Source organism: Scardinius erythrophthalmus (genome assembly GCF_964197995.2).
Source record: "Scardinius erythrophthalmus genome assembly, chromosome: 7".
NCBI classification, from domain to species: Eukaryota; Metazoa; Chordata; class Actinopteri; order Cypriniformes; family Leuciscidae; genus Scardinius; species Scardinius erythrophthalmus.
In genome coordinates, this window is record NC_138227.1 from 15,771,609 (window position 1) to 15,915,787 (window position 144,179).

The 144,179-nt window shown below is 37.8% G+C and overlaps 8 protein-coding genes across 13 annotated transcripts in view; 6 read left to right on the top strand and 2 right to left on the bottom strand.

Annotated features, from left to right (window-relative positions):
* Positions 1-753: 753 nt before the first annotated feature.
* On the top strand, positions 754-7,965 carry zpld1b (zona pellucida-like domain containing 1b; the record flags this gene model as incomplete). The annotated part of the gene is made up of 10 exons (XM_081369930.1): positions 754-859; positions 1,724-1,944; positions 4,709-4,890; positions 5,040-5,112; positions 5,483-5,580; positions 5,848-5,928; positions 6,141-6,312; positions 6,409-6,514; positions 7,506-7,535; positions 7,802-7,965. The coding sequence occupies 10 exons, from the start codon at positions 754-756 to the stop codon at positions 7,963-7,965; spliced, it is 1,233 nt and encodes a 410-aa protein (XP_081226056.1).
* A 2,211-nt stretch (positions 7,966-10,176) lies between these two features.
* On the top strand, positions 10,177-15,520 carry LOC308693664 (zona pellucida-like domain-containing protein 1). The gene is made up of 10 exons (XM_081370746.1): positions 10,177-10,355; positions 10,443-10,660; positions 11,210-11,394; positions 12,236-12,308; positions 12,409-12,506; positions 12,592-12,672; positions 12,935-13,103; positions 14,428-14,533; positions 14,645-14,665; positions 14,761-15,520. Exons 1-10 carry the CDS (start codon positions 10,244-10,246, stop codon positions 14,898-14,900), a joined length of 1,203 nt encoding a protein of 400 aa, XP_081226872.1. The 5' UTR covers positions 10,177-10,243; the 3' UTR covers positions 14,901-15,520.
* A 13,996-nt stretch (positions 15,521-29,516) lies between these two features.
* alcamb (activated leukocyte cell adhesion molecule b) lies at positions 29,517-53,863 on the top strand. Of its 2 annotated transcripts, XM_081370730.1 has the most exons (16): positions 29,517-29,729; positions 43,401-43,498; positions 43,839-44,040; positions 44,163-44,227; positions 44,405-44,492; positions 44,821-44,994; positions 45,550-45,674; positions 45,840-45,972; positions 46,077-46,189; positions 46,319-46,445; positions 47,573-47,694; positions 48,943-49,075; positions 51,292-51,321; positions 51,659-51,773; positions 51,877-51,990; positions 52,650-53,863. In XM_081370730.1, the coding sequence occupies exons 1-15, from the start codon at positions 29,675-29,677 to the stop codon at positions 51,968-51,970; spliced, it is 1,674 nt and encodes a 557-aa protein (XP_081226856.1). In that variant the 5' UTR covers positions 29,517-29,674; the 3' UTR covers positions 51,971-51,990; positions 52,650-53,863. The 2 variants fall into 2 exon arrangements, with proteins under 2 accessions (XP_081226856.1, XP_081226857.1); XM_081370731.1 differs by lacking the exon at positions 51,292-51,321 and having other exon boundaries at positions 29,520-29,729; positions 52,650-53,843.
* A 2,206-nt stretch (positions 53,864-56,069) lies between these two features.
* Positions 56,070-70,600, top strand: dyrk1ab (dual-specificity tyrosine-(Y)-phosphorylation regulated kinase 1A, b). Of its 2 annotated transcripts, XM_081371177.1 has the most exons (11): positions 56,070-56,810; positions 62,067-62,263; positions 62,508-62,600; positions 63,610-63,798; positions 64,014-64,161; positions 64,261-64,547; positions 64,657-64,803; positions 66,700-66,840; positions 66,931-67,234; positions 67,346-67,470; positions 67,573-70,600. In XM_081371177.1, the coding sequence occupies exons 2-11, from the start codon at positions 62,144-62,146 to the stop codon at positions 68,164-68,166; spliced, it is 2,148 nt and encodes a 715-aa protein (XP_081227303.1). In that variant the 5' UTR covers positions 56,070-56,810; positions 62,067-62,143; the 3' UTR covers positions 68,167-70,600. The 2 variants fall into 2 exon arrangements, with proteins under 2 accessions (XP_081227303.1, XP_081227304.1); XM_081371178.1 differs by lacking the exon at positions 62,067-62,263 and having other exon boundaries at positions 56,659-56,810; positions 67,573-70,428.
* Positions 70,601-73,094: 2,494 nt separating this feature from the next.
* thap12b (THAP domain containing 12b) lies at positions 73,095-86,415 on the top strand. Of its 2 annotated transcripts, none has more exons than XM_081371179.1 (9): positions 73,095-73,358; positions 74,062-74,182; positions 74,275-74,382; positions 74,657-74,693; positions 75,113-76,713; positions 77,141-77,191; positions 79,584-80,317; positions 82,321-82,537; positions 84,967-86,415. In XM_081371179.1, the coding sequence occupies exons 1-9, from the start codon at positions 73,270-73,272 to the stop codon at positions 85,171-85,173; spliced, it is 3,165 nt and encodes a 1,054-aa protein (XP_081227305.1). In that variant the 5' UTR covers positions 73,095-73,269; the 3' UTR covers positions 85,174-86,415. The 2 variants fall into 2 exon arrangements, with proteins under 2 accessions (XP_081227305.1, XP_081227306.1); XM_081371180.1 differs by having other exon boundaries at positions 73,111-73,459.
* Positions 86,416-87,341: 926 nt separating this feature from the next.
* On the top strand, positions 87,342-96,682 carry LOC308693267 (histone H4 transcription factor). 3 transcript variants are annotated; one of them, XM_081370066.1, is made up of 10 exons: positions 87,342-87,660; positions 87,925-88,081; positions 88,218-88,444; positions 88,525-88,636; positions 88,722-88,874; positions 89,006-89,080; positions 93,665-93,785; positions 93,880-94,018; positions 94,314-94,441; positions 95,891-96,682. In XM_081370066.1, exons 2-10 carry the CDS (start codon positions 87,931-87,933, stop codon positions 96,297-96,299), a joined length of 1,515 nt encoding a protein of 504 aa, XP_081226192.1. In that variant the 5' UTR covers positions 87,342-87,660; positions 87,925-87,930; the 3' UTR covers positions 96,300-96,682. The 3 variants fall into 3 exon arrangements, with proteins under 3 accessions (XP_081226192.1, XP_081226193.1, XP_081226194.1); XM_081370067.1 differs by having other exon boundaries at positions 94,317-94,441; XM_081370068.1 differs by having other exon boundaries at positions 87,925-88,013.
* A 129-nt stretch (positions 96,683-96,811) lies between these two features.
* On the bottom strand, positions 96,812-109,811 carry auts2b (activator of transcription and developmental regulator AUTS2 b). Its single transcript, XM_081370065.1, has 13 exons — positions 109,771-109,811; positions 101,478-101,783; positions 101,177-101,391; positions 101,008-101,052; positions 100,804-100,899; positions 100,328-100,399; positions 100,141-100,170; positions 99,974-100,045; positions 99,735-99,870; positions 99,150-99,230; positions 98,981-99,064; positions 98,668-98,878; positions 96,812-98,062 (listed from the first exon to the last, which is right to left on the bottom strand). The coding sequence occupies exons 2-13, from the start codon at positions 101,572-101,574 to the stop codon at positions 96,952-96,954; spliced, it is 2,250 nt and encodes a 749-aa protein (XP_081226191.1). The 5' UTR covers positions 101,575-101,783; positions 109,771-109,811; the 3' UTR covers positions 96,812-96,951.
* Positions 109,812-130,433: 20,622 nt separating this feature from the next.
* Positions 130,434-144,179, bottom strand: part of med13b (mediator complex subunit 13b) — a 35,827-nt gene continuing 22,081 nt past the window's right edge. The window contains exons 16-30 of the mRNA XM_081370304.1: positions 143,072-143,976; positions 141,711-141,878; positions 141,407-141,630; positions 137,194-137,383; positions 136,749-137,112; positions 136,448-136,664; positions 136,180-136,371; positions 135,312-135,535; positions 135,080-135,222; positions 134,808-134,966; positions 134,545-134,691; positions 134,299-134,459; positions 133,309-133,473; positions 133,084-133,184; positions 130,434-131,985 (exon numbers count right to left, since the gene is read on the bottom strand). Coding sequence (XP_081226430.1) covers positions 131,853-131,985; positions 133,084-133,184; positions 133,309-133,473; positions 134,299-134,459; positions 134,545-134,691; positions 134,808-134,966; positions 135,080-135,222; positions 135,312-135,535; positions 136,180-136,371; positions 136,448-136,664; positions 136,749-137,112; positions 137,194-137,383; positions 141,407-141,630; positions 141,711-141,878; positions 143,072-143,976 — 3,493 coding nt within the window. The 3' untranslated portion in view covers positions 130,434-131,852. The remainder of the gene's footprint in view (positions 131,986-133,083; positions 133,185-133,308; positions 133,474-134,298; positions 134,460-134,544; positions 134,692-134,807; positions 134,967-135,079; positions 135,223-135,311; positions 135,536-136,179; positions 136,372-136,447; positions 136,665-136,748; positions 137,113-137,193; positions 137,384-141,406; positions 141,631-141,710; positions 141,879-143,071; positions 143,977-144,179) is intronic.

Genomic DNA, 144,179 nt, shown 5'->3' on the forward strand with positions numbered 1-144,179 from the left:
AAAAAAAATTATTACAGCATTTTAGTACATTTTAACACATCTCACCGTTAGTAAAATATGAACTGGTTAAATGAGAGTATTAGACATGGTAGCTATTATCCATTATCTGTATTATTTAATGTAAAAAATGGGCAGTTTGTGATCGTATCTTCATTTAGTGCATCAGTGTGTCTGGTTGAGTGAAGTGCGAGGAACCGGGAGGCCAGAGTGACAATAACAGCACACTCGCTATCAACCCTGATGGACTGACAGAGAGAATAGGCCCTTTAGTCACTTCAGCCGCCGATGAAAACATAATTCCTGCCTTCAGTCCCACACTGAGTTCAGACATTATTGAGCGATGACAGAGGCAGACCAAGCCATGAAGAGACGAGTGGGAAATCGTAAAAGCGGCTCATGTTTCTGCCTCCATAAAAAAGATTTGTTCAGCGCATTGAGATTGTGATGGATTTTCCCATGTTGTCCAGGACAGCTCTTTTTGTGTAAGGCTTCTGATAATGGCTCATTGTTTTGGCTGCAGTAGAGGCCCGTGGTGCGGGCGGCCCTGTGGAGATGCCAGGCTGCCCATTCACTCACCGGCAGCAGGCCGAAACGCATGGAGCGCAGCTCACCTGCATCAGGGGACTGAGGTAATGGGGGATCTCAACACTTTATGCTATTATATTGTTAAGACAATAAACATTACTGTTATTTATGACTGAAGTTTTGATATGGCAGAAAAATGTCTGTTTCCCTTTCTTTCCAGGTGTTGAAATGGAGTGGATATGTGTTCCTCTTCTGCTTTTCAGTGGGATTCGTTTAGCTTTTACACAATTCAATGGATTCAACTGTGATCCAAACCACCACAGCAGATTCCCTGGTAAGAAATTTAGAGCCAGAATTTATATGTTGCAGAATGTAAACAATATACACTACTGTTAAAAAGTTTGGGGTCAGTAAGATTTCAGAAGTTTAGGGTCAGTAAAGAAATTAATACTTTAATTCAGTAAGGACGCATTAAATTGTTCGAAAGTTGACAATAAAGACATTTATTATGTTACAATAAAAAAAAAACTTATTTTGAAAAAAAAAATCATTTGTATATCATTTGATAATAATAATCAGCATATTAGAATGATTTCTGAAGGATCATGTGACACTGAAGACTGGGGTAATGATGCTGAAAAATCAGCTATGCCATCAAAGGAATAAATTACATTTTACATTGTAATAATATTTCACAATATTACTGTATACTACTGTATTTTTTTATTCAAAAAGAAAAAAATCTTACTGATCCCAAACTTTTAAACAGATCACTTTTAAATATTAAATAATTATTTATTTTAAACAATAACAACTATTTATTGTTCTATATGAATAATTTGTTTATTAATTCCTTATATTAGAGAATTCTTTATTTTATATAGTGTTGTCCAAAAGATGGATTCTGCACTGGAAATCTGGGATTTACAATTTCATTTAAACCGGGACATTTTAGGATTTTGAAAAATGTTTAACAAAGAAATGTTATTATGTAAAATTAATAAGTATTTCTAGCTCCAAAAGGTCAGAGATGTTCTTGCTTGTGGAGTTCATGGAGCTTGCCATTAAAGCAAATACAAGAATTTTTTTTTTATTCATAGTTATTCTTTGCACTTAAATTGTCATGCTGATAATATAACAATAAACCCCACTGTGGAGATGCCATATAATTTACGTGTTGTGTTGTCTTTCCCTCAAGGCGACAGAGATATCAGTGTATACTGTGGTGTTCAGACAATCACACTAAAGATTAACCTCTGTCCTGTGCTGTACTCTGGATACACTGATGCCGACCTGGCGCTGAACGGACGTCATGCAGAAGTCCATTGCCGAGGCTTCATAAACAACAACACTTTCCCCACAGCTGTGCTCTTCAGTATCAGCCTGAGCACACTGGAGGCCTGTGGGAACACGCTGGTGGTAAGGGATCCATTCACTTACACATTTATCATGGTATCATTGTGGGGTTTGGATATGTATGGTGTGTAATTAATTATGCAATACCATTGAACTGTGTATCTGAACTACCACCAGCTTCACCTTTGCCCAAGCTATTCTGTTTTTTTTTAATACTGTATTACATATGTTGCGTCCCAGAGCTCAGCAAATGGGAGCTCGTCCAGGATTTGAACATAACAGAACTGATCTGGGATTTTAACCCGTGGTTTCACAGACAAGCCTTAAGATTAGTCCCAGACTAGAATACATGTTTAAAGGGGTGGTTGATTGCTATTTCACTTTTTTCATTTTAAATACTGTGTAATGTTGCTGTTGGTGCATGAACAGTATCTGCAAAGTTGCTGCGCTTAAAGTTCAACGTAAGCGGAGATATTGTCTTTTAAAAATCAGGAAGTTTAATGCCTACAAAAACGACTCGAATGGGACTACAACGAGATACTTCCCGGGTTTTATACGTAACTAACCCATACATTTACATCCACCCTCCCTCCGGAACATGTTCTGCTGTCGAAGAGGAGGAGTTATAGTGGAGAGCTGTAGCTGTCAGGTCTTCTGTGTTCAGGCTTCCTACAGACGCTGTAGTTCGTCAACAATGGTTAAAATTTAAGTTTGATTATGTTCCTGACTATTACAATCGTAGTTTAGCTCTCTGTGCTGCGCATTTTACGGAAGACAGCTTCCAGAATCTACACGAGTTCAATGCCGGATTCAACAAGAAACTATTACTACAACATGAAGCAGTTACAGCTTTAAAACCAGAGGCCACAACCTGCAAGTAAGATTTAATCATTTTAAATGTATTTGCCTGTATAATTTAAGACGTAATGTTTTAGTTTTATCAAGGATGTAAAAAAATGCCAGCGCTGGCTTTAGTATATGACAAACGCGTACAAACATTTTGGACCCGAATTTGTAATATGTACAAATTTTGTAAACGTATTTTCCATGTATACTTTATGACGTAATTTTTTGATTTGATCAAGAACGCAAACCAATGCCAAAGCTGTTTGTTTATAGTAGCTAGTTAGTTCGATGCTATTTTGTGTGTATAAGACAAACGTGTACAAACTTCAAAAAATTATCGCAACAGCAAACTTCAGCTGCTGTTATCACATGTACACCTAAAGAAAACGACAAACTGAGTAAACTACCGGTAAATTTTGTGAATAGTTAAACGGTTGTTCATTCTATCAATAAAACAATATCTTTAAAAAACGGTATTACTCAGTCATGTATTCAGTTATATTAAATGTTTAATCAGGGGGAAAGCGTATCTCAAAAGCTAACAAACAGCAGTAGCATTTTCAAGTAACAGCGTATGGGAATTCTTTGAGAGAATAATAATAAAATAAAATAATTACCATTCAGAAACGTTTAGTAAGAGCCGTGTTTGCGGAGGTTCTGCTTGACTCTCTTCATCACCGCTCTCTGGGTCTGATTCTGGCTCATACTGATGAGGCAATATTGACACCATTACATTTGACCGGGTTCGGAGCACATGCAACTGTCGCCCGTAAAGGTAATGGGCATGAAGATTCCGGACGCAGTTTAGCCAATTACAACACACCGGCCGAACTAACCAATCTGATCTCATTGCCTCTTTCTGAGGGAGTGGTTTCATAGAATCAGGAAGTCAACCGGTCGTTCAAATGACAGAGGAGGAAGCGGCTTACAATGAAGGTGAAATTTATGAAAAATAAGGCGTTTTTTAACAAACGAAACACGAAGACATGTTATATTGCAGCCCATAAACACAATCAAGCAAAGAAAAAAGGCAGTAAACCACCCCTTTAAGCTGTTTTAACTGAAAGCATCTTGCACTGATATATCTTAAAGGGGTGGTATAATGCCCTTTTCACAAGATGTAAAATATGTCTTTGATGTCCCCAGAGTGTGTATGTGAAGTTTTAGCTCAAAATACCCCACAGATATTTTTATATAGCATTTTAAAATTGTCAGTTTTTGATGCTGAGCAAAAACGCACCGTTTTTGTGTGTTTCTTTAAATGCAAATGAGCTGCTGCTCCCGGCACAGAGGGCGGAGCTTCAAGAGCTTGTGTCCTTTTACCTCACACACACACATGCACTGGAAATTTCAAAAACTTTTAGACTTTTCATGTTCAAACCAGAGTCAGAAAGATGGAGAGACTCAAGAAGAAGTGACAACATTTCTGAATGGTTAGTTGGTGAATTTATGTAGCTTATGCGTAGTATCTTCAAGTCATTGATTAGCATATTCTGTCTTCATAATCTATAAATCATGTTCCGGGGGCGGGGTTTATGTAAATTTTATGGTTAGTGATGTCACTAACCCGGAAGCTTGTGTAGTCCTTACCAGCCGTTTGTTGTAGTCCTTAAAAAGCTATTTCTTTAAAAGCAAATTTCTTCCTTTGCTTTGAACTTTGAGAGTCGTAACATTGCAGATGTTGTTTATGCTCAAACAGCAACATTACACACTAACTAAAGTTAGAAAAGTGAAATCATAATCAACCACCCCTTTAAAGTAGGTCAGTGCTATTGTTTTGTCTCACACCAGTAAAGTTTTTTCTAAGGCATGTTTATAAAAGCTATTTTAATGTCCTAATCGAAGGCCTAATCCTGGCTTAATCTAAGCCCTGTCTGTGAAACCGGGCCTAATTTTTAACCTTAAGAACAAAACAATTTGATTTTCCTATAGTGAAAATTAAATTTACATTTAGGTAACATTTTAATCTATCTGTGTTCAGGTTTCTACAACTCAAGGTTTCAACGCTTATGGGAACATCTCTATGGTGCAGATGGGGAATATATCGGGCTACATTGACACCCCAGACCCTCCGACTGTCATCAGTTACCTGCCAGGTCTGCAGTATAAATTCAGCTGTAGTTATCCTCTGGAGTACCTGCTCAACAACAGCCAGCTGGCATCGTGAGTCACTTATTTCTGATGTGACAACCTACTTCTCTCTTTTATGGTTCTACGACTATTTAAATCCAAGTAATAAGTGATTTGCTGATATTTTCTGCAGTGAATACACAGTGATAATGTCTTGTTCTGATCTCAACCTCCTTTACCAGCTCATCTGCTGCAATATCAGTGAAAGACAACAATGGCACTTTCCTGAGCACACTCAGTTTGGTGCTTTACAATGTGAGTGATCTCTGTAGATCATAAAATAAAATACATTTTAAAGTATGGGTGTGTAAAGCAATACACAAATTTGTTGTTCCAAAACTATATTTTCATGAGATCACAGTTAATTAGCGGTTACAATTTTTAATGTTTATGATTGTATACTAAAGATTAATGAAAATATAAAAAATGTATTTATGATATTTGGCTTAAGAGTATAAACAGTTTTCCCTTAGGATCTATTATTGTCACTTTCATATTGTAAATGTGTACAGAAATGTGTATGTAGTTCTCAAAGTTAAATTAAAATGTAAAAATGGCATGTTTGTGTAATGAAGAATGGCTTAGACCGCCATTACAGTATAATTTTCTTTCTCACATTTTACAGGATTCAACGTTCAGTCAGTTGATCTCTATACCGATGTCTGGCCTGTCCTTGAAAACTCGTGTGTTTGCAGCAGTTAAAGCTACAAATCTGGACAGGAGGTATATCATGCAGAGAAATATATGTTTTTAAATATTATTAAAACATTATTCTTTTTTTTTTTTTTTTTTTTTACAATTATTTCATATCATAATGTTTTAGTTTTCTTGTAAAGACAGGTTACTAGAATAAATTGTGACATATTACTAAATATTCTCTTCTTGGGTAACTATTCAGATCATGAGCCCCTATTAACTAATTATTTTTCCTTCTTGAGATTAGAGATTCAATTCCCATTAATAGCAGAAATGGCTGTGTTTTCCCCACAGGTGGAATGTTCTGATGGATCACTGTTACGCCACCCCCTCTGGGAACCCTAATGATGAGATACGCTATGACCTTTTCTTTGGGTAATTTAGTATTTTCTGAAATTATGTGCGCATTAACTCGGTGAGTCCTCATTACCTGCTCAACTGACTACAATTCAATGCACAAAGGCCTTTTCGAGGAAATATGAGTGTGTGCGCGTTAGTGTTTGTTTGGGAATGACTGAAGATAATCTGTTTATCAGCAGATCTGATGTTTAAAGAGGCCTTATTTTTGGTGGTGGGGGTTTAAATAGGTGCTACAAGGATCCACAGACAACTGTTTTTGAGAATGGAAAAAGTCAAATGGGCCGCTTTGCATTTGAAGTCTTCCGTTTTGTGAAACATAAGAACCAGAAGATGTCCACTGTGTTTCTGCATTGCGTCACAAAGCTGTGTCGAGCAGATGACTGTGGAATACTATTGCCGGTAAACAGTCTTAATGCTGAAATATTTGATGGTTAATAATGTTTTTTAGGTGTCTTAACTGAATGAGAGCACTGACTGTAATACCTCTCATGGCAGATCTGTGGAAATCGCAGGAGGAGAGACACTGTGGATGAACATGCAGTATCAGGTTCATCCTCAAGGGATGCCGTCATAACCGCAGGTCCCATAATCACTAGGAGTGGTAAATCTCAGCTTTATAGTCTGTTTCATGCACTGAAAAAAATAAGATTTACTTACTTTCTAAGTTTTTGTTATTGTTATAAGTAAATGTAACTATTAATGGTATAAAAGTTAGTAAAATATTGTGCTGCTTAATATTTTTCTGGGACTGTGATACATTTTTTTCAGGATTCTTTGATGAATAGAAAGTTCAGCGTTTATTTGAAATAGAAATATTTTGTAACATTATTTAATGCCCTGGCTGAGGTATAAATAAAGAAAAAAAAGACTTACATTTTAAAAGGTAGTGTATATATACAAACATTGAATAGTAATATTCAATGTAAGTCATATAGTAAGTCATATAAAGCTTATAATATATGTCTGAGACACAAGAGATGCAGACAGTCTCACAGACCTCAACATTTGGTACACAAGGAATGATAATACCAACAATCAATAGATCATTTTTCTAAGCATGACAACAAAATCAATAACATGGTGTAACCAAACAGTAAAACCATGCAATCTAGTTAATTAGTCATGCCACAGTGCATGCTGGAAGTAGATTTACATATTTCTACACCTTTGTATCTTTTTTTTCCTCTCAATAACAAAATAAACATGTACAGCTGTCAAGAAAGCATCTGATTATAGCAATGCGGATATATTTGCACAAGGCTCAATTCACTGGCATCATGTTGAAAGATGAGGTAAATACAATTACACTGTTATGATAACTAAGTTGAAACTATAGACTTGTAAACGTAACAAACGTTACATACGGCGAAACCGACCCGAGTCCTTCACATAAAACATCAATCTACAGGCTTTCATAGACAATCTAAGAAGTCGGGGAAGGTCTCGTTTTATACAAGTTTAAGTTTCATTACAAGCTGTTCACACTTTGGCAAAACAAAAAGTGATTAATACATGAAAATTCATACACTAGCACTTTTAAATCATGAAATCTTTTATGCTTTATTTATGTACATCTTGTGTGTTTTCTGCAGATGAAACTCCAACCAACAACTCGCAACCTGGTAAGATTTTCTTTTTTAGGAGGTCAAGAAAGTACTAAACGTCCTCACCCCCACACACTCACACACACCACCTTGTCCTTTCTGTGAGACATTAGCTTTGTTTTCACAGTGAAACAATGGACACCAGTGTCAAATTCCATGACAACCGTGGTAGCCATTTACAGAAACATCTTTTGACTCATGTTTTTGACCCCCATTCCACCCAACCCCATTCACCCCCTCAAACCCCTGCTTACCCCCTTTCACCCCTTTCTGTGCTTTTGCAGTGAGCAGTTCCTCCAAGCACATGAATGCTGTAACCAGTGCCTTGATATCGGGTTTGGTTGTGCTGGGTGTGACGAGCCTGGGCCTCTTCATGCTCTCCCTCAGGCTGCTCAGGAAGCCCAGCCCTTCTAGTCTGACAGGGGTCTGGAACCCCAGCTTCAGATGACCTTCATTCTCAGACCATCATTCAATATTTGGTCATATTCCTATCATTGCATTTTAATCAGATCCTCAGTGCTGCTTTCTTATGTCCCCAAATTGGCATTGGGCTGCTTTGTCAAACGTTTCCCTATTTGATGATATATGAATCTAATAGTCCCTAATAATATCAATGTTGAAAACAGTTATTCTGCTTAATTTTTTTTTTTTTTTTTTTTTTTTTATGAATAGAAAATTCAAAAGTAACATTATAAATGTATCTGTCACTTTTGATCCGTTCCTTGCTGAAAAAAAGTATAATTTTTAAAATTCAAAATGTTAGTGTATATATAAAAATGTACATTTTAAAATACCTCAGTTTGTTACTTTCTGTTTCAGGGTCTGTGATCCTTTATGTCTTGACGTGCAGAGCACAAAATAAATGTAACCAACCTTATTTCACAATTTTGTTCATTTGTTTTTGATTTGTGGGATATAGTACAGTTTAAATTATTTTTAGATGTTTATGGTGTGTTTTTTTGCATAAGGTGCCTTTATAACCTGTTTCACATTCACTTTAGCTCTTTTAATCAAATTGTATATAACCTGAGATTTTTTCAATTGCGTGTAATATTGCATTTTATGTGTGATAATATAAAAATGTATCCAAATTTTGGATCATTTATCTGCATTTTTATCAGTTTTCAACATTTTCTTTGTGTACCTAAAATCGCACAGCCTTTTTTTATTCAGCCACAAGAAATGACATTTAACAAAGACACAAACCACCCATTTAATTCCCACAGTGCCACTGTAGATCTCCACAATCTGCATCATTTTTCAACATAATCCCAGATTACTGCAGTGAGTCAAAAGCCAGAAAATATCTGATCTAGTGCTTCCCCTCTCACTTCTTATCTTAGCAAAACAAAAACAAAGACCTCAGCTAACATATTTGACTGACTACGTCAAGGCCATCATCATATTATGATGAGGTCAGTAACATTTCCCATGGTTTTGTGTCGTTGACAATAGAAGAAGGCCAACACCTAACACTCTGATTCGACTCGAATCAGAAAATTGTTGTCCTTCCCAGGTAGCTCAGCTGACAGGTTCATATTACAATTCCATTGGTATTTCCTGTGATTTTTGTACCTCATTTTCACATTAAACCCAACCCAATTTATACCACCAATTGGCCAGTCACAGATTTCACCTCATTCGCTGTTGACTCAAGAATGAACAAGAATCCAGAAAAGATTTTGCTGTTTTGAAACTCTAATATTTTTTTGGAAACTTTACTGTTTGAAAAAATTCAGTATAGAGTCCCATGTTGCTTTGGACCCCATTGCCTTTCATTGGACAAAGAAAATAGAAAAAAATGTAAATTATCTTTTACTGACTTCATATTTTATTTGTCCCTTTAAGGGAAAATTTACCCACATCAATAACAATCACACAGTGGTGTCCTTTGCACTAGAGTTTAACAGCCATGTAGCCAAATGAACAAAATCATTTTTATAGCGGTTGTATCTAAGCCTTGGGATACGGAAACATCGACCAAATGGAAGTGGTTCGAATTCTACTGTAGATAAAGCATCCAAACCACTTCCATCTGGTCGACGTTTTCGTATCCCAAGGTTTAGATATAACCGCCATAAACATTGTGTTCCACAATTAATTCTTCAGCATATCCCTTTGACAATGATTGTCACAACCATCAAATAGGTTATTATGAAACATCACTACATGTGTGATTTCATGCAGTGTCCATCAAGACTTTCAGGTTACAAACCTCCAAAAAGGTCAGAGGTTACACTGACAGACTTGTAGGTCCAAAGAGAAGATGAGACCTATTGTGTGCTTCTTCAATGGAATTTGTACCAAGTACATTAAATTACATGTTGATATGTTTCAGGGTGTACAAAATGACAAAGACAATGGTCATTGTTTATGGTCTAACTTTAAAGGTGATGTGTAAGGTTTCAAGTTTTGCCTCAAGGTAATGGTACCTTATCCACAAAAGTGAATTGTTCTGGAGAACTCAAACAACCATACCAAATGGCAAATGACCTTGTTTTGGTCCAATCCAGCGGAAACTAACTTTTCTCTGCACACACACACACACACACACACACACACACACACATATATATATATATAAAGCACAAACTGAAGCCTGTCAGAGTTAATCCAACAGGGACTTTGAGACGTAACGAATCTTTAGCAGTAAGGATACCTTCAGGAGCTCTTCAAGATTTACTCTGGGGTGCTGAGAGTCATACGAAGGTTATTTTTGGACATTGATGAAGAGCAGATCTGACATGGCTCTACTCGGCCTCTTGATTTTGGGCGCGTTGGTTCAAGGCCACCTGGCTCTTACTTATACTGACTGTGGAGCTGCCCTCAGGCGTCCAGGTAATACCCTGCATTTTTTGTCTCTAAAAACTAAAATAAGTGTTATAAGAAATAGCCTACATCAGGGAACTTGTCTTTGTTTTACAGAGTACAACGACATCGCAGTGTATTGTGGGACTGATTCTATAAATTTGGCAATCCAGGTTTGCCCGGTCATTTACACAGGCTATAACGAGTCCTTGTTGATTTTAAATCAAATGTTAAATGACCCGTGTCGGGGAACACTGGATGCGACTGCGACTCCTCCGGTTGTGCGCTTCACATTTCCGCTTAGACAACTGGACGCCTGTGGCAGCATCTTCCGCGTGAGTATTACTGCATCTTAAACTGCATTGATGATGCCTTCCCTAATTAAAAAAAAGTTTAAACCAAACTGATCTTGCAGTCTGAGGAGTTGAGAAGTGCCTAAGCTAGCAAACCATTGTGGTTACCAGGGGGCAGTGTTACTCCAACTCTCATTAAAGGGATAGTTCACCCAAAAATGAAAATGTTGTCATCATTTACTCACCCTCAAGTTGTTACAAACCTGTATGACTTTATTTCTTCTGTTGAACACAAAAGAAGATATTTTGAAGAATATGGGTATGCAACAATTGATGGACCCCATTGACATCCATAGTCAATAGGGCCCATCAACTGAGATTCTTCAAAATATCTTATTTTCTGTTCAGCAGAACATAGAAATTCATTCAGGTGTGGGACAACTTGAGTGTGAGTAAATGATGACAGAATTTTCATTTTTGGGTGAGCTATCCCTTTAAGAACATCATTTAGTTGAATAATAGTCAAAACACTCAATGTATTTCGTTCTCTCTCTGTGCAAGTCTTTTTCATTTTATTGCCTCACTTTCTAGACCACCAGCGCTCCAGGCACCGGGATCTTCTCGGACTTCTCTAACATCCAGACGGTCAACATCAGTGGGGTGGTCAGATCTTTCGACCCCACATTAGGAACAGTGACCTACAACGCTGAGCTGAAGTATTTTTACTCCTGTGCATATCCACTCGAGTACCTGGTCAACAATACACAAGTTGATGTGTAAGATCTTTAAACTCTCTTAATAGATTAACCCTGATGAAATAACAATAATAAAACATCTTAAACCAGCCATTTGGTCTCCCAGTCTAGTCATTTTAGTCTGACTTTTTTAGTCTCAATCAGCTAAAAGGCTTAGGCCAGTTTACATATCTACATAAACATAAGCAAGGTTCATAGACCATAGACATTTGGACTGAAACACACACATTCTGACATACACTACTGTTAAAATACTTTTATTCAGTAATGATGCATTCAATTGATCAAAGGTGTATTTATATACTGATTAATAATGTTGCAAAAGATTTAAATTTCAAATAAATGCTGTTCTTTTGAACATTCCATTAATCAGATGTTTAAACGTATAATTGTTTCCATAAATATCTTAAGCAGAACAACTGTTCTCAAACTTGATAATAATAAGAAATGTTTCTTGAGCAGCAAATCTGCATATTAGAATGATTTCTAAAGGATCATGTGACACTGAAGACTGGAGTAATGGCTGATGAAAAATCAGCTTTGCATCACAGGAATCAATTTAATTTTAGTATAGTAACAGTTATTTGAATAATAATATAATAAATTTGAATAATATTTCAAAATTTATTACATTTAATATTACAATTTTAATGTGTTTTTAATCAAATAAATAATCAGCGTTGCTGAGCATGAGACAAAATCGTACAGACGCCAAACTTTTAAACAGTAGTGTACACAGTATTAAACATCTGAAAATGCAGCTTGTTGACAGTCTTGAGTAATTATTATAACCAAATGTTAGAATCCAAGAAAACTTGAAGTATGTGGCCCTTGTAAAATGGAACCTTTCCTCCCTCTACAGGTCATCCTCCTCCATTGCAGTGAAGGACATCAACGGAAGCTTCATCAGCACTTTAAGCATGCAGCTCTTCAAAGTACAAACACACCCACACACACCCACACACAAAAAAAAAACCTGTAGCTTTTTCTATTCTCCATCAGTTTCCTGAACCCATATTTTAATTGTGCCTCTAGGATGTAAACTACACTTCTCCGCTCGTTATCCCATCTGTGGGCATTGAGCTCAGAACCAAAATCTATGTGCAGGTCATAGCAGCAAACTTGACTTCACAGTGAGTAACATTTGCTGATGTTTCTTCAAAGAAATGCCTCTTAGTTTATGTAGAAATTGACTGATTCTGTACTCCTTTTCCACAGGTATCATGTTCTACTGGATCGATGCTATGCCTCTATCTCAGCCCTACCCTCCAATTCAACCTTTTTCAATCTTTTTGTGCCGTAAGTCCAAAAAAAGGGCAAAAAGTCATGTTAAACATATACATTATTTAATATTTTTGATAATCTATATATTTGTCAAATTATTATTTTTTAAACTAATCATTTTAAGAATATTTCATTAATTAGAATTGTTTTTTACTTCAACCCTAAAACACAACTCGTAATACGGAAAATTTCTTCTTATCAACAGTGCATTGGCCCCTGTTTGTACAGGCTTTACTTAGAGTGTGTAACATGCTTGAGATTTACCTTTTCTCAAAAGGTGCTCGAAGGATCTGTTCACCACCATGTTGGAGAATGGAAACAGTCAGAAGGCTCGCTTCAGCTTCCCAGCTTTCCGCTTTACCGAGCAGCAGAACCAGACCATTTCCACCTACTTCCTCCACTGCATCACCAGGCTTTGTGAAACCAGCACCTGCGCCACGTTCAAGGTACAAGCTCTCAGACTGGGGGTCTTAACTGAATGAATAGAATGTTCAAATAGGGATAAGTGGTATAAGGCAAGCCATTTTGACTTATATTCATTCCCAGGATATGAATTCTTGATATCAACAATTAAATTTTAGTAAGAATTATGGCAGGCCGCTTAAATTTTACCCAGCGTTACTCATCGTAATTGCATTTTTACAAGTAATAATTGAATTAGAGAGCTCTTCAATTCAATTCTTACTAGTAGCAATTACAATTAGAGAGCTCTCTAATTCAATTATTACCAGTAAAAATGACAATTAGAGAGCTCTCTAATTCAATTATTTCTAGTAACAATTTCAATTAGAGAGCTCTACAAATGAATTTTTACTAGTCATATGTCTCCATTGACTTCCATTCATTTTTAATTACGGAACTCTACAATTGAATTGTTACTAGTAAGAATTACAATTAGAGAACTCTCTAATTCAATTATTACTATTAAAAATTACAATTAGAGAGCTCTACAATTAAATTATTACTAGTAAGAATCCAATTACAGAGCTCTCTAATTGAAATTTTACTAGTAAAAAAACAAATTAAAGATATGTATAATTGCAGAGCTCTGTAACTGAATTAAAGAGCTCTGCAATTGCATTCTTACTAGTAACAACTGAATTAGAGAGCTCTCTAATTGGAATTGTTACTAATAAGAATTGAATTAAAGAGCTCTGCAATTGCATTCATAGTAGTAATAATTGAAATAGAGAGCTCTCTAATTGGAATTCTTACTAGTAAAAATTCAATTGTAGAGCTCCGTAATTAAAAATGAATGGAAGTCAATGGAGACATATGACTAGTAAAAAATTCATTTGTAGAGCTGAGCTCTCTAATTGTAATTGCTACTAGTAAGAATTGAATTGCAGAGCTCTCTAATTGAATTCTTACTAGTAAAAATGCAATTACGACGAATAACGCTGGGTACAATTTAAGCTAAAACGGCTTGCCATAAAGAATTGTATTTCTGAAAGTGAAATTTTAACTAGTAAGAAATCAATTATTGATATCAACAGACAGCCTATGGTGACATTTAACTATTGAATATACAATTACAAGATTTCGTATTTCTGCGAGTGATGAATTTTTACTATTGGAAATGTAATTCCTGATATCAAAAATTGCCATTGTTACTAGTAGACATCTAATTCCTAAATTCCTTAACTAAAGTAAAAATGTTATTGTTTATATCAAGAATTCATATCCTGGGAATGAATAAAGGTCAAAAAGGCTTGCCAAAAAATGTGTCCTGCTGTTTTGTTTAACCCTCATTCCCTCTTCATTGATCAGCAATGCAGGAGGAAGAGACGGGACATACAGACAACGACAATTAAAGATGGCCTCTCAGACACCACCCTCATCACCTCAGGACCCATTAAGACTCGAGCAGACACCCGTATGGCTCTCTTCTACTTGATCCTTGTCATAGTTTATGATACTGATGGAAAAAAAAATTAAGAGGCATAAATGTAGTCAGATATTAACTCATAATTGTTCTTTCTTTCAGCTATTACTACTAATGAAGGAAGTAAGTCTCCCTAATCAATGCAGTTCATTTACAGAAGAGTGCCAGAAATCAAGTCATTTAGGTAATAACGTGCTGTCTCGTGTATTCCTCTACAGCCATGAGCAGTGCACAGAAGGACAGTGGTAACGGGGCGTCTGTAGGACTGGGCATTGCTCTGGCTGCCCTCGTCGTTGTGGGCACCATCGCTGCCCTCATGGCCGTGTCATTTTACCGCAAACTCAGGATGCTTCGTTAACTGTCTATGATCCCAGAGAATAAAACTGCGCTGGTGGAGGTGGGGACTGGGGACACATAATATATTATTATTACTTGACTTTTTAAAAGAAAAACTGTCAGCATAGCAGATAACACAATTGGCATTTAAAATGCAAATATTGCAACCCAACAAAAAAAATATATAAAATTGAAAAATCGCTGAATTTTTTCATTCATTTATTTACACATATACTTCAGATACACATTTTTAATGGAGCTATACATTTTGAAGCAAAATATGTACAGAATAGGCTGAAGCATTTGGTGTAAGAAAGAGGATTACACAGGGAGCGATTGCAAACAAGTGATTTTTGTGAGGATAAAACATATTTGTCATAATGGATCTGTGCTAAAGTTGTGCCACATTAAAGCAGGATTGAAAGCTTTAGGATTGACAGGTTTAAAAGAACAGGTGAAAGAAACATGCTTCATAAAGTTATCATAACTGCTGCATGAAGAGCCTTGCTTTGATTTAGCACACTTGTATCTTATTAATGTGGAAGGAAAGTGTCGTTTTGGAAAAGGGATTACAGGCATGCTTATTTTATTTTGGATACTTCAGCTTATTCAGACAGTTGATCTTGTGGAACCTGTTTGTTTTCAAGAATCACATTGTTTCTGAATTGTATTTGTCTAGTTTTTACTCTTATTGCACGCAGTGTCATTAATAAAGGCTTGTAGCATTGTGAACATTTTTGATGATTTCCTCTCGTGTTAACACGCAACACCACTAGAGGGAGCCTCACTATTTGAAAAAACAACAACACACAGCAACCTTCCATAGACTGAATAATCTTTTAGTCGTGTTGCTTAAGTGAGGTTTCTTTCTGGTTATCTTAAAGAACATATTACAAAGCACTTTTCTAGGTTTAAGGCTCCCACAACTGAGGCTTAAACCAAATAAAGTCTAGTGGTGTCTCAAAACAAGTGGCCTAGGCTAGCCTACATGATTTTTATACGTAGGCCTACTACATACATATATGTCTAGGCTACTTTCTAAATATAATTTCGTTTCTGCATGGTTTCAGTAACTGCAAAAGTTATTCAAGGTTTGTTTCACAAAGCGCTAAGTCGCTCGTTAAACGCTAGTAAACAGAAGTCGCATTCGACTGTGAAGGGAATGGCCATATTCACGTAATTGGAAAATGCTGTTTGGCGATTTACTTTTCCGATTATTGTGTTAGTGAGGACAATTGTTTGATTATTGAAGTCTATGTAAGCAAAGCTCTTGTTTCAGATGAAAGCACAATAGTCATATTCTGCAGTAGGCCTACAGCCAACTCTCTATTCACTGTGGTAAATGAAAAAGTGTAAATTACTGTTTGTTCATTTCATTTGCAGCATTTAGTACAGTAGTGATTTTAAGGATTCCTTGCTCTAATGTCAGAGCCACTGCATATTAAAAATTTACATGGTGCTAAGTAGGTCATGATAAATGCACCGAAAAATGACTTTCATTATATGATGATGAGGATAGTTAATACGTGAGAATAATATATGAGAAGGGACAGTGGGGTATAAGAAAAGTAAATACGCCAGTCCTGCATTGGGTAAAACTCTAATTAATGTGAGAGTGGGGTTTCATCAGAACAATACCTGAGAAATGGGAACCTCTGCTACAAGACAAAAAGGGCTTTTCAGAGGATGCGGGTGTGGCCTTATTAGTTCGAAAGATGACTTCATTTCAATTGCAACGCAATGTGCTAATTGCAATGGCTAAAAGTAATCTGTGAGCGGTGATTTATTGTGTCATAATGGAATTCTCTATGATGCAATTTAATGTAATGTTAAATTGCATGGCTGGGTTAAACTAATTAATGGAATAGATATATTTAAAATAGACAAGTAATGTCATTTTGGGAGATGGAGTTTGCAAGAAATTACCAGACAGGAAAGGAAGCATCAAACATTTATGCACTGTACCATATCTAGACAGATGGGACTATCTATCTCTGGAGACTGTGGGTAAAACATTAGCAGCGAATTAAACTCTCAGTCTAGATACAGTGTAATATTACTTTGATGTTGGGATATGTTTTTTTTGTTTTTTTTAAATAATGGCAATTGTTTTTTTGGTCAGAGGAAATGGGAAAATTAGCTCAGGAAAATTAACTGTTTTAACCGAACAAAAAATCTGCAGATGGAGAGTCCTAAATAACAGTGTGAATGAAGAGTTACAATTTTCCTGAAAACAGCCCACAGTTTAAAAACTTTACTTTAAGCATGATTTTGAAGGATTAGTTCACTTCAAAATGAAAATCATAGTAATGGAAGTCAATGGGGTCCATCAACTGTCTGGTTACCGACATTCTTCAAAATCTCTTCCTTTGTGTTCAACAGAAGAAAGAAATTCATACAGGTTTGAAACAACTTGAGGGTGAGTAAATGATGACAGAATTTTCATTTTGAAGTGAACTGTTCCTTTAAGAGGAAAAGTACTGGCCCTAAACTTTTGAATGGTACACTCTCAGAAAAAAGGTACAAAAGCTGTCAATGGGGCGGTAACCTTTCAAAAGGTACACCTTTGTATCTAAAGAGTGCATATTAGTATCTAAATGGTAGAACCTTTTTAAAGGGGTACCAGTGACAGCTTTTGTACCAAGAGTGTATTATAATTTTTGTATTACAAATGTACCTTTTCAATGTAAAAATGACATTACTCAAATTCAGCTATAGGGACAAATGCCTTTTAAAGCATTAAAAATGCACCACAGTCTCTGCAATAATTTTATATTACAAGACACGAAGTTACGATGATGGCTAGATTACTAATAAAACATACTTTTAAATATTGCAATCACATTCCGCAATGCAGAAAAACTGGTAGTTGTGTAACACTAACAGGCTTGTTGGAACATCATTTCTATCACCAATTGGTATTTACAGTTATGAACAACACAGGAAATGCCACAGATTTTTTACAGATCAGACCCTTTTCTTTTTGATCATTGCTTTGATTTTGGACAGCAGCAGCATGTTTTACCAGTGGAATGCAGGGCCGTTTTTACACCCTCTGACCCAGATACAAAGGAGAGTTCAGGGTTGAAGCGCCAGACCGTGCCAGCAGTAGGGGATGGGACGGTTGAGTGAGTCCTATAGCAGACCCCCTGCTGAGCACAGACCAGCCCCAGCCACACGTCTCTCGACCTGCTCCAGCTGTAGAGGTGCTGCTCATCTTTCATAATTCATTACAGGGGCCGAGACACAAAGCAGGCTGCCTGGAGGCTGTGCTATGATGTAAAATGTGCTGCATTATGCATAGGATATGTTATGTTCTCTGCTTCAGACCGAGCAAAGGTCTGCCCTTTGAATCACTGAGTGATTGGCAAAGAGGGCAAATGTCAATGTGTATTGTGGTGACCCGAATGATTTGTGAAAATGCTCCTCACAAATTACACACCAGGTCAGCATGAAACTGTCACCGCATTGAAATCTACGCAAGGACGGAAATGCTAACAAAAATATGTTTGAAGAACTATTTGCTAATGTTCCCATTAAGCTTTGAAAGATCTCTGAACATTCCAAACGTACAGTTTTTTTTAAAGAAATGTTTTAAAAATGTTTTTTTCTTGGTAATGCGAACTTTAGGGGAATATTACTTTTTATCATTTTGCAAACATTATGGGAATGTCACTTTTAAATGTTGAACCTTCTGAAACAAGTAGCCTAACGTTTGAAGCCTAACGCCTAACGTTTCTGGGAAAAAAAGTTCCATGAACACGATGAATAATGATTTTGTGCCAACATTTTGAGGACATTATTAAAAACCAGATAACTCTGAACGATCGTTCTAGTAACGTTAGCCTACTGTAAAATGTTTGTTTCAAAACTTTGACTTTTCATTGTATGGACGATGCACCGATTAATTGACATTAACTTTCCTGAGGTAAAAGCAACGTTAAGTGACATTTTGTTCACAAACTGTTTTATTTGCATCTTTCCGCGGATGAAACACAGATTGAGTGATTACATGAGACATGTTTTCGGTAAATTGTACGGTATCTTTCAACATACCTTCTGTTATTCATGCACGTGTTTGCCTGAAAGTGGAGGGAAAGACTCGCGATCGAAACTGCTGCTTAAAGGAGAAATGTGAGGTTACAGATCTGTAACGCCTCAGTTAAAGGAGAACTCCGGTTAATTTTAACATTGAGCTCATTTTTTTGTACATTTGGAGTGTTATCAATACAGAGAACAACGACAAAAATTGGTGTTGCCTACACCGAGTTATTCTATTTTTAAAATTTGCACCCTGTTGACTTCAATGGGGCAAGTACTAAACCTGCTTTTAGCCTCTTAACATCCTTGATGTGTCATTACAAGTGCACAGAAAATGTGAGTGATTCCTTCTGAGTGAACACGAGTGAATCTGACTGCAGTAGATGTGAAAGAAATGTATAAAAATGATGTTATTTAAGCCAGCGCAAATACCTCTGTTTACATCCTGCTTTCGGGTGAAGTCCAAAGTAGTCGATTGCCGAGTTCACGCGCATAGGTTTAGTACATATGATCACGCGCGTGAACTCGGCAATCGACTACTTTGGACTTCACCCGAAAAACAGGATGTAAACAGGTATTTGCGCTGGCTTAAATAACATAATTTTTATACATTTCTTTCACATCTACTGCAGTCAGATTCACCCGTGTTAACTCTGAAGGAATCACTCACATTTTCTGTGCACTTGTAATGACACATCAAGGATGTTAAGAGGCTAAAAGCAGGTTTAGTATTTGCCCCATTGAAGTCAACAGGGTGCAAATTTTAAAAATAGAATAACTCGGTGTAGGCAACACCGATTTTTGTCGTTGTTCTCTGTATTGACAGCACTCCAAATGTACAAAAAAATGAGCTCAATGTTAAAATTAACCGGAGTTCTCCTTTAACTGAGGCGTTACAGATCTGTAACCTCACATTTAAGAGAGTCAAAACGGCAATCATTGTTTGAATATCGTAATAAAATATACAGACTTTTAAGGAAGAGACTGTTGGATGGGAGGCGCGCAACAGTTAATGTTTGGTGTAGGGAAAAATCCTGGCAATCCTGGCTTCAGGGTGATATAAGGTCAAATAGGGCCTGCTTTATTTATTTTTTACTTGCCCTAAATTCTTCACACACAGTATGAATTGCAGGCTGACCAGTTTGCACCTTTTTGACTCACAAGAATCAGGATATCCGGCCCTGATCATCGTCTGTTTTTAAACAATCGACAAATGGATGATATAGTGAAAATAATAGCTTTTATCGGCCTATGCCGATTATTGGCCGATACATCGGTGCATCTCTAACATGGACAAAAACAGTTGAAACATAGCCTACTTTGAAATATCTTCTTTTGTGTTCCAAAGAAAATATTAAAGGTTTGGAATGAGGGTGAGTTAATGATGACAGATTGTCTTCAGGCAAAAGTGGCCTACATCCAGTTGGCTTCTTTTTCCTGTAACATTCTTTACATTAAATTAGTCAAATATACTGGGGTGCCTTACCCGAACAATGATGTAACTCCCTCCTTAACTACCATACGATGCATCGTTGAAGAAATCTAGCTAGTCACAACTGTTTCCCGAAACAATATTGTCACAAATTTGTGGTTTAACCATGTTGGTTAATGATGTCACGCGGGTGGTTGAGTAATAACTTCTTATAATGAATCCGGTTAAGATCTAATTAATGCTAGATTTTTTTTATTTTTTTTTTGCTATAAATTACGGATATTGTATGTGAGGGCTTATTCTAAATTTTTCAGTTATTTTGCTTTATTTCCAGATTGAATCATAGGCTCGTTCTTATGCACTAGAGCTCTACTAAAAGAACAAAAAGGCATAAATTACATTTTTATATATGTGACCCTGGACCACAAAACCAGTCTTATGTGTAATTTTTTTTCAAATTGAGATTTATACATCATATGAAAGCTGAATATATAATCTTTCCATTGATGTATGGTTTGTTAGGATGGGACAATATTTGGCCGAGATACAACTATTTGAAAATCTGGAATCTGAGGGTACAGGAAAAATCGAAATATTAAGGAAATCGCCTTTAAAGTTGTCCATTTCTATTGGCGATAGTGCTGCATCCATTCCAAAAAATAAATGTTTTATATATTTAAGGTGGGAAATTTACTAAATATCTTCATGGAACATGATCTTTACTTAATATCCTAATGATTTTTGGCATAAAAGAAAAATCTATAATTTTGACCCATACAATGTTTTGTTGGCTATTGCCACAAATATACCCGTGCAACATAAGACTGGTTTTGTGATCCAGGGTCACATATTTGAAATTAAAGATATAGATTGTCCTGAACGTCAGCTTGCTTATTTTGCTCAAGAAAAGGGTTTATTAAGCCCACGTCATGCAAACAAGAAACTATCTAACCACTGCTCGAGAGCTGTTGTTCCAACCACTTTGCAATGCTGTTTACGAACGTTTGTTGGAACTATAAGGTTTCGGCAAAACACAGAGTCGTTGAACTATGCTGAGAACGACGGAAGTTGCGAGCATAGTTGGCTAACGATGCTTTTGGGAAACGCAACCCTGCATAGTTCTGAGCAGTAACATGCAGTCATTATGAGTCACTCAACACATGTCTTACCAGTTCACAAAGTGGCTTAGACACTCTTTTATTTTGAGGAGTGAAGGGATCTGAGCCCTTTGAGTCAGCGACAACCTTTTCATTAAAGATTTATAGCCTCAAGAGATGCAAAGACATTTCAGTTTAGAGTACAAACACCATATTGTCCAACATACCCCGAAAGAATATGTGCTCCATATTACTGAGTTTCTTGCAGATGTACTCTTATTTGTTGTCACAAAGCTTTAGATAGGCTATGGAAGAGGAAATTGTCTGTTTACGTGGACTATAATTTTACGGCGATCTATAATGATTATGTTTGTAATGAAAAACTACAGAGAGGGAGCATTAAAGACAGGGGGGCCGTTTACAGGACACCGTTTTCAAATAAAAACGAAAAACTTTTTATGCGTTTTGGCCGTTCATTTACACAAAAACTGGCGTTTTAGGGGGCCTGCTAACTCAAACTTTTGAAAACGGGTTTCAAAGTGCAAGGTTTTAATAAAATGATACCGTTATCATCTCCGTGAAAACTACAAAACGCGAATTTGTGACGTAATGCATGCATATTGCGTGTTCAGTCTATGGGTTTCTTTACTAAGTAACATCGCCAACTACTGGCCTGACATTCATAATACAGTGTTTTGTAGTCGTTTTCACCAAAAATGTACACTTATTGAGTAACAAGTGACAATTGTGATGATGTCTGGGCAGATCTTTGGCTGAGTATGTGTTTGAGGTATGGACATTTTGAGTGGTTTGACCCCGCTTATAGAATGTGACCATGTCTGAAAAGCGCAAAGCACTGTTTTTTTGTCTGAAAATTTGCCGGGGGGCTTATGAAATTCAGTCAATGGCATAACAGGATCTCAAACAGACCTCCACAGTTCCACAGCAGAGACCTGCAAAGAACTACAAACCCAACAGGACGAGACATGCCTCAGCAGAACAGCATATTTCTCTAATCTCTACAACATTTTCATGCTATTTTGTCTCAGTTATTTTTGTATTATTCATATAGTATTATATTATTTATTAAATTTTATGGGTTTTTTTTTGTGACTTTGTCATTTATTTATATATATATATATATATATATATATATATATATATATATATATATATATATATATATATATATATATATATATATATATATATATATATATATATATATATATATATATATATATATATATATATTATATTATATTATATTTCTAAATAACATTATTTTATGTTTGGTATAGTACTTCAGATTCAATTTATTTATTCCAGCTGCCAAGGCAACGTTTAAGAAGTGTTTCATCTAATATTTATATTTTATTTTATTTCAGCTTTATTTGAATTCAGCCAAAATGTGTTTTTTAAATTGTTTTAGTTAACAATAACAGCAATGTCTATATTTCATCAGACAGTCTGCAATCTCTGCTCTGCTATCTCAGTTTTTGTGTCACTGCATTTGAAAGAACAAAATTCTAGTGTTATCAAAACAGAAAAATGTACCCATTAAACTCTTATCATTTGAGTTAGTTCTGCATCTCACTAATTGAATGGGAGGAAACTTATTGCATTCATATTTTCAAAGAAATTCTTCAACCTCCCACCATGAATAAATCCATGGCATTAAACAGGAACAACAAGCTGTTTGACAAGTTGACTCGTTGCTTGCATTGTAGACGCTCATTTCATTTGTGTTATGACTGAAGCTAGTTAATAATTCATTTCAGGCCTTTTTATCTTGGTTTTCAGTGCTTTCCGTTTTCCATAATACATTTATTTTGGTAGAAGAAAGAGAGCAAGATAATGGATAACCCAGCCTGACAATTACGTTTTTTGCTAGTTTTATTAGCTTAGCTACACTCCGTTATCTCATCTGATTCTCCAAATGGTTAAACACACCATTACAAAGTAGTATTTGATACAACTACTGATCACTCGACGTTCTCCTGTCTAGACCTTTGTGATCAGCGGGCTTGTCGTCTCTGTTGTGTCGGTCTTGGTTTCTGTCACTAAAAAAGGCGGTGCTAATCAAAGAAAAACAACAACAACACCCTCTAACTGATACTGCTTCACTTGTTTATTTGGGCCTTGGTCTGTTTTTTGTCAGATCTTGGTTTCAGATATTGGGTCTTTGTCTGGACGTCGTCTGGTCTTGGTTTGACAGACTCCAGGATTCCAGTTATCAGGAAACCAGAGCATCTGAAATCTCTCATATGCTTTGATGCATAATGAAAGTGATAAACGTTATCCGGGGTAAGTGTGTGGGATAAAGGAGACTGATATGTCATCTGAGTGTTTCATTAGAATGATTCAAAAATGGGTTTTAGTGGCTCTGGATAATATTATAAAATGAAAATGGGGTAAAAAAAACAGTAAAAAAAGAGAAAGAAATATAAACACGAAGGAACAAACGCAGATATACAAAACTCCCCTCACACAATCCTTTTGAGGTTTTCTCACAAAACAACACTGTAAAAAATTATTCTGTGGCTTAGTAAATATTACAGAAATGTTTAACTTTATTAACTTAATAAAATCTCTGTATATCGTTTACTTGATTGTTTGAGTTAAACATACCAAAATAATTGAGTAAAAATCCAACAGTTAATTTTATCTAAAATTTACAGATATATTTAAGTTTTTTTCAATAAAATAATTTAGTATTTGACTAACCAATTATTTCTTTATAATATACTTAATATATATGTGAAATTTCTATCAAAATATTTGAGAATGTTTAATTAAACTGATCTGTTTCAAGAAACAAAAAAATTACTTAATTCAAATCAATATTATTAATATATTTAACACGCTCTTAAAATTGAGTAAGTTTACTCAATTAAAACAATGCCCCCCCCTCCCCCACCCTCTGACGTGACGAAAACTCGACGGTTGGAGTGAGCGTGGCTGTTTGAACTCTCCAGTCAAGAACAACAGCTCTCTTCTCAGCGTCGCAGATTTGGTGCATTTTCACTGTGAAATTCAGGTTGGTGTATGTTTTATTTTATCTATAAAATCATTACTGTGCTTTAAATCATATTTAATGCAAAACAACATAGCCTACAGAGGCGTAATTCGACACCTAAACGAGACGAGAGCCGCGTTTGTCTTTTTGCGTGATTGAAACGCTTTGCATAAACACATGACTGACTTTCATAATGATAATGAATATAATTATTATCATTTGGATGATAAAATGTCCTCAGAACTATCACTTTTTGTTTATTGGCAGGTTATGTCAGTCGCTCGCAGTATATTTCGGCTGTGCCTCAGACAGTGACTGTGAGTGAAACGCAGGACGGCGGTATGAAGTTCAAAGTTCACCCGCAGAGCGCGAGTCTGTCTCCGGCACGAGGACCAGCGCAGATTCGGTGGATATTGGATAACAGAGTGGTTGATTACACTTGAATTTGGCTACCTGAATGTTTAAATATTTCATTTTTACTTGTTAAATAAGTATAAATGCAGGCAATATTGTATACATGAAAAAACAGTCTAAAATGTGCTGTATTGCTGTACTCATTGAAAATAAAGGCCAATGTAATGTATAATGGTGGTTGTCTGGAGTACTATTTTTACAAAGGTTTAGAGAAAATAAAAAAGTTAATATTACTCATTAATAAAAACAGTTAATATTACTCATAAATATTGTTTTTTTAATGTTTAAATGTTAAATTATTTCTACTCAATTTTATTTGTTAATGTACCAGATGCAGTTACTCAGATTTACTTAATTTTTTTACTTGCATTTACTCAATTCATACAGTATATTTCATTGATTTCACAGCTTTAAAATTTACTCAATTTTTTTGAGTGTAAAAATGTTTCACCAATAAAATTGAGTAAATAATAGTTAAACTTTTTACAGTGAAGGCTTTAAAAAACTTGTCTGAATGTGGAGATGAAGCAGCAATTCGCCATAAGCATTTGTTTAGGAGTTTCAGACAAATACAGATTTCACTTCAGTACTTTAGTTGTCATCTTATCGAATATTAGTTCAAATGAAATACTGTTTTTAGACTAGCAATCACAATCATCACAAAACAAGTCTGTGTAAATGTTGAGAGTGTTTTAGAGCAATTATAAACCACACATGGTCAGTAAGGCATGAGATGAGTCTTTTTAACTTGTTACAGCAACAATGTTCAGCTAAATCTTGTCAGAACAGAAAAAACAAAGAGTCATCTCCACAAACATTGTTGTTTCGTTAAGGGATTGTGATTTCCCATGCATTACGGCATGAATCAATTATTGAAGGATTAATGTTTTACTATTTTATGCTTTTATGGTTGTTCTTGTCATCACGGTTAGGTGTTGATGTTCATTGCTCATATTTTTTGCTTTATTATATATAACATCTTCATGTTGTAAAAAGCCTTTTCTTATGGCAGACAATTGATATTGATATTTTGAGTTTAATTTATTTAATGTATTTATTACAGTGTGCTGAAAGGTTAGTATAGTGTGAAATATAATATATTATGCAGTTTAATGTTAATGTTATGACTAGGAAAGATTATACTGCAGGATGATGTCTTTAAAGTATCAGAACATCAAAGAAATCAAAGGTTCTCTACATGTGGTCTGCCTTTTCCTTTCAGAAGTTATCAAATATTTACATGCCCATACCATCATAATCCTCTCATAAAGGTTCTCATATATTACCTCACCACAAAAAAACAATAAAAACACTAATTCTTTGCCCTTTAGAATTTTACAAAAGAATCGCAAGCTGTTTTATGTTACATTAAATCGTTAAACCTTTTTTAAAATGCTAAATAAATGAAAAGACTGAAAAGGAAAACACCTCATAATTGTAGTGCAAGTGCAGGTACAATAAAAAGGCCTCATTTGAAATGTTATAATGGCACAGTTTGATATGCCACAATCTACAAAGAAAGGGGGGGAAAGAACCCTGGGGGAAAGTGGGGCTATAAACTCATAGTCTATATAGAGCATGAGAAGGCGGGGGCTCTTAACCGACACTGTGTTAATGGACGCTTTGCATTTGCTGGGTCATGCTGAAGCTCTCACAAATTATGAGATGGTCTCCAACCATTACGGACCACAAATTGATTGATTCCTGTAAGCATTAGGAAGCTTAAATTACTTAAGTTACCGAAAAGGGCACACATGCAACAATTACTCCCTCACTTTCCTTATGAGTTCTAAAGTCAATACTGTAAAATTCACATACTGAATATGGATTCACTCACCTTAATGGTGTTTTGAACACAGTCATGTATGTGTTTTAGATAACTTCACTTAAGTTAGAGCCATGAACACTCTGACCCGACTGTTCCGGTTTCCTCATTCCTCATTAACATGCTTAAATGTTATACGCAATCTGTTGAATGTGTATGCAGGAGACACCTTGTTATTCAAAGCATGAGGCTGAGAGTCGTTCTCGCTGCGACTGGAATATCTTCTAAAGATGACCCAAGGCTGTGGGCTCTATCTCTGAGATGTGTGCATCACCTGGACCAGGTCTTGTGCTGGATCTGTCCCTCAGAGCTAAAACAGTACAGTTTAGCTTATAGCACAGGCAGGTAATGTCAAGAAACTGCCCAATGAACCTGTCATTTTTCATCTCTTTGAAATAATGTGATTATTTTAAGCCCCTCAAATCTTCAAACCACATCACAATAAGGAGAAAAAAGAACCAAAACTCCCTGCCCCAAAGAAAGTATCAAAATGATGGGTAAGTAACCTGTTATTCTCCTATTTATGTCTTTATGCTCTTTTTTTGTTTGTTTTAACAGGTCTCTGCCTCAAAGCTCTGAAATATTATCTGATTATAAAGGTTCAGTGAAAATGATCTGTTGCACTATTTTCAGGCCCAGTGAGGTCATTTTCTTTTTACGCATGGATGATGCAATGACCTGAATAGTCACAAAAACTTTCATTTAAATACCCATTTCATTATGAACAAGCTCATAAACAGGGTTGTGAAAGTTCAAAATAAATTAATAAAAAGTATCGGATAAAAATATAAAAACTATATATAATATGTATTAGCATATAGAACCACTACTTCATAATGATATGTGGGACAAGATTAAAAAAAATATATTTTTTATATTTAATAATAAAATTAATAAAACAAATAATAAAATCATAAATAAAATAAAATAAAATAAAAGTGTTTTATTTATTTGAGCAACTATTGCTAAAAGCAAATGCAAAGTAAAGACCAAGCTAATCTGCTATGTTCTCACTGCCAAACCCAGTCAGATGAACTAATGAAGCATTCATGCATTTGAGTTTGGCTATTGACTGACACTGGGCAGGTCATTAAGGGCATCCACACCTCCCACAGACCTGTAGATTACGTCAGGGTCAAAATGTCATCCTCCACTCTCGGCCCCCACCCTCCATTACATTCAATGATACATATATTTAATGAGGCTTTGCTGCTTAGAGACTCTCATTCACACTCTCTGTCTCTTTGAGCATATTGAAGGACAGCTTCCCTCTCTCACACTTATAATTGCAGACAATCTTAAGTGAAGCTCACACATGTTTTTGGGCCCCTGATTGTACTAATTTGAGGCTATAGCTTCTCATCAGCATCATTTCACCCTGTCTGAGGTGTCACCATTAAAATTTTCCACAACTATTCATGGGACTTTGCAACATCTGCTGAATGCACGCAATAAGCAAAAAACATAATCATTTGTGAAATTACGTCTCTTAGCAAGGGGTTCACCACTATAGTAACAACACAGCAAACCCCTAAAACAAAAATGTGCATTAAGATAAATAATGTGCCCTGTTTATGAACTCTCTCTGAACTATATAGGCTCTCCTTTGAGAGTGAGAATCGTCATGGTTTGCCTTTGTTCCTCATGCATTCAGTCTCGTATCTATCAGGCAGGCCATTAGGAGGTGTGAGGTAGAACAATACAAGCCGAATGAAATGAGGGAACACCCCACCCTGTGTGCCCACCTGCCACTGAGATGTGTGTGTGAGAGAGAGAGAGAGAGAGAGAGAGAGAGAGAGAGAGAGAGAGAGAGAGAGAGAGAGAGAGAGAGAGAGAGAGAGAGAGAGAGAGAGAGAGAGAGAGAGAGACGGGGGATTTCAGCTAATATTGGGGCAATAAAATGCAAAGGAGGAGAAAAAAAGTGGTTTGGTGGCTAACAGGGAGGAGGGGTATATAATGAGAGAGAGAAAAAAGAAAAATGCAAATGATTCACTTCTCTTGATTTACCAGGTTTACTGTTCAATCAGGCTTTGAAGGAGATTCTCTAAAGGCTCTTTCATTCCCGGTTTAACCTGTTCAACCGATTTTATGTATTGCACATAATTTGTTTAATGAAATAACATTAGCACGCATAGCTAATATTATTAGCTCTATATTACTGCAGCCTTGTAGTCACACACAGCTGCGATGTCTAAAATGTATGTCAAGGCACGTATAGATAATTTGTGCCAACAATGGCCTAAATATTAGCCTATTGATTGTTTTTGACAGATAAACCTAATAATACTCAGATTTTGTTTTATATCCATAGACTAGTGGTCTATTCTGACTCTGAGGCCTATTCAAATTTTTGTCCGTTTTAAAAATTGCTGGGTGTGGGAAGAAAATTGCAAAGTGGGATGGCAAATCATATGATTCAGGCCATTTAGGTCTGGTTTATTGTGGTTTTTAGTCTTTTAAATAAGTTAAATTATTTGCAAGTCATTCTGTGGCTCTCTTGGAAGTTTACTGAGAATCATTCCTTAACTTTTTGAGGAAGTCCTAAGCATTCCCATAAGCAAGGATACAAAAATTAATAGTGCATTTCATATGAACCAATGTTGTCTTCCATCCATCACAGCATGGTTTGATGTTGCCTAATCAAACATTACGAAAATAATACTATAGCAGGCTAGCCTAAAGTAGAACCGCAGAACATAGATAACATAACAAGATAAGAGATGTGTCATAAAGTGTTTTCTAGTAGGTTATGTCCACAGCAGGGGAGGAGCTTGAGGACAGACCTATAACCGCCCATCACATCTTCAACAGATGAGACACGTGGGGAACAACCTCAAAGTTTGAATTTTACTGACGTAGCCTACGCTGCCTATACTGTAGTTTCCACATCATTTTCCAGCAAGGACGCTCTAACTCAAGGATATTATTTCTCAAGATTAAGTGCAACACAGTCCCAGACTGCCGAAAGATGCACTGTACCGCCTTTTTATCGTGTCTGCTCACCGTATGCCTGATAAATCAAGGTAGGCTAATTCATTTTTACATATATGTATTTTATTTAAATTTTAGAACGTTCGCAAACGTAATTGTAGACGAGATGGACAAATGAAAGAACTGAGCAGTTTTACTTTTAAGATTATTTGCAAGACTTAGAGAATAATCGCACGACGTTATGAAATATCACGTCGTATAAGAGAAAACGCGCGCGTCAGTTTCACTTGGAATTCTTTCCAAAGCTTTGATGAAACTATTATTTACTACCATATCAGCAACATAATATCAATTCGTTTCTATGATCTTCTCCGTATAAAAGTAACATTTATTTCGATACACGCTTTTTGTCCCGCCCCCACCTTTTGCTACTTTTTGCTTGCACCTGTTTCGCTTGTGAAAAAAAAAAAAAAAAAAACTGTCGGATGTTACGCGGTGCAAGACAAGTTAAACCTTTATCGGTAGTTAAAATCCGTTAATAATTAATTTAAGCCTATATCTAAGTGTGCCTGTGTGTGTTTAATTTTCGTGTGTCTCTCTGTTTGTCTGTCGCGTGTTTAAATGCTGGGGCACTGGTTTTCATAGCGCATGTTGTCGTATAGTGCAGCAGTAGCGTATTCAGGTAATGAAATAAAGGACACAAAACAAAGGCTTGTAAACATCTGTTATTGTTAATCACCTGTGTGTATATCAGTGCAACTTTACAGAGACTCATTCGCCTTTTGGGCTGGAAAACCAAAAGCATAATGATAGTGTGTCATGTGCTGAAAGATTGTTGGGTTTGAAGACAAACCTAAACGTTGTGTAAGAGAGAGACAGACAGAGAGAGAGAGAGAGAGAGAGAGAGAGGAAAAAAAGTGTAATTCTATAAACCAGTACTGGATAAGTTGGACTTTACTAATTAAAAGTAGTGGTTAATTATACGTCGAATACAATTAGTTGTTAAACAGACTCTTGCTAATTTTCTTCCCAGATTTGGTCATGTGTCTGTTTGAGTCATTCTTAGTAGTCATTGTTATTTCATTTTCACCCGTGACTGTTTGAGTCATTCTTAGTAGTCAGTGTTATTTCATTTACACCCGTGACTGTTTGTCTACTAGATTGACCAAACTGAGTTTACAACCAGTAGTTTAGTGCAGCATCTGTTTTTTGTTCTCTCTCTCCACCCCTCCCCCACAACCCCCCTCAAAACACACCATCTGCAATGTCACACCCTGTGTTTCTAGTTTAGCTGGTGGGTTTCTGTCAGTTTGCTGCAAAAATCTCACCTTTTTTCCATTCAAAATATGCCCTTCAGTGATAAACTTTGCTTTTAAGACAAATATTGTTGAAAATGCAGTACTGAGGTCTCCGAGTTCAGGCTTATTTTTGGTGAGAAATTGTCTTCAAGCAACTTTGCTTTTTTGTATTGCAGAACTAATTAGCATATTCTCATTATCTTTATGGGGATATGTTGAATGGAAGTTTAATTCTAATTCTGATTTCAGTAAATTTAGACTATTTAAAGAATTTTATTGATGTATTAATATGAGTCTTTTAGAATCTTTTATTCAAAGGTGAATCAGCCACTTACCCGTCTGCAATATTGCACCATCAAATATTGCTCCGTTTTATTGTCCCATTATAAAAGAAAGCAAATATAGTGCATCAAAGGGCTGTTTACTTTGTTTAGAGGTCCTCTGCAATTTATAGGGCTTGTCCATTCATGCATTTATTAATATGCTTCCCTCAGTGAAAGTACTACTGTGGAAATACTATTGTCATCCTCTAGCTTGTACTCTTCTTTTTACTGCAGAAGGACCTCTTTTTCATAGTGGCCTTCATAGGAACCAGTTTATCTGTCATCAGGCAAGACAAGGAAGCAATTGTCCATTCAAAAGAGAGAAGACACATTGTTTTACAACAGGATAGGCGTGTGTGTGCTTAACAGTGGCACTCTTGACTTGCAGAAATGCGTCCATTGAGATGCATGAAGTCCCCCATGGTTCTCTGCAACCTCCAGTGCACTTTCTTGGATCTACCCTGCATTTCGGGACAAAAAGTCAGGTTGTTTCACTCTTGTTATTCGGCTTCGTCAAGACCTCCTTCGAACCCCTGCTGACTATATTGTTCGGCAGGTTTTTTTAACTAATGCGTGTACGATCGTGACATCTCCCACAGACTCTTCTCCATTTGTAATTAAATTCAACTGTATACTCCCCACCGAGAAGCCGTTATCTCACCCAGCTCCTTTACATGCACTTCTGTTGAAAAAGACATTGGGTTACATATGAATTACTGCAGTGCATACTTCTGTTCTCTTCATGCATTTCAAAAGCACCACTGAGACTGAAGTATTAAACTGTATGTATTACATGGATGTTTGTTAAAGGGATAGTTCACCCAAAAATGAAAATCGTCATCATTTACTCACCCTCAAGTTGTTCCAAACCTTTATGAGTTTCTTTCTTCTGCTGGACAAAAAAAAAAAAAAATATTTTAAGGAATGTTGGTAACCAGACAGTTGATGGCACTCATTGACTTCCATAGTATTTTTTCCCTACTGTAGAAGTCAATGAGGTCCATCAACTGTTTGACAACCAACATTCTTTAAAATATCTTTGTGTTCAACAGAAGAAAGAAACTCATACATGTTTGAAACAACATGAGGGTAAGTAAATTATGACAGTTTTCATTTTTGGGAGAACTATCCCTTTAACCCCATTGAGGTCTAGGCAAATGTATTTGGTTTGCAAATACTCGTGTCTGTCTTTAACCTGAAAACTTCTAATATTTTTGACTTCAGGTAATTTTGTAAGATAACTTTTTTTTTTTTTGTGCAGTTTTTTCACAGTAGCAGCTGGGAGGAAGCATCTGTACTTTATATGTTCATTTGAGAGCTTTTAATCCTGCACTGTTTGCGCCGGGATTCAGGAAATGAAACCACCATTACAATAAAGCCGCCTACCCCTCCTTTCCCGCCTTCTCTCCCCCCACCTCTGTCTCTCTCTTTATCTCGGGTAAGGTGAAGCCAGAGGCAGAATTCGAAATCATTTTTACTCCTGCCCCTTCACTTCTGCTTGTTTCCTCGTGCATCACGTTTCCTTCTTAAGAACCCCCTTTAGGCATAACCTGACAGAATATTTCAGTTGTTTTAAAATGTTTACTTTTATTTGCATACTGCAGAAGTGCTGTCATAATCTCATTGGTTTCCGCCATAGGATCCATCTTTTTTTTGGTTGCATTTCTCAGCTGTTAGCGTTAAATGCAATGATTGATTTAGTTTGATTGATACTGATAGCTTAAATGGGAAAATCTGGCTAATTATCAGTTAATCATGCAATAGTTTTTAGAAACAATACTGTGAATGAAAACTTTGCCCTTAGTGTAAAATAGTGCTGAACCTAACATTGACTTAACAATGAGAATGCTTTGTATTTATGAAATATATATGCTACTGACACGCTGATTATTTTATTGTTGTATGAAATGTATAAATAATTTACAATGAAAAGAGAGGAAAAACGAGACAACCACGAATACTGCTAATCAGCGTATAAATTAACGGTGTGTGCATCTTCTGAAGCATGTGATCAGATGTGCTCAGGTAGCACTTTCTTTTAAACCTATTAAACATATGTTTTGGTTAAAATCTAAAGGTGTGGCCACATTTACCATTGTTTGGTGAATTTTCTAAGGAAAAATGCAGTCATTTCAATGCAATCAGGAATTTTGCGTGCATGGAAAAGGTTTCCCCTCTTAGATTTTGCAACTGGTTCAAGTTTGTCTCATGGATTTGCCTTGTTGACCAACAGAAAGCTGCTTGGTTTGAAAGTGACGTCTGTGTTAGCTGTGCTTGATATATTGCTAAGCTTTTGATAATGGACCTGTTTTCTTATGAAAATTTACCGAAATTTTGCTTATGTGACCACACCTTAAAACTTATCAGTCAACCTCTACTTTGATTCTTTGAAAGAATTGGTCAGATCAAGTTCTGGCACTATTGTAAAATCACAGAAATCTTAGGAGGAACCCTGAGAAGATCCTATCTCAATAAAACAGGGCTATCTCAAGCCAGGTTTTCAGAGCTGCTTTAAACAACTAGACATGGGTGCTATGTTTTGCAGCAGTAGGCTTTATTAAACCATGATCGGCTAGCTTAGTGATGTCATAGATGTCTAAGTGGTTAGCCAAAGTGTGGGTCTCGTTTTAGCTTCCTTAGCTGAATGTTTTGATGGTTGGTCTTCAATAATGAACATTACCCCAGCTCATTTACCTCACGTACAAACATACTATGCTTTTTTATATACTTTATGTTATGACTGTCTCCTGCTGAATATTCTAACACCCAGAATTCTACATCCTGTTTAAAAACTGACATAATATGTCAAGTATTTACAAAGTTTATGTTCATATTCACAAATGTGATGAGTTCTTGTAGAAAACACAGTAGTACAACTCTATTTAGCATGTTGTTGCATATAAGTGCAGATTGTGTTTCTGTTTCTGTTTGCCAAATTCATTGATCGCCCGCCCTTAACATTTATGGGCCGTCTCATCTGTGCGATTGGCCTGTTTCTTATCAAGCTGGCAATTTGAATATTTGAATACCGATACAGGGAGGGTGAGTTCACGCAAAAATGAAAAACTTGTCATCAATTACTCACCCTCATGTCATTCCAGACCCACAAGACTTTTGTTCATCTTCAAAACACAAATAAAGAGTGAGCTTTATGTCCCTCCATTGATATTCCACACAAGTACCTCTTTGTCACTTCAAAAGATTCATAAAACGAATCCATATGCATTGTGCGGTTTAGTCTATCTTTTCTGAAGAGACACAATCGCTATATATGATGAACAGATTGAATTTAGGCTTTTATTCACATAAAAACATGAAGGTGAGTATTTGATGATGATGATAATTAAAACATTGTTTTACATTCCCGCCTAAGCTGCTTTAATGAGTCATGATTCCAGTAAATGATTCACTGGTCCATGCTATTCCAAATAATAAGAATGTTTGTCTTTGTAATCTTTAAACAAAATGTAGCTAACTTGCTCTTCCACTGAAACGACTTCACATTTCTGCTGATGTCACAGATTTTGTGGACTGTTGGAAATATTCATCAGATTATATGCAGAAGATTCTGATTCCTGAATCTCAGCACTTTCTGATTCCCGAATCTGAGCAGAAGCCGATTAATCCTGGATCAAAACCCATTCGATCAGATTACGGAAGTAAAGCTGGTTGCAAAAAGCAATCACATTGAATTTAAAAACAAACATCTTTCAGTTCAAAAGTCGGCGTTTAATGACCCACTATAATGTGGTGAGGGTTAGCGCATACTGATAGTGAAAAGGCAGACGCTCCGATTGTTTCTTTGGAAATGTTTCCTTTTTTTCAGCACTTTTGGCCTCTTTCCAATAGTCCTTTGACATTATAACTTTGAAGTTTCTTTTTTTTTTTCAGAAAAGAATAATCATTTCTTTTGTGGGAACTTTGATGTTTTCTGCTTTTGAGCTGGCATGCCTGCACAGGTAGTGAACAACGGCCGCACCTGTCCCAGATGTCTGTGCTCTCTGTCAACATGAGAGCTATACCTTGTTGCCTTCTGAAATGGCACAGATTTCTAGTGTTCTCAACAAACGCAATTTATATGTAATATACTAATTCTAGTGGCATCAAAGAGCATTGGAGTATACATTTGCTCTAAAAAATTGTTGTATCCAATAGGAAGGCGTTATATTGAGTTGCGTCATGGTTGTGACCGCTTCCTTAAAGTGATTGGAATTGAATCCATGTCATGTACTTAAAGAGGTGGGAATAGATTGAAACGTCTTTTACAATGTGAGACTTTTCGGATTTATACAGTTAAGGGTACTAAGTTACCTGGAGTTAATGATTTTTTAAATTTATTTATTATTATTGTGACTGGAAATTGTGTGGGAGTTGGTTGGTTATATCTACTTTCATTTGTGGCTTACACTTCCTGGATTGTGGGTCAGTTGAAGCTATACATTTACATTGATGATTATGAAGATTAAAATCATCTAAAAAAGGTATTTTCTTTTTTAGCAGCTATTAGGATCATGTCTTCTCGAATATATGTAGAGAGAAAAGGTCTCTGCTCTGGTAGTTCATCAATAAATACCCATTTTCAATCCAAGTAATGGTTTAAAAATACTTTTTTGAAGTTCCTTCAAAGTCTGCAGTGTATATACTGCATTTAAGATGTTTTCTAGGTAGCTTTCTGCAGATGTAGACCCTTAGGCTACAGGAATAATGAAGGAGGAGACAGTTAAGGACCTTCGTGACCTTTTTTTTACAAACCTGGCAAGTCCCTGAACTACACAGGAATGTGAAAAAGATCTGATTTGTTGTATCACAGCATCATAGTGGAGGAAAAAAAAAAAGAAAGAACAGCCTCATTAGTAGTGACATACTATCACGTCAGAAACTTTTAAACCTAACATAATTCCTGAGAGTTAATCACTCAGACAGAAAAGGCCTTGAGCTAGTACTCCCTAAGTTCCGCTGTCTATTTTTTGTTGTTTCACTCCCTGCAGAAGGGAGTTCACAGTTGCACAGCACACACCCACCAGCCATGCTTTCTGAAATCAATATTTGCTCTACTTTTGTTTAAACGGGTATAAAGGGGGTCTATATATAGAGCCAGTGCTTGAAGTGGGGAACAAAAGTGCCGGTACTCCTGAGGGGGGTGGGTTGTTGGTGAGGTCGTTCCCCCTCAGTCCCCCCCCCCCCCCCCAGTTGCAAGGGCATAGTTTTTGGTTTGAACATTGTGGGGGTTGAAGTGTGAACAGTTTAACGGGGTCCCAGGGCATGCTCCCTCGTGAGGGTTATTTATTTGTTTTATTTATTTTTGCGAAATGGCCTTTTGTGGTATCATCCACACATGGTTGATGTTGGTTGATAACATACCTGCAATGAAGTAACAACCTAGTTAACAATCACTTGTTTACAAAGTGCCAGGTAAAGTCAAACTTACTTAAAATCTTTACTTAAAATTTTGTTATTCTGAAAATGTTCATTTCCTGTCATCTCTTGGAACATCTGAAAACCAGGGTTTTCCTGATATCTGTCATTATTAGCTGAGTACATTTTACACAACTGTTTAGTCAATAATTCAAGAAGGTCCAGACTTTAAAGCTCATCTAACTTGTATTTGGCCTTGTAAAAAAGTAACATAGTTCTTGTAATTGTTTAACTATAGAATTTGTTACAATAATGATATAATTACAGGTAAGGCCATTGATGGCTCCTCATCAAGCAAGCTTCCCATGCTTAGGCCAATGTTAACTTTGTTCTTTCTTTTTTTATCTGTAGTATTTATGAAAAATAGCAACCCATTTAGAAACTATAGCTACAACATGCCACAGTTGTAATATAAATCTTTAGTGAAAAATCTATTCCCTTAAAGTCCCCCTGTGGTTGAAAATCAAGCTTTTAATGTGTTTTATGTCTATGTGGTGTGAGTATTTTCTCCTTAAAACTGTGGTGAACCAAAGACAGTCTCAAAAACACGGTTTGAAATCGCTGGTGTTTCTGACGTCACAAACTATCTTGTAACCAATCACGTCAACGAGTGGATCTCTGAGCTGGTGTGAGTGAGTAGGGGCGGGGCCAATTTGCATATTCATAGAACCACGTATACTAAATGAGACAAGGGTGTAGAGTTATATTCAAGCTATTTTAAGGCACGAATAAACATTTTTTTTCAAAGAAAACAAACGTTTAAATGTCATTTTGATGATCAAAGATGAGTTTTAAAGCATTCAATTATTGACTACAGGGGGACTTACTACAGACAGATTATCTATTATAAATTCTACAAGTTAGTCAAAATTTACCGCAATAAATACAACAGAATGTGATAAATTCTAATAAGGGTGGTCATGAGGAGTTAAAGCTTTAGACTTTGTTGGTGCAAGATAATATTTTCTCCTCTTTTCATCAGTCTTTTTAGTTTATGTGGCTGTTTTAGGTCATATTTGACTTTCTCCATACGTTTTAATGTGGTAAATTCAATAGAATCATCATCGCGATAGGAACAGCTTGAGTAAATCTTATCATACTTTTGGAACGCCCCTACGGTGATTTGCGCGCCACTCATGCAAAATTAAACAATTGGGCTTCAGTCATATTGGGCAGATAATTGATCAGTTTAGGTCGTACAGCCTACAAAAGCTCAGAATGTGCGATGTATATGGTTAATTAATAGTTCTATGTTTCGATGTGGGCGGTCAGAGTACAGACAGCATTGTCGTTAAGCAAGAAAAAGTGAGGGTACACGTAGTGGAGTTTTGCGTATCGCCCCATCTCAAGCACTGTATAGGATTGAATTGTTGTGGGCCCTCTCACAACTTGAGAGCCAGCCCTTTTAGAGCCCAGAGAAAGAGCTCATTTAACTCTCAATGCAAGCTCGCTGACCTCTGTGTTTTGGCACCAAATTTGATTGGTATTTCAGTGGCTGCAAGCAAATGCTGATGTTGTGAACACAAGGGCCCCTCCAGGATCTTGTGGAATGCAAATGCCCATAGCCTTGAGGCATCAGGGAGCAGGGAGACTGGTTTAGGAAGAGATAAAGGTGCTCTCTATGTCTATGCAAAAATATACGAGACAACCTTGCTGTCTTGTGAAATGCTTTTGAGATATGTTTAACTGAACACCTTTGATGTTAGGGAATGTTGTTAATCAAAGACCACACGAAAACTTCTGAGTCTAATTGCTCGAACATAAATTTGTGAAGATTTGAAGTCAAGACTGACTGCCTCAACGTGCTCATTAGTTTTACATTTAAAAGTGTCTGTTAATTTTAGACTGCGTGCCATCATGTCTAAGTGTGTTCATATCTTGGTTAACTGATAACCTGGATGATCTTAGAAACTTGCTGTGTTGACCTTAATTCCTCAAATGCTACCAGGATCTCATAACTTACCTGATATAATCGGGTCAATGACATGAGACATGACATCTTATTTGTTATCTAATAATTTATTACAAAATACATTAAAATGCAATTCACATATCTTCTGTCATAAGAATGTTTTTAATTTCTAAATGAAATGAATCTTGATATTTGTTTAGGCCCGTAAAGTCGAAATATTTTGATCTAATCATAATGAAGAAGCCACATTAAAAGAATGAACTTCTTGAAAAGGAATTATTGTAACAAAAAAACAAAAAATTCATGTAACAAAACACATTTTCAAATATTAATTTCCTCATGGCGGTGAGTCATAGTCTCTAAGTCTCTTGAAATATCAGTTAATTGTATCTTTTTATGATGAGGGAAAGTTAGTTCTGATCATCATTTGGTGCAACTTTTCATTTTTGTATATTTATCAATATCAGTTAATAATTTAGGATATTTCTAGCAAAACTTTCAATAAATTGAAAGTTTTCTTGAAAATGGTGTGCACGTTTTTTTTAAACCAACATGAATACAAAGACTTTGTTTTTAATAAATCTGCACGTTTTAACAAAATTTTTAAAGATTTTTTCTTTTCTTTATCATCGCTCTAAACATGCTGGGTTGTTTCAACCCATGTTTGGGTAAAATATGGACAAAAACACCCATTGGGTTTAAAAATTAAACCAATGGTTGGGTTTGTGCATATCTGACCCAAACATAGGTTGAAACAACCCAGCATTTTTTTAGAGCTTTGAATTTAAGATAAGATAAGATTCTGCAGCGGCAGCAGATTGAATAGTCTTGTCATAATAACCTTGAACTAGTAAATTGCTTTTGGGGTTAATGGACCTCTACAGAAGCTGCATGACTGTATTTTGTTAATAGTTCGCTATTTAGTTTAATAGCTGCTCACGAATGGGGGGCTGTCGGTGAATCCTCTGGGTCACTTTTGAATCTGCCATGATCTACTGTCAGACGCAGACATTCTTTAAGTTCCCCAGGGGCCCCTGCTATCAAATACATAATTTAGAACTTAATGGATGTGATTTCTGAGTGCACTTATCACTTATGAGTCCAACCTGCTTGATGAGTTTTGTTTTGAGAGCCATTTCAGGCCTGCCGTAGACGTAATTTATGGCATTTTCAAGGAAGCCTAATGGCTCTTGTATGTTGGAGTGAGTAAAGAAGGACATTTGGTGTAATAAGACAGACTCCAAATCAATTCCCGGGTCGTCTGTGTCTCCTGGATAATCACCATGGTGGCGGGGCTGTTCTTGGCAACAATGGACACATGATCTCTTAACTGACTCATCCTCAGGTTAATGGTTTACGAACATCCTCTTGGCCTGTGAGAGCCATTATATTTCTTTGAGCCTTAAATGGCATTCAATTTGAGTGCTAAAATTAATTAATTGTTGATTTTATTGAAATATGTCAACAATTTTCATTTAAACATTTAATGTTTCTTTAGTTATAAACATAGCATAATTTCTTTAATGTATTAAATAAGGTCCACAAGTCTGAAACCACAAAATTATTATTATATTGTTGTTAATTAATTTTTTATTTTGGACATTTTTCTGATTTTAATAGATGTTTTCCATCAAGAGATTTTCAGCAACATAGAGTTTTAACAACAGGTGCATGGAGAAGCTCCTGCTGTAGCACCTGTTCATGAAACAAAGAGCAGAGGGACAAGGGGGTTGGGAGGCCTGTGCCATTTGTTTACTTCACCTGGTGCTGGTTTTGTAGCTCTGAGGGCAATCTGACACTCAATCCTTTGCTTTTTTTAGAGTGTCAGCCAGCATCCATTTGCTTTATGCTACTTCTACTTAATGCTCCAGTTTCACCCAAGTCAACATATAAGTCATGCTAAAAAAACAGACAGCTGTTTAATTGAAATCTAATGGTGTCGATCCAGATTGTCCATTCCAGGTCTTACAAATTTATTGTTACAGTTAAGGTCTTAATCACAAAAACAAACCTGGCAGGTTTGTCATCAGGGTCTTGTATGATCCTGAAGGGGTTTATTTTTTAGCACTGACCAGCTTTACTGTACATAGTAATTTATTTTGTGAGGGGAAAAGAGACTTCAGAGTGACACAGGAGTTGCCTGGGACAGTGGTGAAATTGTAGGGGCCATTATAAAAAATATTTAAAGCTGAACTGGAAAGTCACCCTATTTATCTTCTAAAATCTAAATGCATGTTATTGATTTATTGGGATCAATTCATCAGTGCATGTCTAATTTTCAAAACTGTTTTGACCTCGTAACATTTAATAAAAATGTCTGGATCTTCTGGACCTCTCTCTAGTGATGTACAAAGGACTTTTCCAATCATTAGTCCACTTAAACTCCACCCCTGCTGGATTGCATTGATCTGCCTTCACTTTTGAGTGCAATGCCCAATTCTCAAAATTCAGCCATTGCTTAGGACCAAGTCCCTGTCCTACATTTTTTTTATATCTCAATATTGAAGAACTGATCTGTTGGTACTTGGGTTTCTTTGTGACTTTAAATACAGAAAGGCGCAATTGACCATCAGAATGAAGTATTCCAAAAAGTATTCTTATAATAATGATCCATGTTCCTACCATGCATATTAACTTCCAGCCCATACGATACAAAGTGGATTAGTAGCATTATAAATTATTACAATGTACATCCCTGCTCTTGCAGGTCTTGTAAAAAACATGGCCAGGAACTGAATCTAGTTTTATGACATCTCCATACATCCGGACCACACTCCACTTAGCAGTAAGACAGAAATGTATCTTAGCATAACAATGAAGCTAATAACTGTGTGGCCACAGGCTGCAGTGAGGGCTTTGAGCACAATCTTTTCTCTCCCACTGTGTTCATCTGGGCCCGTATTCATAAAGATTCTAAGAATCCTCTCAGAAAACTCTTAATTTAGCTTAAAAACTTTTACATAGGAGTCTTAGCTTAAGAGCAATTCGGGACTGATCTGAGAGCAACTCTGAGTAAGGAAAAGACAAAAACTTTTATCTTAGTAAGAAGGCGGGGTTGACCCCGTTGCTATGTATGACACAATCTTTTGAAGACTGTGATTGGTTGGTTGTCCAAGAAGGGGAAAAAAGTGATTTTAAGTATAGGGTCTATTCTAAGCCTTCACTTTGAAATTACATGCGTAATTTTTCCTATTTGACCGTTCTCACACACACACATTATATAAATCCTTATTTTATTAACCATGCTGTTGATTTCCTATAAGGTATTTGCTTGGCTTAGAATGATAAAAATTGTTCCACTCTTTCTAATTACACTGATTGTTGGCATGTCTATTTAAATGGTGGTTTGAATGTTGGTTTTAATGTATCAAACATGGAATTTTCCCAGTTGCCAAATATCGTAATGTAGTGATTACTTTCATTTCGGGCGCTATGGCATTTCTGCGCTGTGTTGGAGATATTAGCGTGTCTCTAAAAAGATCTGTCACAAACATGATCCCTGCATGATCTAATTTAAAGCGTCTTATTAACTCACTGTCATCCATTGTCTGCAACACATTTCTTCTCCTTCTTCGTCTTTCTGCCATTTTCTCCTCTGCTAAAGAAACTCTTAAGCCTCTTAAAAGTCCTCGTCCGTGCTCATAACAATTTTGACCTTAAGACCTCTTTTAAGGGTTAAGATGCTTTCTGAATTACTTTTTTCTTTACTAGGATTTTTTCTTTAAATTTAAGAGTAAACGCCCACATTTCTAAGAATTTTCTTAGAATTTTGTCACTAGGAGCTACTCTTTGCATTAAGATTCTTTATGAATACGGGCCCTGACATTTAGGCTAATGAACCTGTACACTGTATGCTTTTTGTTTTTCCAGACACAAGATGGAAGTTTATGTACAGAAAACTTGCTACAGAATAATTAACTTTTACAGTATATATGAAAATTCACGTCACAACAACCACAGATTTCTGTTTGTAAATCCTAAAGGAGTTGTGTGGAAGGTTCAGTCAAGCTTTACATTTCATGATGCATTTTCAGAGGAATTTTGTCAGAAGGATGGGGTTTTGAGCCTCAATCTTATCTCATACTTTTATCAGGCCTTCTGTTGACAGTTATCCATCCCAACTGCTGAGGTCCCATTCTCAGAAGTGCAGTTGTGACACATCAAACCGGTTTTACTTGCTTTGGTGTTTGTCTAGAAATTGGATTCGAAGCCTTTTTCTAATTTGAATATTTAGTTTCAGGTGAATCTCATGTCAAATTAATGTGTACTGAAAACCCAAAGAGTCTGATTGAAATGGCCAACAGAAACGTTCATTTTTTCATTTAAAACATGAGTAGCATAAAAGTGTTTTTTCCCATAAAAACATCTATTAAAAATCTAGAGATAAAAATGTTTGAAACAAAGTTTGTTTTTCTGTTTTTGTTTTTACCTGCCGATATTTGCGTCATTAAATTGTTAAACAAAACTTAAGTTATTTTATTTAGTGACTGTTTGTCAGAGAACAAGACTTCTCTCTTTCAGCAAAGACATTCTCTCAGCAAAAACTCTTTGAATATTCAAATCACCCAGGCAAATTGTAATATTTAAATAATATTAAAATATTGAGGATCAGAATAAAAAGCCACTGCAAACACCCTATTGACCTAAAATCAAGCATATTAGTTGCAAAATACAAACCTATAACAATATCAGAATATCATTGTACATATGTCTATTTGATTAGGTTTACTTTAGACTTTGTGTGTTCCTTGATAGGATGTTTTCACAACGCATTGCATTCACTGTCAAACTTTTTTTTTTAATTGTGCATTTTAGTGAGTGGCTTGGAAACTGTCACTGGAAAGTATGGAGACACTGTTGAAATCCCATGCAACAATGGCCGTGTCATGGAAGGGCTTGTTAAATGGAAATATGTAAGTTTGAGATTTACTTATTTATTTTTCTCTCATAAATTTACAGTGCGTAATTTCTCTGGAACTTAAAAAATAAGTTTCCAAACTGGTATCCCAGATATTTCTATTGCCACTTCCCTCTCTATTATTGTTAAGACAAACTACTCCAATTCCTAGCAAAAATGGCTTATCACAAGAAATCCCGCCCCCCAATCAGTACAACTGTGGACAACTAATGATAGTGGCTTATTTGTTTTAAAAGCACTACAGAGCCGCAGTGTTTACACTTGAACATGAATGTCAATGTATGAATGGCGTAATTGTCGTTGTCTCTGTTAAACATGCTTTTTACATGCACTAGGACAATGGCAACATTCTGGTGAAAAATGCTGGTGAGAATGCCTCTATTTCAAACGATGCGAACTACATGAACAGAGTCGGTATCAAACAAGATTTTGGCCTCATCATCAGAGAAGTGACCATGGCAGATCAGAAAACCTTCACCTGCATGGTGGCGGGGAAAGAAGACATTTTTGAGTACCCTGTTCAACTGGTCATTTACAGTAAGAATTGTACACCATAGAACATTTTCATATTTATAATGATAGAAGTTCTGATAACTAAGTGCTAATATTATTGAATGCATTTATGAACTACACTGTCTAACAGTTTCCTCTCTTTTCAGAGCTTCCATCACAACCTCAGATTACAAACCAAACGACTGCGATGGCAGTTGGAAAACTAACTAAGGTATGTGTATATATTAGACACAACATGGGAGCACTGAGCACTGAATGAAATATTATTTGCCGTGAATACAGCATGAATGTGATTTACTGTGCACTGGAAGTTTCACATAAATCTACATATAAGTCCTCTTAATATCCGCATTAATATTGTTTGGGGTGTTTATTTTTGTCTCATCAGTTAGCGCAGTGTCGTACTGAAAGTGCCAATCCAGCTGCCAACATCACATGGTTCAAGAACAAAACTCCACTTTTGTCTGATGGAGCAGGTATAGTGAAATATGGTGAACGTTGCAGTTCACCCAAATATTTGCCATCATTTCATTCCAAATCTGTGTGACACAAATTAAATAAATAAAAAAGTGTTTCAATGCTGTTTTAATAATGGGTAATGATGCTTTCCAACTTAAAAAAAAGGAAAAAGCACCATAAAACGATCATAAAAGTGGTTCTCCAGTTGTGTGAAAATCAAAAAATTTGTAAAAGCATAAGAGTTAGTTTCAAATTATTAAAGTAAATGGTTACAGATTTTTTTATTCTAAGGTGCTATTTCTTTACATTTTATTTCCCTTTATTAATTGTTTTCTTTTTTTTCAGCCATTAAAATCAGTACAACTGTGGATGTTGATAAAGCGACGGGACTGTCTTCAACAAAATCTGACCTTGAGTATACAGCAGTGAAGGGAGACATTGGTGCCAATTTCACCTGTCAGATTCAACACATCCGGTCTGCTAACATGGATTCCTACCCTCTTATCTTCACTGTGAACTGTTAGTATCTTTCTTATACTGCTTTCTTATTCTTTCTTATAGTATTTGGATAATATTATTCCTAGTTGTGCCTTTTTGGCAAGTTTTTAATCATAACTTTCCTCTGTATTTCAGTTCCAAACAATCTCACTGAAAGCAAATGTATTCAAAACTGAAGTGGTTAATTGTCTAATGTTGAGCATAATTCACAGAATTATTCAGAATAACCCTCTTTCCATTTGAAGTAGCCATGAAAAAGAGGCCTTATCAGAATCAAATGGCTTGTTGAATTTCGTCCAATAAGATATGTAATTTGGCCTTTCAGGAGCAGGCCGTTTAGATGTTGAATGGGGTTTTGTCTTGCCTCTGGCTATTATTGTGAAGGTACTAGTCCACTGCTAACTCTCAAATGCATTTCACACCATGAGAGCACTCCCAAAGCCTCAACTCTTGAGCTGAAGGGCCTCTTCTGGTTTATAAGGAGCTTTTCTGAAGTGCCCTTATCTGCATGGGCTCTGGCAGGGCTTTTCTGTGCTGTGCTGTCCTCCCTGATTTACACAAACCCTCTCTCCACAGACCCTACCGAGAAGGTCAATCTTCAAGTGGTGTCCCAGGGTCCTTTTAAGGAAGGGGACAACGTGACCCTCAAATGCACTGCAGACGGAAACCCTCCACCTTCTAGCTACATCTTCTACATAAAGGTAAATCTTCTCAGATTTTTATTTATTTATTTATATTTATATAGCAGCTTTAACCAAGGCTCAAGGTTAACCAATTAACTCAAGGTGTTAATTAGTCGTCAGTCAGGAAACGATGGCTGCGTTTCGACTCAAACTGCTGCTAAATCTGTCTTTCTTTATCTGTAGGGAGAGAAAAAGACAGTGGAGAACTCCAACACATACACCTTGACCAATGTCACCCGAAAAAGCACTGGAGACTACAAATGTTCTCTGGTGGACAGTGAGGATATAACGGATTCTGTACCCATCACAGTTGAATGTAAGGAAATACTTCAGGATTCTTTCTTTTTTAATAACTGAGATATTTTGGATTGTTTGATTGAGTCAAAAATGTGACCGTTTGCTCTGTCTTTTTTCCAAAAGATCTTGATGTGGTTCTTAGCACCGCTGGTAAAATTTTCAAGGGACTTGGCGAGCGTTTTGGGATGACCCTAGACGTTAACGCTTCAGGAATACCACAAACATCTTGGAAAAAGGTAGAAAGTGAATATCTCTTTATAAAATATTGTCATTAAAAACTAGGGCACGCATGAGTACTCACCCCTATAAAAACCAAACCTTATGTTGATTTCTAGTCATTCATAAATGCTGAAACTTTTTTTTAGGGCAATGACAAGCTGGATAGCCATCCCAGGTTTAACAAGTTGAAGTACTCTGACTCTGGTGTGTATGAGTGTGTGGTTTCCATGGCTGGCCTCAAGAAGACACGAACATTTGAATTAATAGTTCAAGGTAAGATAAATATTTAATTTATAAAGTAGAGATGCATCGATCGACAGGCCAGGGACCGGAATCGGCAGATTTTTCCCATGATCGGCCCGAACCGGTAACTGTCTTGGCAGTCTCACGTCTTTCCGATTCCGAACCAGTCCGTTTTGTTTCCAGCGGCACAGGCAATAAAGTCAGCTGCTCATCGTTCTCTCTCTCTTCTCTCCGACGGCGAAGTGACACACACCCGCCTCCTCTCACTCACTCGTCTCATTCGCTGCAGAGAATAGTGCTTGTATTGTGCATAATTTGACTAATTCCCACAGGTTTCGTGCTCATACAAAAAGCGTGCACCACTGATCTATATAAGTGGAGCGCACAAGCCGCCTCTCAGTCTCAAGCAGCTTGTGAGTCACAAGTTCCAAAATGAGTGGCTTACTGCGCTTAAACGATCAAATACACACAAAATTATGTCAAAATGCCCGTCTTGGCGAGTATTAAACAGTCAGTTTTGGAACCTAATTAGTTGGAAAAGATAATGCTTGTTGTGTAACAGTATATTGGATCCCATAAACTCTTAAAGTGACGGCGGTCTAATAAACCTGTTGCTGTCTGTCATGTTAATAAAAGAATAAAAGACAAAGAAAATCAATCTCTGCTCTTGACTGAATAACTTGTGTAACTAATTGTATGCATTAATCTGTATTTAATTTTTACAATTCCAGTGTTATTTTACATCTGATTACTTGAATTTCTTAATATTTCTTACCTGAATATTCTGTATACCCACCTGAAAAATTAAATCTGTATTTATTTCATATTTCTCTTTATTCTATTCAATTTATTTGTGCTGTTGTTTGGAATGTATTTGTTCTTATTTTATTACTGTCTTTTTACTTTCACTGAAGAAAGACTTTTGTTTGTATATGCTGTCAATTATAGTTCTTTGAAAGAAAATCGGAATTGGCCGGTCACACTTAAAAAAAAATCGGGATCGGACAAGAAATTTGAAGTCGGTGCATCTCTTTTATAAAGTATGCATTTGCTTTAGCTGTTGACCACATTCCAAATGCGTTGTAACCATTGTAAATCATAGAAATGCTTTTTTGGATGACCTTTTTTGATAGCTGATGACATAAGTGTTTTTGCAGGTTCTCCAGTGATCAAGAACCTGAGCAAGAATCGTGTTGTTGGAACCGTGAACAAGGTCCTCACTTGTGAGGCTGAAGGCTCTCCAAAACCCACAGTACAGTGGAGTGTCAATGGCACAGATGTAAGTCTGAACTATCTGACACACTTCATTCTTGTTATGAAGTAATATGAAGAAATATGCTCTGGTCAAGCTAGTTAAAGGTTTTCCAACCAACTCACAAAACATCACAGAATTCATCAAATATTTGCCATTGCTAATACTTAATGACTTTCTGGAGTAGGATGATGATGATGATGATGTCATTAGAGAGCTGACTTGTGTTATTAAACAAAAGTTAAATTGAGGACACAGGAAAAACCTAGGTAATTCTCACCAATAAAAACAATATTCCCCAGAAAGCATGTTTTGTTTAGAAAGGAAAAAAAAACCCTGGAATATTTCTAAATAAATTTGCTGTTTTCATATTCATGAAAAAACAAAAGGCCATTTGCCAGGTGTTCATGTTTTTCAATGCAGATCAATGGGGGACAAGGCAACATGGCATCATTCTTTCAAAGCAAGGAGCGGAATTATATTTGTTCACTGTCAATCGTGATGCTGTGATAGAAGACAACTAATATGATTTCCATCTGTAATATTTTTAAATGTATCTATATTTTTATATATAAAAAAAACACTGCGTAACAGTCTTAGTCTCAACCAATAACTAAAGGACTTTCTTTGGCTTTTTAAGTATCTTTATTATTATTATTAAAACCTGAAACTAAGCCTTCCTTAAAGCTTTTGTTATGACATTTCTGAGCATCTGAGCTCTTTTAGAATTCATCTTCCAGGGTTTATTGCTGCTTTCAACAGTGAATGAATCTGAAAAGAGTAAAACTGTGCATCTCTTATTTTGAACGAGCTAGCAGCACATTTTTGAACTGATAAAGATGTTCTCACTGTGACAGCAGTAACAATGGGTCAGAATGTATTTTGTTAAACAAAGCAGTTATAGTACCCATATCAGGATGCACTAGGAGAAGGTCACTATTCAAACACACCAGACAAGTAGTGCGCTTGAGTGGCTGCAGGAAGCGATTAAAAATGATGAGGCTTTTACATACATCCTGTATTATGTGGTTCTGTATTGGTAATTGAGCTGTCAGTGCAACTCATCAGATGTGCATTACCTCATTGCCTGTGTACCTTATGCTTTGTCTTTGTCTAAGTACAGGCCTCCTTAAAAGTGAAACTGTTAGTGCACAGGGCAATAGCGCTCTCTAGTGGTGACTGTAATCCCTTACAAAAGAGCTTGTACTTCTAATATCGTTGTCAAGTTATAATAGCTGTGAATGTTTAATGTGATGTCATGTGCTGTATTTGCAGGTTGGTGAGAGTGCTTATGTGGATGGCAAAGTCACATACAGCATCACTATCATTCCAAAGGTCAATCTCACTGTGTCCTGCACGGTCTCTAATACCTTGGGCTCTGTAAATAAGAGCGTTACTGTGTCACCACGTAAGTGTAACCTCTTTCCACTCTTATCTGACTTCCGAACCCTCATGCATCACAGGATTTTTCCTGTATAGTTTATTGAAGTTGTTTAATTCATTTTTAACAAAATCATTAAGACAAAACTTTTAAAAGAAGAATATTTGTAAATGGCAGTGTTTGACATCTGAAATGACACTTATTTATTCAATTCAAGTCACATCCCACCAAGATCAAGTTTGTGTTTTATACATTATTCAGCATCTAATCTAATAATGGTAACACTTTACAATAAGGTCCCATTAGTTAACGCATTGACTAAAAATAGCTAACAATGAGTAATTTATAATCTTTAATGCTGGTTAATCAAAATACAACTGTTCATTGATTAGTTCATGTCAGCTCAGGTCCATTAAATAATGTAATTAAGATTTAATAAATTAACATTAAGATAAATAAATGCTTTAGAATTTTTTTGTGTTAATGTTAACAAATGGAATATTGTAAAGTGTTACCATAATAAATATAATAGAGTAGCAAATATATTTTTGCGTAGCTTTTATTTGTTGACCTTAGAATATAATTTACAGTACAAACACACTTTTTTCTACTTCTACTTGTTTTTAATAAAAGTTTTGTCTAAATGGTTTGGCTGGCATTAAAGGAACACTCCGACTTTTTGGGACTTTAGCTTATTCACAGTATCCCCCAGAGTTAGATAAGTCCATACATACCTTTTTCATTTCTGTGCGTTCTGTAAGTGTTATTTGACGCACCCACCGCTAGCCTAGCTTAGCACAAAGACTGGATGTAAATGGATAAGGTAGCATACTAATCCCAATAAGTGACAAAATAATGCAAACATTTTCCTATTTACATGTTGTGATCTGTAAAGTCACAGCGTGTACAACTAACAAGGCTATATGAGACAGAGACCATTTTTAATCGTATAAATACTGGGAACTATATTCTCACTAGGCGTAGGAGCACAGCTACTTGGGCGGAGTGATTAGCGCAGCACACGAGACGCCCTGTGGTGAGGAGCAGAGAGTTCGCTCAGAGTTGGAGTAATAGAGTCAGCAATTACTAGATAGTAAATTTATAGTTTACAATCATGGGTGTTCGCTGTATCTTGTCTTACAGCTTCCAAAGTTTGTAACTCCTCGTCTGTGTATTCTGGCTCAAAACTGTATGGTTCTGGATCTTGGTTTGATACCCAGTAAAATTCCTCTGACAATTCCTCAAAGTCAGCCATGATCACGAGTCACGTTCGCTACTAACTAGTTAGTCACGTTTGTTTTGTTTACGGAACCATCAACAGGGCGTCTCGTGTGCTGCGCTAATCACTCCGCCCAAGTAGCTGTGCTCCTACGCCTAGTGAGAATATAGTTTCCAGTATTTATACGATTAAAAATGGTCTCTGTCTCATAATGCCTTGTTATTTGTACACGCTGTGACTATACAGATCACAACATGTAAATAGGAAAATGTTTGCATTATTTTGTCACTTATTGGGATTAGTATGCTACCTTATCCATTTACATCCAGTCTTTGTGCCAAGCTAAGCTAGCGGTGGGTGCGTCAAATAACACTTACAGAACGCACAGAAATGAAAAAGGTATGTATGGACTTATCTAACTCTAGGGGATACTGTGAATAAGCTAAAGTCCCAAAAAATCGGAGTGTTCCTTTTAATATCCAAGTGTTAGATGATAACATTACATCATGAAAACTCTTGCATCTTTTATTAGAGCTCCTTTTTCCTCGTGCTCGTCTTCTGTTCTGTTTGTCGGGATGCTGGTCTGTGCTCTGACTAACACATGCTTTCACTTGACTGAAAAATCTCTTGGTTAACCTTGGACATATGTGTTTAATTCTAAAACTAACCACAGCAGGATATCTGTATTTACATGCATTGCTGTTTCATTTAGGGTTGTTTAGGCAAAACCCTATATATATATACACACACACACACACACACACACACACACACACACACACACACACACACACACACACACACACACACACACACACACACACACACACACACACACACACACACACACACACACACACACACACACACACACACACACACACATACGTGTGTGTGTGTGTATGTGTATATGTTTAGCCACATATTTGGGTATATCATTTCTTCAGTTCTCTATGCTGTGGGCTTTTCATTCCATAAGAATTCAATACGAATGCAAGTAAATGATTTTTATATCTGATTACAGTTCCTGAGGACCTGACAATTTCAAAACAAGGTAAGATGTTGAGCTGTTATCTACAGTCAGGTCTGGCACTGTGTACGGCTTTGCACTACAGAGGAAGAGAGCATATGCCAAAACTCAGTGCCTGTACTCAATTTCATAAATGCTTTCAGTTTGTACAGTGTAGAAGAATACATGTCTATTTTTTTTTAAGAAAGCTAAAACAAAGGTGCTGAGATGCCCAGCATCCTGACAAATATTGCTTCAGCATGTTGTTTATTTTTGTTTAGTTAATGAATGGTTTATATAAGTATTCATCCAGTTGTTTGTCTTCCCCTTTTCCTTTGTTGTCCATATGTTATTCTGACTGTTTTATCTGTTTCTTAAGCAGATCAGAAAGAAGACAACAGGGACCAGGCAACACTAGCTGTTGGCATTGTTTTTGGCCTGATTCTGGCCGTTATTGCAATCGGAGTAGCCTATTGGCTGTATATGAAGAAATACAGGTACTGGCATAACATCCACGTCTCAAACAGTAAAGCTATATTTACACTATGCTTATGTCATTCAGATTTGTTTTAAAAAATTTCATTTTTGATCTGAATGTAGGCAAGGATCCTGGAAAACCGGAGAAAAGGAAAATGGATCAGCGGAGGAGAGCAAAAAGCTGGAGGAAACTCAAAGCCAAAAAGCTGATGTGTAATGTCAAAGGAGCCAATCAGGGTGAGATTTCTGAAACAACTGAATATATGGGAACAATATTAATTATTTTTGTTGTGTGTGTGTATATATATATATATATATATATATATATATATATATATATATATATATATATATATATATATATATATATATATATATATATATACAATTCATTCATTATAATACACTACCGTTCAAAAGTTTGGGGTCATTCTTGTAACTGTTGAAAGATAAAATAAATAAATAAATAAAAGCACAAGGCTGCATTAATTTGATAAAAAAATAAAATAATAGTAAAAACAGTAATATTGTGAAAAATTATTCTAATTTAAAATAAATGTTTTCTATTTTAATATATTTTAAGTTTTGAATTTTCGGCAGCCATTGCTCTAGTCTTCAGTGTCACGTGATCCTCAAGAAATCAACCTAATATGCTGATTTGCTGCTCAATAAATATTTCTTATTATTATTATTATTATCAATGTTAATATTTTGGGGGAAACTGATCATTTATTTTCTAGATTATTTGATAAAAGAACAGCATTTTTTTTAAATAAAAATCTTTTAGAGCATTATAAATGTCTTTACAGTTACTTTTGATTTATAAAAAGATTGTATATGTGGATCCTTAACGACCAGCTAAACTCCTCTATATTATGTATCTTGTCTTTCCTCAGGGTTAATGAGAGATCCTGTGAGAGAAGGAATAGAAAAACTGGTGGAATCTGTGAAAAATAAAAATTTCAGAAACTGTAATAAAGGTCCTGAGTAGCTGTGCCAGTTACAATTCCACCATCATCTGTAACTTGCTGTGCCGGGGGATTTAATTAATAATGTGTGTTGTAAAATATGTGAATCTTTTGAGGTGAAGATCAAGCCTGTTCAGAAACCCATGTCTGTAAAGTGTTCATCCATAATGTTGGGTTTCATATTTGATCCCCTCTGGAGAAAAAATACTTTTTGTTTTTTTGTGTGTGTGTGTGTACCAGGTATTTAGTTAATGCAAATTTTCATTTGCAATTTCACATGGTAGAAACACTGTGGCCTTTAGTATCTGCAATGGACTTTTCCTGTAGAATTACACACAGTACCTAATCTATGGCATGATGTGAAGCATGATTTTCAGATTTATACTGAGCACTTGGCTAGTTTTCAGGTCTTAACAAGTCAATGAGCAAAATTTATATCCATATATTATACTTGTTTGCATCTAGAAGACCATTATTTACCAATATTTAGACCGTATAAGCATTTTAATAAAGACTGTCCTTCAATTTGAAGTTAAAATGTCTAAACCGGACAAATTGCATATTGTGATTTCAGAAGTAAGCAGATGCAGGGACCAATGCTTGTTTGTTAATGAAAACCATGCCTTTTGCTTAAATTGTTTAGCATACCGTTTTCAATAACTGAAGACCATGTTAATTTAGAATCTTATTCAGATCTCAATGTATATTTACACTCCCTTTTTTCTCAGATTATCACCCGTTTCGTGTGTTCTTTGTTTCATTGTTTTGTGGCAGAATTGTATGTGATCTGGTTTAAGCATTACTTGTAAATATGGTAAACTTTTTTCTCTATGTTCTATTTATATTGTTAAGGTTTAGCTAAATGCCAGTGTTTGACATTACGGTAGCTAGTTTTAGTAAATTTGTTGAATGGTACAGTACAATTGATGATATTTACTTGCAGGCTTTAAAACTGTGAAAATCTTTCAGTTTGCATAGTGGTGTTGCTGTATTCCCACACTTCAGTGCTTATTCTGTGCATTTACTCCATCAAACCAAAGAGGCTGAATGTGGTCATGCAAGTATTGTACATACTGAACATTGTTTTGTACTCCTAGTTCAAATAAAGTGTACATTTTTAGGAAAGTGTTAGTTTATTCTTTGCTGTTTTGTTGACCGTCCTTCCACAATGTATGCTCACTGTTCAAAAGTTTGGGGTCTGCTCCTTTTTTTGTTTTTGAAAAGTCACCATTTATTTGATCAAAAATACAGTAAAACTAATATTGTGAAATATTACAATTTAAATGAACTTTTTTCAATAATCTGCAAAAAAAGAAACTTTGCTCAGGATACTGTATTTTAAAGATAATTGAGTAAAATCCAAATAAGCTTTACAGATAGGTCTTTATTGGAAAGTGTTTAAACAATGTTTTCATGATTGTACAATGAACGATAAACAATTATTGCACATGCATGTAGAGCAGTCCGTAAGACACTACCAGTTAACTTCGAGGACACTAAAGAGATCTTTATACTGATCCTGAAAAACACCAGGAGAATGATGTCCCTGATCACCTGTGTGAACATGCCATAGTCCTGCTGCAGGGAGACATGAAGACTGCAGATGCGACCAGAGCAATAAACTGCAACGTCCGTAAAGTAAAACACTTAAGACAGTGCTACAGGGAGATAGGAAGGACATCATCCTTGCTGTGGCAAACCACGTGTAATATGTCCCCCCCAGATGTGTTCGAGAACTTAGAAGTGACTTGAACTGACCGATTTGGTAGTACCGTCGGGAGCATGTCTAAGTTCCCACAGACCTATGCTCCCACAAATGGCCTACTCCTGACCCCACCCCTAAACCTACCCGTAACTGGGGTTTAGACAATGTTCCCACAAATGGCCTACCCCTGACCCCACCCCTAAACCTACCCGTAACTGGGGTTTAGACAAATCGTAAAAAAAACAAACATTCTTTTTTTCCCCGTGGGAACATAGGGCTGTGGGAACATAGGGCTGACCCCGCACCGTCATTTGTTCAAAGAGTCGTTATTCAATTTCTGTTTGCAAATGTCTTTAAAACTTATTCATTTTATGTCTCAGTTGTTGAATTTTTATGTTCATACAAATATTTACACGTTGAGAAATTTGTGTCACACATTAGTCTCACATGATCCTTCAGAGACATTCTAAAAGAAACATTTGACGTTATATCAGAATCTCAGTATTTGTAGCATTAGGTGATGACTGCTCAGTTGTAGCACATTACAACAACATTCCCATAAACACCACCTAATATAATGGGTCATCATGGACCATGGGTCATCATGGACGTTGCAAACCATGTCCAAAATATTCCATATTTCTTTAGTAAAATGACAGACCAAAATTATCATTGATGGAGATGTGTTTGAATACTTTTAAAATTAGGCAATAGAAAATATAGAATAAAACAATAATATACATTACAAAAACAAATAGAAAAGTTTAACTATTTTGTGGTTGAAGAGGTAATTGTTGAGGAACCCTGCTCCATGGACTTTGTCTTTGTCTGGTAAGGTAAATTGGAGAATGGTGTAACCTACATTCAAATGGTTAACACCTGTTAAGTCTCCCCCAACAGTTTTTATTTCTCAGTGCAGCTGTTGCTGTCCATGGTGCTGTAATAGGCAAAATATTGATATATTGCAACTGCGATCAGATGTGCAGGTTTGATAAGAACAAACTCAACATTAACATTACATGCATCATTTTTTTTTTTCTCAGGACTATCAAATGACTGTAAAAATGACAAGTCTGACAAGTGATGATAAGCACAAAATGAATCACACAGACCCGAGAGACACTGCTAAGTAAGATGTGCATAAAGTTTTAATAAATAATAAACTTTCAACATCATAGCTTGACAAAACACAATGAGAATCAGGATAAACTTCCAATGTCCTCTGATGTTTTAGAATGTTACTGATCCTAAGCTTTGTATCAATTGTTATATATATATATATATATATATATATATATATATATATATATATATATATATATATATATATATATATATATATTTTTTTTTTTTTACTTATTATATAGTATGTTTTACCTAAAATAAACAGATGTTTAAAGCTGCATCATTATTGTGTAAACATAAGATTTTGCATAATGCATAGGCTAGAACAAACTCTGTGTAAGCTGTCAATAAAGCGCAAAATAAAAAGCAGCCCCATGTGGCATTAAATTGTTCAGCGTTTTGAAAAATTATTTTCTGTGTAAAGGTTTTATGACAGTTTTACTTGATTGACACATTGCGTGCAGCAACCTTTACTGTCTGCTTCCCCTTACAAATCGTCATTTGAACATCCGGGTACTGGGTTGCTTGATTGACAGTTGCCATAGCAACATCCCAGGCTGTCGCCATTTTGTCAGTTGCTTTTTTAATCTTTCAAATGTTTTCGCTTCCCGCCGGAATAATGCAGTCACGCGCTCGTAACAGTGGCGATTTTGGAAAGGCTTCGCCAACCGCGTCGGACTGAAACCGACACCGGGACAAAGAATCGGAATGTCAGGAATATATTTAGTGGGCTAGTCGTCCGTGTCTCGGGTCCGCCGGGCCGGTCCGCTGCGCAGGTTTGGAACGCGCGCCATTTTGTGAAAACTGACAGAAAAGCTTAACGTTTTTTTTTGTTCACCTTTTTTATGCAGCTGTTTCTATAATATCTGCACGTCGTTGTTTTTAGTGATTAAGTTTGCTCTTGAAAACAATAACTTTGCGCCTCCACCTCTCCAGAAGCGAATAATCTTGAATGTGCGTTTCCGACGCTAGCTGGTTAGCTGCGTTCGTTAAAGTCCCTGAGAAAGAGCGCTAACTAGCCGCTAGCCTTCACTTCACCACCTATAAACCATTGTAAATACACACATGAAGACTGACACAGGCAAAACTGAACTGGAAAGACGCTGTTTTATCTGCCAATTAAAATAAAAAGCATTTAGCCCCGTCTGGCTCAGTAACGTTACATTAGGGGTGTCTCATCGGAAGCAGCGTAGAGAAACTGGATCAGTCGCTTCACTTTACTGGATCTGGGACTTTAAATGAAGATCACACCATCAAAGGTGAGTCTTTGACATTTGTAGAGGTCTTATAGAAACATAGGGGGTGTGTAGGTTTGTTTACAAATCGCTTGTTTGGTAAGTTAGAAGCTACAGGCTAACGTTAGTTTGATTTGGCCTAGATGGCTAGCCGATTAAGAACGTCCCTTACGTTAGTTAGCGATCTTTTTTGATACACCAAATAGCTTATCCGATCATCTCTGCCGGATTTTACACTCCTCAAGCCTCAGTCGTGAGCTTTTGTACTGTTTTTAGAAAAGTCTGCTAGTCGTTTAACGGGTAATGTTAACCCCCGTGTAACGTTAGCTCCGCTAGGTCAGACTGCAGGGGCAAATGTGGTTTGTTCAGCCTAACGATTTTGTATACCAGCAGAAAGTCGGCCAGCTGGTCATTGCAAAAGTGTATCATCACATCAGTCTGATGGGAGTGCTTGACTGGTAACTGTGTTGGTGGTGGTGGTGGTGATGATGATGATGATGATGAAGCCCCATGACTAGCGTGTTGTCAGTTAGCCATCAGGCTGGTTTCCTGTCGGGGGAGGGGGGCTGACATTAGCCTGCGATGTGATGCTTAACCATAGTTATCCAGCAAACATTGCTCAGTCATGTAGTACGGGTTTAGACTTTTGCGTGACGATGGAGGCGTTAAACGAGTCCGATCGACCCCGATGAATGGCTAAGCCAGCTAGACAGGTAAGGTTCGCTTTACCTGTCACTGTCAATCAGTTGAACTCTGCTTAGTTTTCTAGGCTAGCTGAGTATTCAAGGGTTTATATCAAGTTATTATGGTTAATGTGGAGGAATTGATGGCACGCTACTCAGATTTGCATTTGTCAGTCTAGGTAACGTTAAAGCTTTCTGAAGGATGCTTTCGCCTTTGCTTGATGAACAATGATCTCTGACCAGGTAAATACAAGGCAGGCTGTAAGATTTGCCCTCACTGTCACCTGAAGGTTCAGCTTTAGCACTGTTATACTTGCAGCCCTAATAAAAGTACAGTTGGTTCAGATATGAATGTAATATATACACACAGAGATGTCCCTTAAATAAGGTCATGGTTGGATGCGTCTGTTTCCCAGAGGTAAACTTTATTCTGAAAGTTCATAGGTAGATCTATGTCAGATGCAATCTTTTTTGTCTATCACTTCCTCCCACAAATGTGATTGACAGTGGCCTCAGTATAACAGAGGGTTTTGTGCTTATTTTTAGGGATGCACAGATTTTTTTATAGCCAATACCAATTTTAACAAACTAGTAGTAGCCGATTTTAAATACCGATATTTGTTACTTGCTCTCTTATATGAACTTCTGTCATTAAAATATATTAGTGTTCTCATCATGTATTAAATTAGCAAAGTTCAAAAACGTATGCATTAAGGTATATGAGAGAGTTTTATTGCTGCATCATCAAATAATTTCTATTGAACATGGATCCATTTAACATTCAAAAGGCCAACATAAATACAACACAACAAAGATACTCGTGAAATAAACTGCTTTTCAGGTAGGTCTAGCAGTAGTTTTCAGGCACAGAAATAAAGTAATCAAAGTAAAATAACATTGCATACGCTTTACTGTATGAATTAAAATATACTGTGGTACACAAGCATATCATTTCTCCACTGTTTATGTTCATGTTAAACCTAACGTCTATGTTTACAAGGATACTCGCCAAGATGTGCACTTTTTTGTGAATTAGAAAAAGCAAAAGAGAACTCAATTTAGTATTTGCATGCTGTCTGAGACGCAACTTTGTGGCTTTTTAAAAATAAAACTTCTCACACAGTGAGTAGAATTGAATTCTCTTTCTCTTCTTGCACTTGAATATTTAAATTCGCAAGACTTCAAAACGTGTAACGATAAACTTCACTGAAGATGCAGCACTAGACTGATCAGGACAGTGACCGTTCCGTCAACTGTCCCGAGCGTCGTTCACGCTGGCACCGATCAGTCCTTATTTTCAAGCCCTGCTGTATTTTGTACAGATTTCATTTTGTTTTGGGAAGTAGGCTATTTAATTATTTTACCCATAATCCAAAACAATCCAATCCAAAACATTGGATTATGCAACAGACATGATACAACTCAATACCTTCACACAATTAATAAATAAACAATTGATTTGTTATATCAGCTTTTTTCATGCTATAGTTGATATTCCAATGGTTGTAAATTGATCAGAAATTGGCTGATAAATATCAGCAGCCGATAAATCGGTGCATCTCTGCTTATTTCAATCACACTATAAGATTATGTGTGAATTTTGCTACATATGATATGCAGAAATAGGCCTACATGCACAAAGGGACCAGGATCCATACTTTCGCTCATTTGTTTTCTTCTCATACTCCATAGATATTCCCATATCCCTTTCCCCAGCATTTTATTTGAATTGTTTTTGAGTTGTATCGGTGCTGAAATCCAGCTAATCTGCTGGAGTGTCATTTGAGAGCTTCTGTTTTGATTAGCTGTTTAGAAATTTATTTAGATTAATTATATCTTACTTTAACTTTTAATGGGAGAATTGGAAGAAAGTTTTTACTTTTTGAACGCCTTCAGGTATCCTTGGTTAAATTAGGCAAAGTTTAGTTAGAAGTTTTGAAAATTTAGGCTTACTGGTAGAAGTAGGAATTTATTGTTGCCCAAGTTTAAAAAACAAAGTACACATGCATGCGCACTACATGCCCAGTATTGATTTGAGTAATATTTTCTTTAATATGTTTTGTCCGTTTATTGCAATGTTTTTTGTTTTTTTGTATCCAAGTTTATTTGCGGTCCTTATATCCATGCAGTACTCTTAAGGAAACGATTAAATGTGTTGGATAAGTTAGTTAACACTTATTCCAATGAAAGAAAATGTTTTACAATTATTAAAGATTAAATAAAATAATAAATGATAAATAATGCATTCAGGTTAGAATTTTTTATTTATTTATTTTTTGAAGCAGAAACTATTGTGCAATTATGCACCTCTTAGTCTATTCATCCCTGTGGTATTTGTAAATTTCAGTATTCATATGTCTAATGGTTAAAGTTGACTATTGCATGGCTAGATTAAGTCACTTTAACATTTATTAGTTTGAAGTGGAATAAATAGGCTAGTAAATAAGCAAAAACCAACTGCTTTTACTCTTTGTTGCTTAGTCATAACTTGGGTGCAGGTTTGTCTTTGTTTGCTGCACTTTTTTTTTTTTTTTTTGTTCATGTGCTCCATGCCAAATATTAAGAGGAATAATGTTTTTGAAAATTTAGCACATATGTTTGCAATTTGAGAAAGGAAGGTGTCAGTGGCTATCATGAACGCCGTTAAAGTACAGGGAGCTGGCCTGCTATTAAACTAAGTAAGGGCCAGTTATGTTGATACAGAGCTTTATTATTGATCGGAAAATGTTTTATTTAAAGCCATAACTTTTCTAGGTTCTTTTTGCATGTGCATTCAGCATTTGTTTAATTCAGTTTGGCATTATTGAGAGATGGTAATTTAGTGATCACATTTCCCCACTGTACAATAGTCAAAGGAATTTGCTGTATGTTTACCCGGGCATGTCATAGGATAAAATGACTTAAAAACGCTGAATTAAATGAGTTTTGGATTAGATGTCAAAAGCTCATGCGAATGATTTTATTATTCATTTATTTATTACAAATCACATCACAAGTTTGTTGTTAAAAAGCAAATAATACTTAATTAGTCCTACTTAATTTTATTTATTTATGTTTTACTTGATTCCATCCTTTAAAACAGGATAATCACAGATCAGTAAACAGTAAAGTTGAGTGACATGCAGAATAGTGAAATGCACTGCTGAGGGTCATGTTGAATGTTTAGCCTATATTTGCAAAGGCTTGTTGACATTTTGTATGCTACCAACTTTATAATTATAATACAGTCCTAGACATTCTCACAAAAATTGTTGCATTTATTCTTTGAATTATAAAGGCAGCTTATAAATCACACAGAAACAGCACTAGACATACATTTAGAGGGACTTACATAGTGCAAAATATAATGTTGTTTCTGTTTGTATTATGACATAAATCAGTTTTCTCTTGTTGAATTGCATGCAGTCCTTGATAGCATGAATCATCAAGCCTATATTGAAAAATGTGCCATAGCAGAACAGCTATATATATATATATATATATATATATATATATATATATATATATATATATATAAGAAGCATCTGCATTAAAATTTACTGTATTTTTAATTATAGAATCAATTTTAAATATTTATATTAGCAAATGTAAAATGTGCTGTGAAATATGTATTATTATTTCATAGGCTTTTGGCTTGAAAATCTTTTGAAATGGTTGTGTTTTAGGCTGTAGAAGTGTTTCCATCCTCTGATATTTTGTGGATCACATGAATTCTTTGCCCTGCCTTAGTTAGGTCAGCTGAATCATTCTCTGCTCCTACACCATGAGTGGGGTCTGAGCTGCTATTTTGCTGTCAGGCTCCAATGTGGTGGATGCTTCATCTAAGTGTGCCAAAGTTCAATTTTATTTCTTCTTTATTTCTTGTTTTCTTATTGGAAAATGGGAGCAGCTCTGCCCTGGCAACAAAAGTAGGCTATTTGCATACTCTTCTGTGATTGGCTTGAACATTGATGGGCTTGCCAAATCACACTGTATCTTCTTGGTGATAGGCTATGCTAATTAGGTGCTGTTGCTGGGATTCTGAATAGTGGTGGGATTCTGTGTGGCTGTGGTGCATTGTGTTGCCTGGCAAGAGATGCTGATATATGAGCAAGCTCCTTATAATTATCACAATTTACAGCTAAAAGAGGACTGATTTCTGACCAAATTTTTTGCTCTTGACATGAAATTTGCACTGTACTCTTTTCTATTTTTATTTAGAAATTGAGACGAGAACTGTTGTATTTTTCTTTTCTTTACAGCTATATTAATCGATTCTATGTATTTTTGCTCTTTTTTTTCTTTAATTGCTAGTGCCCTAAGTTTTCTGGCATTTGCACTTAATAGGATATATTCTGATAAATAACATTACATAAATACACACATTTTTGTACATAATATATATATTTGCTTTCTCTCCTGTTTTGTGTTAGTTCTAGTGCTATAAGCCTGTGCTTCACTTTGGTTACATAAAAATCTCAGGGATGGGTTTGCTCTCCTAAAACAGAGAAAAAAGGATACTCTTATTAACCTGAAAGAGGTTTGCAATTCAAAGGATCACAGGGAGAGAGGAGAATTTTGTTCTAACACACACTAATTTAGCTTAAATTTCCTCCAGGGGGAGAGACCTCAGCATGCAAACCCTCGTCTGTCCGGCTTGCACCCTCTCTTTCTTTCCATGCTGCTGGTCTTCAGATGGCTGCTCCCATGCCTCATTCGCACCAGCAGTACAGTGACTGTCACCAGCAGAGTACAGACCAGTCTGTCGCTGTACTGCCATACAGTGATCAGACACAAGCACTCACTGCCAGCCAGGTACTGAATGCTCCGCTTTTGTTTATTCACTTAGTTTTTTTTTTTTTTTTTCGTAAACACGCAAATCTGAATAAACATGGATGGAATATGCTCAATTATTGCACTTTGTAAAATTAATTCTTACTGTTACATTTCACCTTGTTTATAGATTATTTTTCCTTGTTGACAAAAGTAGTTGGATTTGTTGAGAAATAATAAATATCACCTATTAAATCTTTGTGTTGCCACTTTTTTTTTATTGCAGAGGCACATGCCCCAGTGCTTTCGTGACCCCACTTTAGCTCCTTTGAGGAAGCTCTCCATAGACCTGATCAAAACCTACAAACACATCAATGAGGTGAAGTTTCTTCATTTTAATCCTATTTCTGTGTTTTGCCAGATTACTGTCCTTGTAGTAGTTAAGCACCAAATGAAGATGAAAAGTAGTAATAAAGAACACAATTAGAATACTATATGTTAGGGCTGCACAATTAATTGAATTTCTAATCGCGATTACGATTACGGATGCCACGATTACGTGATCGTTCAAAGCCGTGATTACAGAAAAAAAGGTCCACTTACATTATTCTGCGTGCTTAAGAGGTGTTTTGTTATTTTGTGAGAGGCGAATCACAACTACTTAAGAGTACCCAGCACAATAGGTACTACCAGTGACATGCGAAACGCCAGCACCTGCCATTTTTAAAAAGCCATGTACACAGCCTAAATATTTATTCCACAAACTAACTCTATGAACATGGAAAACAGTGATAGATGCGATCACTTCAGAGTTCCTACTGGCAGTGCGAATACAACCAGGAAAACGGCCCTAGTGGAATATTAGTTCTCGGCGAACCACCCTGGTGGCTACTGGCTACTTCCTATAACTACGTTTCTAGGTCTACACCGGTGCGAAAGCCCATATTAAACCATGCATATTATTTTTACAAAAAAAAAAAAAATTATTAAAGACGAAACCAAACCTATATATAGTTGACATTTGAGACTTAATGCTATAGAAAAGCAATAAAAGTTTTTCAGGAAGAGTGTTTTCAGCTTGTTTTTATTTATTTTTTTAAATAAAAATATGGCATGCAGTTGGTTCAAACATTTGTATAAAGCTTTTCAAAACATCATTCAGTGTAAATTGTGATAATCGTAATTAATAGGCCTAATCGCAATTACAATTTCAAGGGAATAATCAACAATTATGATTTTTGTCATACTCGTGCAGCCCTACTATATGTGAAGGTATCTATGAAAAGTCTTTTAGGAAGTTCTCAGACTAAATAATAAAGTTATGAGCACAACTATGCTTACGTATTTGAGACTGATGCTGTGAAACTTGCTTTCACTCCTTTGTATAGGTGTATTATGCAAAAAAGAAACGACGGCATCAACAGGGTCAAGGTGAGGACTCCAGCCACAAGAAAGAAAGAAAAGTCTTTAATGATGGCTATGATGATGAGAATTACGACTACGTTGTCAAGAATGGGGAAAAATGGATGGACCGCTATGAAATTGACTCTTTAATTGGAAAAGGGTCATTTGGACAGGTATGATGTTTTTGAGTCTCTTCAGATTTATTTTGTCAAGGAAAATAATAGTAAGAAATATCAACTTTTGCCATGATGAAACATGTTAAATTATTGTTTTGGACTTTGAAAGCAAAATCCATATGTAATCAAGTTTTCAGAGTAGTTTAGATATTTTATAAGTGAATGAAACTTAAAATGATTGTCTTATGAATGTAATTGACACATGATTTTAGGTTGTAAAAGCTTATGACCGAGCTGAGCAAGAGTGGGTAGCAATTAAGATCATCAAGAACAAGAAGGCCTTTCTGAATCAAGCTCAAATTGAAGTGCGGCTTCTCGAGCTAATGAACAAACATGACACGGAGATGAAATACTATATAGGTAAGTTGTAACTGTTCAATTCTTTGATTTATTTTCAAAGTCTTTACACACAGTGCATTACTTCAATTCAAAATCTAATGTTGTTGTTTTTTTTCTCAGTACACTTGAAACGGCATTTCATGTTCCGGAATCATCTTTGCTTAGTATTTGAAATGTTGTCATACAACCTGTATGACTTGTTACGAAATACGAACTTCAGAGGTGTCTCTTTGAATCTGACACGGAAGTTTGCCCAGCAATTGTGTACAGCACTTCTGTTTCTTGCTACACCTGAGCTCAGCATCATCCACTGTGACCTAAAGCCAGAGAACATCCTGCTATGTAACCCCAAGAGAAGTGCCATCAAAATAGTGGACTTTGGGAGCTCCTGCCAACTGGGACAAAGGGTATTACGAACCACCTTGTTTATTGCTTGTGTGGAGAATGTTAAAAATGACTGTGTGGTGATTGTCACAGTATGCTTAATTTAATTTTGTATTCCTCCTCCCACATCAGATATATCAGTACATCCAGAGTCGATTCTACCGCTCCCCTGAAGTGTTATTAGGAATGCCATATGACCTGGCCATTGATATGTGGTCTCTGGGATGTATTCTGGTGGAAATGCATACAGGAGAACCTCTCTTTAGTGGAGCAAATGAGGTAAGCTATATGAAATTGTATTGATTATTAATGATCATGATTATTCTTACTAATTTACTTCCATAACATTCCATTGATTCTCAATCTTTTAGACTCAAAAGTCATTTTAAAAGTAATTTTTTACTAAATTTCTACCTGATAAAATATTTTAATTAATATAATATATAAAATGCCTGAGGAGTTATAAGATTTGATTCATTTATATGACTTTACCAGAATCACACTTTTATAATTCTTCAAATTATGCTCATTTGTAATTCGCTTTGGATAAAAGTAGGGCTGTACTGTCCTAGTCGATTAGTCGATTAGTTGGTCGATACGTTCTGGTTCGACCAAAATTCTGATTGGTCGATTTTCTGCCGCGTTTATTTCATCAGTTTTGCCGCGCTGAGGCGCGCTCATTTCATCAGGTGGAAAGCACTAACTGCTAATGGGGGTGTTTTCAGAGTACCCTTGTTTCACTGTAACAGTCTGTCTTCAAAACACCCCCCTTGTTTTCACCTTTTTTGGATTAGTCCAACCCAAGAGAGAGCGTCGAGCATAGAAGGTTTGATGCTGAATATTATTTATTTAATTGTGAGAGCGTTTAATAGTCAGTCCTCTTCTAACATGTCAACAACAAAGAAATCGACAGTGTGGCAGCATTTTGTTAAAATTGATAACATGAAAAAGGTCGAATGCAAAGTTTGCAAGCAACAGTTTTCCACAGCTTGACGACAAACATGACATATCATCTAAAAGTGGTAACGTTAAGCTCACTTGTCTGCGTTTGCCCTGTCTGTTTTGAGTAGGCTATGAACATATCAGAATTTGCATATTTCAATGTTTTAGTGTGATAACCTAACTTTTTTATTTTTTATTTGGAGCCTAATGCGCAATTGCGCTGTGCTGTTGGTTGTGTTAGTTTTGAGCCTAGGATGCTTTATTTTTCAGTTATGCACTTTATTTCGTTTCTGCTCTTGATCTGGTTTGTTTAATAAATATTATTTTTTTATTAAAGTGGACGTGCCTTTTGTGTTTATTAAGAGTAAAATCTTTAAGTTAATATTAATAGTCTATTCGTGTCTCAGCTGCGAAGCTGAGCTCATGTTCAGCCTCGCTCGGTGCGAGGACATGCACGGTGAAATGATAGTGTCTGACAGTTATAACTTATTATTATAACATATGACAAAAATAATTGTCTAATTTTTGTTGCATATTCCTCAACAGTTCTTGTGATGATATCACTAGTTGACAACATAGTACTATTTTCGGAAATCATGATATTGCGCAGGTGCACGTGATGCAGCGCTGTCAGAGCTGACAGACTCGAGTGTCAGACTCATTTCAGTGCAAAATAATTAGGTCAAAAACGATTTAATATACTGCAAATAGCCTACTAGTTGTTTGTTTATTTATAATTCATTTAGGCGGACAACAAGGCTACCAAGTACTGCGCACAGTGCGCATCTAATTAATTTAATGTTTTTGTTTTTTTCTAACGTCATTTTTAGTCGATTTTAGTCGATTTTTAGTCGAAAATTTCAGGACTTCAGTCGACCAAGATTTTCTTTGGTTGAGTACAGCCCTAGATAAAAGCGTCTGCTAAGTGATTAAATGTAAATGTTCAAAGACAAAAAAGAGGCTAATAGGAATATTATCTTTATTTTTTTTAGTTGTTTAGGCTTATTTAAAGCTTGTTTTGTCTTCATTTGAAATTATTTTAAGTTATCTTGAGGCCCCGTTAGAGGTTTGCTTAGGCCCCCTCAGTTGAGATCCACTTACTTCTTGTTTAATGTGTTACAGAATACGGGAGTCACGCCATAGTTGATTGTGGATAATTCTACCTAATTAAAATTGACTGTTATAGTAACAAATAGTCTGACAAAACTTATTTTTAAAATGAAACCCCAATAGGTGGACCAAATGAACAAAATTGTTGAAGTACTTGGGATCCCACCCAATCACATTATGGACCTAGCACCAAAAGCCAGGAAGTTTTTTGAGAAGTTGTCAGATGGCACATGGAGCATTAAGAAGACCAAAGATGGGAAAAGGGTATGTGTTATTGATATTTTGAAGTGGAATCACTATCATGTGAAGTTTTATTATTGTTGTAAGTTCTGTACTCTGCTTTTCTGTGAGCAGTACAAACCTCCGGCATCTCGAAAGCTCCATGCCATCTTGGGAGTGGAATGTGGTGGACCAGGCGGTCGTCGGGCGGGAGAATCCGGCCACGCAGTAGCTGACTACTTGAAGTTCAAGGACCTCATTCTCAGAATGCTAGACTATGACCCCAAGACGCGAATTCAGCCCTACTATGCCCTCCAGCACAGTTTCTTCAAGAAGACGACAGATGAAGGAACAAATACAAGCAGTAGTGTGTCAACAAGTCCTGCACTTGAGCAGTCGCAGTCATCAGGGACCACTTCTAGTACATCCTCAAGCTCAGGTTCTAATATGTTTTAATCTGTTCTGGATTCTGTCTAAACTCTTTACTGTCACTGATTTGATAGTGGTGTTTCTGGGTAAAGCTTAACACAGTTCCTTTGCTTTGCCTTAGGAGGATCGTCTGGAACAAGCACCAGTGGCAGAGCAAGATCCGATCCAACTCACCACCATCGGCACAGCGGCGGGCATTTCGGCACAGCCATGCCAGCCATAGACTGTGACAACCTTTGCCCTCAGGTGAGTCCCCTTGGCTTATCTTGTCAAGTAGTTAAAGGAATTCAAAGTTTGGCCTTCAAGATTGATTTTTTTTTTCTTTTCTGATTTGCCTTGTTTGTGCAGGCGAGACAGCCTTATCATCCACCAGTAGTATGGCCTGGAATCGTAGGACCAGAACCTGTCACTGTAGAGACTCATCCAGTCCAGGAAACCACTTTTCATGTGCCTCCCCAGCATCCCAAGGCATTGCACCCCCATCACCATCATCACCACCACCACGGACAAGTCATAGCAACGCGACCACGGCCGCGACTCTACAACTCGCCCACTAACAGCGCCTCCACCCAGGATTCCATGGAGGTGGTGCACGGTCATCTGTCCATGACATCCCTGTCTTCCTCTGCATCCTCTTCCTCCACATCTTCCTCTTCCACAGGAAACCAAGGCAACCAGGCTTACCAGCTTCGCCACCTTCCTGCCAACACCCTGGACTTTAGCCAAAACGGAAGTTTGAGTATGAGTATGGGTTTGGGTGCCTTCTCAAATCCTCGCCAAGAGACTGGTATGGCTGGACATCCCACGTACCCTGTTGCCACGAACACAGGAACTGGTCACTTTATAGCAGAGGGACACCTGGGCATGAGACAAGGCATTGATAGGGAAGATTCTCCAATGACTGGAGTCTGTGTTCAGCAGAGCTCGATGGCCAGCTCGTGACTTTAGCTGAAATGGGTTTGTTTTTCTGTGTGAATTTTGTTTATTTTTTATTTTTTATTTTTTTCTTCCTTTTTTTATGGTGGTGTTTTCATTTTCTCCTGTTTTTCAAAAGGTGCATAGAGAATAAAAGCTGCTCACTTCTGAGGGGAGATATCACTGAACCGCTACAAATTGAAGAGTATTTAAAAAAAAAAAGTATATATGTATTTCCATCCTTTTACGTTGTCAATTTCTAGATAAGTTAGTAATACTGCAAATAACCATAGTGAAACTGAGACGTCCATATGCCGATTCACTCACCTGCATAAAGTACTTATTTACCATCTGTTACATTTGAAACTAGGAGATTTAATTTAATTTGTTCAATACAGTGAGCATTTCAGATCTGTGAGCTGTCGTACAGCTTTTTATATGTAAAGCAATGCAAAACATTTGTTTAGTTCAAACAAGTGAAACATTAGACATTATAATTTGGCTGGTCGTTCTTTTATTTACCCTTTAAGTGAAACTTCTCTAAAGAGCTGTGTGTTTAAACCTGTAGCGTGTCAAGGAAGCAGTACTTGCAGTGATATTTCGTGTTGTCGGTATCGTGTAACTCTTCGAGAGGGGGCACAAAGCTGCGGAGCTCCGGTGGCGAGCGCTGGCCTAGCGGCGGGGAGGAGCTGTTGTTAGGGCCCGAGACAGGCAGGTGCAGTACTCTTCAGGCCTGGAGTCCTCCAGACCGTGCGGCTTCGACTACGTACATCAACTGAGGAGTGACGGGGGGTGGGGTGGGGGGACAGATCCGGATCCGGATCCAGATGGATCTGGGGCTGCTGTTGAGAACCCTTTGGCCTTATGACTTTTGGACCTTGACTGAAAAGGAGCTGGACTTTATCATTAAATAGAGATGATGGCTGTCCTCTATTTTTAACATTTAAAGAGTCCTTAATTGGTTAGGGAAGGTGAACGAGAGTGGTTATTCAGAGGCCTTTATTTAGCCAAGATTTCTCATTTAAGGGACTCCAAATTGCAGGGTCTTGTTCAAACGTCCCTTACATGACTTCCTAAAATTGCTGAAGTGCGATTTCACATGGAAGGTATTCATTCCCATTAATTGTCTTTTATTCCTTTTTCATTTCTTAATTCCCGTCAAGCATGTGGTTCCCACTGAAAAACATCCGCAAAGATTTGCCTCTTTGTGTTGAACACAGAAGACATGTAATGAGATTTATGTGACTGCCTTTTTTCTCCTCTTGAATTATGCTGTGAATTTTACACAAATCAGTTTTTCTTCTTTATTAGTGTCTTCTTTCTTTCTTTCGTTCTTTTGATATACCAAAGCAGTTGTTTTTTATAGCACTAGGTGTCTGTAAGAAATAATGTAGCAGTTCACCACTTCAGCCCAAGGTTCATCAACGTCCATTTTAGTCTGTATACTCTCTCAAACTGGAACTTTTGCTGAACCACTTTGTTTTAATGTTAACAAAATACTGAAATTCTATGGATAAACCTCCCCGATTTTCATTCTTTTTTCCTGTCAAGGGGAGGGAAAGGACTCTGACGGTTACTCTGCAGGCTACAGAGTAGCTGAGAGATCACAAATTATTCTGAGGAGAGAAAAGTGTTTTGTTTTGTATTTACCTGGTCTATCAGTCAGTGATGCTGCCTTTTATACCTAATTTGATGAACATGCTAATTTCTACCTTTTTAAATCTAAGTGGCTACTTAAATTTATTTATTCAGGCAGTCTACTGTAGCTACTGTGACCTCTGAGTCTGAGTTGAATTTGTTATCAAGTGATTGGTTTGATGCTTGCCTCAGATGTACAATTCAAAGGGAAACTAGGCGACGCGCTGCCACACTGACACTGGGCACATGCATGTTGTTCTGAAGAGGATAAATGTTTATAGGCACTTCAGTCATGTTAAGGATAGCTATGCTCACTCTGATTCTTATATTGGAGGTTGTGAGCCCCCCAAGACCCCCACCTAGCTTCTCACTTGCTCTCATTTCTTCAAAGAAACCTTGTTTGCTACTTCTCTCAATCTTGCAGTTCTTTACAGACAGTTGGACAATATCCTGCCAGAAAGTGTGTGCAGATTTTCCTTTCGCGAAGTCATCACTTGCAGCCAGAGTCATGTTTGGTATATTTGCAAATCTCGCAACGGCTAATGGTAATCGGAAAGAAGGTTTACCTGAATGTTGGCTGGATTTAAAAGTGTTTTTTATATATAAAAACATTTGAATGATGCAGTTTGATGACGTTGACAAAAACATTCCAAAAATCAAAATCTAAAAATTACAGAAACTTTTAAAGAGTGCACCTGTTTCAGCTGTTACTAAATGAGATCTGATTTAGCGCAGTTTTCATGAAATGCAGCCCCTTTTTAATAGTTGAAATAGAATTTATGTATATATTTATATTTTTTTAAATAAAGGAAGTATAGAACTCACTACATTGCTCCTGCTGGTATGTCAATTACATTGCCATGTTTTTGCTTACCTATTTAGTTTTTTTTTTTTTTTTTTTTTTTTTTTACCCTTCTTGTCTTACTCGGTCATTGGACCAAAATCGCTTTTAGTCAGAGGCATTTGACAGGACAACATTAAAGGTAGGGCTTATAACTTGTACCGAAAGAATCTTTCCACAGGGTATGACGCATGTATGTCCACACTTTTCTAATGCTCATGGTTTTGCTAGGTCTGTTTCTTCCCTTTCTCTTAAATGCATTAAATGTCACTGTTTCACAAGATCATGGATTTTGATTCAACATTCTTCTGCCTTTTGATTTTTTTCTTTTTCCAGATTTTCTTGACCCTTTTCATGCAACATGCACTATATAATTGAACAGCATGGGGAAAAAGGATAAGTGTCCACAGATTGTAAGATCTAGTCAAGACTTTGCTGTGTATATGAAAATGCCCTTTGTATTATATTCAAACAGTCTTATGTATGATATATAAAAAATAACTTAATTGACGCGCTCTTGGCTTTTTTCTTTATCACCCTGCTTGTTGCTTCAACACTACATACGTCTAATAATAGAGGACTGCCTAAACGAGTATTTCTGACGAGAACTATTTACATGCGTGACGTTTTAAAATAGTTGCTGTAGATTATCTAATAACAAATGAATAAACAGTGCATATAAATGTTTACGACAAGTTCGACAGACATGATGGAATCAGCTTTAAAACATGGTATATATCCCATTGTTTATTTGGCGGTATTCTCTCTATTGACTGCGCGGCTCGTTGGTCTAGGGGTATGATTCTCGCTTCGGGTGCGAGAGGTCCCGGGTTCAAATCCCGGACGAGCCCAAAATTTTCTATCAAGCATAAACTTCGAAGTCACAGCGTTCAATATAAATGTCCCGTGTTGAATTCTGAATACAGTACGCAGGTTTTAATTGCGAAAAAATAATAATATTTAATATGCAAGCACCGAGCAGTGTTTCTATTCTGTAGTTCAACTCTATTGCAGCGATCCTATTTTGTAATCTGTACAACGCGGTAAATTGTGATTTTATGATAATATGTTTTAGAGTCTCTACGCGTGACATATTAGGTGTTTGAATAGCCTATTTGGCGTTAAGATTATTAGTGAAGAGAATCCGGAATCGGTTCTTTTGAACAACTCGTTTCAAAGAATCGGTTCAGATTCAGCGATTCTTTACGCCATAACGTAGTTACGAAATCTCATGATCCATATTTAAAGAGCCATTTGACAGGTAATTTAAAACAAAACTGGAGTATTCAGAAATGAGATATTCTAATGATACGGCATTGTAGTTTTAGAGACAACTGATTTATTTTAGTAGCCTAGCTACCTCTAATTCAATATATGAATTAATAATAAATAATGTGTAATCATTGAAGTTATATCAACATTGTTCTCGATTGTCACAAATTCATAACTAATATTTTATGTTAGGGGGGTGCTTGACGTTCAGCTCCCTCTCTCTGGACTTTAGAGGTGGAGCTTACGGTAATCCCTAAACCTTATTAGGTTAAGATCCACCCATTAGGTCCACAGAGGTGGAGCTGGACGTCATTTGGCTCTGCAGTGAGCAACACCACAACGTTGGGAATTTTATTGGGAATAAAAATGCCCGGTCTTTGCTGCCATCTACAGGATATACGGCTTTAATGAGAGAATCCTGTCAGGTGCCATTCAACTGAATGATTTCGACTCTCTGATGAACTCCGGAAGAACTAATCGAGTTGGGTTTTTGAACATCGTTCACTGATGACTTTGTGCATTTACATCAGTGAAAGATAAGGCCGATTTTCAAAAGGGAAAACTGCTTACAGACTCTCAACAATTGAGCTATGGAGACTGAAAAACGATTGACGTTTATTCAGTAAAGTGTAACATTACTGATTTAGCTGTGCTTGAAACCATAATAAGCAAATTAACTAAATTGACCCAAATAATGACACGTATTATCTTAGATAATAACAGATAGTCTCATCTTATAGAACCATTTTTTTTGTTTAATACACTGTTAACATTTTAGAAAGACTAAAATGAGAAGAATTAAACTTAGAATTCGTATCGTTGTGTTAAAAAAAGACGACAGAATTGGGTACAAACAATATTTATATTATTATTATTATTATAATTATTGTCGTTAATTATTGTATTTTATAACATTTTAAGGTAAAATGTAAACAGTAAAAAAAAAAAAAAAACGCGTTTATTTAATCCACAATCTCCATACCGGCGGACTCTCGTCACGGACCGCATATACGCAGGAATAGATTGTGGATTAAAAATATGAAAATGCACGCATAGCATTGGCCTGCTATTTCGAATCAACAAATGAGTAAGAGCCGTTTACTCGAGAATCGTTTGGAACGATTCAGACCGGTTTTGTGAACCGGTTGAAAAGATTCATTGAAACGATCTGAATCAAAATTGATTCGTTCCTTTCAGTATGGCTGATGCATTGTGGGATTGTAACGAATTGCATTGTGGGCTGGCACACCAACAATACTGGTGCTCTATACTTGCGCGCCTTTTTCATTTCTGTAATGTTGAAATTATTATTAATGACAGCATAACTAATATAGTGCCTAGAAGGCTGTAGTAAGTTTTAATCAGACATTCAATGCACAATGCCAAATTTTTGTGCCGCTCCCAACTGTACCAGGAAAAGCACCCAGTCCGATTTAGCTTTCTTTAGGTTTCCAAGGGATCCGGAGAGGTATGACTTTTTTAAAAAGCTTCATAACACTATCACTGCCGTGTTGTGTTTAAATGCAGTTAATTTATTCTGACGACTTATATTAATTCTTCCTGGGAAAGGTAAGCCAAAGTTGCACCTGCAAGTTACTGATGTTTTCTCAGTGCAGTTAGTGCATGTTAACATAATATGACACTTATCAGTGCGACTAACGAGGCTTCTGCTATTTACACGTCTGTCTGCGTCGATGTGATGTAATTTGCTGAAATATTTGGTGAATTTCAACAGAAGTTTAGTACCTAGTGAAGACAATTCATGTGCTTCTGAATTGAATTTCTGTTCTTTACTCTTTAGCTAAACTTTTTTCATATTGAATGTAGATAGACTAGATCCTCCTATATATTTGTATTGTAACTAATATTTACTTAAGAATATATTAAATACGCTTGTATTATTATATTAGCAATACTGTAGTGTTTTCTTGAAGGTGTTTGCCTCTCCTAACCTAAAGAAAACTTAACCTTTCACAATTTCAAATGCAAAAACACATTGTTAATCAAAATCCAGTGTTTGAATTGGAGAGGGGAAAAAAACATATGCCGTATTTTTCATCAACAACATCAACAAAACATATCCGTGTAAATGTCAAACTAAAATGTGTTGCAAGAAATGAATAATTGTTGATTTGATAAATCTGAACATGCTTCGTTGTGTATTTGCGCAGATGTAGGTTGTGGGTGGAGAACTGTCGGCGTGCAGATCTGGAGGAGAAAACGCCTGATCAGCTGAACAAGCACTACCGACTGTGTGCAAAGCACTTTGAACCGGCCATGATCTGCAAAACTGTAATGCAAAGAGTTATCTGAATGTTTTATCATATTATCTAAATAGTTAAAATTCTAAGATGTTCTTTTTCTCTGTTGAATGTGTTTTTCAGAGCCCTTACAGGACAGTACTAAGGGACACTGCCATTCCCACGATTTTTGATTTAACCAGTCACCTCGGCAATCCTCACAGCAGACATCGCAAACGCATCAAAGTTCTGGTACAATACTAGTTTTGTTTTTTCAGGTGTTCTCATAAATATTAATATTCTACCACTGTGTATTCTTTTGAATCTTCTTTATTCCTTCTTTTGAATCTAAACTACATGATAATAACAGATTTTTTACAGTAAAGTATCATATTTCACGTTATTAGTGATAAGTCAGTAAATGTAACATTATAAATCAGCTCAGTAGTTATTATATGTTTGTTATACAAGTGTACTTAAGTAATTGAATAGTTAACATTTAATATAAAATTATATTTTTCCTCAGACAGATGAAGAGGTTCGGAAAATCAAAGAAAGACGATGTAAGTAAGACATAATTGATTATTACTTGGCTCTCTGGAGTATCTGATTCTGATTCAGCGGTCAGATATTTTTAATATATACTGTCATCAATGGCAACGCTGATATCACTCTGCTCATTTGGGTTACTGAAACCTTCGCTACTTTCATGTCTCTCATATCACTCCGCCGACTCGCTCGCTCTTGTTGTTCATATAAACGCAACTGCCGCCATCTTGATCTCAGCTGAAGTGAAAGTGTTTGTGAGTAGTGAAAGATTGTTAGTGTTTTTCTTCTTGCTTGGCCAATTACTTTGTAGTAATTGACAAATTTCTACGTTTGTTTGGATCAACGATCACCCAATGTATTTTGTAATATTGACTGTTTGACTGTGCGTTAACCCTTACTTAACTGATTAATGTTTGTGACTTTATCTCTTTAGTGGAGTCTTCAATCGAACAACTGCTCTCGAAAAAAGACTGTGATGCTCAAGAAAACAGCGAGACCACTGACGACGTCCCTCAGCTGACGCCCGAACAAAAAGACCTGAGAGAGTTCTTAAGATCTTCGTTTGAAGTCATGGTTTTGATAGGAAGGCAAAACTTTCCATTCAGTTGCAGTGCTGGAGAAGATGAGATTAGCTCTAAGGAGGAGGAACGGCTCTTCACGACAGGTACCTTTCAAGCGCTGATTGAGAATCGGATCAATGCGGGCGATGAGTTTCTTGGAAGGAGGTTCGAGGCAGCGGCTGTTAATGAGGACTATTGCCCGGCTGTTCAGCAGAAGCAGCTGCTGGAGGTCTGCGAGAGATGCGTCCGTGAAGAGATCCTTCAACAAGTCCGAGAATGTCGCTTCTTTTCGATCGTCACAGGGGAGTTAGTGGACTTCCCAGAGGGAGAACACCTGCCTGTATTCCTGCGCTTTGTAGACCAAGCCAACACTCTTCGAGAGGAATTCATAGAGTTCCTCTCATTTGAAGGAGAGGAGGTTGCTGTCGCTGAGAGATTGGAGACTCAGTTGACGAAGGGATGGGGCCTGAGTATGGAACACTGCAGAGGACAAGCGCATGCGGGATCTGGTATACTTGGGACCAAGATGAAGGTCATCGCTGCCCAGCTCAAGGAGAAATACCCCATGGCGGTGATCACGCCCACTTCCACCTGTGCACTTAATGTTCATCTTGCGAACGGCATGCCGATGACCGGGGTACAAGTCGTGATGTCAGTTCTGAAAAAGACGAATGCGTTTTTTAAAACATCTCCGTTGCTGCAGACCGAACTCGATAACGCTCTATCCATCCTGTGTCAGGGAGACATGGAAAAAGAAAACCTTCTCAAAGAGGGCTCGCGTTCAACCTGGACCGATCTTCATAACGTGTTCGAGATGGCCGTCGATTTGATGGAGCCGCTTCTGCTGTGCATGGACAGCATACATGACAATGAGGATCTGAAGTGGAACGACCAAATCACCAATGATGCTTACGCTATTTCAGAGGCCTTGGCGGACTTTGAGTTCATCGTGACTTTGGTTATTTTGAAGAACGCCCTGTCTTTCACAAGGGCTTTTGGTAAGAACTTACAAGGAGAGACCATTGATGTGTTTTTCGCTGCCAACAGCCTAACAGCAGTACTGCATTCGTTGCACGAGGTGTCGGACAATCTGGAAGTGTACCACGAATTCTGGTTTGAAGAGGCTGTCAGTTTGGCGACTGCAATGGAGATCCCTGTCAAAGTCCCGAGGTTGTTTCTTCGGAAGCAACAGGCGGTAAAGACCATGGAAATCCAGGCGGAGTCGTTCTTTAAGGAGTATCTTACGCTGCCGGTTATGGAGTACATCACGCAGGAGGTCAAGGACATCTTCTCTGAGAATCATCTCAAGGCGCTCAAGTGCTTGTCTCTTGTCCCCGCGGTCATGGGCCAAATGAGGTTCAATACTTCCGAGGAGACCCATGCGGACATGTACAGGGGCGATCTGCCCCATCCAGACACATTGCCGGCTGAACTGCATTGTTGGAGGATAAAATGGAAACACAGAGGCAAGGAAGTAAGTTTGCCATGCACCATTCACGAAACCCTTCAGCACTCCGATGTGAAGTTCTTCCCAAATGTTAATGCGTTTTTGAAAATATTAGCCACGTTGCCGGTGCTGAAACTTGATGGGAGTCACGGTGAAACTGCCCAAAGACGCTTACAGGCTTACCTCACAGACACTGCGGTAAACCAAAGGTGTAAGAATCTGGCTGGGCTTAACATCAACTACCATATAAAGACAGACCTGGAAGAAATGGTTCAGTGTTATATAAAAAGTTACCCAGAAGAAAGTGAGAGTGATTAAGCGGTAAAACATATAGACTTTCCAAAGTATCAACTGAGCTGGAAATGTGATGTTGTTTTGCATAACATTTTGTCAGTTCCCTTTGCTTTTCGTCATGATGCCAATTGTTTATTTTCATGTTTTTCCCCCTCTGGAGAAATATAGAGCTATTTTTACATTTGTGAGGACCGTCAAAAAGATTCACCATGTGAGTATCTACATCAAGATGTGGTCTTGCTTTGTTTTGTTTGCTTGACTGACTATAGTGTGAAGCTGGACTGGTAAAAGACAAAACTGACATACATTGAAAATCAACTATTAAAGACAAGTTTGTGTTTGTATAAACTGGTCCAAAGGGTACATTAAATAAAAACACTTTCGATGCTGTCTTCTACAATGATGTAAATTATTTGTACTGCCACAGTCATACATTATTGCGGTTACTGTATAAATTTACAGTAAGATCCCATTAGTTAACGTTAGCAAAACATTTGTTACTTTTGTTAGCGTTACTTAATAAAAATACATTTGTTTATTGTTAGTTCGTGTTAATCAAGTTCATTAAATAAAATGAACAGGTACATTTGATTTTAATAACGTATAGGTACATTTTTAAATTAAAATGAACTAAGATTAATAAATGCATTAGTGTTTTTCATTGTTAGTTCATGTTAACTAATGCTGTTAATCACTTAAAAGAAAATATGTGACTACATTTCTGACATCTGTCATTAAAAGCATAACATCAGCATAGCCTGTTGACATTATGCCTACTTAAATCATGTTTGTCTTTCATAATATTTAGTAAATATTAAGTAAACCTTACAAAACAATGCAAATTCTAAATGCATAACATAAATTGTAAAGTAATGTTTAAGCGTAATATTGCATGAATAACATCTGTTGCTCTTTGTATTTATAGTTGATTCAACTTTGGTCCTCAAGAGAGCAGCACTTGTATAAAATCATGCCAGTTGGAACTGCTTGGGTGTCTGTAGATAGGTGATACAATTAGAATAAAAAAGACTTATACATGAGGGCTTGCAAAAAAAAAATGTATTCAATAACCAAGAAGCTGCTGCCGATTTAATACAAATCTCAAATAGACAGCATTTCTAGCGCACATGGAGATTCAAGTGGATTTGTATCCATGTGCATCTAATTTTAAAACATGAAAAACAGCAAAAAGTACACTGTTGTATTGTCATTCTATCTTATCATCCAACTGCGGATTAGAAGGAAGAGGCAAAAGGGCAGAAATTTGAGGATACCGAACAGCAGGCCAAACAGTGTGCATGATAGATCACTTTGAAAGGCTTGAATTAAGGTTTCTGATATCAGGTTTTTCCTCACTTGTCACTTAAAATCTGCTTCAGGAATATCTGACATAATATTTTAATTGAGGTACGGTGTTATACTTTCCAATTTGGCCATTCAATCAATGTTTAGCTGGATGCAAAAGCTGCATTGAGCTCACCATGCGAGAGTGCCCCACCCCATGGGCTACAATACACACATGCACAACACATACTGCTATCATTGCATGTACCACTAGATGGTATGTTATACACATGCACGAATAAAACAAAGGAAACTGGATGATGTAGCTTCATTAATGCTGGGTGGGTCCAATATTAACCCCAAATTACAAAAACACATGCACTCACTTGTAAGTGCTGGAATTTTCACAGAGTATCTTCTAAATTGCATTTAAATCAAATTGAAAAACGGATACCAACCACCATTGACTTCTAAATTTCCATAAGCTAAGAGAGAATGACGTATTTGGATTGACCAATAAAACTGGAGCTTTTAAAAAGTTAAAGAGAAAGCATGTTTTATTCATAGTCATAATTGTAACTGTAAACTAAGAGTCAAAATTTGCTTAATTGATCAATTGTACCCAATAGAAAGCTGCAAACAATACAATAGCAATTTTATATTTATATAATCATTAATTAATCATAACAATCATTCGATTACAATAACTTAGATTGTCCCACATGCTTAAGTGTAACCTGTTGTGCTCATGACATAATACATCAATAATAAACTATTTTAATATTGCATGAATCAAATCTGTTTTAAGGTGTTTTTTTAACTAAAATACACCACCAACTCTTTTTAGACCCGTAACCAATGCAATATATACATACGGGTCTTCAGATCAACAAGTTCCAGAATCATGTAGCCTTTGCAGTGGGTGGAGGATGCGCGATGTGTGTCAGTCTTGAAATGGTTAAACGAGCGGCGTCTCCACCCGATGCTGTCCAGACGCTGATGGCTGCAGGTGATAGTTCACTCCGCACATCACGACCGGGGCGGTGTCTTTGTCTTACAGCTGTCAATGAAGTCGCCTGGACGGTGTCTTCGCTTCACTCTAAAGAAACATTTCATTTGTAACTGAAAGAAAACAATCGCGTCGAAATTACTTAGCCGCAAGTGCGCAAGCGCGTGCGCTACGATACAGAGGATTTCGAGAGTCTGGAAGGATTTCTCGCATCACAAGGAGCATTAATAGGAAGAAGCATCCCTCTCCTGATACAATTTTGATTGTGTGCGTGCGTTGTATTCCTCATTTCTGAGTTTTTTCTCTTCAGATTCAAGCCTTCGCCTCGTCGTTATCGATCATGGCATGGCCCTGTATAACCAGGGCTTGCTGCATCAACCGCTTCTGGAGTGAGTTGGACAAAGGTGACATTGCAGTGCCTTTGGTTTTCACGAAGTATTCGGACGTGGCCGAGGTGCAACATCTGCACCCTCAACCCAAAGCAATAATATCACAGAAGCCGGTCACCTCAGAAGCTCAACCTGCCCATAGCGCTCAGCACGAGGCGTCGGCCAGAGCGACTCACGCCGCTCCTGATGCCGCAGCATCATCATCTCAAGATGGGTCAGGCGCTTCTGTGATGCGCGAGGATTTCAGAGCCTGGAGTGTGCGTCCGGAACGAAGCTGCAAACCCAGAAACGACTATCAGCCGTCAAAGACCCCTTTCAACAACGTCACTCAGTACCAGAAAGATTATAAAGCGTGGCCCATTCCGAAAAAAGGGGATCATCCATGGATTCCCAAACCCACTTCTAAGGCCGAGGAGGGCAAGGTCTCTAAAAAGGAGCAGGCCACTTCTGAGGTTGAAACCGGTGTGGAAAAATGTGAGATTGAGGAAAAGCAGCATGAAAAAGAGAGTAAAGAAAGTAGAAAGAAGTTAGACAAAAAAGAGCACGAGGGGAACAAATTGGAGCAAAATGTTCCAGTGGAGGGGAAGAGGAGGTCAGCTGCAGATGCTCTCAACAGGCAGATCAAGCAGGAAGTCACATCTGGAAGCTCATATAGGTACATATATCATTTTGTTTCATTTGTATGCAGTTAATAACTTTCTGATTGTTTTTAAATAATCCTGATCAAGAAAGTTCATGTCAGTATTCATATCTTTTCCTATTATTTTTTATTATTAATAGACTGATATTAGAATAATATATTAATCGTACAATATTTAGCTGTTTTGAGAATATTGGATGATACAGTTTTTGGCTCACAGAACATTCTAGGATGGTTGCAAAAATAAAACCTACTGTAACCATTAGAGACTGTTCTGAATGTTTCTTCAGGTGCAACTTTAATGAAAGGCTTATTTTTGGTTACCAAAAAGAGCCTACAGAGAACATATAGAAATGTTATTGTTTGGTCCCCTCCCCAAAATTCTGTGTCTGCTGGGTTATTCATTGATTAACAGGAATGTCATTTCCAACATCTGTCAACAATGCTCTTGTCAACTGATTAAATAAACGTTTTTATGTTCATTTTGAGTAAATATGAAAATAAAAAAACTAGGTGTTCTTTGCGCGCTTCCTTCAAATATTTCTTGATTACCATTAAATGATGATATTGATGATGTACCCAAAATCAACTCCCTTGTTGGGTCTGTAAATACAGTCTCGCCAATGTTACATTCAAGAGACTTAATCCTATATAGATCAATTTTTGCACTAGTTTGTTATTGTACATAGACACAAAGCTGTAACCAAATATTGAGATTTGGGAGAACCAAAAGCAGAACTGGTCATTAAAAAACCCTCACTGATCATCCACTGATCTGATTATCTGCTACTTTTCTATTTTTACATAAAAACAAGCCTATCAGATCACTGTAACCATGTAGCCTCTGAAACAGAAGATTTGATCAATGAACCTTATGTAAGAGCAAGATGTAAGGTGAGATTTAGATCCAGTCTTTGAAAAATATCACCAGTCACCAGTGTAAAGCCTCTGAGGCTTTTCAGCCTGAAATATGTTGAGTCATTCTTGAGTTTTCAGATCATTTTGTGCACACTCACTCTACTTTCATAAAATAGATGCACCTCAATGTTACAACCCTTTTGAAAAGAAAATATATTTCCCTATATATATATATATATATGAATGATCAATATATTAAATGGTTTAACAGTAAATTTGATGTATTTCTTATATACTTTGATAATTTACATTTTAAATGATTCATATTTTCAAGCTAATTAACAAAAGCACACCTGCATGTACTCAAGTACTTAGCTAAGATACTATCACTGTGCTGGGGAGTGCACAGTCATCACTTTCAAAATGTAATAAATATATTCTTAATGAAATTTGGCCAATTGCAGCCGAACCACAGGCTCTACTCTTCAGCTCAATGGTAACCCCAAAAACTCAGACATACTAGAAAACCTTTTAAATTCCAAAATAATACAACATTAAACACTAACAGATCAGATCAGATCAGATAATATTGAGCAAAACACATTAAATAACACTTCATTTTAACATTTGCTAGAAATCTAGAAATCTGTTGTTACTCATTCTGTGAATGTGTGTGTATACATTTATTTGGGAACATGTATGTGCAATATATGTACACAAAAAAGGATAAAACTTTGTGAATATTACATGTAATGCAATTTTTTCTTCATTTATTAATATTTTATATGTATTAATATATATCCATACATGGTCAATGCATATATTGCAGTATATTGACAAATATATGCACTAGTTTCTCAAATATGGAAATATATTATGTAATAAATCGCATTATATTTTGCAGTATAATCACATATATTTTTGTTCTGTAAGGGAAGGCATCAGTTTTGGTTGAGTAATGATGTTGAATGTTAACTTTACTCTCTTTAAATAGTCCAGAGCCTCAACTATTGATGTCAGCTAAATAATGTATATGTATATTGCCACATTGGTCTTCTAACAATGAACCATTAATCATATTTGATTACTTTGCCCTCATGTATATGTAGAATTATAAAAGCCTAGCATTCATTTTAAAAAGCGACTGTTTGTTTCTCCAGGACGGAGTTCAAGGCTTACACAGATGTCAAACCAGTGAAACTCATCAAAGCGAAATCTCAGTACAAACCCTTAGTGGAGGAAAAGACCAACCTGGAGACCAGTTACAGCTCCACCTTTAAAGGAGAGCAGGGCAAACCTCAGGCCACAGACAACAAGCTGATGGACCGCCGTCGGATACGAAGCCTGTACAGTGAACCGAGCAAAGAGTCCACCAAGGTATGATGTTTTTTCAGGTCAGCAGTTTATGTTGCCATGTTGCCCGGTTTTATTACCATATCAATGAAATCAACAACTCCAACATTTGTGAGTCTAATGCTGTCGATTCTTAAAGGTATAGTTCACCCATCATTTTACTCACCCTCATAACAATCCATGCAGTATAACTTTAGTATTATTTATAAACTATTATAGAACTTATTTATATTTTGATTTGTTGTGTTTAGTTTTAGTAATCTCTATGGAAGCTTGTGTCCGCCACTGAAAAAAGAAGGTAATTTAGATTTTTCTTCCTCGCAATTCTGACTTTTCTTGCAATTACGAGTTTATATCACACAATTGTGAATTATAAAGTCAGAATTGCGAGATATAAACTTGCAATTGCAAAAAAAGTCAGAATTGCGAGATATAAACTCGCATTTGCGAGAAAAAATTCAGAATTGCACGATATAAACAGAAAAAAATCTAATTTGTGGGATATAAATTGACAATTGCGAGTTTATATCTTTCAATTCTGACTTTATAACTCGCAATTGTGATTTCATATCTCTTTTTTCTCACACAATTGCGAGTTTAGATCTCAGAATTCTGAGAAAAAAGTCAGAATTGTGAGTTAAATATCTTTTAATGCTAGTTAGTTTTAGTTAGTCGCTAAGGCAATATTTCTATTTTTTTAACATTAATAATTTTTTAACATGTTTTAGTCAACAATACACTGATTCCACAACTTATTTCCTTAGTGGACATTTTGAAGAATTGTTCTGTTCCTATTTGCCATTCAATTAGCCCCTATTGAACTGGAACTTTCCAGCTTTAAAAGAAAGCAAAAACACAATAAAAGTGTCTCTTAAGACTTTTGATGTCATATGAGAGTTTCATGTGTCAAAACAGACCAACATTAGATAATCTTCTCATCCTGTGAGCTGTTAACTGGATGGTGGATCAAACGATTCATTAAAAATATCAGACGATTCGTTCACAGATCAGTCAACAGGAGCTTTATTACAGAAACATGCTAACTCAGGTCCTATCTGTTTAGTAACCATGGTAGTTTCACTTGTGAAATACAATGTCCTCCACAGAAGAAAGTCATACAGGTTTGGAACGACTTGAGGGTGAATAAATAATAATAGAATTATTCCTTTAAATATAAAAGCAAATATGTTGCAAGAGGACAATTTTGTAGTGTTTCTGTGCATGTAATGTGTTGATGTAGCCCCTGCCTCTCTCACTCTCATAGGACTGTTCTGACAGTGACAGCAGCTCTGTTCTGTAGTCAGGTGTGTTCAGTGATTCTTTTGGACAGCATGGATCTAGAGTATTTCACCATACAGCTGCACCATCACTGAGATCCTCAGTGGGACAGATTCTGATTAATGAGGATTTGCTCAACACTATGCCTTTTCTTGTTTCTTTTTTGCATGAAACCAGTATCTTCACTATCAAGAGGGGCTATTTGGCTTCCATTGTAACTGAATGCAAATGATTTCTGCAAGGTTACTGGCTTCAGAAAAGATACTAATAGGTTTCTGCTCCATTAGTATCGAAAGTAAGCTCACACTGATCACTGCGATCATGCTATTGTGCAAGGCGTTTGAATGAAGTGCGATCTTGCAAAATAGCAGAAATTCTCCATTATTGGAAAGTATAGGTAAACGGGGATTAATCACAAATTATATATGTTATATATAAACTTTTGTGACAAGTTTTGAACTGCATCTCTTATTTTGAGTATGCAGAACAAATCACCTCTTGTTTTGAACACATCATCTACATTTAATAGGGCCTGAAAATCACATTCTAACACACATTTCTGTCATGAGATAACTAACTTGGATGCCACTATACTAATTGAAACATGATTCACATTTTTAGATGATTTTATTGACGTTTTAAATGTACAGTGTGCACTGGAGGGCCAATGATTATGTTTCTACTGTAAATTACACACTGTAAATTGCTGTTTATTTATTTGTTTCCTAACCGTATGGTGCTCAGGGGGTCCAAGCGTTTAGGTAAAAACTACACTACCATTAAAAAGTTTGGAGTTAGTAAGATTTTTGGAAGAAGTCTCTTATTCTCACCCAGGCTGCAATAATATAATGCAAAAATACAGTAAAACAGTACTGTAAAAAAATTATACTGTTTCTTATTATAGCATTCTTTTATGAATAGAAAGTTAGAAAGTAAAGAAATAGTTTGTAAAATTATAAATGTTTTTAATGTCAATTTTGATCAATCGAACGTGTCCTCCTTCTTTTTTTTATTGTACTCTAACTGACCCCAAACTTTTGAACTGTAGTGTATATGGTGAACGTAATCTTTTTAAAAACTTAAAACGAACATTAACAGTTAAATATATAATAGGCATGTGCTGTTTTGCAGATTTGAATAATGCACCAAAATGTCTCTTTTTTTTGTTCCTGTAGGTGGAGAGGCATCATTTATCACTTTCCAAGCCAAAAAAGACAACAAGCCATAGCAAAACAGTGAAAAGAGCAAAGGAGAAGCCAGTCGCTGGGAGTCAAGCTGCCAAGAAGAAAACTTCAGTGAGCAACCAGGAGCCAAAGCCAGAGGGAGGGGTCACCAAGAAAAGCAAAGAAATGATCAACAGACTAGCCGAGGCAAAAGATTAAGTGCACTTTTGTGTTTTGTGAGGGGGTTGAGGAGGCTATATTATGGAATAGAGGACTCTCATCCCCATGTTCATGACCTTACTCTAATGGCCCGACTCTGATGGTGTCTTTACCTACGTATTGTAGTAGATCAAGGCTTGTCTGCTTGATTTGTCTTGACTGTACGGCCACTGTCCTGTCTGTTATGAATCTATCTTTGCTTTTGCCCCGCATCTGGCTCCCTTTCCATGTACATCAATAGCTTTCTCTGTGGCAAAGATGATTACCGGATCCTTGTTGCATGCTGCCTCTGAGCAAATGGCCATAAGCCTTATTATATAAGATAAGGTTTTTGCTTTATCTTGCATTGAAAGATATTTACTGGTTGTTTCTTTCAAGCAGTCTCATTTAATGTGATATGGACTTCATTTGAAGTATATGGACCACTCTAATTAGATGCACCAATAGCCATAATATTTTTCACGACACATTCAGATTATAGCAATATTATATGCCTCACTTACGGACACAAGAATGACTAAAAATCTCAAACCGCATGTTTAAAGATTGTGTGACAGTGTTACACTGGAAATTAGCAGGAGCTTCACGAGTCAACAAGTGCACCATGTTTAGCAAATGAACACGATTTAGATTCAAAATGAGTATTTCAGTACTTTCAACAACAGTGCCAGTCACCAGGCATGGTCTCTCTTAAAGTGTGATTGTTACCTTGTAGTGTAGAGCATTATATGCTATGGAAACATATTTACGCTCAGCTTGCTCTGCTCTCAATAAAGCAACATTCAGATGTGATCTCATATGCTCCGTGCAATGTAATACAGAGAATTTGCTGATGTAAACCTTAAAAAACTGCCTGCTTTCCTTGCATTTTAATTTTGATGATTGAATTGGGAAGAATGCTGCTAACCATACAGCTGAGGTCCATGCGGTTGACAGACAGAAGCATGCCCATCCTAGTCATCTGTATGTTAAACATCATTCTGACCCGATCTGTTTTGTGAGCGTGGTCCAGGAGGGGTGAGAGCCCTCTCAGTGTAAATCTACAGCCTCTTGGTTCCGAGCTTCTCCTGGGTTGTCCTACACGTGCTGTGCACACCATTAGGTGCTATCCTCAAGCTATGCTTTCCATAACAGTAGTGCCTGTATATTGAGCAACATAGGGCCATCAGATGTCCAAGTGGTAATTCTAAGTGTGATGTGTATGTTGTGAGCTTGCATTGAATGAAATTGATTAAAATCATTAAATAAAAACATTCTTGATGTGTTTTGTTTCTTTAAACTTTCAAGGTTGATCAATCTATTAATAGAAAAGCCTTTTCTGGATATGAGCCAAGCATATTATAGAGGAAAACTGGTTTTAAAGAGATAAAAACTCATTCATGTGACGCTATTGCTCACAATTGAAGCAGCTGGACACTTGAAACACACAGTTGAGGATGGTGGTACTGTTGGCCTTCCGTGTCAGAAAAGGAACATTGCAGATGCGCTGGACTCAGTCGTCCTCACAAAATTCAATAAATTATTCAAGTCTCAGGCTCTGCATTGGGCTGGCAAATTCAGGTCTCTGCACGAATATTGTTTGGGTGTGGTAAAGTGAAAATGAAGACAATGGGGCAACTTGTAGTAAAAATGTGAAAAAGGATAAATGAAATGGGTCCACCAGCACTGAATTGCATTGTGCATTGTGTGTAACATTCACATGAACAACACCCAATCTTTAAAGTTAAAGAACAATACAACATTTTTTTTTTAATTCTTAAATCCAGCTACTTTTGATCACATTTGAATGCAGATTAAAATGAATTCTCGTAACGTCCAGATTTTTGGGAATATTTATAAACGTCATCACTTGCCCTCCAGCGGTTATTTTAAGTACTGCACATTTTCCCCACTTGTTTTTCTAGTTTGAAGCGTAAATAAAACCATTAAAATTGCATTACATACATGCATTAATACATATTAACATAATACCGTTAAGAAACATTTCATTTTTGTAATTTATAAACTTTTCCAATAATATCAAGAATTGTCTAATAAACGTTTCCTCTTTTTCTATCCCATGGACATGTATATATATCATTACTTGAGTATATCATAACTTCACTTCCACCAGCAGTAAAACTATAAGCACTTTTTTCAGCCAAAAGCTCAAACCCTGATCAATTCGTGAGGACTTTTATTTTGCCTTTTACACGGAAACGCACGTCATGACCTTCGCCATCCTCTCAAACAAACAATTTACCCGCGTTCCTGTCCGTCCCCTCATCTGCTCGTCGGACATGAAGTTTTATGTAATTTAATTTCCTAAACAATGTCATGTTTTTACAGTACAGAGTCCATGTGCTCAATATATTTTAAGACTACGTAAATTTCCCTCTACATTAATGCCTGGATGTGTGCGCGCGCTTCTGAGCCACGACCAGTTAATGAAACTGAACTAGGTTAGCACCTGATCTTCAAACCAGCCAGTGACTCATTACCATCAGAGTAAGCGAATTTATTCATTCATAACCTCTTTGACAGTATCATGGCGTTGTAATAAGATGTATATTATTGTGTATGCTGCAGTAAACCACAAGCACTCAACGTTGTTTACATTACGAGTTGTTGAACGTTTGTTTACTTGTCATGAGCTTTGCTCAAAAAAGTCTTAACAGTTTTAAAGGCGCATTAATGTTGTTGTCATTCCCAAATTTAATATATTTAGCATTCAGAAGTTTTGTATTAATGTAGTTTTATGCTATCTTCAAGGTAAAAATGGCGAAAAGAAGAAATGTCTCTAAAATCGTGGTGGCATGCGAGTGGGCATCATGCACTTTCAAGAGTCAAAGCATGGAGGAGTTGAGTGATCATATGTCTCTACATTTGAAGGAGCATCTTGGGGAAGGAGATGCCATGGAGGAACTGGGTAGAAGATTGTTATACATGCATAAATTGACAATTAAATTAGGCAGATCTACAATGAAGTGTCTTTGACAATATTTGATTTGTATGTAAATTGCATTTATAGCACATAATAAGATTTGATATCGTCTCGTTTATAGAGGATTATCCGTGCCTATGGAGGGGCTGTGAGTTCCTGGCGATGGGAAGCCAGAGTGAGCTCATCGCTCATGCACATTTCCACATCTTCCACAGCAAGCTGAAATGCATCGGGACTCAGCTGCTTGAATCCCACCCCGAACTGGCTAGTTGCACTCAAGATCTCCACAGCAGCAGCCTAGTCCCGGATGTCTCTGAGGGATTTGTGTGTCAGTGGCAACACTGTGATGTTAGTATTAGTGTCACTTCTGTTTTACTTAAATATAGACATTATATAATGAGCTTATATCATTATTTTTGTGTCGCCAGAGTTCATTTAATAATCCGGAATGGTTCTACCGTCATGTTGACATGCATGCACACTGCACTGAGCTTCAGCCGCTTCCTGATCGTCAGCAGGCCCTCTTCTGCAGCTGGTCAGGTAAGCGCTTTCTGCAAACCAGGAACATTTTCATCATTGTTTATAATCCATTTGTCTGTGTGAAACATGTTTGCTCTTTCTGTAGGCTGCGATGCGTTCTTTAAAATCAAGTACCGTCTGCGGGAACACCTGCGCAGTCACACGCAGGAGCGGCTGGTCGCTTGTCCCACCTGCGGCTGTATGTTTTCCAGTAATACCAAGTTCTTTGACCATATTCAGAGGCAAGCAGAACCGGAAGGTCTGTTTATTTCACATCGTTCCTCTTCAATCGCTGACAATATAAAAACTCTGGCCATTAAAAGTCTTAGCTCCTTTCTTATAATACTGCTCTGCTGGCTGAAGTTTTTCCATAAATACATTTTATTGCAGATTTTCTCACATGTGGACATTGTGACAAAGCATTTGCCAACGAGAGGCTGCTGAGAGACCATGTTCGTCAGCACGGTGAGTTCATGTAGTTTGCACAATATATCGTTATCAGTTACTGCTGATATTAGAGATTAAAATGTATTTGATATGAAATTGTGCATTTTCACTATTTTTACATTTAGATTACCGTTGCTGTCGTGTAACAGTCTCTTAATCTTTAAAAATACTAATAATTTAATAAATAACACTGTTAAATTTCAGGATGAATATCCCATTCTCATACTGCCCGAGTGCCCATTATGTTGTAAAGCCTGAATTCACTTGTAGCATGTAAAATTATAGATTTTTTGTTTTAATGTTCTATTTTTATTTATTTAGACAAAATAGAATGGAATTTTAATATAATCCACAGCATGAAAATCATTTCCAGCTTATGATTATTGGCCAGAATACGTTCATCCCTAAAAATGTAAGATGGTTTACAAAAGAATGACACCTTCTGGAAAACAATATAGATTAAAGCTGCAAGCAGCCTCAAAGGGGCCAAGCCCTCCAATGGTTCCCTGGCTTCAAAAAGTAGCTAAAAATACTTGCTTTCAAAACTTTATAAGAAACTTTAATAACCAAAGTATTCTTAAAGGGGCAGTAAGTAGGAATTACTCCCATCTAGTGGTGAATTTGTATTTTGCAATCAAACTAATTTTGCTCTCCAGCGCCTCGCGTTTTCAAATGCGCGTTGCATCTACGGTAAGCGATATGTAACAAAAAGCTTTGACAGGATGTCTTCTAATAGCGCCTCGTCGAGTTTTCCTTCTGGTGAACTGGTTTGTTATTTCAAACAAACTACAACTTGGCACAACGAACAAACGAATGTTACAGTTTTGAACAAACAAAACTTACAACCTTGTTTATAGGACCTTCTCTACTTTACTCAATAGCTGCTATTCATCAAAGAGCCTGTTTAACTTTAACTATGTTCTACTGTCTATATCAGTGTTTCCCAACCTTTTTTCAGTCAAGGCACCCTTTGAAATTTAAAAAAAAATGTGTGGCACCCTACACTAGTGTTGTCACGATACTACTTTGATACTATACTTTGAAATGTGCTGGGTTTTTTATTTTTGATGTGCACAAATAAATGACAGGTAGGCTACCAGTACCATAAGATTTTCTTCTTCCTGTTCCTTTTTTTTTCTTCGTTCATGCATGTTACAAATTAATGAATGAATTAAACATTTTTAATTTTATATAATATATAATTTTGTTATAATTGCACAAGATAGCTTGTTTTTACTATATTTTATGTAGCCTAATAATTTCACAGTAAATCTCCAAATTAATGTAGAAACATCATAAAGACAGTATATTTCAAATAATTGTTTAATGGCATCTTTTTATGAATGAAGTGTTATTTGATTCTGATGTCACTGCTGCACTGTCACATGTGGATCCCACAAGCGTCCCATTTTCTCACAACTCTTAACGTTCATTTAAGACTTTATTTAACTAATTTAAGACTGCTCTCATGAGGATACTCAAAGCGAAAGCGCGAAAGAGAAGTCGAGTCTGGCGCGCGTCGTGTCAGCATCACAGGACAGCGCAACCGGATTCTCTTTTGTATTTTCTCGCTTGCATGGTTAGAAGCATTTGCATGAAGAAGAACGTGATTATATAATGTAACGCTAGCCAAAGGATGACAGAAAAAAAATGCTGCTTTAATTGCGTTAAATATTTTTAACGTGTTAAACTGAAAAATAGTTGACAGCAGCACGGACATAACCGATGTGTTTATGTGAATACGCGGCAAGACGGACGTTGTGACAATGTTTTCGTGTGTATTTGACTGTAAGCGCATCAATCAAAAATAGGCAGCTTTATGTTGACGCACTGGGAATAAGGCACGGGAATATATCACATGCAAGCGCAACCTCCGCAATTCAACGCCGAAAACTTATGATTTGCATTTGTATAATAAATTTGTGCGCATTATTTGTTGTTATTAGAGACTTCCGACGATCCGAGATTGATGGTAAAAATTTGTTTTTTTTTTACACAGCACCCCTGCTCTCGCCAGAAGCACCCCAGGGTGTCGCGTCACCCCGCTGGGAAACGCTGGTCTATATAGGCTAATAAAAAAATAAAAATAAAAAGCCTGTAATTAAGACCTTAACATTGACTTACCTGTCGAGAAGAAAGCAGGCAACTTCAGCGTCTCTTTTGAAAGCTTTCTCCTGCATTAGCTATCCCGACATTATAGCTAATAACCCTTGTTTTTGTAATCTCCGATCACGTTTACGGTCTTATTGTGGAGTTTTTCGACTAAGAGGACTCGTTATCCTGTGACTTAACCGTGCAGTGCAGCCTTTTAAACTTGCCGGGGCAGTGACAAAAGCGCCTCTCACTGCTCTGCTCCGTTTCTGCAGGTTTCAGTCACTTGACGCGGGCTCTGAACGAAAACGCGTTGTGGAAACGCGTTGGCCTAGTACTTTTTGTCCCTCTCTGCTATTATAGTTTTTCAAGATGGCGGAACTACATGGAAGCCTCCGTGGACCTACCTGTCCCATGTATGTAAAGATAATAAATTCTTCGTTTACGAGGATAAGTCAGATCATTGGCAGAGGTATTTGGACACCATTGAGGACATATTTATGAATAAAAATATTGATTTTAGATAATAAAATACCTAAAAAGTTACTTATTGTCCCTTTAATACAGCAGTGCAGAGCCAGAAGGAATTTAAATGACAACTTTATACACAATTTTAAAGTTTTACCACACAGGATTCGAACCCACGACGGCAATGGTTCGGGACTCATGACATGTCGTTTAGCAACTTGCGCCACTCAGAGGACGTGAATTACACAGCTGCTGAGGAGAGGATTCAGTGTATGAATGAGCACACAAAATCATGTTAACGAGATTAGCATGCTAAGCTAGCTTAATGCTAATGTAGCTTATGGTTATCCTGATAGCTGAAGAGCCACATTAGAAAGAATGGCATCTGGTTAGCATGTTAACCAATTATTATGCTAAGCTAACTAGCATAAGGCAACAAACACAGGCTATGTCAACTTTGGAGAAGAATATCTCGGGAACGGTAGCGAATATGAAAAATCTATTCAGTCATTTCTGTGCGGCTTGGTCCAAAGATCATCTGAGCAAACTTTGGGCAAAATTGAGCAAGATTTGAAGGAGGAGTAGCGAAAAAACTGTTTACCATTTGCTTCAATATGGCGGACAGTCACATTGTTGGAAAATGACAAATGAGATATCGTCGGAATCTGCATAATCCAAGGAATGTATTGACATAAAGAAATCCAATTTTAACCTATAGTTTTCTTTAACCTATAGGTTACTTATAACCTCTTAGTTTTTTTATAGTATAGTTTTCAAAAGTTATAAGCATATTTGCAAAACACCTTATACCTCTGGAACACTAGGTGGCGCTGTATTCAAAGTTCTCAGGTACCTTCAGGCCATGCTAATGATGATCCTTACCAATTTTTGTGCCGATATGTTAAATATTTTATAAGATACTGCAATTTATGACAAAAATCAAAATGGCGGACAAGTGGTTCATTCAATCCTGGCAAAATCGGTATCCATGGATTCGGCATGACCCAAGGAATCCATATATACCAAATTTATGGTTTTCTGACAAACTGTTCAAAAGTTATTGGCAAAAATAGCCATTTTCCATATCTCATGACCCGTAGGTGGCGCTGTTCCCAACTTTGGCATGGAACCTCAGGGCATACTTCCGATGAAGCGTACCAATTTTCGTTTCGATTGATCAATTTTTGGCCGAGATACAGCCTCTTTACCAATTTTGGGTCGACCTCGTTAACTTTGTGACACCATAACTTTTGAACAAACTTGAATAAAAAAAATCTGTTCAGTCATTTCTGTGCGTCTCAGTCCAATGATCATTTGAGTAAATTTTTGTCAAATTTTGAAAGAGGAGTAGCGAAAAAACTTAATACTGTACTTTTCAAAATGGCCACTACTGTAATGGGCAGTGTCTTAATGGATTATATTGGTCTTGATCACCATGATGAGAGGAATCAAGTGTACTAAGTTTAATTTTTCTAGATCAAATGGTTAAAAATTTATAACCCTTTGAATGTTGAATTTTTGAACTGGTGGTGGCGCTATAGAGTTGGTCCTAGAGACTCCAAAATTGGTCCAATTACTTTTCATGACCATATGTACCAAGTGTCCCAAATTTCATCATTTTCCTATGTACGGTTCATAGGGCTGCCATAGACTTCCATTTACGGAATAATAATAATAAGAAAACTAACAGATACAATAGGTGCCTTGCCCCTTCGGGGCTTGGCCCCTAAATATTGCTCTTTGTTGATGATTTACATGTCGTCAGATTTATTTATATGCCACTTTATACAATACACATAGTTTTAAAGCAACTTCACAGTAATATGAAAATAATAGCATTAATGTTGCAAAATTATTTATTATTATGTTCTTAAATTATTAAACAAGACAATAGTGTCATTACAAGACATAGTGTTGATTGAAGTCCAGTGTCGAATTCTGATACTAACTTGATTCAGAGTGTCGGTGTCAAATGATTTTCTGTGTTTTTTAAACCTATATAAGAACATTTTAGTTCAACTGTTCTTTTTTCTTCTTCTTCAGTGAATCATATAAAATGTCCTCTGTGTGACATGACATGCACATCCCTCTCCACCTTGAAGATCCATATCAAGTTTCGTCACTGCGATGAGAGGCCCTTCCCATGTGACTTCTGCGAGAGCAGGTGGCTGCCGGGATTTTGCACACTGTCCACGTACACTGAAGTAGGACTGAAGAATATATTACTAATATTTAATGGTTTGTCTCTTTACTTTTAGCTTCAAGAACCAGCATGATCTGCGGAGACACATGGAAACACACAATGAGGGGGCAGCGTACCACTGCACAGTAGAGGGCTGTGGATACTCTTCACGCATGGCCCACACCATGAACCAGCACTATAAACGAGTGCATGAGGTCAGCCAGCAGAGGGTGCTATAACCTCAACCACGCTTCATATTTAAAGGGACAGTTCACCCCAAAATTGTTGTTCCAAACCTGTATGAAACAGTTGATGGGGCCCCATTGACTTCCATAGTATTTTTTACCCCAGTCAATAGGCTCCATCAACTGTTTGGTTACCAACATTCATCAAAATATCTTCTTTTGTGTTCAGCAGAAGAAAGAAATTCATGCAGGTTTGAAACAACTTGAGGGTGAGTAAATGATGACAGTGATGACATAAAATAATATGTGTGATAACCGTCTTCAGCAGGACAACATGGTCCCGAGGTACAAGTGTCACCTTTGCGACAAGACCTTCTCTTGGTGTTATACTCTCACCCTCCACCTTCGAAAGAAGCATCAACTCAAATGGCCATCTGGACACTCGCGTTTTAGGTATGTTAAAAGCACTCCATAATATCTTTGTGTAATTAGTTCTAAGCTTACAATTAGTGATGTGACGTTTGGCACCGAGGCTTTGAAGCTTGTATAAAAATCATCTCACATTAAAGGTCCCGTATTATGCCCCTTTTCACAAGATGTAAAATAAGTCTCTGATGTCCCCAGAGTGTGTATGTGAAGTTTCAGCTCAAAATACCCAACAGATCATTTTTTACAGCATGTTTAAATTGACATTTTTGGGGGCTCAGAAAAACGCGCTTTTTTAGTGTGTGCCCTTTAAATGCAAATAATCTGCTGCTGGACGACACAGGGGGCGGAGCTTCATGAGCTTGCGCTCAGTCTGTCAGGACAATTTCATCTCACGGAATGATGATAATATCAGAAACTCTCAGTAACGTGTTCATTTCGAGTCGGACAATAATGCCTACAGAGTCAGAGTGCTGTATAGAGATGAAACAGGTATAGTTTAGTAGTTTAATTACGGTTATTATAACGTATTTGTCATCTGCTTGTATGTATCCATTATTTATTAATAGCCTACAAGTCTGCTGTCTGAATGATGAAACATATACTGATGAGTTTAATAAAGTTTATTGTACAACGAATTTCGGTAGAGTTGAGGGAGCATTCCTGTGGGCGGAGCTTAGTCAAAAAAGGTTCTAGTGACATCATTAAAGAAGGAAATAGAGGGATGTAGTCCAAACGGGCCGTTCGATGTAGGCGACTTCTGTTAAATAAAATATCTCGCTTGGCATTGAACTTTGAGCTTTATAATTTTACAGATATTATTTATACTCTAACAACAACATTACACACTAACTAAAGTTTGAAACATGGGATCACGAAGAAGATCATGTTTCGCAAGTCATTGCTTGTTTGATAAGAATAAATATTTACATGCATAGTGTTGTGCATGTTCAATTTGTATTAATCCCTAGTTCACAAGCACTTCAACTGACCATTCTGCAAAGTCATTTATTTTGACATGAGCCTTGCCTATGAACTCAAAGGTTTAGGTCGGACTAAGGCGAAAGCTTATGAATAAGGCTGTATGTGTTGATCGAAGCAGATTCATAAAATCTGCTACAGGACAAGTACTACAATATGTTAATTTGCCCTATTTTTAAAAAAAAATTCATAAGTTTTATTCTGACTCATTTGTTCATACATTGTGTTAGTACAATGACACGTGAAAGACTATTATTTATATAGACATAACACTTTTATTTCCTTATATGATATTTGTAGCACAAACTGATTTATTATATGAAACAATTGAAAAATGGCTGGGACAAAAAGGCAGCTTTTCCACCTTTTGACCACAAGATGACGTGTTTAAAAGCTTTGAGTTATGAGCCATTTTACGATACAGTTGATGGGAAAGCCTTGGTGCTTCGCAAAGCTTCATTTCACCATTGTTACTTCCAATTGCCTCTTGAACAGGTACAAGAAGGATGAGGATGGGTATCTGCGGCTAAATATGGTGCGCTATGAGACTGTAGAGGTTACGGAAGAGTTGATCAAGAACATGGCTGAAAAGCGCACACCTCGCAAGGTCTCCGGTTCAACCGGCCACTCCAAGGAGCCCATGATGCATCCCGACAGCGGCAACAGCACTCCCCAAAACTCTTCGTCGCCCTCTTCTCCTTCCTCATCTTCTTCCACCTCAGAGCTCTTGGAGGGGACTGACAGCAGTGCATTGAAAGGCGATGAAACATCTGTGTATTGTGTGTTGAACACTGTGACTGAGGTGATTGGGGAGCCAGAGGAAGTGTCCCAGCCTGGTGAGCCGTCAGGGGCTGTCAGAGCTCTGGCTGCAGTGGCTAGAGGTCTAGGAATGGATGTGGTGTAGTCTCATACTTATCAAATGCAGTTTCATCAGAGATAACCTGTGTAAGAATACACAATCTGTTTGACCTCCATTAGATCAATGTTTTTCTAAACTAATATGTACAGGTCAGAGGATGATGTTTAGCATTTACCTGTTGTTTAAAATTTTGCTAGTGTTTTATTTAAGGTTTTTTAAATTACCTCAGGTGTCTAATTCTATTTGTTAATAAGAAAATTCTGGTCTGGAAACGTGCTGGTTTTCTTTTTTTTTTACAAAAAGTTTTACATAAAATTGACCCTCTTTTTTATCTCTGTTTTAAAAGATGTTTGCTTTTATTTTATTTTTTTAAATAAATTTCCAGGAATAATTGAGTGAGTTTTTGAGCATAAATAGCTAACATCTAATTTATTTGTCTTGATACTTGTTGAATATTGTGCTGTATTATTGTTCCATTGTTGCCTGGCTGTCGTTGTAAATAGTTGTGTATTTTTTAAAAGCAACGTTCTAAAAGAAGAACAAGTAAAACCACTTTTCTCAGAAAAATCATTTTAATATTTTCTTTGACAAAAAAATCATTGCATAACTTTCCACCAATGTACATTTCATGACTACACTTTGTTTCACATGAAGTGCTTGATATACACGAGTCTGTCAGTTCCTGATGCAGTCCAGCTTACCGAGTATCAGTGTCTCTGTGTGGATGCAAAACTGGTCTATCCATAAGAGGGGTCATCCGTCTAGGAGACCCTGATCTTGCCAGCAGCATTGGGAAAAGTGGGTGTGGTTGGGTGTGTACATAGGCAGCAGGTAGAGTCCTACTGAGCGAGTTGTAATGTGAGAGCCCTGCGCTGGGGTAAGCTGCCGTGAGGAGTCCTGGATGCGGCAAGTGAGGGTCCAGTGCAGCATGGTGCATGGCCAGTAGGCGACCCCGCTCGCTCTCCTCTCTCTGGAGGGTCAGGCGATGACGCTCCTCCAGCTGACTCCTTTGCTCCAGGGCCATGGACTGCAGAAACGGATCTCGTGGGTAAGCGGGGTGCCCCATCATGGTGCGTTGCAGGTGGTCATTTCTCATTAAGAGGTCCTTGCCCAAAGAGTCTCTACGAGGAAGGTCTAACCCCCGATAAACATTACGCATAGACTCCCAATGTTGAGGCGAGTAAGGAAGCCTTTCGGCTCCAGGTAATGGATTCATTCCAAGAAAAGGTGAGATCAGCCTAGCCCTGTCGAGACCAGGGTGGCCAGCTGGGATTCCTATTGGCAAATGATGAGTAGAAAGAGGTGAAAGGTTTAAAGCAAGGGCTCTTGGACCCTGCCATGGTTTTTCCAAGACCTTCTGGTAAGTTGTAGCCCCGTGGTCCTGGTCGTCTCTCTTCTCCTCCTTGACCCTCACCTTGCTATTCTTGGAATAGGGGGGTTCATACTCAACTCTAATTTTCTTCTCAGCTGGCTCCCAGGGTTGGCTATCACTATTTGACCGCTTGAGATCCTCTCTCTGTTGTTTGGGTGATGAACTCTCCTTTACTGCTTGCTTGTCCTCAGCGGGCTGCTGCTCACTCTTGACATCCTCTTCTCTTTTGTCACTTTGGATCTCTTTGTGTTTCTGCTCCTCAGTTTCTCGGGTCTGTTGTGGGAGCTCCTGGGCTTGTGTTTTCTCTCTCACTCGCTCCTCTTCCTTGGAATCATCTGGAGAGGAACCTATGAAGGACTCTGTTGATGGTTTGTTGTCAAGTGCGCTGTTTCTGATGGGGGACAAATGCCTTCCATTTGATTTCTCTTTTGGCTCCCTGCAATGATTGAAATAAAAGATTTGAGTTTTGAGCAAGAACTCTTGAACCAGGGGTTTCCAATCCTGCTCCTGGAGGGCCAATGTCCTGCAGAGTTTAGTTCCAACATGCCTGTCTGGAAATTTCTTGTAATCATAAAGACCTTGACAAGACAGTTCAAGTCTGTTTTACTGGTCTTGAAACTAGACAGTGACCCTTCAGGTGCAGGATTGGACACCCCTGGTTTAGGCAGTTAGTGCCTGCTACACCGTTAAATGGCCCAGACACCAACATAGTGTTGGCCCACATCTGGTACCAGATGTGGCCCGGATCTGGGCCAACACAATGTTGCTGTCTGGGGGTTGAAAAACATTAAGGAGATCAAACAATTCGTTAGCATTCCCAGTGACTGCTTGGCTAGTGCAGAACTTCTCAGATGTACCCAATTTTGAAATCTTTCCAGATCCAAGTGCCCATGAAGCAAATATGGCCGCAACCTGTTTACCAACTTTTGAGGATGTTTGCGATAACAGCATCTATCATTGAGGTCAATTGGAATGCTAGCAGATAGTGTTCTGCAGGTACCTTCTTGCTCTTGGCATACTGGAAAATTAGCTGGTATGTACCTTTCCTGATCATCTTTGTTGATTATGGAGTCTTTTTTAATCGCTGTTCTGTCTGGTACGGAGGGAGCTCTTTCAGGTTCAGATGGCCTTTGACATAGAGGGGGTGTAGGGAAGGATGAAGGTGTCTGGTGCAGTCTGTTCCAGGGCTCCAGTGGTCCACTTGAAGTTGGCACCATTTTACCATCTTTAGTACCATGCGTTGCATTTGGTGCTATGAATGTCAGAGAGTAATTATTGTCAATCAGGGAAAGACAGATTTTTCACCTGCAGCAGTTACAGATCCTTTATTGTAAGAATAAATGAATGTCCTTACTTATTGATGGGTTTCCAAGCCCTCCAAAGGCAGATGAACTCAATGTATTTAGGCCTCCAAAGGTGAGTGGCTTATTAAGAGGCTCTACACAGATACGTGGGTTTAGATTTTGAGCAGTAATGTTGATCTATTATGAATTCAATTCTCTAGGAAGTAAATTTAATCTTACCATGATGGGGGACTAGACTGTGGAGATTGTTTGGGGTGTGCGGTAAGGATCCATAGGGTGAAACGGAAGGTTGTTTGGGACCTAACAAGACAGATGTAGATGATACTGGATGAGCACAGTTCTGTTTCTGTCAGACATTGTCTTATAACTTTAATAACATTAATGTTTTCTATTATTACAGGACACTGCTCACTGAGATCATTGGCATTCATTGATGTTGTAGCTTTGTCCATTTGATCTAATACGGTTCCAGTGGTTTTGCTAAGACGTTTCTGGATTATCTTTTTACTTCCAAAATACCTGGAAGTAATACTTCTAGTATTCATGAAGACTTTAGCTGGTTCAGGTGTGTTTAATAGGGTTAGATCTGAACTCTGGAGGACAGTGGCCTTCCAGGAGCAGGATTGGACACCCTGCCCTAACCTTAACCTTTAAAATCAGTGGGAAGTAACTGGACTGTAATATTGTACCTAGTGCCTATAATCTAATTAGTTGATAGGGATGTTGTTCCAGAATCAACAAGATGGTGATCCAAGAACATCCTACTTGGCAAAATTACAGTCACTTGTGTGGATGTGTTCCTACCTGCATTAGAGAGGATGGTGGAGGGGCGGGGTAAATCACGTGGCTGCAATCCCACGAAGCTCGAGCCAGACGATCGATTAAAAAAATCAGGCTTAAACCCAAAGTCTAATTTATGTGGCTCAATCTGCATCTGCTTCTGTAACACACAGGAATGGAAAAATGGTTATAGATTAAATACGAGTTTAAAACTAGATATATTGCATATCTTGAAAATGAACAATTATTTGATTTGAACTTGCCTTAATTTTTTGTTGATGATGGTAAACCTGCCATGCAATGTGGACATGCATTGCACACCACTTCCCAGATTTCTGAAGTAAAAAAACAATGTGAATAATGGGTAAAGCATTTTGTTCCTGGTTTACAAGGTAATACAAAGAGCTGAACAATCACATGCAAACCTTACCTTTGGTTTAGGACACATGGGGTCTAGAAGCTGGAAAATATGTAATAATACAATACATTATTCTTCTTATATTTCATCACTGATAGACAGAACAGCAGTAAATATTTAATGAGACACCTGAACATATCTGGCTCAGAGTTTTGGTCCATTAGAGAAGCCATGCAAAGGATGATAAATTGAAACCTACTCTGGAGTCCCTTTGTAAAAGTTGGTGTGGCACTGATCCTGGTCTTGAGACCACATCTAGAGGGTTGGAAGCCTGCAGATACAAAAACTTTGTGAATACTGTGTCCATTTTTAATTAAATTATAAACATGATGATGAATCCATAGGATTCCCTGGTTTTCCTCAGCACACTTTATCTCTTATGAAAGTAATTTAAGTCTCTAAGTGTGGCTAGACTGGAATTTTTACATATAATTTTATTTCTGGCCTTTGAAACCAGGCTTTGCAGATGTGGGGCTGAAAATAAACAGTTTGCAGAATCTCATCTGAAAGCAATTGAAAACCATGAGACGTTTTTTATTATTTCTTCCTTTGTGGGAGGTCATCTCAACTTAAGAAATATCAAGTTATTCACAGGCTTCTTTCAGTGTCAAGGCCTTTTAAGAATGCTGTGTTTCAAACAAAACAGACAGCTGAGAGACAGAGTGGCAGGCAAACCTTGGGCTGAAAAGCTCCCTGGAGAGAGCTGAATGGTCCAGCAGGTGGAACCATAGGAGGTATTCCAGTCATTACTGACGGATACGACGGGACCAACTGTAGGGAAACCACAGAAAAAATGTCATTAATGTCAGGAATCAAAAGTCTGTTCATGCTGATTCAGGACATAAAAGCATTTCTTTGTATGGCTTTTAAACAACTTACATTGTGTCTATGAAAGGTGTCCACTTTAGCGGGGTATTTGTCAAACTGCAAGATAAGAGGGAAAAAAGATATTTACCTTCACTTAGTAATTTTATACATTGCAATTGGTAGAATTTCAGCTCAAATAATTGATTATGAACGTAAGTGATGTATCAGTATTTCTCCTCACTTGTCTGGCAGGGGTACGCACCAGTGGTGCTGATGGGCTGGGCATGATGGAGTTGGGGAACGGAGTGAAGGTGTGCTGATGTGTGTGTTGGTGTGTGTGCTGGTGCTGGTGGAACTCCGTGCGCAGGTAGGCCTGGGAGGCTAGTGCTCCTCCTCGATCGACAGTCTGGGAGGCCAGGAACCGAGAGTTTAACTCCTGCCGCAGTAGGTCGTGATCTAGAAGGTGCGCAAGAGAAACAGTGAATATGCAAGAAAGATTTAAGTAACATTTTGATGGTGTGGTCAGTCTGGTGCAGCTGTACCTGTGTAGGGACCTGTGGATGGTGCACTGGGCACTGGCAGAGGGCTTCCTGTTAAGAGGGGAGGAGGAGGAGGCAGGGCTGTCGTTGGGGCAAACATGTTGAGGTGTTTGGAAAACGGGATGGTTACAACGCTCCTCTTCAACTTGTGCTGATGCACCCAAAGTGCACAAGAGTTTGTATAAACTGCTTTGGAAGGTGAAAGATGTTTTCCTTCAGTCTTTCTAGGGGTTCTTAGATATCTCCTTGTGGCATCCTGCCTGCTGTTTTCTGATCACGCATTTGTGGTATTAGCAACATCAGCAAGACCTGCGGGTCATAAAATATCGAGTCAACACAATGGATACCGGGCCAGCCAAGAAGAGCAAAATAATAAGAGAATCCATCAATAAATAGAACATCAATAAATAATAATCAAGAAACACAAGTAAAACTAGATTTTTACATCGCTTTTCCCAGAAAAACACTATAGTTTTCTGAGCCAAGTCAAAAGGGCCCACCACAAACACACTGTGATATTCTGGTCCCAAAACATGACTTGTGTACCTCCTTCAGTGTAAGTCATGACAAGTTTTTTCCTGTTTTATAATTCGCATTTGAACATTAAAAATTGAAATATTGCTAGTTGACTATCTTTTGTTATATTTAAAAAAAATTAACTGATGGGTTAAACTAAAGCACATACTATACAACTATGTCTTTAAAGTTATTGTTAAAAAAAATTACTATGGAGAAAATTAATGTGATTTTAATTTCTGGAACCTGCCTCTTGTGCCCTATTACTTGTTAATATTAAAAATACATGTTTTTGAGCACCAAATCATCATATTAGAATGATTTCTGAAGGATCATGTGACACTGAAGACTGGGATAATGATGCTGAAAATTCAGCTTTGCACAGGAATAAATTACATTTTAAAATATATTCAAAACAGTTTTTTTTAATTGTACTATTATTTCACAATATTACGTTTTTTACTATATTTTTGATGAAATCAATGCAGCCTTGGGAATGAAACTTACTGTCCCCAAACTTTTGAAAAGGACTGTATAAACAATGGCACAGTGCAGTAATTGTGTCAATGCAAAGATAACAGTGTACAATGAGGCAAGCAGAGCTTGTAAAATAAATAAATAAATAAGGAGAAGGATATCTCTATCTTTACAGCATTAGTCTTTTCACATGCTGTTATAGCACTGGTGACTTTGGTTTCACAGTGACATTTACTGGTCCCTCCCGGGGGTGGGGGTCGCTAATAGTGAATGCAAATGTGATGAAGGGGTGAAATCCCTTAGGGATTCGCCCATCTATACAACCTGCAATTACCTCCTTTTGAACAGCACTCATGCACATAAAGCAAAGCAGTAAATCTCTTTTGTGTCGAGCTGTCAATTTGGGCCTTTTCTCCAGTGCTGCTGTATCTATAGTGAAAGGTCTTTTGAGAACCCCATAATGGATTGTTAGCTTCTCCAAGGGGTAGACCTCCTTTCGCGAACACCAGGGGTACACAGAGGAGGGAAACACAAGGAGCAACTTATTCGCCTGAGCTGAGCTCCAAATCCCTTGTGATGAGCTGTTTGCATTGAATAGGGTGACACAGCCGCAGGGGTCATTCAAACGTTGGGAACAGTAAATGTGTGTGGAGAAACAAACTAAAAGTAAACTGTTTGACATCTGAAAATATAAGGTGTTTAAAGGTGCTTCCAGAATGCAATATTTCATATGCTCTTAAAAATAAAGAAGGGAGTTTTCGCAGTCATGCAATAAAAGAACCATATTGGCTTCCCCAAAGAACCTTGCGGTTAAAAGTTCTTAAAGGGACAGTTCACCCAAAAATGAAAATTCTGTCATTAATTACTCACCCTCATGTCGTTCCAAACCCGAATGAAGATCGTTTTTGATTAAATCTGAGAGCTTTCTGTTCCTCCATTGACAGCTACACAACTACCACTCTGACGCTTCAAAAAGTTCATAAAGAGATCGTAAAACTAATCCTTATGAATTGAGCGGTTTAGTCCAATTATTCTGAAGAGACATGATCGCGTTATATGATGAACAGACTGAATTTATGCTTATATTCATGTATAAACATTCACACATCAGTTGTGGTAAACAGAAGCTCAAGCATGTTTGCTTGACGTGCGAGAACCAATGAGGTTCATTCTCGCGTTACGCAGCACTTTTGAGCTTCCGCAAGAACCAATGAGGTTTGTTCATCATACAGTATAAAGTGATCGTGTCTCTTCAGAATATTTTGACTAAACCGCAATCTTTACAATCTTTTTGTAAACTTTCTGAGGCGTCAAAGTGGTAGTTGCGTAGCTGTCAATGGAGGGGCAGAAAACTCTCAGATTTCATCAAAAATATCTTCATTTGTGTTCCGAAGATGAACGAAAGTCTTACGGGTTTGGAACAGCATGAGGGTGAGTAATTAACAACAGAATTATAATTGTTTGGTGAACTATCCCTTTTAAAAATAACTTTTAATAATCTAAAGAACCGTTTTTAACTATAAATAACCTTTTGTACAATGGAAAGGTTCCATGGATGTTAAAGGTTCTTCATGGAACCATCAATGCCAATAAGGAACCTTTATTTTTAAGAGCGTAAAGTGCCAGACCAGCATGTCAGTCCTTAATGAGATGAACGGGAGAAATGCTGGAGGAGACAATAAGTCTCCAGAGAGGAGAACAGACAGTCTCCATCTAGTCCGTAATGAGTGGTACAAGCCACATGGCACAGCTCAATAGCTGGACTGGCTACAGACTAATCAAGTAAAGCTAAATAATAAGCAAGCGCAGAGAGTCCTTAATAGACCCTTGGATCATAATGGCGCTGGTGTTTTAATCTAATTTGCATCCAGTTAAATGAAAGAACAGCGTGTGATGATGTACCCTTCCATCAAACGAAGCAATAACGAGCGGTAAAAATAAATGAAAATATTTGGCTTGTGTGTATAAGACTCGTTTCGATTAAACTGCTTGTTTTCAATTAGTGTCATGGCACGGTAATGCTCTATTTTGATGCAGGTCAGGAATTAAGCTAAGCCTCTTTTTGGAGCTGTCAGGCCACCAGCGAATTTGTCTTCCTGTGTCAGTTGGCAGCTCCCTTCCCCAAGCCATTTTTGTCATTCATCAAGCCCATTACTGGCCTAACCCTTCCAGGCATGCAGAAACGAATGGTCTAATCCCTTCATTCTCACAAAGACAAGATTAGCTGGAGGTTAAACACTCGTGTTCTTTAAATTTTGTCCTTGACAGGGTGCCAGGGGAAAGCTCTTAATCTCGTGAAGAAGCAATTGGAGGGAGCTTTGTGTGCATACAAAAGTAGACGAGCGCAGCTCAGGCGGAGCGCAGGTAAGCCCTCCTAAAAACTACACTTAATCTTCAAATCATAAACCTGTTTACTGTAGCCGGTCCTCTGCGGTTTTGCGCTCGCAGATGGCGGAGACGTCTCATTAATCATCCGGTGGCATCGAGGGCCACGTGTGTTATTGCTAGGGCACAGTTGGCAAATGACTCAAACTGAGAAACAGTTGCTCTTGGGTGCTGACAGGTTCCCACATGGTTTTTAGCTCGCTGTGAATGAAGCCCACTTAGCTAAGGTGCATCTGTTCGGCTGCACCTCTCTCTGACACTTAGCCACATTTGTGCGAGCAACGGCTATCTCAGAGAAGAACACAACGGTTGGATTTCACCTGTGTGGAAATGAGCTAACACAAATACTCACTTCTGATATGTTCAGGATTAGTCGTCAACTGAAAACAGCTAAAAAAAGCTCCTACCTCAATGTTTCTGCACCCTAAGTCTGAGTCGTGCATGGATTTACTAGAAAATTGGCGTTCCAGGCAGTCCAGGCTGTAATCTGGCAGGTTTAGAGAGCTCTCTCTGGTGCAGCGTTCAGCAGGCGTTCAACAGCTCTTGAATAAGACACAGGGGAACAGTATCTCTCTGTATTCTCAACTTGCCAGTCTGTCTGCAGGATCACAGTCTGTGGTGTTGGGTATCACACAGACTAAGCGAACACTTCCTTTATGGCGCTGCTTTCTCTCTCACTCTCTCTCTCTCTTTTTTCCAGTTAACACATCAAAGCAGTAAGCCAACTGGGTGGTATGCACAGGATTTTTACGCTTACTGTGAATTATATGGATCAAAACTGTAATATGTGCAGATCGTGGCTATGAAAGTGGGATTCTACACACAGTTTTTTTTGTTACAATATTTTTATTTACCAAAGAAGGTATACGAAATGAACACTACTCGACTGCAGTTAACCATAATGCCAATTTATAGTTTCTTAAACACAATTCTATTTGTTTTCGGTCCTTTTAAATCTCTCAATTCACAGTTTTCTTCTAAGAAAGGATCTCAGTAATCTCACACGTGTCTCATGAGTTTCAGAAGAGATCTCAATCTCAAACTGCTCTCCAATTTGGTAAGATACTAGATTACAATCAAAAGACCATTTTTTTTCAGAAAAATCTTCACATTTGTTGTGCTAGCTACATTAAAAATTATATTATTTTACAATTAAAATACAATTATGTATTTTTTGACAAAGTGGAAGTCTATAATTTAATATAGATAGACATTTACTTTGTCAGAAAATGTTTCTTTTGCATTTATAGTTTAATTCAGAGACAGTGTTTATACTTAGATGGAACACCCCCTCTGTGCATTTCTCTCAGTTTTAAAGCTTTAAACCCAAATAACTTATTTCAAAAAGAGCAATTCCTCCTCTTAAACCTCATTTCATCAGTCATATACAGCATAAGAATCAAGCCGTATTTGAGCAAGTCATGGCTTGTTATCATCAAGTAATCCCTTCACAAAGGATGATGTGAAAGGCCAGTTCAGGACACAAGCTAAGGACGTATAAATTGCTGCGAGCAAAACGACTGCATTCTCCCACAGTCAGTACAATAGGCAGCAATGCCCGGTATAGAGCGGTTTCATTATTCAGCGCTCAGGTTTCGTTCAGTCGGGGATTAGTGATGGGGATGTAGGCCGGCCGTGCACACAATGTCTCCTGAAGCCTGTGGGATGTGTTGTACCTCCCGCTTCCGAGAAACCGAGCCCCTGGAGCGCCAGTGAAACAATCAGCGGCGTGGAGGACGCTAGAGACTCAGATCCTCAGCTTTAAAACAGACTCTTAAAGCGGCTTCACTGATGATAAAGGGCCTGTTGTGAGTCTTATCGCAGTGGCCAGTCACGGCTGTAACGTGTGTGAGAGCTGGGGGCAAAGCGAGCGCTAAAGTTGGATAGTCAAAGTGTTTATTTGAGTTGTGTTGAAAGCTCCAAACAGTCAGCTGTCTGGCTGATGTCTCAGCAGCGGCGATTTCAGCTATACACTATCCCCGGCGCTCGGGCCAGGCCCGGCTCGGGTTACCCAGCGAACAATGCCAACTCTGTTCTGACTGCCTATCTCACAGACTCCGTTGTACTAACATGTATATCTATGTCTGCAATGGACAGGGGATGAACAGATTATACTATGGCCTTGAATAGTTTCGCTCCTACTTTGAAGGTGGCTACAGTGATCATGCCTGTGAAGTGCATTCTGGGCCCTGTATAGCATATAATCTTAACACATCCTTAACAAGCATTGCAGGAACTTAAAAAACTCTATCCAGGCCAGTCACCGCACCTCGGCCAAAACTGAAGCAAAGACAGCTCTGTGAATAGCATTTGAGTTATTCCTGGCAGAAACATGTTACGGAACTGTGAGTGTTGAGGGAAGCTGTCAACTTTTGCAGCCGAGTGTCGCGCAGACAGATTACACAGCTCCTCAGCAAGCCTTCTCATATTAGCATTAACAACAAACAACCATAACAACAGAGTCAAACATAGTACAGTGCTTATACTGGAGATTCTTCAATGTAAAAAAAGCTTTTAAAAATATCGAATATTTAGAATATAAGCTTGGCGTGGCGTGGTAAGATTATTTAATCTTTTTGAAAGTTTTTTTTGGATCAAAAATACAGTAATATTGTAAAGTAATATTACAATGTTATATTTAAAAAGTTTTAAAATGCAATTTTTCCTGTGATGGCAAAGCTGAATTTTCAGCATCGTTACACCAGTCTTCAGTGTCACATGATCTTTCAGAAATCATACTAATATGGCGATTTGCTGCTCAAGAATTTTGTTTTCTTAAAAATCAATGTTGAAAACAGTTTTGCTGCGTAATATGTTTGTGAAAAGGTTCTTTGAATAGAATGTTCAATAGAGCAGCATTTATTTGAAAATGAAATCTTTTGCAACATTATAAATGTCTTTACTGCCATTTCTGATCAATTGAATGTGTCCTTGCCGAATAAAAGTGTTAAGTAGTGTAATTTTTGAGCGTTGAAAAGTAAAATATGACAGAATTTCTCTTTTTTGAACTTCCCCGGGCAGTTTGAAGATCGGAAATGTCATTCATTTCAAGATTTATATTAAAGACCAATTTCAAATCGATTAATATTTGAGAAATTTAATTAAAAAGCATGTTATTTTATTTACTTTTTTATTGTTTTAAGTTTATCAACTGTTACTTAACTAATGTTGTTTTAGCATTTCCACAGATGCAATGCAATGAAAAAAAAAATAAAAAAAAAATAAATGTCATTACTGTTATGCTTTATTACCTCAAAATTTCTCATGTACAATATAAAAAATTCATACCGTCATACATTATACCAAACTTCAGGTGATAAATGTTTCCATTATTCCACAAAAAACTGACCCTAACTAAAGAATCACCTATATTTCACCAGACTTTATGTTAACAGTCTGTCTATAATTGTCATCAGAACTGTGCTGTTGCATCTAAATATACACAAATACAAAGGAAGCTGATTAGAAATATGATATGTCATTCATTGAAGTGATGTCTAATTAAAAACTGAATTCCGAGAAGCATCTGGCAGAACACTGAGAAAAAAACAGACCCTGAAAGCTGTCTAATCCTCCTATGATTGAGACAAGCGTCCTTTAACTCAATTGCATTAAGATGGCTTAAGGTTTAATAGGCTTCTCAAAACACTATGTGCTTACATCCTTTCTGTTACATTTGCAAGCCAATCATGGTGCTAATTGCAGCAAATTACAAGTCTAAAAATATCTCTCACAAAACACAAAAAACAGTTTGCACACATAGAGCGCTGCCTCCTGTACATACCAACAGTCTGACCCAAGGCCGTGACCCATCAGTCCGGTGAGACCCCAGCCCAGTGCTGGTGGCCAGACCTTGGCCCCTGCTGACAAAAGTGCTAGACAGGAGCCTCCAGAGCACCCAATCTTACTTAAAGACGTAAATTCCATTATCTATTGCTGGTGACCCTATGAAAGTAATCTGGTTAAGTTCTTAAGTGCCTCTGATTTGATTTCAGCACGCTTAAGTAGCAAAAACTTCATGAAGTAAATGGTGATGAGTGATATAGAGAGAACCAATTGTGGTTTTCATGAATGCTTCATGACTGAAATGTGTAAGTGTGCCAATAAAAATAAAAGCAAGGATTGAGTGTCTTGTTAAATAAATCAGCAAGGCTAAAGTGTTTTTGGGCGGTTTGGCTGTGGAGTGTCCAATCCTCTATCCAATTAAGTGGAAGATTACCAGCACGTACTTGGCCTGAACGTACCCACCTCCTAAGAAGTTATCGAGAGGCTAATTGGCTCTAAGGGTATTGTGTTTTACATCCTTGTACTCAATCCAGGGGATTTCTCATCATGCCATCTGCCCAATGCAAGTATAACATGTCTTTTATATCTCTTGTTGCGCAATTCATCATATTACAGAACGGATAAGTCATGATGTTGTGAACCTTCAAATCTTTCTTAGCCTGGGAAAAAAAGCCATGAACTGCACCCGTCAAATGTCCAAAGCAATAAAATGAGAATATATAAGTTTAATATCTAGAAAGATTGTTTATATCTTTTTGTGCTGAGGTTTGTATTTATAACACCATGTATCACAGCATGTGATCTAACTGAATGCACCAGGAGTTCATCTACATAAGTCAGCTGATTTATTGCCAATAAATAAGAGCTAAACACAATTCTATTATAACTGAAAGTCAACGTAATTATACAAATGCCCACTAGAGGTTCCCAGAGGATTCTGTCTCATTGGAGTAGGAACTGATGTGATGACACTATCATTAGATAATTGAGTCTATCTATCAAAGCTATCAAGAGGTGTTAGATATAATGGTTGCTAATGAATTCTCATCCAGGGAGGCAAATAAACACAACATAAATAAATAATGTGCACGTTATAAAATGTGACCAATGGAATTTAAAGAGATTTACATACCTTCATTTGGAGGAGGGAATGTCTCTGTTTGTCAGAGCAACCTGCAATATTATTAATAAGTTTCAGTAAAAATGATCCATAAGCCAACACACACATTTTAACCACAAGAGGACACTGTTTCACCACTGCAAAACATGACAAGCTCCTTCACTGTTTAAAAGACCAAATGCCTTCAAAGGGAACACACTGGCTCTACACATAATAATTTTTCCATGCTTCACAACAGGAAACAAAGACATAGATGCAATGAAATCTAAAGAAATTATTATTTTAATCAAGTTTGATTCTTATTTAAGAATTGTTGTGCTGAGCTATCCATTTCTCTCTAGGCAGTTCTCATCTTTGCTGTAATATCTAAATGCACAGCAAGAAGCACAACCAGCCCAAATCTATCAAATCTCAAGACCTTAACATTTTATTAGATTTTCCAGAGGCACTTACCCAAAATGCCAATGAAAAGATGAGACAAGGAGGACGATAATCTCTCTGGTTCTTCTCAGTGTAATCCAAAATACTGGCAAAAATGTTTTTCAACTATCCAATGCTTTTCAGAATACAGTTAGTGTGTTAAAAAGTTGCTTTGTTGCATGTATAAATGAAAAAGATAGGTCCTTCCAAAATCTAGGAGCTCTGAAAAAGTGTTCGTTTCTACACTTTGATTATCAGAGCACGTATGATGTTGAATCCTGAACCAATCCTTTCCAGAGACTGAACCTGTATCCAGTAAAATCCTCCAAACAGAGTAAACATTAGGCTTTGAGTTCCTTCACGACCAACAGATTAAACGCAAATCCACCCGAAACAGGTTTGTGATCATCCAGGAGATCCTTTCCAGAGCGTGTCCGGCTCAAGAATGCCCCCTCAGTAGCGAACCGTGCATTCCTGTGATCCCTCCCTCCGCGGACACTCCCACCGCCTCCCACACCTCCCTCCTCAGCCCTGACAGCGGCACCCCAGCGGAAGAACAATTACAACACTCTCCTCCTCTCTGTTCAACACGTACCTATAGACAGTCTAGTGATTATGGCCATCCTCTTAATTACAGGCCCAGAATAACCAGAGGGGACAAGCGACGGGTCAAGAATGCTGATGAGACGGTTCCACCTCGCACCGAAATGAGACTTCGCTCTCATTGGGTGACGTCGTCGACTCCAATTAAAGCTGCTGTGCTGGTATGCCACCATGCTTCTTTGTAGGGTGAGAGAAGGATAATATGATTAAATGCAGTGGTTGCATTTGTACCCGTCACAGCTTATTATAAACACGTCAAATAAAAGTGAATGTCATACACACGGTGTTGTGGAATTCTTAGAGAGATCAACCAATCGCAGAGCTCCTCATCAGACAGAGGGCTGTAAATGTCAGCGGGAAAAGGGCATGGCGAGATGATAAATCACAAGACGGGGTATTATCACAACAGATATATCACATAATTTATTAGAACCGTCAACACCCCCATGGGAGGAGGCAGATGAAAGCTCCCTGCACTCTTCCGTTGCTAATGCCGTGTCCTCTCTGAACCGGGGATGGGCTCTCTGGGGGAGATAGCACAAGACTTCAAAGTCCATGGCCTGCCAAGACCGCGGGGAGGTCTCATTCAGTTGCTGCCCCTGACGGCCCTGAGGGAGTTTCTAATTGCATTTCACAGGCCCTGAACAAAACAAGGCCTTGTTCAAGCTGAAGTTGGTCCTCCTGCTGGGACGTAGCTGTGATTTGCGACTCCTCAGCGGGACGTGGATCTTCAGCGTGCCAGCGCCGCTGAGAAAAACAGTTTCAGCTTCCTTCTTCTGACTGCACGCACCGGGACGCCGATTGGCAGATGAATATGCGAGTGGCCGCGACACCTTCCTTCTCCCCTCGGAGGGTGTTCGATCTGTGGGACTGGAGGCAGATGTGTGGGCTCAAGTTGAAAAATTAATACAGAGCTACAAGAGAGACTCTAAATCGTATGCAGGTCATAAAATATCATCAAACAGAAGAAGATTAGGGGGTTTTCTTTTCATAATTTATAAGCTCCAAATAACAGCCAATGTACTTTCAACTGGGTCTAGCTGAGCCTGATGTTATTGCTGTATTTTATTATCCTGACTAAGGGGATTTGATGTCTAATATCAGCAATAATATCAGTCCTTGTGCATTTTGCTTAAATCAGACATGCAACATGCATTTGACATTAAGAACCAGGACATTACATTTCAGTGTTTGCATGAAAGCAAAGCTATATGGCACCTTTGTATGCGATCTTTTGAGAAGTCACATACATTTACTGCTCTATAATTACTAAAAATAAGTTTTTAAATCATACAGTATTTATCTACCACTAATGCTAATTCTTATTCATACTTATGAAGAATATTTGAGGTTGAAGCCAAAACAAACCCAAACTGCAACCCCTACCTCCCTAACACTTTTATAAGGATTATTTATTATAACACATAAACAGATTAATTTATAATATCATTTTTTTTTGTATCACATGCAAGTTAAATGCAGATGTCCAAAAAAGACTCTTGGAATCTGCAGTTTATACACACACTAATTTTAACTAATGTATTTTCAATTGTAGTGCTAATAGTTAGGACTGGTAATTTGATCCATATCTGAGTATTTAACAGCTTTTTTGATTTTGTGACCAAATAATAACAGCATTAATAACATTAACTTCCCCCAAACTGAACTTTGTTTTTCATAATCTTCTGTCATAATCTCATTAATACAAAAGTAAAATGATCTGACCAATATTTTAACGTTGCCATCACAGCACCAAAAAACATAATCATATATTACCAGCGCACAGCGTGTATGACTAACACAAAATAGTAAATCACTGCTAAATTGTATCATCATCATCAAAGGCAGAAAATCTGAGTAAAATGTGATTACTGTGGAGTGAGGGCTTTTATTAGTTCCGTGCTCATTCTAATAAGTCCATTTGAAATCATTTTGTGTAATTATGACAGAATCAGCTTATGATAGCGCATATACATCTGTCCCAGCTTTAGCTGTACCCCAAGGCCCTAAAAAACAAAGATATCGAATGAAGAATGAGCACATGGAAGTTTTTCCTTCTGTCTTCTTTTAAACATCGAAATATTCTTGCAGACTCTCCTCAAAGGCAAAGTCATTAGTGCAGACTTGGCCTGATTGTTTTCACTGATTTTCTGTCTGAAGGAGGAGTAAATTGATGCCTTGGCCCTTCAGCTTCAGTCTGGCTATTAATTTCAAGGAGCAGGTTTGGCCTGATGGCCCTTTGAGAGAAAGCTGATTTAACTAGATCATTTTTAATGGGGATGGATTCCTCCATACTTGCCCTTTGGAATTGCTTCTGTCCTCCATAACCACTGGTCTGTAATGGCAAGCTCCTTCTGAGACTATTACTAAGGGCCAATTGGCCTTGAAATGAAATACATAATCTTAATGTACTGGAAGATGTGCGATCCGTTCGCTTGTGGAATGAAATGACTCAAGACTGCAGGAGGGAGTTTTTAGTCCATAAAGAGAAATGCTGCAAGAAACCGCCTATTCCACGCTGTCAGATCAAGGTAGCCTTCGTGAGCAGGCGTACGCAAACTCGCATGACAGCCGCTGCTATTTCCAGGGAGAGATAATCAAAGGCATTTGACTTGTGAGAGCCATGGCGAAATACCAATATTCTTGGATTTCAAAGAGCGTCTAACTACTGAATAGGGTTCCCATACGCCCTTTCATTGGGATGACACAATGTTGCATCTGCTCGGCAAGGGATAAATTAAGCATGTGAAAGTTTTAGTGAAATCCCCATTTTCCAGTTAATCAAATCTCCCCTAATCAAATTAGGAGCTGTAATTCCCCAGGATGCGTGTGACAAAAGTGTATTATTCCTGCCTTTGGGGCAGCAAAAGAGAAATCAGCGTGAGGCCATTCCCCTCTGCTTCAGTGGCCCTGAATTGAATTGCTCTTCCGACTGACCCGAGCGCAAGAGGCAGGGTCGAGGTAAACTTTGGCAGTGTTTGAGTTCCCAGCTCATTAAAGAGCTGCCTCTGAGGCCACCTCCAGAGACTGTTGAGCCATTCATTAATGAGGCACTTGTGTAATTTTCCCTGGACATCTGTGACGAACAGGCTCTCTTCCCAATGCCACACAAAAAACACCTCAGACAATAAAGCTCACATTGACGGCTTAGGGAAACAGCCAACATCCACAGTTACTTGTAGTTGCTTGTCATGAGCATGCATATAAAATCATCTTCAATCTTATGAAACTGCAGCGATCACCTGTGAGCAATACACAAGGACTTATTTTCCACTGAATGAGAAGTCTTGAGATTTGATTGAAGATCTTTAGCAGAGCTGGCACATACAGGGAGCACAGAAAGTGCCCTTTTATACTCGCTTAGCAGGGCGGTAAATAGGCCCATGGAGCATTCAGATGCCACTTATGAAGTGCTCATAACCGATGTGTACCTCACGGCTTTGCACAACAGCTTCCTTCCAAACCAATTCATATGGCAGCTAATGAATATGCCACTTTAGACTTCATGAATTGTTCCTTTCCGTTCACTGCCCCCAGTGTTAACACCTCTTTATACGATTCTTAACACCTACTGCACTGCCTCTCAAGGTCACTCTGGCTGAACGGAGAGCTGGAGAAAGCCGCACAAAACCTGAGAGGCTCGATTCCTATTCATTTGTCACATTTGCATGCATGCCTCTATACTCAATCACACAAAGGCCACGGTAGCTTAGCCATTGCCCCCTACCAATTACAAATGAGTCCATTAAGCTGTCTGCATTGGGCCCAGCCTCTTCATGGTAATGGCTTGTGAGATTTCCATCATAATCGTCGGGCTCCCACTGCAGTCATGAGTGCAGATGGAGGAGGAGAGTGGGTAAAGAGCCATCAAACGGGGCAGAGTGCATTCTTTCAGCTTTGTTTACGCACAGGCCAACTCAAAAGCCAGTGCTTTCTATAGGAGAAAAGAGCCTTTAAAGATTATTACAAAATTCTTGTGCGATTTAGGGAGCTGCATGTGCAAAAACAGTGGCCTTGATACTGATAAACTGATAATTATTTTCATATTATGATTGATTGATTACCAATAAATAACATTCAAATTCTAAACTATTTTGTCTAAATACATGAAAAATAACACTAAAAACTAAAAGCAATCATTTGAGTGAATTTAGGCATCACAACAATATAATGTACAGTATGAAGAATGGATATTCATTTTGATAAAGATTACATTTAACAGTGTTAATAAATTATTAGTGTTTTTAAAGATTACCTTTAAGTGAGACTACGGCAAAAATGATCGAAATGTAAACAGACCAAATGTACTAATAAATTCAATGTCGACCAATTAGATACGTTTAAAAATCTCTAATATTGGCCAACATATTGTCCATCCCAAAGAAAATGTGAGTACTAGTGCTACTGCCAATGCAGTACAACCTCAATAATATTATCTTGAATAACAATTATTATAATGATTCAGATCTAACTTACAGTTTCAATGTCAATACCAAAACAAAATCTACTCCAGATTATCTTCATTAGTCATAAGTAACCAAATAATTCTTTATCATTTTATTATTTTTTCTGTCAAAATCAGGACATTGTAGAAATGTGGGGAACACTGAAGCAGATGGGATGTTTCTTGTTTCTTGTGGTGTCAAATCATTTTCCTCTTTGGATCCAAAATTAAATGGCAGGGGGTGATTTACGCACCTTCTCTATTAGCAGTCTTGGAAGAATAATGTGAACAGCTTTTATTACATGCTGGTTGTTACTCTGACACATAATTAACAAAGTCTGTTAACGTCTAAAGGGAAATAACAAATCATTTAGACCAGACAATCAATCCCATAAACATGCATTTATCAAGCTCATTTGTGAAGCCTGACCTAGTTCTTTCAAGTCATATAACAGGACAACTCTATAAAAGTCTATTCATAAGTGAAGGTAAATCACAGCTCATGAAAGGTCTCAGCATTTTAAAGTACTCATGACCCTAACATTTCATTACATGATTTCATATAAATATTAGCAAGCTGGACATATCCATTATTGTTGTAATAAGTAATAACACGCAAGCAAGTCATGGCTTAAGTTATAAATGTTGTTTTGTACCCCATTAAAGGAGAACTCCGGTCAATTTTAACATTGAGCTCATTTTTTTGTAAATTTGGAGTGCTGTCAATACAGAGAACAACGACAAAAATCGGTGTTGCCTACACCGTGTTATCCTCTTTTTAAAATTTGCACCCTGTTGACTTCAATGGCTTTTAGCCTCTTAACATCCTTGATGTGTCATTACAAGTGCCCAGCCATGTGAGTGATTCCTTCAGAGTGATCACGGGTGAATCTGACTGCAGTAGATGTGAAAGATATTAATAAAAATGATGTTATTTCAGCCAGCGCACATACCTGTATTTTCTTCCTGTTTTCGGTCGAAGTCCATAGTAATCGATTGTCGAGTTCACACGCATAGGTTTAGTTACCTATGATCATAGATATCATATAAAGGCTAGATGTCTTAAGGCGGAGTCACTTCCGGCATCACCGGCGGCCATCTTACCACAGGGCGCTCCGTGAATTAAGGTGAGTGAGCAGCACGCACACAAATCCTCTTATCTCGCTGAAATCTGGACGGATTTATAAACGGTTTGGTTTCTTACAAACGTTATTAACGTGGCTATAATTCTGAATGCTTAAACATTTTGAACATAATTATTCATATGTATGCAGTATAATAGCTACATCTCTGACGTTTATAACAAACCAAACCGTTTGAAAATCGGTAGAAAATTGAGCAAGTTAGGGTTATTTAAAAGTACATGCACCATGTTATGAGTGAGCGAGCACCCTGTGGTAAGATGGCCGCCGTGTGCGGATGTCGAGCTCCATTGGCCAGCAGCGCGGACGAGACATCTAGCCTTTATATGATATCTATGCCTATGATCATGCGCGTGAACTCGACAATCGATTACTATGGACTTCGACCGAAAACAGGAAGAAAATACAGGTATGTGTGCTGGCTGAAATAACATTATTTTTATTAATATCTTTCACATCTACTGCAGTCAGATTCACTCGTGTTCACTCTGAAGGAATCACTCACATTAGCTGTGCACTTGTAATGACACATCAAGGATGTTAAGAGGCTAAAAGCAGGTTTAAAACTTGCCCCATTGAAGTCAACAGGGTGCAAGTCAACAGGGTGCAAATTTTAAAAAGAGGATAACACGGTGTAGGCAACACCGATTTTTGTCGTTGTTCTCTGTACTGACAGCACTCCAAATTTACAAAAAATGAGCTCAATGTTAAAATTGACCGGAGTTCTCCTTTAAGTTTCATTGCAAAAACTGCTAAAACATTCTTTTTGGTATTTACTATTTTGTGTTAGTTTGGAATGACATAAGGGTGAGTAAATTTTGACAGAAAGTTCATTTTTGGCAAAGCTATCCCTTTAAAAGTCAACAGTTCCCGATAACTGATGTTTGTCAACCTTAAGGTCTACAGCTTGTGAACCTGCAACACTATTTACAAGAGTTACAACCATTCTGTAGCAATACGACCCCTCACTACAAAGTTAAAACCTATCGCTCCACTTGCAATATATTTCAGATAACTGTAGACTATCCTCAACCGTTACATGGTGAGAGTGATTGCAGCAGATCACCTTGAGGACATCTAGCCCTAATGTAGTGCCTCAGTAGTGGAAGACCATGAAGAAAGATGATAGGACTTCAGTGGTATTAATCACCACGACAGTGAGAGGCTTAGCCCCCGGCCGCCAAGGGCTCAGGATAAGCTCGTAAAAATTGCACAGCCCTCCACAGGGCGCTCATGTCTTACTTGTTTATGGCAGCGAGTCCCAGAGGACGTGGCAGTGATGTGCTAGCCTCTAAACCCACGCCGTCAGGAATGATGTATGACCATCATTACCAGAAAATATCACTTCAGCCGACCCATGATCTTGCTCCGCTAAGGGTCATATTATCCATGAAGAACAAATTACGGTCCCCTCCGCACATTTAAATTACTAGGGGGGAAAAAATGCTAGTACGGAGATGGTGATATGTCATCGGTGACAATGCCCCCCAGTGTAACGCAGATAAAAACCCACCTGAGAAATCATCGTCCTACAGGATGCTAAAGTTCACTTGCGTTTGTTGTCATGTAGAAGCAAATATACAGGAAAGGTTGTGCACTTTAATTTCTCCCATTTGAGCAATTAGCATATTTACACAACAAAGACAGTCATGAAATGGCATTTTCAGATTTTGCTGTTTGTATCCGTAAATAAATGGTGGTTATATTCATCTGTATGTCCTTAAATATCATCACCTTCAAAGAGCTTTTCTAACTGTGCTTTAAGCTATTTCAAATCCATTTATACTGATTTCAGGTTTAGATATATTTAATATAAATTACATTTCTTAAACTTTCATCCAATGCAACCTACTCAGGGGATACATTTTTATCAGTGCTTGCACATTTTCCTGAACATTTCTTGGAACCCCTGACCTTGGAATTGCTAGCAACATGCTCTGCCAGTTGAACTACAGGAACACTACTGTAAATCCTGAATGTAAAAATACTTCACATACTCATGACGTTATTTTCCAAATCTTTAACAGATCGTTATATTTATTTAGAATTGCTTTACTCATTGGTGCTATGCTTCTTTGAAAAACTTGCCTGCTCTCACATTTCCTTTTTTCTTAAATGGCAATACAACTTTCTAATTGATCCAATTCAAAGAAGAATCTTATGGGCTTCTCACACTGCGTTTATTCTACGGGGCTGTTGAATCCTTGAATCTGATTGGTTGATGACCGTTCTAAGGTGTGCAATTATTTTCAGGGAAACGTACGGCTATAGTAGTTCTAGGCAGGTCTTGACCACATTTCAGTTCCATATCACTTCGCCAAATGATTTCAGTTATTTCAAAGGTCCTTACAGCCCACAGAACTAAATCCCACAATGACACTAGCTATTTCCATCCACACGTTTTTATCCGAATTAAGTGATATCGAATGAAAAATGCCTTATGGAAACAGTAAAAGACTCAAATGAAATACGTTCGGTCTCATCGGATTTTATCTTGATCGATATACGGCTTATGCGATAAATGCTGATGGAAACGTTATTTGCCGAATAAATAATGAATTGCGATTAAGTTTTAGGTCATTTTATGGTTGCAACCCGCCACATTTCCGCTCTGTTTGCACCTCTTATATACTGTCTATGGTTTGCACACATGGCGGGTGTCAACAAAGACAGATGTAAGTGGACAAACGAGGAGACGAGATACTTTTTGAATTTAATTTACTAGAAAAATATAACGGCTATTTTAGATAGCAAAAAATCTAAGAAATGCCATAATTTATCAGGAACTCACGAAGGAAATGGCCAACAAAGGTTACGACAAGCCGTGAGACGTCCTCCGGAGTAAATGGAAGGCGCTCAAACAGCGATACATGTGTCAAAAAAGAGAGTTGATCTCCCAGAACCGTTTGGAGCGCTGTCGTTCCCACAACACAGGCCGCCTCCGTTGTCCACTTACGTGCATCTGCATCATCATAGCAATGTGTTGATAGCGTCGTTGTTTTCTTATTATAGCTTGATATGTCGCTATCAGCTGGCACATAAGCACTATTACAACTTGTGCAATATTGATCATTTGTTGGTAGATGGTGCGATCCATTTTGTCTAGCAAAACTTTGTTCGCAAATGTTTGCTTGAATGTTGTGCGATTCAGTGCGAAAATGAATGGAAACACCTTAAAATGTCTCAAATCAATTCGATATACCAATTTGATCGCAAAACAGCATGTGACGTCATTACGCACAGGTTTTTATTCGCTTTAAAGCCGTAGGATGGAAACACACTTTCACCAGCTTTATTTGCATGAGTTTTTTTACCGAACTTCAGATAATTCGATTGACAAGTGGATGGAAACTTAGCTACTGGCCGAGCAAATAAATATAGTAAACAATAGGATAAAAAAAAAAATATATATATATTTTCATGTTTTTTTGCCACAAAATTACGTTTTATAGAAATACTCTTTCTCACGCTCTCTCTCCCACTCAGATGCACACACACTCTGACAGAAACGTGTTGTCAGCGCTGCTCTGACGATTTTATCAGGAAAATAGTTAAGCAACTTAAAAGCTATGATATTTCTTACTAGCAATGTAATAACTGCGCTGTTTTTGAAGCAGATAAACTTACAGTTTCACCATTAGAAGAGGCGCTGCTGAACACTGTTGAGAGACGCACAGACTGAGGTAATTCATACACGCTTGATAACTCTCTCTCTCTCTCTCTCTTTCTCTCATAACTGCATTAAACTGCTATTAGTGGGTCAAGTCTCCGTTACTAGCTCTAAAATTACGTTTTGGAATTAGCAACGAAGGCGTGAGATGAGATGTGCAAGAAATTAGTCCTACACAAGAGCGTCAATGTCAAAAACTTGACAGAAATACATCTTCTGAACAGTGTTTTGAGTTGTAGTAACCGTATAAGCGGAATAATTGACTCCGGGCCGTTGAATTATCAAAAAATAATGTGCATTCCTTTAATCCTTAAATTAATCCTTACTTATCATTCTAAACTCTGCTTTTAACCTCAGGTAAAGGAACGTTTCACACTTGTGAATTAGAAGTGGAAAATGTCAAATGGTGACAGAAAACATTGGAGTGAAGAAGAGACTGTTTTATTTTTTAAGGCCCCAATATCCTTTAAGAAAAATTATTATATTATATTATATTAATACTATATTATATATAGTATTATATATAATAGTATACCAATATAATAGTATTTTTTGGTACTTTCTGTGAATATGCTTTACCATGCTTTGCACTAAAAATGTTCAATAAATATATACATGAAAAAAAGAAAGAATTACTATTCATATATTTATTATATTATATTATGTTATATTATATTATATTATATTATATTATATTATATTATATTATATTATATTATATTATATTATATTATAGCATTGAATAATATGGTTTAATAACTTGAGTGAACTTTTGTTTCAGTGCAGATCCCATGCAATGCAACAGAATGGACAATTAAGGGTACAGTGGAATGGTCATTCTCTGTATTGTCTTTGCCTTGGAAAAATGAATCCCCTGATAATTTATAACCGAGGAGAAACAAGCGGCTGATGAATAGTATCCATTATCATGCATCATTTACTGTAATAACAGGCTGCTATTTCCATACAAGAAATGACAAAAATCCTCCATAAATTAGTTTCGAATTTCGCCTGTGGATGTTGGGAAGAGAATAAAGGAGCTTGTGAGTTCTACCACCCAATATCAATTTCAAGGTCCATTTACTTCCTCATCCCTGATCCCTGCCACGCTGAACAGACGGAGACCCCTGAGTGGGCGCATATGGCAGAGGGCTGGGAGTCCACTGGAGCTGGTAATGATGGCAGCGGTGGACTGGTCCATCACCGTGCCAGCACTGGGGCTCCATTGGCGCAGAGTAATTGACAGCCATGAGCTTCCCTACAGAGCTCAAACACACCGCCTGCTCTCTGGCACACACTCCCTAATTCACACACGCAGTCTTGGCTGCTGGCTCAGCAGGGGCAGGCCATCCAATTTACAGCTCTGTCCAGCACTGCCCCAGGAGCCATCTCCAGCCTGCCCAGCCGGCCCAACAGAGACTAATGAAGGGCTCTTCCAGCACCTCATACATTATGGAGAGAGCAGAGACAGATCAGGAAAACATTGCCAACGCACTCTGCTTTTCTGAACGGAAAGAATCAATTGGGTTGTTGTGGGTAACTGCTCCCCTGCTATGACATCACTCTCCATTACATGCACAGGAAAATGCGCAGGTGATGGAGGGAGAGAGAGAGCAAACGAGATATTATTTCTGGCTCTCGTTTACTTAAGTTCCATGTGTAGCGGTTCACATTTTCTGCACCGCATGAAATACCACTTAAAGCTTTGCTTCCACTTACCAGCTCAGAAAGCAAGATCTTTCCAGGTTACAGAGTGAAACGACCCCTCCAAGAACCATTTTGTTAATCTGTGGGGGAAAGATTCATAATCAGTTATTTTGTATACTGTGTAAAGACTACGGAAGTCCATCTACATAAGCATACACAGACTTTACGTATAATGGAGCTTCACTTCATTCGGTTGTTACATACTTATGAGCACACCGACCGACTCACCACTGAGCCTGCCTTGGCATGCTGTTACAATGAAACAAATTGTATTCTGCGATGGCTCTGCATGAGTCTTGGCTTCACTAACGTCCTTGGGATGCTTACCATCTGGCAGTCCCATCACTGCGTTCAGATACACTGCATTAGAAAGTGAGACAGCCCAGAATGCAAACAAGAATGTTATCAAGTACTTTCCTCCAATGTTGAGTCGTAAAGTTAATAATTGAATAAACAATATAGAAATTGAAATGGCTACAGAAACTGGCCCCAATGTATACGGGCCAGTGTTGTTAATGTTAACTAAAACTAAAATAATTTAAAATAATTTTGTTAATTTAAAATAAAGCAGATATAAAATAAATATTAGATGTAGAACTTAAAAATGAGAACTGTTGTTATGGAAACTAACTGAAATAAAATAGCTTGTAAAAAAGTACTTTTTTTAATAAATTACTAAAACTTAAATAAAATTAAATTTCTGATTAAAAAAATTAAAATGACAAAAGCACATAACAAAACTAAAACTTAAAAATTACAATGAAAACTGAAAATATACAAATAAAAGCTAATTCAAAATATTAATAGATACTAATATAGTATATAAATAATACTAAATTAACACTGATTTGGACACTTAATGACTTCTAATAAACTGGTGACCAGGTGGTTAAAGGATGTAAGAAGTCAGTTTCCCCTTTAAATAAATTAAACTTGGTTTGATATTTTGTATTTAATGCACAGGCTAGATTTGACGTGAACCTTAAATTAAGTGTAAATATAAATATTAAAATAGCCTATTTAAATTATATTATATTAATAATGGCATCCTCTCTTTTTCTCCCAAACTGCCATCAATTTCGACCTGCTGCTTTCAATGTTTTCTTAAAGAGCCTAGGGAATTAGTTGTTGACTGCCATTTTCAAATTGGCCAGAAAGGGAATTACTCAGAGGTGAGTTTGACTCTCATTAAACAATTGACCCTTATTTGTGGCCATTTTCACAAGGTGCCGCTGCAGAGGTTGGGGCAGGAATCAGCCAGGTTCATCCATCAGCTTTATGGCAGGTGGCAGGGGCTCCTTATGCTCAATGTAGTGGAAAGCAAGGCTTTATTACCTCTGGCTTCTCACTGAGAGAGATGAAGACAGAAACAATGGTGACAGAGTGTAGAATTTCCAAGGCTGATGGTCATGGTTGATGCGTCAATATAACTCCGTATGTTCTTGAAATCTGTTGTTGCGCCAAAGGATGGCAGCCGTAGTGCAGACAAGGGTGGTGTCCTTCACAAAACAATCCCTGTCTGCTCGATTTTATCAGCTCCACAAAATGGCGTCGGCAAATTATTCATGACAGGTGAGAACTGTCACCGTGTTTAACACACTGAATATGAGCCGATGTCTTTTGACTTCCGTGGACTCGATGAAATCCACTGATGACAGCTTACTTGACATTTACACACTCCGATTCCCGTCCTTTAATAGCTACGCTCCATCTCCCTAGGGATTGCCAGCCAGGCCGACTGATAACAAACCTGTCAGGCGGGTTCACAAGGGATATGAATCCAGTGCTGGCGGAGAAATGATGTGTTCACTGGAGGAATATGGAGACTGACATGAGCTGCACACCGGCTTAGTGACAGATGATTTGTTACACCGTGCGCTAAATGGAAGTCGCCACAACGGCTGATTAGGTCTTATCAGGGCCGTTTCGAGCGAGCAACTTTTTCATTTCACCTCTCTCCAAGGAGCCACCATCAAAAGAGATCACAGAGGTTTCCTGGGCGAGCCTGTCAGCTCAAGGTGAAGCCGAATGAGGGAGGATAACAGGGATGAGGAAATAAACTGCTGTCTCAGATAACATTAATGCTCAAGCTTCACGGCTGACAGTTACCTGATAAAACATTATCTCAGCCAATGAGAGACAGAACAGGACAAACACGTCCCCCCACACACAGTTTTTCTAATCCATTTGGCCAGATTACAGCAAATCGCTCGCTATTCATCTGTGGATCATATTGCTGCTCTGGAGATTCTTTTTCTTTTTTATAGAAAAGGTTACCCATATTTCAAAAAAAAAAAAAAAAAAAAAGGCCGGCAGTGTAAGCCTAAATGCATTAGTTCCCGAGCTATATTATTGATATTATGTGCTCAATAAACAAGACACCTAACAGTTCAATAAACAAGATAATTCTGAGTAACATACATTTTAGACACAATATCTTGTTCACACAAAGAATGAGAACGTTAAAGATAACTATGACAACTAAATTAGCCTCCACACCATCGCACAATAACGCTGGTTATTATAAGAGCACTGCCACTTTTTCGTCTGTGCTTTCAAGCGTTCACACAATGAAAATTCTGTTATTAATTACTCACCCCCTCATGTCGTTCCAAACCCATAAGACTTTCATTCATTTTCGGAACACAAATTAAGATATTTTTTTGATGAAATGTGAGAGTTTTTTGGACCTCCATTGACAGCTACGCAACTACCACTTTGACGCTTCAAAAAGTTCATAAAGAGATCGTAAAACTAATCCATATGAATCGAGCGGTTTAGTCCAAATTTTCTGAAGAGACGATCGCTTTATGAACAGATTAAATTTAGGCTTTGATTCACATTTAAACATAGATTAGCAAACATAAACAGAAGCTCAACCAAACATGCTTGACTTGTGAAAACAAACCTCATTGGTTCTCTCAAACATGCTTGAGCTTCCGTTCATCATAACAGATGTGTGTGTGCTTTGATGAATGTTTATATGTGAATAAAAGCCTAAATTAAATCTGTTCATCAAATAAAGTGATCGTGTCTGTTCCGAAAATTTGGACTAAACCACTCAATTCATATTTGATTAGTTTTACGATCTCTTTATGAACTTTTTGAAGCTTCAAAGTAGCTTAGCTGTCAACGGAGGTACAGAAATCTCTCAGATTTTATTAAAAATATCTTCATTTGTGTTGCGAAGATGAACGAAAGTTTAACAGGTTTGGACTGGAATGACATGAGGGTGAGTAGATGACAGAATTTTAATATTTTGGTGAACTAACCCTTTTAAATGCTCAAGCTCTTTAAAGTCTTTGGGAATTTTTTTTAATGATTATTAAGACTTTATAGTTATCATCCTTGGTGTGAATTTTGAATGGGCCTTAGTTTGTTTGTTTGTCTGTGCTGCGTCAACGAAAATAGTTCCAAACAAAGGAAAAGCAGAATTGACCGACGTGAGTCTCTGAGCAATAGTAGTGGTGTTTAGCTCCTGAATTGATCAGGTTTTAATTATTCAATTAGGCTACTCAGACATTCCTGAATGAATCTGCTTTTAAACGGATCAGTTGAAAGAATGTATCTCAACCTTAAGTCACTTGTTTTGTTTCTGAATGAATCTCTTTTTGAATAAATTGATTGAATGAACGATTCAGTAACTTACTCATAAAGACTTGTCGCCACCTACTGCCGTAACTATGCAACCAATAGAAAAGGTCACTGAAAATCCACTGGGGGAAAAATGCTTTAAAGGCATGCAGAATCACATCAATATTTCAAGCATCGTCTCTAACTCAGAATCATCCGGAACAACCATGAAATCCTCTCAGAGTGAGCAGATGGTCTTTCCTATATGCAACATCATCCATGTATTGACTGAAAATTCAATCCAGATGAGACCACATTAGACCGCAAATTGACATCTATCACAAAGACTGAATCTTCCTCTTAGTGCTGTAGTGATCTATATGATGGGTTCCTTTAAAAATCAATAGTAACAATAATGGTCTTGTTTCACAAATCTAAAATCCATAAAATACAAAATTTTTGTAGCTTCTGGAAAAGTAATAACTCTTATGTGTAGTTTATATCTTGTAGACCACAAAAGTTAAACCAAGCAGTTGAGATGTGACGAAAATCCACACATTTGTTGGTCTCTGTTCTCATTAGGACACCTTGGCTCAGTCTACACCCTCAAAGTGTATCTGTTTACCCATGGATCTCATTTGATGAGACATAAGGCAGTAATTGGATGAGGCTTGTGATCAGATGTTCTCTTGGGGAACTAATTCCACTCTTTCTGACCTGCCTAATCTTCTAAGACCAAGCTGGGGTTAATGGGCTGCTCTTCCCCCAACAACTGCTCAGGGGTGACTAGGATATCCAGACTGCTGTATAGAAAACGTTAGGCGCGCTGTATTAGAGCACGGCAGAAGGATATGACAGTATAAGCTGCACAACACGATCCATGATAAAGTAATTTATGCATGAGCACTGGACCGCAAGTGAATAGAAGATACATTTTCATGATTAGCCGAGCAGAGGTCATGCGTAAATGGATATCATATAGCATCCCTTCTGACAAAAATCGTTAATCTGACTGTAATAGTTCCCATTTACTGGAATGTGTGTTTCCCCCCCTCCGTTGGGAGGTAGCTAACAAAATATTATATTTTAAGAGACAGCAACCATATTTGTGGCTGTCTGCGATACGGTATATAGGCCTAATGCTTTCTTCATATTCTCGTATTTAAGGAAAGAGACTGGAAGTGTTAGTGATTAAGGAGTGGACTGGACTGAAATATATCAAATATATATATATATATTGTTTGTAATTATTTAGTGTGATTGATCACTTGAGTGAATTATTCAGTGACTCACTCATAAAGACAGTCAATTAGCACAATTTACTGTGGCTGGTTGCATAAACTACTTAGTCATAAAAAATGTTTAGGCTGGTCATAACTTTTTTTGAATCAGTTACATAAAAAGGTAGATTGTTCTAATTTGAATCCAAAATTAAATATAGCTAACTAGCATAAGACAACAAACAAACACATGCACGGTCAACATCGGAGAGCTATTTCTCGAGAACTGTATCAGTAATTTCTGTACAGCTCAGTCCAAAGATCATCTGATCATGTTATTGGACAAAAATGGTAGGAGTAGCGAAAAAACGGTTTTCATTCACTTCAAAATGGCTGACAAACAAAAGGATGGAAAATGAAAAATAAGATATCGTCTGAATCGGCATAAGCCAAGGAATGGACACGGAATGGACAAGGACACAGTCAAAATTTGGAAAATGTTTTCAAAAGTAATAAGCGTTTTTGCAAAAATTCTTATATCTCTGAAACACTAGATGGCGCTGTGTTCAAACTTCTCAGGTACCTTCACTGACATGCTGTTGATGACCCATATCAAATTGTGTGCCGATATATATCAAATCATTTAAAAGATATTGCAAAACGATTGATTAATTTCAAAATGACGGACCGATGGTTCATCCGATCCTGGCGAAATTTATAGACAGCAAGATCATGATTGTTTAAGAATCATTGTGATAGAGAGAACAGGTTTCAAACAGTTTCATGGTACTGTATACAACAGATTTTCTTTTTATATTCTTATTCAAGAGAGGGGACAGGAAGTGCTAGCATTACCATAATGTTCCAGCAAATTTCATTTTTTATCTCAAAGATGATAGATATCTTTAAAAATCTGCCACACAATGGCCACTGTCGAGCGTTTTGGCAATCCAAATGAACCACCTGCCTCCTCTCAGAGTCCCAAACCCTGTAATTGTGAATTGATTTGACAGACTGCTACATTATGATCATATGAAACAGAGCTAATCACGCTTTCCTGTCTCTTTCATCTGCACCAATGAGCTCCTTCCATACGAAATTCAATGACATTTCGCTTCTGCACCAAAGATGAGGAAAGGTCTTCTGTGACCCCTGTTTTTCAGGCCTGCTCACATGCAAAGCAGGTTATACAAGAGTCTTAAAAGAGCCTTCCTTTCAGCAGGCGACAGCAATCAAGGGCCCTCAGAAATAAAAGCGATTATAAACATCAGCCTGTTCGTTATAGCTATTAAGCCTTTCTGTCTATTCTCCCCAGAAATTTTTAGGCAATTAATTAAATTCCCATGTCCGTGCCTGGCAGTCATTAGTCTAATATCGGCTTTCAAGGGAGCACCGAGGCGGCGGTCGCCGTGCCAGGTCACATCACGAGAGACAGCGAAGCTCTGCTTCCCGTTTGCCCTCTACAGATCGCCTCCTCTTTTTATCACCATTCATTTTCCATCAGCAATACGATGCCAGCATTATGCTTGACTGATGTGGAGAGACAGAGCAATTTCCTGAGACACTTAACACCAGGTCACATGGGGTTGAAATACGATAGACAGATACAGCCATTCACAGGCTGCTACTCGAGATGATGCCAACCCAGATGTTATGTCAATGGGTGAGGAAAACACTTTCTCGGTGCTTCGATTTTCGAGGACGGCGAAATTGCTCCTCGAGTGTGCTTTCAATTTGCCCAAAGGAACGAGGTGAAAGCGAGACCTCGTTCGAGTAGATATTCAAACGTATTCATTGAACTGCCTAACGGAGGAGACTAAATATGGAAATTAACTTTGACTGCCAGATGTTTCCTCTGTGTAATAGAAGTCATTACCATCACATTTAGTACTTCGTTTCCAAATCGCCTCGCATTACGCGGTGAAATGTATTCCTCTGCGAGCTCGGTAACAGTGCATTACGCGCAGATAATGATGACTTTGTTATCCTGTGGTCTGTGAGGTCCATTTCCCAGCTCGCCTAACTACAAATGTCAGCCCCGACAGGCAATTACAGGAGTCCGGTTACTCTCTCCTCTGCTATCGTTCTCCAATCTCAGAGACCCTGGCGTGGTGAAGAGCAAAGGTAATTTTCCCTCGGGCCTGAAACAAGGCCATGAACTTGGCTATTAAAGGCCTAACAGGTTTTGTCCAAGCAGTCTGCTGGATGCTTGCTTGACACGCAGTCGATATCCTCTGTCCTCTTGGGCCATCTCAACTGTCAGCAGTCAGAAGTTAGAAAATGCTGCACTCAACAGCTGATGACGTGAAAATCAGCCATAAAAGATGTTGAAAGATGTTTTTCATATGAGCACATATTTGATAGTTTTCCTGCATTAGCTGAAGCACTTAAAATAATTAAATAAATGTATGTTGTAGGTGTACTTGCACTGCTCAGATAGCAATACACCCATTAGATGCCTGTTTCAACGGGCCGTAAGCATAAGCTGTAAGCCGTCCGCCATATTGGAACGGTCAAAGGTGGCCCGTGAACGTTCATCATTGGAGAGCAAGTTGACTGAGATTTTGCAACCTTAGTTAGACCGAGTTTTAGACGCATGTATGATGAATGTCTGTATATGAAATAGAATACGGCAGATGATTTTGCTAAACTATCACAATACAAAATGACGAAGGCGTCAGCTAACACGAAATTAAAAAGTTACCATAGTAAAAGTAAAAGTAAAAAAAAAAAAACATTAAAAGAACCATAGTAAAAACATGTAGGCCCAATATTAAGTTAATACATAAAAACACAAACCAATACATTCTCATCTTTGAAAGATTATCCCATTTCTTCGGGAATTTAAATCGTGGCGGTTTCACAACCAGAAGCTGCGCTATGATTCATACTGTGAGTGACGACACGCTGACCGTTGCAAGATAGCGGGAATGCCATATCTGGAGCGGTCGAATGTGATTCTACGTATACATATTTATGAATACATCTATCTAATCTAAAAGGTGCAAGCTCTTCAGCGGCTTCGGGATGTAATGAAAGCGCAACAGCTCCACCTGCTGGACACATTTCAGCTGCATCTATTATTACAGAGGATGAAATACCGTTCACTAAACATTTACATGGTAACCATATTTTCAGACAGAATATAAAAAATAGTTGTGGATTTACATTGTCAATTTAACTGTCAAAGGTTTTTAATAAAATAATACTAATAATAACGTTATTAATCTGTTTGGGGGACGGGGTTGGTTTGTAAATGTTTTGTTTTCCATTTCAGATTGGCTACCTTTATCCAAAATGACAAATTAATGAACGAAACAAACATCGAATGTTCTATAAGGAAATACATAATGTAATAATTTCGGTTCTAGTCGTTTTTATTCGTTTTGTATAGGCTACATATTACAAGCTATAGCAACACTGTATGTTTAACACTAGCCTACTTTATTCAACATTGAGAGTATTACATATCATAACATGAGTGTTTCTTCAATTATGGACACTTTTGGCCCTGTAGACTAAACTCTCTTTTTAACACAAACTTTCCACACACTGAAAGTTTCACAGTGTAATTTCCACCACATCTCTAATAACGTCTGTGATGGAAATGGCGGTAAAAACATTTTTGCAAAAATAAAGACTTAACTTTGAAAGAAAAAAAAACTTCATTGGATCAGAATCGTTGGTCTGGGTGAAGATGACACCAATTAAATATTTTCACAAAATAAATATTTAAATGGGATATATATATATATATATATTACTCCTTTGGTTCTAGTTTTAAAATAATGGTTTATGCTTTCTTGTGTTTTATGTTTTAAGAACTGGAAGACTTAAGACAAATGTAAGGCAGTACAATCTTTACACAAAAAAATAATAAATCATGAGGCATTATAAAAAGTTTCCAGTTTTAATGTCACCTTAATCCATTAAACATGCCCTGGGAGATACAAGTGCCTGAAGTTGAATAAACACACATATACAATTAATTTTATGCACATCTCAGCGCCTCTAGGAACTTCACATCTTTGAAATGAGCAATTTCCAGGAAGGAATGCAGAACAAAATGACAATATTTTGACACTACAGAGGGAAATATTTTATATATGCAGCAGCAGCAAAAATGACTGGAGCATGATGCTGAGAGAGACAGGAGGTAAAATATTATAATAATGCCCCAGGAGTCACAAATCATCATGCCAAGAATAGTGATGATAATATAGAGTAGTGGTGCAGCAGTGCTCAGGATGTCAATGAAGAGTCACAGTGCCATTAGCACAACACGTACACTCAAACCTCAGCCTCTGGTTCAGCTCCATCAGGAAACAAGCGCATATGCACAGCCGGTCGCCTGGACACGCGAACAGGCCTGATGAGAATAGCACCATGTCATTTCACAGGGATTTGAGCAGAATAAATACACCGCAATTTCTCCCTCGAGGGCTTATCAGACCTGAAGAGTATGATGAAACCTCCTGCAATATGGCGTCTCGTTTTTTCCCCCTAGAAACCCAAGATACTCATTCAAAATCAAGCACGATGTGCAATGACGACGACCACAGGTTTCAAGTTTACACACTTTATTCCTAAAACATTGGCTGCACCATCCATAGCGGCACGCAATTGTATGTACACATTTATATACACACACACAATTCTCTAAATCTGTGATATAAAATATATAATCCGACAATGTACCTCTTGTCCTCTTATTTGAACACATTAAATTGCTGTACAGGAATTCTGTAGCTACAGCCTATCTTAAAGTCCCCACCACACAAAGGTAAGAACGTGAGCTCCTGTATACTTCATCTGTACACTGTGACAGTAAAAATTGTGGAGAAAATATTTCTCTAAATATTCCTCTAAAAGCAACCTACAGCAAATTCACTTGTCGGTTCTGTAATTAAGACAATTACATATATGACAAACCATTTTCATTTAATTTAGGAAGGCAATATGCATCTTCCCGTGTTTATATAATATAAAAGGGTTAAGAAATTACACATTTAAAAACATACAATAAATAAGATATATGCAGGCATTTCAACTGGATAAAACCTGACCCAAACTGCACTTTCAGGCCTTTATCAGTTCACTGAGATGGTCTAGTTCCTTTCCCTCCAGTTGTTGAGATGGACACTTGGCATAAACTGGGCAGCCTGGCATTGCCATAAGTGCGCTGTCTGATTGCAGTTGGTTTGTCCAGCCGTGTCCACAGCGTGGAGGCCTGCGACGGCAGTGCAGTGATGCGGTGTCTCTGCAGGGTCTGTTGTGAGAAATCAGGGCAACAGTTGTGCAGAGTCCCTCGTTTGTTAGAGCATGTTCATAATGAAGTTGTACATTTGGTTGAGCACAACAAAGTGCACGGGGAGACAAGAGCGCCGGTCCTGAGTCGCTGGGTCACAGGTCAGCCACGAGAGGGCATTGTACTGCTCCAGCACAAATCTGCAAACACAACAAATATGTGGTTAATCTTTTTTTTTTTTTTTTTGCAAAGAGGAGGATATCGATTGCAGTGCTGTGGCAACGTTGAAAAAAGGGCAAGATTGAAATATGTGGTTGCGATTAAGCTAACTTTTGAAAATTCTGTCGTCATTTACACACCCTCATGTTGTTCCAAACCCTTAAGACACTTGCATTCATTTACAAAACACAAATGAAGATATTTTAATGAAACCTGAGAGATTTCTGTCCCTCCATTTACAGTCAATACCACCAAAAATGTGACGCTTCAAAATGTTCATAAAGAGATCATAAAAGAAATCCATATGAGTGTTTTCAGTGTTCGCTTTTTATGATGAACTGATTTAATTTAAGCCTTCATTCATATATAAACATCGATCAGCAAAAATACAGACCACATCAAATATGGTAAATGAAAGCTCAAACGCAAAAGAACCAATGAGGTTCAAGCAAGAACAGTTGTGCTTACATTTACCATATTTGATGTGTTCTACGTACAAGCGTTGATCGATATCTAAATGTGAATATAAGCCTAAATTAAATCTGTTCATCATTTAAAGCAGTGGTTCTCAACCAGGGAGAGCTAGGTCCAATAAGGGTCTCAGCAAAGTTTTGGACAAAAGAGGGTTGAAAACCACTGTTATAAAGCGATCGTGTTCCTTCAGGAGACTTGGATTAACTGCTTGATTCATATGAATTAAAAAAAAAATTCTTTATGAACAAGGTTTAGGTGTAATGGACTTGTTCATTAGATGGACAAATCTTTCAGGTTTGTGTTTCAAAGATGAAAAGGTCTTGTGTGTTTGGAATGACATGAGGGCAAGTAAATGACACCTATGGGTAAACTATCCCTTTTACTAACTATTAATAAATCATGTTTAATGCCATTAAATAAATTAACAAATTTGTCTGGATGTTTCATAAGTCAGCTCCCCTCCTTGTATGGTGGAGTTCTAGAAGCTCCAACAAGTATGAAATGGAACCAGCAAAAAACCCACCTGGGTTCATATTATAAATGTAAAGAAATATGAGAGGCATGGGAATAAAGGGAAGAGTGACTGTAAGGTGTCCAGATGATACCTGAGCACATCTGAGGTATGGCTGGAGTCCAGAGGGTGGGAGTGTTTACTGTGCAGCAATTCATCTGACTGCACTGACGAAACATTAAGGTGCAGAGAAGCCTGACAGGAAGACAGAAACATTCATTATATAACACCTCTGCAGATCTGTTAAATAGATTAGATTATGAATTGTGTTTTAGACGGACACGAGTGAAATGATTATTACGTTTACTCAAGAGCTCACCTTCAGGAAGAGAGGACACTGGTTCTTTGCCTGTGGGCAGGAGGACCAGAACCAGTCAGGCAGTGGACCCGCTTTAGCTGTGGACACAAAGTAGCCCAGAGCCATGGGCTGCTGGAGGATGTTGGGAGATTCGTCGTGAGACTCCATCCTGTCTGTGCTCTGGCCCTGAGGACGGGAAAGAGACCGTAAGAGGTTGAATTTAGAGGTCTATAAAACTGAGAAATTACTTCAGTCACTTAATGCCCGGGTATAGTCATTTTCTGCGTTCAGCTCCGTCTCACAAACGGTTGAGTGCACGAGCCTTTCAAAGCAGACTTTGTTTTCAAGCGCTCAAGTCACTTGCACATATGCGGTTGTACGCGACAGTGTGAGCACATGTCTGATGACAAAAATGACATCACGCGACAGTGTGTGGAACACGGATGGCCGAAGTATACTTTGGGCTTTACAATACTGAAGTAAAAAGTATGGATAAAATAAATTTTTATTATTCCTAAACTTATTTTATGACAGTTACGACTAGATACGAGATACAAAATCATTCAAAATGTAGGGGTCAGTATGACTAAAAAAAACAACTTTAATTCAACAAGAACACATTAAATTGGTCAAAAGTGACAGTAAAGATTTTTTTTCAAAGAATCATGAAAAAATGCATCAATTACCACAAAAAACTGTTATCAACAGATAATAATAGAAATTGATTCTTGAGCACCAGATCAGCATATTAGAATGGTTTCTAACAATCATGTGACACTGAAGAAATAGCTGGTGAAAATTCAGCTTTGCCATCACAGGAATAAATTACATTTTAAAATACATTAAAAAAGAAAATAGTTTTTTTTTTATTGTAATATTTCACAATATTACTGAATTTTTTATCAAACAAATGCAGTCTTGTTAATCATATGAAAAAAAATTCTCAACTCCAACCTTTTGAACAGTGTTGTATGTTGAAATTCTTCAAAAGGACAGTGCAAACAAGTTTACCTTGCTGCCATCTCCTCCGTGGTGGTAATGTGAGCCTGGTGACTGTACTGGGGAGGTGGTGGGAGAGTTGGGTAATATGTTAATGAGATCGGGGTCAACCAGATCATTCTCTGACAGCAAGTCCAAGATCCCATCCATGCCACCCATTCCATCTGTGACATCTGCAAACACAATGACAACTTATATTAGTCCGCTATAAATAATAATTAAGTAGAGCTAGATGGGGTGAAGGTGAAAGTGTCTGACCGTTGTTGGGATTGAACGCCTGGAGGCCGGCAGAAGTGGGGAACACGAGGATGTGAGTGCAGGAGGTGTCCTGAGGAGTGTTTAACTGGGACGTCTGCATGTTCAGGGTTGTGCTGCGGCCAAACACGGAGCCCGTGGACACAGAGTCTATGCAGAGATGGAGAAGGAAGGGAAATCATGACTAGGTTCTGAATTTTCATCAAGCATTCAAGTACAGCCCAATGCAGAACAACTGCTCTGTGTGAAAGCTTCACATTAATTACCTGGCATGATGACAAAGGAAGCCTGTGGTTCCATTGCAACTAGACATGTGCTGAGAATGCTGGGACTGTCCGCAGCAGAGATACCGCACATCCTGCACATTTCCTTCAGTCGTCTGCCGAGAGACTGCAAGTTTCGCCTACTCAACAAAATACTCCAATCTGATTGGAACAAAAACAGCAGTTAGATCAAGAGCAAAGGGCACATGGTGCCAAACACTTATAACTTGTATACATGATTTAAACACTTATTATTGAATAATTGCAATACCTACCACGTAACTCCCCGTGACCTATCCTTCCAAGCCGGCCGATCACAATGCGCCAAGGAAGTGAAGTCATCTGTACAAGACCCAGGCACCATTCCCAAAGCTTCTGAATGCCCTGTCGTCGTGAAGAGCCCTTTTTCCTCCGAGCTCTGTGTGAAAACACACAAACATCCCAGTCACACACAGGCTTAGGCTTGAATAAACTACACCAATCACAGACCAACTCTTGAGTGCTCACCGGTTGGGTACGTCAATGCTGATGATGCAGGTTTCCAGCAGCTCTCCGTACTGGTCAGTGCATGAGGCCAGGAGCCACCTCTGGTCATGTGACAGGCAGTAGGCCACAAACAGCACATTGTATTTCTGCGCAGCCTCTCCAAAAGTCTCACCCAGCTCTGTCTGTTTGTCCTTCACTGGTGCCAGGATGAATGGCGGTGCGTAGAGATGTAAACACTCTGGTCTCTGAGGGCGGCAAGAACCAAGAGGTCAATATTATTATTTATTACAAAGCACTGTTTATCAAAATCTTTCTATAAATTTAATGAAAATGGTAGGCTATATCTCAGGTGGTTTTTAATTTTTTTTGATGGCACAGACCCCAAAATAAAAGACCCCATTTTAATATATATTTTCATGTATAAAGATGCATTTATACAGCAAAAAAGTATATATTAAAATTTTTATTTTTTTACAAAAAACAAATAAATGTGTAAAATATCTAAAAGATTATACTTTCCATTAAGTTGATGATTTCATTTTTACAAAGAATGAAAATGTAAATAAATATCAAATTTGGTCAATTAGTTACATTTATTTAAATAAAGAACAACAACAACAACAATAATTTATTGAACAAATCTATTGTCATTAATAGCAAAAGTTTTTCCGCTACACTATTCCAGAGACCTTTTAGGACTTCCTTGTGGACACCAAAAATGAAATTTGGTAAATTTGGAATTGAAATCTACTTAAATAAATAAACTTCTTATAAAATACGGTACAAATATATAATTATTTTGTTACTTTTCCACAGACCTTCTAGCACTATATTGCGGGCCCTGATTTTGAAACCCCTTGCCCAATACATTGGCAATTATTAGGTGTACCTCTTTGCTCTGTAGTGCAGTGTCAATGGCCAGACCGGGGCCAAAGCCTGTTAGCGTTTTGACATTAGTGGAGGTTGGCAGACGCCGTCTGCACTGTGTGTAAACTGAGAAAGCCAGAGACTTCAGGTGCTGTGCGTATATATGGCGCTCCTCACTCCAGACCGGCTGCAGCAAGTATTGGCTGGGTATAATCTGGTAGAAGAAAACGCCAGATGTTTAGATCTAAGCAAAGTGAAACATTAAGAACAGAAAGCAGATGAATTCTTACTTGGACATATACAGCATTCCTGATGTGAGGAGGAAGAAACTGAAGCATCTCCAGATAACAGCGGAGAAGACCCATTGTCCACACACTGGAATTGCCCCCTTGGCCTGTCTCTTCATAGCTGAAGGGGTTCACAATGTAAATCACTATGGAGGGAGGATAAGTGACGGCATGGGAGTCTCCGTCAGTCGGCACCCCCACCTTCTCTCTATCCATCGTACTGTAACATAGATAAATCACAGATCAGCACACACATCTGAGAGGATCAGTAAGAATCAGATTGTTTGGATATGAAAAGCAGTACCTCTCTGGGGGCTCAGACTGGACCTGAGGTTGGCTGGTGGTCGATGAGCCGTCCCCCAGTGTCCCTGCACTCTGACCGCTGCTCGGCTGACTGGACTGCAAGCCCTGAGCCCCAAAGGAAGGCAGGGAATTGGGCTTGGAAGACGGCAAGGTACCTATGCCCTGAGAGCAGGAGGAAGAGGTGGTGGATGTGGTGGTGGTCGCCGTGGCGGTTGTGGGGTTAGTGTTGGAGGTGCTGTTGGTGGTAGGGGTGGTGTTCTGAGTGACTGTGGCGGGGCTGCTGGAGCTGGAAGTTTGCGAAGAGCTGGTGGGGTTTCGTTGGGAAAGCAGTGAGCCGTCCAAAGACTGGGATGCCAGACAGGACACTGAAGAGATACGAAATATTATAGGATATCTCTATTTTTCCTCATAACATCAAAAAGCTTTCTATTTGCTTCTTTACATACCCAAGTCTTGTCGGCACACTTGCGCATAAAGTCTGAGCTTGTTGAAAGCCTCGCTGCTGCTGTTGATGGTTTTTGGGAGCCAGTCAGTGAAAGTCTGGTCTGTAAAAGGCTGGGATCCAGTATCACTCACAGTCACAATGCCATCAGCGTGAGACTTGGCGATGGGCCTGTGCTGACCGAGCCGACAGGACTGCAGAACAATAATAAATCAATCAAGTCAAAATTATTTGTATAGCGCTTTTTACAACACGCACTGCTTCAAAGCAGCTTTACAGAAAATCATGACGTTGATGTTTATAATAACTTAATAGCTTGATCTTCAAAGTCACATTTATCAGATTAGTCATGGGTTAGTTACATTTTGTGACAATACAAGCAATCAAGCAGTTGAGATATCACATTCCTGAGTGTAATGCAAGTATGAGAATATATCAAGTTGGATATATGAGTATGTCCAACTTTAGAGTAATTATGCAAAAAAAAAAATAAAAAAATAAAAAAATCAGGCAGCTGAGATTTTCTATATAATATATATCGCTTTACGTGAGTGTACTGTACATAAATATGAACAAATATATATATCAAAGCAATTTTCTTTACAGTACATGCCACTTAATGTGAGTGTAGCGTATGCATCCGGGTAAAGGTTGTACATATAGTTGTTTTAGTAATTATAATTATAACTAGAAAAATGCATTTCCGGAGGAACTGCAAAGTGTGCTTGCTCGGGTGCAGTGCACTAACGTTAGCAGGTAGTGGATAGATGCGAGATGCGAGAAAAAATGCGAGAATGCGAGAAAAAAGATGTCAAACTGTCTTTTATTTTCAAATTTAATTCCTCAATCAGCGCTGGACTGGCATTTTCTGTCTTCCGCTGAGCCCTGGCCGTAGACAGATCATGTGTTTTACCCTGTCAATGCAGTGGTCTGCGTTGCGCTGATCTTATTCACACTATCGAGTGTAGGTGCAGCATTCTAACATTGAGTCATAATGAGCTGTTTATGAAGAAATTATCCGCTTCCTAATTATGTCATTTTAATCACGAAATTGAAACATTAAAAAACAATTTGCTCTTTATGGTGTGCGAGTGATAGAGCGTGGCAGCAACGAACCATCAGCTTGCAGCGTAACAACATTGAATGCTCGGCCGAAAAGCTGATCATAGCTGTACAGGGCGCCTTATTATTTTTCATCTCCATAAATATATCTAGTAGTAAAGCTAATGCAAGGGCTAGAAATCTAGTAATCTTTTGCTGATACTTCCTTAGCTGTGTCTGAAACCGCTCACTCGTTCACTAATCCCTACATAGTTGAGTGCACTACATCAGCAAAGAATTTGGACGCTGACATAATTATCACGCGCCAGAGAGCTCAGACAATTTGTCATAAACATTACCTACCCATCTTTAATATTTCCTTTTTTTGGCTGTGTGAATTGTATGTAACCATTGTATGTATGTATTTTTCACGTTTATTGCGTTATTTGATTAATAAAAAAGATAATAAAAACACTTGCTTGTCATATTTATTTACTTTTTAATTTATATGTGAAAATAAAAGAGAACAAAACACTACACAACACATTTGATTTTTCAAATATAGACATAACGGTATGTATAAATAAATAACCAGGCGTCTGGTCTTATAAATGATTGTTTTCTAACTCGGGTGCACCGTTGCCATGGTGGCATTTTTGTTTATTTTTCATTCGCGCTCAATCGCCTTATCGTGATGGATTGTGGGAAATAGTGTCTCAGCAAGTGTACATCGTATGTACACTCGAATTCAGAGAGGATTGTGGATAAAAGTAGTGAAGAATGTAGGGAATGATGTCGTTCACTCAGAATTCGGACACAAAATGGCCGACACCCTAAATAGTGCACTATATAGTGGATAGGGAGCGATTTCAGACACAGCTCTTGTCATCATGGAGAGCGCAGTTCATGGTTGCATAGCAACGACAGACGCCACAGGAGAACAAGCGAAAGGAGACAGCGGCGCGCTCGCGTTTTCCACTTGTTTTTACACATCTAATGTGCGTTCCATTCGACAGGGTCCATATGCAGTGTTCACTGCTCCCCTACTCCCTGAGCACGGTATATCAGTTGAAGTGGACTTCACTGACAATCGCTCATTAGAAACGCCCAGCAAATGTCATCAAAGAAAGTCAACGACGGAGTCACGCAGATTATGATATAAGAAATATATATAGGACTACATTCATATTTAAATTTTTATTATTATGTTATATATTTACAATTATATTGCACTATTTTACAACTACCTAAAATAAAATCACTTTACTTCACAAACTAGCTAAGCTGGCTGCATTCACTGAGGTAAATTATAATCATCAAAAATAGTATATGTAATATTCACAACAATAACCATTAAAAATACTGTCATTTGTATAACAATGGCGAAATGTATTACTTACACACAACTCCTCCATCGTTAGTTATGACCGTTCTGACTGGTGATGACCTGATGCGCGAAATGACAGTTGGGTGTGTGATCATCGCTCTCCACTTCCTGTGAAGTGATGTATCGATGTTCCCTTATTCCCTATGCCGTGCGCAGTGCCCTTCGAACTGAACATGTTCGCTCCCTTCGGATTAGACTCTAACTTAAGATGGCGGAATACCCTGTGAAGTCCACTTCGCAGTCCACAACGCACCTCTAGAGCGACGTTGTTGATTGTTTGAGCATGTGACTGCGCGTTTCTCCTTGTTTTCTATTGTTATGCGCAGCATATTTCCCGCGCGCACAAACACAGCCACAGACAATTAATTGTTTGTTCGGTTATCGAAGAAGAGCATGATGTATTTTGTATAAAGTTTTTTTTTTTTTTTATTAACTGCTTTGAGGATTGGAAATGCACAATTCATGCATACAAATCTGTATATATTAATAAATGAAGATGATTAAAATAGACCAATGCAAAAAACGAAATTCATGCCTGCATTTATTAAGACAAACCTGGTAAAAACGAATGCAGTCTATACACTGACTTGGCTGCTCTGTGAAATGTAATACAACAGTGCCACCTACTGTCTAAATGCATTACCTAACATAAAAAGGTGAAACTCTTGCATAGACATAGGTAAATGGGTTTGTCTATTGCCCTTAAATAAAAAAAAAATAAAAAAATTCAGATCTTGTACATCCTCACATTGGAGTCCCGAGTTCATGTATAAAGTTTGGTTTCGATACGTGACAGAGTTCCTGAGATATGGACGACTTCCTGTTTGGCGACTACGCCGCTGATTTCGTTTGGCTGTGACGGGCAAACGCTTCCGAAAATCAAAAATCCTTCTAGTAACTTTGATGAGGCTTGCTCCAATGATCATGTACGTCTAGTTTCGTGAAGTTCGGACCAAATTTGTGACCTGTGAAACTTTAGTTTCGCTTTCTGTTCAATCCAATATGGCGGACAAACGACATGGACTTGTGATGTCATCTTCGCGAGCAACTTACACCGGTGCTGACCGGACGTTTTAAAGTTGGAATGGTGTCTCTGTCTCAAAGGGCCTAGGCGCAGGAGCTGGCTAAATAGCTGGGGGGGGGGGGGTTGCCAAATAATGTAATTTTTTTTTTTTTTTTTTATCTTGTACATCCTCACATTGGAGTCTCGAGTTAATGTACAAAGTTTGGTTTCGATACGTGACAACGTTCCTGAGATATGAACTACTTCCTGTTTTGGCGACTACGCCGCCGATTTCGTTTGGCTGTGACGGGCAAACGCTTCCGAAAATCAAAAATCCTTCTAGTAACTTTGGTGAGGCTTGCTCCAAGGATCATGTACGTCCAGTTTCGTGAAGTTCGGACCAAATTTGTGACCTGTGAAACTTTAGTTTCGCTTTCTGTTCAATCCACTATGGCGGATGAACGACATGGACTTGTGATGTCATCTTCGCGAGCAACTTACACCGGTACTGACCGAACGTTTTAAAGTTGGAACGGTGTCTCTGTCTCAAAGGGCCTAGGCGCAGGAGCTGGCCAAAATTTTTCTCCCGGGAATAATAATAATAATAATAATAATAAGAAAACTTAAGAAGAACAATAAGTGTGCGCTTTCAGCAAGCACACTTAATAATAATGATTAACAAATTAATAATTCGTTAAGTGGTGATATTGAGAATTACGAAACCTGTGATTTTTCAATTTAATTATTTGGTGTAGTGACATTCTGAGGTCATTAGCATGTTCTAACCTCATATACTGCTGTCAAGTCTCTGAAGAAAGTCTTGGCTCCATTAAGCAGAGTTTCATTGTCGGGACACACCACCATGTATCCGATGTCCCTCTGGGAGCTGTACGGGTCCAACAGAAGCTTCTCCCAGTATGGCAGAGCGAAAGGAGACAGCACCACATAGTCATACTCATAACCCACCAGTAAGGTGGGGATGGGGAGGGGCTCTGGAGATTCATCCGTGCCTGAGAGAAAAGAGTTGTATTAATATGCCTATATCATTTATAAACTATGCTGAGGATGGTGTCTGTTGATTTAGGCCTACCGTACGATCCCCTGCCAGCCATCTTGTGAAACTGCTGCCAGGTGAGGGGGCCCTGGACCCCCCAAGAGCGCACAGACCTCTTCTTCTGAATGGTGTCCTGCAGGACAGGCTGAAGTGACAGCAGCATCCTCACCACATCCTGGGAGAACAGCATGCTCATATCGAAAGCTGCAAGGACACAGAGAGAGAAGTGTTTTACAAACACACCGGATTTTACTTCAAACAGATTTAATGCTAAACTTAGTTAGAGAAAACTGTTTTATAGTTTACTGGCAGAATTTGCTATAGGTCTGCATGGGGATTAAAGTCACCATGAAATGACAAATTTACGCTTAAATCCCACCTCTTTCCTACAATCAACCTCAAGCTTGCATTCAGATCGGTCTCCATCCAATTAACAACTGATGAATAGAACTAAGTCCCGTCCTACAAGTGATTTTTTTGACAGTTTCACTTTGATGTCCATCACAATATGGAAGAAAATATATGTAGCTACTTCCATTTCATCGCAACAAACAAATCAAAGGTGTTTGTATTTAATTAAATACATATTCCTAGACTTCCTGGTTGGTTGATAGGAAGTCTGTGTATGTACTGTAGGTATTGTGTGTGTGCGCGACAGCCTGTGTATGTACTGTATGCATGTATGTATTATGTTTCTTGTATTTAAACAGCAGACACTGTATTGTGTGTCCAAGACAAATTTCCTTCGTGACAATAAAGTCTATCCTATCCTATCTTATCCTAGAAATTGTAAATTGCTATGTTATTTCAATGATAATATAGCAACAGCTCCTCCGAAAAATAAATTATTGAATACATAAAAATAAAATAAAAAACAACTCCAAGTCCTCTTTTTATTCAATCTCTCCCCTTCAACCACCTATCACGTAGAAAATACTTTTCACAAGCCAATCAATTCCAGATGCTTTACTCCGAAATGTCACATTATGGAAGTAAATTGACTGTAAATGTTTCATGCTGACTTTAAAACATGACTCGAAATCGCTTGAAATCACTTGTCACAACTTTTTTTTTCTTCAAAAAAAAAAAAAAAAAACGTACTGATATTAAAAACAACGGTTATTGAGGGGGAATAAATATTCATATTATTTATTATTTTGATTATATTATAATAGTATGCAAGAAATAAGTCTTAAAAACTTAAATGTAGAGTTTATTTTAATGTTTTAAAAATAATGTATTAATTTAAATACTTTTTAGTCATTTTGAGGCCTCCTAGCGAGCCCCAGCCCCCTGCTTGAGAACCACAGCTACAACTTAAACTAAAGGAGTAGTGTAAAAATAAAAAGTTCAAGAATCAAAAAATATATCAACAACATCACAAGAAGTCGTCTCACCGTTGCGTTTGGCCCAGTGGTGTAAAGAGGAGCTCTTGACCAGTGTCTCGTCGACTTTTCCTCCAGACATGTTGTCCATGAACTGTCTGCCGTGCTCAAGAGCCAAGTAGCAGTCACTGTAGTAGTCCCTCTCCTCCAGGCGCATGGGCGGCTTGAAACTGGGGCTGAGAAGCTGGGGTTTGATGATGGGGGAGAAAGGGTTCGTGCACAGGTCCTGCAGCAGAAGGACGAGATCATCCGGGACCTGCTCTTTAAGGACCGCCCCTCTCTGAAGCGAGGCTGCACGTACAGCCTCAAAGTGCTTCTCTGTCTCCCGTCCGGCATCCGAACCCCGTCCCATGATGTCCAGCTCATCCTCCAGGAAGAGGCCGGCCCCGTTGCCATAGCGACGGTTCATGACGGCACTAAAACCACAGGAGCAGGGGTCCATACTTGAGTACTGCGAGTCCATGTTGGGATCACTGATGTAGACGCCCACATCCGCCCCTGTGATGTTCATGTTGCAGACGCAGATGCAACAGCTGTCAAAGTTGCAGTCCTTGAAGAGGTTCATGACTGACTCGGAGAGGATGAGGGTGACGTATAAGCTGTGCGCTTCTGGGATGGAGGGCACGGTGGCCGGCTCAACTGAATTTAAAGGTCTGCAGGTGGAAGGTGTAGAGGCGGGAGAATAGAGGTCGGAGTTCTCATATTTCAGTGAGCCCTGGACGCTGGCAGGGCCTCTGGGGGTGCGTGGGGTCCGGGGTGTCCGTGGCGTTGGGGCAGAGATTCGAGGGGTGGCGGGGGAGGGCAAGATGCCAGCGCCGCTGTTGCTGGGTGGGGCGCTGTTGGACATAAAGGTGTTGTGTGTCTGAGGGGTGCAGCTCTGGTCCTGTTCAACTGCACTTCCCACACTAGGGATGTTACTGTCAAAGAAGAGGGGGACAAAGTGTCACATGTAGTGGTCAAAATGTCAAAGCAAGTGATATTTATGGTGTAGAAAAATGGCACAAGCATACATTTCAAGCAAAATGTGTGACAAAAAGAAGTTTGTTTGGTTTAAAACTATAAAGAATAGGTTGTATTGTCCAAAATGAAGAGAAAAAAATATTTGGCAGGAATTTTTATT

Bases quoted from the DNA above. Each gene is read 5' to 3' on its own strand.
- LOC308693664 (XM_081370746.1), top strand. From the start codon at position 10,244: ATGAAGAGCAGATCTGACATGGCTCTACTCGGCCTCTTGATTTTGGGC. The intron at 12,309-12,408 runs GTACAAACACAC...TTGTGCCTCTAG, and splicing joins TAAGCATGCAGCTCTTCAAA to GATGTAAACTACACTTCTCC. The intron at 13,104-14,427 runs GTACAAGCTCTC...TTCATTGATCAG, and splicing joins GCACCTGCGCCACGTTCAAG to CAATGCAGGAGGAAGAGACG.
- alcamb (XM_081370730.1), top strand. From the start codon at position 29,675: ATGCACTGTACCGCCTTTTTATCGTGTCTGCTCACCGTATGCCTGATA. The intron at 43,499-43,838 runs GTAAGTTTGAGA...TACATGCACTAG, and splicing joins GGCTTGTTAAATGGAAATAT to GACAATGGCAACATTCTGGT. The intron at 44,041-44,162 runs GTAAGAATTGTA...CTCTCTTTTCAG, and splicing joins TGTTCAACTGGTCATTTACA to AGCTTCCATCACAACCTCAG.
- dyrk1ab (XM_081371177.1), top strand. From the start codon at position 62,144: ATGGCTGCTCCCATGCCTCATTCGCACCAGCAGTACAGTGACTGTCAC. The intron at 64,548-64,656 runs GTATTACGAACC...CTCCCACATCAG, and splicing joins CCTGCCAACTGGGACAAAGG to ATATATCAGTACATCCAGAG. The intron at 67,471-67,572 runs GTGAGTCCCCTT...TTGTTTGTGCAG, and splicing joins GTGACAACCTTTGCCCTCAG to GCGAGACAGCCTTATCATCC.
- thap12b (XM_081371179.1), top strand. From the start codon at position 73,270: ATGCCAAATTTTTGTGCCGCTCCCAACTGTACCAGGAAAAGCACCCAG. The intron at 74,383-74,656 runs GTACAATACTAG...ATTTTTCCTCAG, and splicing joins GCAAACGCATCAAAGTTCTG to ACAGATGAAGAGGTTCGGAA. The intron at 76,714-77,140 runs GTAAGTTTGCCA...CCCCCTCTGGAG, and splicing joins GGAAACACAGAGGCAAGGAA to AAATATAGAGCTATTTTTAC.
- LOC308693267 (XM_081370066.1), top strand. From the start codon at position 87,931: ATGGCGAAAAGAAGAAATGTCTCTAAAATCGTGGTGGCATGCGAGTGG. The intron at 88,875-89,005 runs GTCTGTTTATTT...ATTTTATTGCAG, and splicing joins GAGGCAAGCAGAACCGGAAG to ATTTTCTCACATGTGGACAT. The intron at 93,786-93,879 runs GTGGCTGCCGGG...CTTTACTTTTAG, and splicing joins TGTGACTTCTGCGAGAGCAG to CTTCAAGAACCAGCATGATC.
- auts2b (XM_081370065.1), bottom strand. From the start codon at position 101,574: ATGTTTGCCCCAACGACAGCCCTGCCTCCTCCTCCTCCCCTCTTAACA. The intron at 101,392-101,477 runs GTACAGCTGCAC...CGCACCTTCTAG, and splicing joins ATCCACAGGTCCCTACACAG to ATCACGACCTACTGCGGCAG. The intron at 100,900-101,007 runs GTAAGTTGTTTA...GTTTCCCTACAG, and splicing joins ACACCTTTCATAGACACAAT to TTGGTCCCGTCGTATCCGTC.